The 144,179-nt window shown below is 41.7% G+C and overlaps 4 protein-coding genes across 5 annotated transcripts in view; all 4 read left to right on the top strand.

Annotated features, from left to right (window-relative positions):
• Nucleotides 1-21,694: 21,694 nt before the first annotated feature.
• OTUD6A (OTU deubiquitinase 6A) lies at nt 21,695-22,570 on the top strand. The gene has a single exon (XM_043458001.1). It carries the CDS (start codon nt 21,695-21,697, stop codon nt 22,568-22,570), a length of 876 nt encoding a protein of 291 aa, XP_043313936.1.
• A 40,152-nt stretch (nt 22,571-62,722) lies between these two features.
• Nucleotides 62,723-102,691, top strand: IGBP1 (immunoglobulin binding protein 1). Of its 2 annotated transcripts, none has more exons than XM_043458696.1 (6): nt 62,723-63,424; nt 63,812-64,105; nt 72,092-72,287; nt 74,115-74,194; nt 74,935-75,047; nt 102,195-102,691. In XM_043458696.1, the coding sequence occupies exons 1-6, from the start codon at nt 63,234-63,236 to the stop codon at nt 102,338-102,340; spliced, it is 1,020 nt and encodes a 339-aa protein (XP_043314631.1). In that variant the 5' UTR covers nt 62,723-63,233; the 3' UTR covers nt 102,341-102,691. The 2 variants fall into 2 exon arrangements, with proteins under 2 accessions (XP_043314631.1, XP_043314632.1); XM_043458697.1 differs by lacking the exon at nt 102,195-102,691 and adding an exon at nt 94,160-94,258.
• Nucleotides 102,692-113,965: 11,274 nt separating this feature from the next.
• DGAT2L6 (diacylglycerol O-acyltransferase 2 like 6) lies at nt 113,966-135,222 on the top strand. The gene is made up of 7 exons (XM_043459972.1): nt 113,966-114,123; nt 127,566-127,676; nt 128,225-128,295; nt 128,662-128,866; nt 130,279-130,453; nt 133,953-134,164; nt 134,604-135,222. The coding sequence occupies exons 1-7, from the start codon at nt 114,033-114,035 to the stop codon at nt 134,756-134,758; spliced, it is 1,020 nt and encodes a 339-aa protein (XP_043315907.1). The 5' UTR covers nt 113,966-114,032; the 3' UTR covers nt 134,759-135,222.
• A 6,944-nt stretch (nt 135,223-142,166) lies between these two features.
• The window catches only part of LOC122434481 (splicing factor 1-like), a 2,461-nt gene continuing 448 nt past the window's right edge, over nt 142,167-144,179 (top strand). The window contains exon 1 of the mRNA XM_043457874.1: nt 142,167-144,179. This exon is cut by the window's right edge and continues 448 nt beyond it. Coding sequence (XP_043313809.1) covers nt 142,277-143,923 — 1,647 coding nt within the window. The 5' untranslated portion in view covers nt 142,167-142,276 and the 3' untranslated portion in view covers nt 143,924-144,179.

The raw sequence follows: 144,179 nt of genomic DNA, 5'->3' as shown, positions 1-144,179 counted from the left end.
TGTTTAAGGGTGAGGAGAACTGATGGCTGCAATGTATTTTGAAATGCATATAGGAGGTATTGACAGCTAGATAAAGGGATATATTGATGGAGAGATGTGTGAGAAATTGAACATAGCAAAATATTATCTATACAGTCTAGGTAGCTGGTGTTTGCTCTACAAATCTTTCAACCATTCTGTAGGCTTAAAAATTTTTATAATAAAAGTTTGCATAAAATGTTTCTCTCAAAGCCACAATGAAAAAATAAAATTTAAAAATATAATTTCTCCAGGCATGGCATATGCGCATGTAGCCTTTGTGTGTGTGTTGTATGTACAAAGTTAAATATTTATCTAGTTGTTAGTACATGTTTATATATCCATTTCACTAGGTGTCATCTCCAATATATGTTTGTATGCTGTGGGGATGTATAAATGTGAAAACAACTAAGTCCATCCAGGTGTGTGCTGCGGACCAAGTCAATGCACGTGTGAAAGACTGAAGGGGTTTCTTAATGCAACACATAATTACTGAAGACATAGTATATGCCAGGGATTGCTCTGGACAGCTGGGTTATATCAGTGAGCAAAACAAATTTATAAAAAAAAAAGTCAAGCTTTCATGAAGTTTACACTCTGGTAGGGGAAGACAGATAACAGAAATGAATTACTTAAACTAATTATATAGCGCATTGTCAAGTGATAAGTGCTATGGGAAAATTAATTGAACAGAGTAAGAAGGAGCCAGAGTACAGGAAACAGGGAGGGGTTAGGTGGGGAGATCAGGCTCTACAGTTTTAAAAGGATTGGTCAGGGACGGCCATACCAAGAAGGTGGCATCTGAGAGAAGACTTGAAGGAGATGAGGAAGCAAGCAATGCTCCTGTCTGGACTGAGAATGTTCCAGGCAGAGGGCACAGCCAGATCACAGACCCTAAGCGGGGATATGCCTGTCAGATGCAGAGGAGCAGAAACCATGAGCTGAGTGAAAGGAGCTGAGGAGGTGAAGTCAGAGAGCTTAGCAGGGCCACAGGGTGTAAGGCCTTGACCTTCTACTCCGACTGAAATGGGAGTCAGTGTGGGGTTTTGAGCAGAAAGGGGAAAGGATTGCCTTGTGGTCAATAAAGAGAAAGGACCCTTTTGAGGGACTGTAGCAATAATCCATGCAGAGATGATGATGGGTCAGATGGCAGGAGTCAGGATGGTGGGAAACAGTCAGATTCTGAGTGTTTCCTCTGAAGCAGAGGCCCCATGCGAGCACTCTCCCCTCTGAGCCTCAGAAGCCTCTACATGGGAGCACCATTGGTGAGCAGCCACCATGGGCTCAGCCGTGGCATGTAAACCTTCCCTGCATTCAACTTCATCTCATCCAGTCCTGCAGGAAACATGTGGAAGGTGTTGGGTGCTGCTCACCTGCTTGACTGGAATGGTGGTGAAGGGACTTCTGGAAAGGGAGGCTGAAAAGGGCAGCAGAGCCAATCTCCAAAAGAGTTAGGACACAGGGATGAGGAGCTTGGGCTTAATACTGAGGGCCTTGAGGAGGTGCCGTCAGTTTCTGAGCAGGGATGGTAACATGCCAAATGCCACAGAAAGACAACTGTCAGGCCCAGGGTTACTGTCAGGGCCCAAAGACCTAGTTGCCCACATGATTGACACACAGGATCCCCTCCCTGCTTCCTCTCTAATACCTTCTTGCAGGACCAATTCCAAAGTCACATAATCTAAGTGGATGGGCTCATGGGGACTTTCCCCAGCACTGAAAAGCCTGCTGGCCTAGATCTTTCACCTCATTAGACTGACTTCATTGTTTGGGGTAAGGATGGTGCACTCCTTATTCAGGTTCCTGTGAGGGAAACTTTCTGAGACTATTCCTCATCGGGGAACAAAGCTTCATAAACACTGAACATCGGCGAGAGGCAAGGGACAGAGACAGCTCTGGAAGAAAAGAAACAGTCATGCTAGAAGTTTAGGATTAATATATACACACTACTATGTATAAAACAGATAACCAACAAGGACCTGCACAGGGAACGCTGCTCAATATCTTGTAAAAACTTACAATGGAAAAGATTCTGGAAATATATATATATAATAATATATATGTATTATATATGGGCTTCCCCAGTGGCTCAATGGTAAAGAACCCACCTGCCAATGCAGGGGAGATAAGTTTGATCCCTGGATCAAGAAGATTCCCTGGAGGAGAGCATGGCAACCCTCTCCAGTATTCTTGCCTGGAGAATCCCCATGGAGAGAGGAGCCTGGTGGGCTACAGTCCATACTATCATAAAGAGTCGGACACGACTGAATGATCGAGCATGCACGCATGCATTATATATATAGATAACTGAATCACTTTGCTGTATACCTGAAGCTAACACAGCATTGTAAACCAACTATATTTTGATGACAAATTTAAAATTTTCAATTAAAAAAAAAAACCAGTCCTGCCTGGGTGTCTGCTATGGAAGGGGTAGGCGACAGGAGCCACTGACTCAGTCTCTGGGTGGATAACAGGGAAGGAAACGCAAGAGGATGAGCACTTCTTGCAAGGCTGATAGAGCAAATTAGAAGCTTGGTTGGGGCCACCTCTTGTGAGAGGGACCTGAGGGGCAAGCAAGCCCTGCAATGGCACATGAAGCTAGTTGCTGGTTTCTAGAGTGTGTTCTGCTGACCCTGGGCTTCCAGCAACCTGCTGTGGGGGCAACCGCAGTGAGGGGCTGAGCAAATGGGTCTGGACTTGCCAACTCCCACTTGAAACAGAGCAACAGCTCTCTTTTAATCTCCATCCATTGGCATCCCATGAGAGATTCTACGGGACAAAAGGATGGAATGGGATGGGGAAGGGGAAGCCTTGCAAGGCCCTGGGAAGCAAAGCGGAGAAAGGATCTGCAGTTCCCTGCCCAGGAGAAGCTGCCTCTGCCTGGCCAAGGTGGACTGAAGGCCAAATGTACAGAGTCCAGGGACACTTCCAGGGGGCAGAGCTAAGGCAGCAAGTGGAGACTGTGGCTAGTCTGAAAAAAGAGGACGTGCTGCCTGCCACAGAGGAAGAATGTGTGGCCTCTGAGTGGTCACGGTCTCCACAGAGCCAGCCCTGAGGGGGGCTTCCTCATTCATACTCAGTCCAGACTTGAGGACTTGAGTTTTGTTATTCCTGCCTCTTCGTGCATCTGTCCATCCACAGACCCTGACTCCTCCATCTCCCACCTTGGTCAGGAGCTCTCAGGGGCAGAAAATGGATGGTAGTGGATCTCATACACTTGGCCCCTAACACGGGCCACACAGCAGGCATGCACTGGTGTTCACTAAAAATGCCTGAGTGAGTGGAGAGCTGAATGGTTTGGCTGGTACTAGGCAAATCTCTGGGGTTTGTCTTCCTCAAATGTAAATAGGTGATGAGTACTCCTTCTCAGACTTGTGAGAATCCAGACAAGGAACAAATGGCCAGGCACTCTGTGAGCTGTGAAATGGTGTCCACATGTAGGTGGCTGCCGTCACGGTCATTAAGAGGAGGGGATGGGCACTGAGGAAAAAGTTCAACGGGGCCTGCCCTGGGATGGGCTTCCCTCCAGACAGTGTTATCTTGGAAAATGGGTGTTGGAAACTCAAGAGCAGAATCAATGACAGCATGAACTTTTAGAATATTCTAGAAGCCCTGACTTCTAATCTGTACAGAGAAAGCCATGGACCCAGCTGACACATCTGCATGCATCCCACCATCATAACACCAAAAAGAAGAAAAATGGTCAAGGCTCTTTGGAGGCTTCTAATTCTTAGTCTTCTCCATCATTTTCCCACTCTATCCTTTTAAAATCCCTGAAGATTCTGAGACTCAGAGACTGTCAGAGCTGGAAGGACTCTCCAAGGTTTCTAATTTCAAGTTACCCAAGGAGGGTTTCTCACAGCTGTCATCAAGTGCCCTGCCAATGAAATCCTTCTTCCTGCTCTCAGACCCAAGCCCAACTCTCTACTGGTCCTACTCTATTCCCCTGGAAACAGACCAAAAAAAGCTAGTCATTGTCTATGTGGGTGGGGTAAAAATTGCTGTTAGGGAAGGACAAGCCAGTTAAATCAGAGTTTCACATAAGCAATAATGTTTTAGCATAAGTATGTGCCAAATGTTGCATGGGATATACTTATACTAAAACTTTGTTCATTGTTCATCTGAAACTCAAACTTAATGGAGTCCTGTGTCTTTATTTGCTAAACTTGTCAACCCTCAGTCCCAGGATCATGTGGTCAGTAGTTGACGTTGTCATATCCAAAAAGCAGATCCCAATCAGTGACCTTGGGAGGTCTGCGGGTCACCTCCAATTTCTCCATTGACCCATAGATCATGATAGTTTTCATCTTCTGCACTTATTGGTTTAGTCAAATTCTTTCACTATGCCAGGGGGGATCTTCCTGCACAACTCACACTCACATCCATCCTATTCAACTCTTCCACTTGCTGAGCAGGGCAAGTGCAGTTTTCTTTTCTCTCAACTGGCAAACTGAGAATGATCAGGAGATGGAGGCTGATCAAGAAACCAAAACAGAAGGTTAATGAAGAGGGCAGGAAAGCCCAAGACTGGTTCAACCAGAAGGTGCCAGACAACTGTAAATGGCTGCTCTCCTCTGTCCTGGTGGTGAACGGGGATCTATTTCTGAAGGGACCTCAGGATTTGGGGGGCTCATGTGGCCATTTCTCCCAGAAGACTCACCCTTACATCTAACCTCATGCCACTGGTAATAGTAATGAGTTTCACACTGTCCATGTGAATGCATGGAATCCCTTAGCAGATGGGGAAGGAGAAGCTACACTGAGTATATAGACCACTGATAAGAAAGAACAAAGGGAGTAAAAGGTCTGGGGCCCTAGTTAAGAGTGAGATTTTCCCAAAGCTTGGTTTCAATTGTGCATGTCATTCTATAGCTCTTTGTTTTTTGACTGTAAGCTCCTTGAGGTTAGGGATCTTTGTCTATTGTGTTCATGGTTATATCCACATGGTTATATCCACTGTGCCTAGCACAGTGCCTGGTGTCTCAGAGGAATGATAAAAGAGCAAAGCAGTTGGGAGATAGGAGTACCGTCAAGAACAAGATTAGGGTCAGTATGGAAACCCAGTGCAAGTAGAGCAGGAAACACTTATGACCTGAGACCGTGAAGGGACAGATGGGAAGAGGAGGAAAGAAAAAATCCTCAGTGACATACTCAGAACCCTTCAATGAAGTTGGCTCTCTGTTGCTCAATCTCCTGGCCTCCTTGCTCACATTCCAACACCTATGCCCCAGCAATGTAATCCAACATCTGAGAGTGCTGGGGAGACAGTGATTCCCCAGACACCTAGGAGCTGTGAGCTCTGGACAGGATGGGATGATTTCCTTACATCTTCTCTCTTTACATCAAAATATCACTGTATGCTGTTGTTCCTAATTAGGAAAACTTGAATCTAATGGCTTGTGTTTGACAATTTCTCAATAGCCCTTGAGCTCACTGGAAAGTTCCCTCTGATGTAAGTTAGGAACCCAGTCCAGACAGACACTTAAGGACCATTAAACTCTGAATTAATGAGGATGCTGATTACCATGGAAACTGCTGTCTCTGATAGCCTATGAAGGGGAGGAGGATTGGGGGCAGTGAAGTGGAAAGGGGAGGGATGTGGAAGAATGGAGTAGGGGCAGAAGCTAGGAAGAAAGAACTGGGTAGAGGAAAGGAACTGCCATTTATTACTGCCTTCCTCAATACCAGGCACTGAACTGGGTACCTGACATACGTTTGATCATCACAACCCCCTGCAAGATAGGCATTAATTCTTTTGCCCCTCCCACCTCACCAAATGGCACAGCATATGCTGTTAATCAACAAGAAGACCTATTGCAATTCCCAGTGTTTATTATTGGAAAGGATAACCTTGAACTCCCTGCCACCAAATCCTTATCAAAAGCTCAGTTGTGAGAAATGATATTCATACAGAGCTGCCTGAAAACAGGCAGCCCAACAACTACTAGAGTTGCATGGCTCTACAAGGCAGAGCATGTGCCCCAGAAGCTGGATCATAATCTCTAGGTGGGACAAGGTGTGTTGCAGAAAGGTGGAGGAGGGGTGGAGATAGAGAGGGTGGTAGGCTTCAATGCAGAGCTGGAAAAGGCACATTCCATGTTATAATAACTATGGTTTACTTAACACAAACTACAGATAGTAAAGCTCAACATTTGCAAAGCTGGTTTCTCCGCACTTCAGGCCATGAAAACAAACCCACATAACGGGGCTTGACATTCAAAGGGACCTGTCATCCCTTCTGCAGCATCTTAAAAAGCAATTTTGATTGCTGCAAACAAGCAGACTCTATGTGACCATTGCTATCATGTCATCAAAGTCCAAAAGATGCCTCTTTCATGATCAGAATAATGGTTTTCTAAAATTATCATTGCTTTGATTCATTTTAAGTCACGGTATTTAATTTCTGTGAAACATGCAAATCACAGTATGGGAGGGTGTGAAGTATTTCTATTTATTTAAAATAAGATGGGTGAAGATGGAATAGCTGCACCTTGCCCTATTCCTCTTGCTATTGCAGCTAAAATCCCTGGACGTTGTGTATAAAACAAACATAAGAAGACTCTGACAAGTGTAGAGAAAAAGGTAGGCCACCTAGTCCTTAGGATGAGAGGAAAGATGTGATTTTTGTTTTTTGCCTCATATATCCCATACTTGGGGCAGAAGAAGCCAGTAACCCAGATACGTCAACAAGTGCAGACAGAAAGAGCCCCAACTAAAGCCTTCTCTCTCTAACCAAAGGACTTAGGAAAGATCAACCTAGCAAGACTGGAAATTTTTAGACACTAACCACTCTGCTCCAACCCAAACCAGAGGACAAACTGTGGCCCTGACCCCACCCCCACTAGGCTAGCAAAGGCTAAGGGGGCAAGTTACACTTCCATCCTCCTGAGGCTGTAATGACATGTCCCAATACTCCCAACCCCCTCCTTGCTGGTGTGGTATCAGAGAAGGCCAGTTACAGAGAAGAGACTTTTATTTCCACAGGCCACACATGCACCACGTCAGCAGAGACAATGTGGGGACCCCACCTGGCAGTAATGAGTTGCCCCTCACCTTCTGCCCCTGACATAAGGTCAGAGAAGATCTAACCAAGAGTTAGGAATTTCACCATCACCCAATGATAAAGAGACCAACCTCGCATCCCAAGGGTCAGAAGAGATAGTAACAAAAGAAGCAGTAACTCTGCATTCAGACCCCTCCCAGGCAGGAAGCTATCAGTGGGAACCTAGTGTGGAACAGAAACTCTCAACCCTGTCCAGTAGTAATGAGGAGTCCCCCTTTGGGATTAGTCGAGGCCAAGTGAGAAACCTAGACTTCTACCTCCACCTGGTAGTAATGGTGTGACAGCCCTCTTCCTTACTGGTGGCAGTGTCAGACAAGGCCAGCCAAAATAGATAGTTTAAGTGAGATTCAGAGTCTCATTTATCCCAATGACATAATACCCAAATGCCCAGGTTGCAAACAAATAACACTCAAGAACCAGATGATCTCAAACTGAATTAAAAAAAGAAAAAGACAATAGACAGATGCCCAAACCAAGAAGACAGAGATGTTAGAATTATCTGATAAAAAACTTTAAATGGATCACTATAAAAATGTTTCAGCAAGCAACAAATGTGCTGGAAACAAGTGGGGAAAGAGAAAATCCCAGCAAAGAAAGGGAAAGAGAAAAAGAGAAAGTTTCAAAATAGAAATAGAAGATATAAAGAAGAACCAAAGGAAAATTTAAGACCTAAAATACAATAACCCATACTAAAACCTCAATAGAGGGATTTCCTTAGGCTGTCCAATGGTTAAGACTCCACCTTCCAAAGCAGGGGGTAAGGGTTAAGATCCCACATGTTGCAGGGTATGGGCAAAAAATTTTTAAAAATTCAATGGGCCCACTGAAAAAAATAAATAAATAAAGGAAAAAAAATTCAATGGGTAGGCTCAATAAGGAATGGAAGGGACAGAAGAAAAAAATCATGAACTTGAAGACACAACAATAACAATTACCCTACCTGAACAACAGACTGAAGAGAAAACAAACTGAAAACAAAATTAATCATGAGAATGAGAAGACAAGTCATACAATGGCAGACTATATTTGCAAAAAACAAACCTAATGAAAAGCTGATATCCAAAATACTAAAAGAATCATAAAACTGAATAAGAAAATGAACAGCTCAATTTAAAAAATGGGCAAAATATCTGAACAGACATCTCTCCAAAGAAGATATTCAGAGGGCAAGTAAGCATATGAAAAGATGTTCAACATCATATGTCATTAGGGAATTGCAAATTAAAATGAGATAGTACTATGCACCTATTAGAATGACCAAAATCCAAAATACTGAAAACATCCAAATACTTGCATGGATATGGAGCAACAGGAACTCTGATACATTGCTTGTAGGAGTGCAAAATGGTATAGACATTTTGGAAGATGGTCTGATGGTTTCATAAAAAACTAAACATAGTCTTAGCATCCAATCCAGCAATCATGCTCCTTGGCATTTACCCAAATGAGTTGAAAACTTAGATCTACACACAAAAGCCTCACATGAATGGCTTTAGCAGCTTTATTCATAATGCCCCAAACTTGGAAGCCCCAAGATAACTTCAGTAGGTAATGGATAAACACATTGCAGTACATCCAGACAATGGAATATTATTCAGTGCCAAAAAGAAATGAGCTATCAAGCCATGGAAAAATATGCGGGAACTATAAGTGCATATTGCTAAGTCAAAGAAGCCAATATGAAAAGGCTTCACATTGTAAGACTCCAATTATATGACATTCTGCAAAAAGTAAAGGATCAATATGAAGAAGCAAAAGGATCAATAGTTGCAAAGGGTTAGAGGGGAAAGAGGGCTGGAAAGGTAAAGCACAGAAGATTTCTAGGACAGTGAAACTATTCTGTAAGATATTTTAATGGTGGATACATGTCATTATACACTTTCCCAAATGAATGGAATGTACAACACCAAAAGTGAATGCTAATATCAATCAGATTTGGGGTGATAATGATGCATCAGTTTTTCATTGATTGTAACAAAGGTACCACTCTGCTGCAGAATATTAATTGAAGAGCAGAGAGCTACCTGTGTGGGGCAGGGGGATACAGGAACACTATATAATTTTCCTTTCAATTTTGCTGTAAACCTAAAACTGCTCTAAAAAACACAGTCTATTAATTTTTAAAACTGAACAGAGATTCAGGGACCTGTGAGACAACAGCAAAGTATCTAAAGTTCCTGGCAGAGTCCCAGAAAAAGAGTAGAAAAGGTATGGGGCTGAAAAAGTACTCAAAGTATGGCTGAAAATGCCTCAAATTTTGTAAGAGATATAAACCTACAGGGGCTTCTCTGTTGGCTCAGTGGTAAAGAATCTGCCTGCAATGCAGGAGCTGCAGGAGGCTGGGTTTGATCCTTGGATCAGGAAGATCCCCTAGAGGAGGGCACGGCAACTCACTCCAGTATTTTTGCCTGGAGAATCCCATGGACAGGGGAACCTGGTGGGCTATAGTCCATAGGGTCACACAGAGTCGGACATGACTAAAGTGACTTAGCACATAAATCTACAGATCCAAGCAGCTGAGCAAAACCCAAATGGGATCAAACCCAAAGAAATGCACACAAGATACCTCATTGTCAAATATCAGAAAATTAAAGACAAATAAACTCCTTCATGGATCACAACCTTGTCATGGTGAAGCAGCTTGTGTAACTCAATGAATCTATGAGCCATACCCTGTAGGGCCACCCAAGACAGATGGGTCATAATGAAGAGTTCTGACAAAATGTGGTTCACTGGAGAAGGGAATGGTAAGCCACTCCAGTGTTCTTGCCTAGAGAATCCCATGAAGAGTATGAAAATGCAAAAAGTTATGACACCAGAAGATAAGCCCTCTCAGGTCAGAAGGCATCCAACATGCTACTGGGGAAGACTGGAGGGCAGTTACTAATAGCTCCAGAAAGAATGAAGTAGCTGAGCCAAAGAAGAAATGACATTAAGTTGTGGATGTATCTGGTGGTGAAAGTAAAGTCTGATGCTGTAAAGTACGATACTGCATAGGAATCTGGGATGTTGGGTCCATGAATCAAGGTAAATTGGACATGGTCAGGCAGGAGATGGCAAAACTGAACACCAATATCTTAGGAATCAGTGAACTAAAATGGATGGGAATGGACGGATCTAATTCAGATGACCATTATAATTTACTACTGTGGGCAAGAATCCTTAAGAAGAAATGGAGTAACCCTCATAGTCAACAAAAGAGTTCAAGATGCAGTACTTGGGTACAATCTCAAATATGACAGAATGATCTCAGTTTGTTTCCAAGGCAAATCATTCAACACCATAGTAATACAAGTCTATGCCCCAACCACTGATACCCAAGAAGCTGAAGTTAACTGGTTCTATGAAGACATACAACACCTTCTAAAACTAACACCAAAAAATATCCTTTTCATCATAGGGGATTTGAGTGCAAAAGTAGGAAGTCAAGAGATACCCAGAATGACAGGCAAGGTTGGCCTTGGAGTACAAAATGAAGCAGAAAAAAAAAGGTTAACAGAGTTTTGTTAAGAGAACACACTGGTCACAGCAAACATTCTTTTCAACAACACCAGAGACAAGTGACTCTACACATGGACATCACCATATGGCCAATATTGAAATCAGATTGATTATATTCTTTGCAGCCAAAGATGGAGAACCTCTATACAGTCAGCTAAAACAAGACCTGGAGCTGACTGTGGTTCAGATCATAAGCTCCTTATTGCAAAATTCAGGCTTAAATTGAAGAAAGTAGGGAAAACCACTATGCCATTCAGGTATGACCTAAATCAAATCCCTTATGATTATACAGTGGCAGTGGTGAATAGATTCAAGGAATTAGATCTGGTAGACAGAGTGCCTAAAGAACTATGGACAGAGGTCGATAACATTGTACAGGAGGCAGTAACCAAAACCATCCCCAAGAAAAAGGACTGCAAGAAGGCAAAGAGTGATTGTTGGAGAAGGCTTTACAAATACCAAGGAAAGAAGAGAAGAGAAAGGCAAGGGAGAAAGGGAAAGATACACCCAACTGGATGCAGAGTTCCAGAGAATAGCAAGGAGAGATAAGAAGGCCTTTTTAAATGAACAATGAAAAGAAATAGAGGAAAACAATAAAATGGGAAAGACTAGAGATCTCTTCAAGAAAATTGGAGATATCACGAGAATATTTCATGTAAGGATAGTCACGATAAAGGACAGAAATGGTAAGGATCTAACAGAAGCAGAAAAGATTAAGAAGAGGTGGCAAGAATCCACAGTAGAACTATGTTAAAAGGGTCTTAACGACCTGGATAATCAAGATGGTATGGTCACTCACCTAGAGCCAGACATGCTGGAGTGTGAAGTCAAGTAGGCCTTAGGAAGCAACAGTACAAACAAATTTGTGGAGGTGATAGAATTCCAGCTGAGCTATTTCAAATCCTAAAAGATGTTGCTGTGAAAGTGCTGCACTCATATGTCAGCAATTTGGAAAACTCACCAGTGGCCACAGGACTAGAAAAGGCTAATTTTCATTCCAATATCAAGAAAGGACAATAACAAAAAATGTTCAAGCTACATGCTAGCAAGGTTATGCTCAAAATCCTTCAAGCTAGGCTTCAGCAGTGTGTGAACCAAGAACTTCCAGATGTACAAGCTGGGTTTCAAAAAGGCAGAGGAATTCAGCAACACATCATAAAGCTCATACACCATGATCAAGTTGGGTTTATTCCAGGGATGCAAGGGATGCAAATCAATCAATGTGATACACCATATTAACAAATTGAAAGATAAAAACCATATGATAATCTCAATAGAGGCAGAAAAAGCCTTTGACAAAATTCACCACACATTTATGATTAAAACTCTTCAAAAAATGGACATAGAAAGAACTTACCTGAACATAGTAAAAGCCATATATGATAAGCCTACAGCAAACATTCTCAATGGCAAAACACTGAAAGAACTCCCCCTAAGATCAGGAAAAAGACAATGGTGTCCACATTACCCACTGTTATTCAACATAGTTCTAGAAGTCCTAGCTACAGCAATCAGAGAACAAAAAGAAATAAAAAGAATCCAGATTGGAAAAGAAGAAGTAAAGCCCTCACTGTTTGCAGATGACATCATACATAGATGTATGTATCATGACATGTACATAGAAAACCCTAAAGATAGTATCAGAAAATTACTAGAGCTAATCAGTGAATTTAGCAAAGTTGCAGGATACAAAATCAATACACATAAATCACTCACATTTCTATATACTAACAATGAAAAATCAGAAAGAGAAATTAAGGAATCAATCCTATTCACCACTGCAGCAAAAATAATTAAGTATCTAGGAATAAACTTACCTAAGGAGACAAAAGAACTGTACACAGAAAATTATAAGACACTAATGAAAGAAATCAAAGATGACATAAGCAGATGGAGAGATATTCCATGTTCCTGGGTAGGAAGAATCAATATTATGAAAATGACTATACTACCAAATGCAATCTACAGAGTCAATGTGATCCATATCAAATTACCAATGGCATTTTTCACAGAACTAGAACAAAAAATTTCACAATTCATATGGAAACACAAAAGACCCTGAAGAGCCAAAGCAGTCTTGAGAAAGAAGAGTGGAACTGGAGGACTCAACTTTCTTGACTTCAGGTTATACTACAAAGCTACAGTCATCAAGACAGTATGGTACTGGCACAAAAACAGAAATATAGACCAATGGAACAAGATAGAAAGCCCAGAAATAAACCCATGCACCTATGGGTACCTTATTTTTCACAAAGGAGGCAAGAACATACAATAGGGCAAAGACAGCCTCTTCAATAAATGGTGCTGGGAAAACGGGACAGCTACATGTGGAAGAATGAAATTAGAAGACTTCCCAACACCATACACAAAGATAAACTCAAAATGGACTAAAGATCTAAATGTAAGACCAGAAACTATAAACTCTTAGAGGAAAACATAAGCAGAACACTCGATGACATAAATCAAAGCAAGATCCTCTATGACCCACCTCTTACAGTAATGGAAATGAAAACAAAAGTAAACAAGTGGGACCTGATTAAACTGAAAACTTTTTGCACAGCAAAGGAAACTATAAGCAAAGTGAAAAGACAATCCTCAGAATGGGAGAAAATAATAGCAAATGAAACAGCTGACAAAGGATTAATTTCCAAAATATACAAGCAGCTCATACAAGTCAATACCAGAAAATCAAATAACCCAATCAAAAAGTGGAAAAAAGACCTAAACAGACATTTCTCCAAAGAAGACATACAGATGGCTAACAAACACAGGAAAAGATGCTCAACGTCGCCTATTGTTGGGGAGATGCAAATCAAAACTACAATGGTAGTTTCTGACCTCACACCAGTCAGAATAGCCCTCATCAAAAAGTCTACAAACAATAAATGCTGGAGAGGGTGTGGACAAAAGGGAACGCTCTTGTGCTGATGGTGGGAATGTAAATTGATGCAGCCACTATGGAAGATGGTGTGGAGATTCCTTAAAATACTAGGAATAAAAACATCACATGGGGACTTCCCTGCTGGTCCAGTGGTTAACACTTTGCCTTCCAATGCAGAGGGTGCAGGTTCGATCCCTGATCGGGGAGCAAAGATCCCATATGCCCCATGGCCAAGAAACCAGGACCTAAACAACATAAGCAATATTGTAACAAATTCAATAAAGACTTAAGTTAAAAAAAAAATCATATGACCCAGCAATCCCACTCATAGGCATATACTCTGAGGAAACCAAAATTGAAAAAGATCATGTATCCCATTGTTCATTGCATCACTATTTACAATAGCTAGAACATGGAAGCAAACTAGATGTCCATTGACAGATGAATGGATAAACAAGTTGTGGTTCATATACACAGTGGAATATTACTCAGCCATAAAAAGGAATGCATTTGAGTCAGTTCTAATGAGGTGGATGAACCTAGAGCCTATTATACAGAGTGAAGTGAGTCAGAAAGAGAAAGATATATAGTATTCTAATGCACATATATGGAATCTAGAAAAATGGTACTGAAGAATTTATTTCCAGGGCAGCAGTGGAGAAAGAGACACAGAGAATAGACTTATGGACATGGGGAGATGGGAGGAGAGGGTGAGATGTATGGAAAGAGTAACATGGAAACTTACATTACCATACATAAATGAGATAGACAACAGGAATTTGCTGTATGGCTCAGGAAACTCAAACAGGTGCTCTGTATCAACCTAGAGGGGTGGGATGGTGATGCAGATGGAAGGGAGGCTCAAAAAGGAGGGGATATATGTATATCTATGGCTGATTCATGTTGAGGTTTGACAGAAAACAACAAAAGTCTGTAAAGCAATTATCCTTCAATTAAAAAATAAATATTTTTTTTAAAAAAGGCAGGGGAACCAGAGATCAAATTGTCAACATTCACTGGATCATGGAGAAGGCAAGTGAGTTCCAGAAAAACATGTACTCTGCTTCATTGATTATTTCAAAAGCCTTTTACTGTGTGGATCACAACAAACTCTGGGAAATTCTTAGAAATGGAAGTACCAAACCACCTTACCTGTCTCCTGAGAAACTTGTATGTGGGTCAAGAAGCAACAGTTAAAACTGGACATGGAACAACTGACTGATTCAAAATTGGGGAAAGAGTATGACAAGGCTGTATATTGTCACTCTGTTTATTCAACTTATATGCTTTGTACATCATGGAAAATACCAGGCTGGATGAATCACAAGCTGGAATCAAGATTGCCAGGAGAAATATCAACAACCTCAGTTATGTAGATGATACCACTCTAATGGCAGAAAGTGAAGAAGAACTAAAGAGCCTCTGGATGAAGGTGGAAGAGCAGAGTGAAAAAGCTGCTTGAAATTCAACATTCAAAAAACTAAGATCATGGCATCCAGTCCCATCACTTCATGGCAAATAGAAGGGGATAAATGAAAACGGTGCCAGACTTTATTTTCTTGGGCTACAAAATCACTGTGGACAGTGACTGCAGCCATGAAATTGAAAGGTGCTTGCTCCTTGACAGGAAGGCTGTGACAAACCTAGACAGCATGTTAAAAAGTAGAGATATCACTTTGCTGACAAAGGTCCATAATAATCAAAGCTATGGTTTTTCCAGTAGTCATGCACGGATGTGAGAACTGGACCATAAAGAAGGCTGAGTGCCAAAGAATTGATGCTTTTGAACTGTGGTGCTGGAGAAGACTCTTGAGCATCCCTTGGACTGCGAGGAGATCAAACCAGTCAATTCTAAAGCAAACCAACCCTGAATATTCATTGGAAGGGCTGTTGCTAAAGCCTAAGCTCCAATACTTTGAGCACCTGATGTGAAGAACATTGGAAAAGACCCTGATGCTAGGAGAGATTGAAGGCAAAAGAAGAAGGCAGCAGAAAATGAGATAGTTAGATAGCATCACCGACTCAGTGGACATGAATTTGAGCAAACTCTGGGAGATAGTTGAGGACAAAGGAGCCTGGTATGCTACCGTCCAAGGGGTCACACAGAGTCAGGTGCAACTTAGCGACTGAAAGACAACAAAGTCAAATTAAAAATGTTGAAAGCAGAGAGAGAAACAACATCCTATCATCCTAACAATCATGGAAAATAATTCAAAAGACAATAAATTTATCATCAGAAACCATAAAGGTCAACAAAAAATGACATAACATTTTTCAAGTATCGAAGGAAAAGAATTGTGAATTCACCTACCTCCAGAGAAAATACCCCTAAGGAATGAATAAAGGGGAAATCAGGACGTTCTCAGATGAAGGAAAACCAAGAGAATTTTTTCAAAGAGACCTACCTGAAAGAATGACTGAATGATGTTCTTTGAACTGTAAAGATAAAGGAAGAAATTCTAGAAAATCAGGAAGGAAAAAAAAAAAAAACATGATAAGCAAAAGTATGGTAAATAAAATGGACTCTCCTTCTCCCCTTGAGTTGTCCATTATGTTTGAAGATTGAGGCAAAAATTAGAAAACTAATATGGTTTTCAATGTACACAGAGGACACAAGACAGTTGTATTGCAAATGGGTGAGGGTAAAGGGATGACAAAACCATAGATTTTGGTAATACACACATATGTGTGCACACAGACACACACACTATAAATGTACCTAGAGCAACCACTAAAGAAGTTATACAAAGAGATACATTCAGAAACACTATACATGCATACCTCATTTCATTGCACTTTACAAATACAGCATTTTTTACAAACTGAACGTCTGTGGCCACCTTGCATTTAGCAAGTATATTGGCCCCATTTTTCCAACAGCATTTGCTCACTCCATGTCTCTGTATCACATTTTGGTAATTACAACATTTCAAACTTTTCATTATTATTATATTTGTTATGGTGATCTGTAATCAGTAATCTTCAATATTATTATTACAGAAAGATTATAACTTGATGAAGGCTCAGACGACGGTTAGCATTTTTTACCACTGAAGCAATTTTAAAAGTAAGGTATGTACATTGTTTTTTCAGACATTATGCTATAGACTACAGTATAGTGTAAACATAACTTTTATATGCACTAAGAAACCAAAAAATTGGTGTCACTCCTTTATTGCAGTATTCACTTTATTGTGGTGATCTGGAATGAAACCTGCAATATCTATGAGGTATGCCTGTAGATAAATCAAAATTGAATTCTAAAAAATGTTCGAGTAATCCAAAGGAAGAGAGGAAAAGAAAACAAAGAAGCACAGAACAAACAGAAAACAAAAAGTTAATGTCAGACTTAAGCCCTAGCATGTCAATAATTCCCTTAAATGTAAGTGATCTACATACACCAGTTAAAAGATAGAGAGTGACAGAGTAGATTAAAAAACATGACCCAACTACATGTCATCTACAAAAAAAGTCACTTTAAATATAATGATATTGGAAAGTTGAAAGTAAAGGGATAGAAAAATATATATCATGCAAACATTAATAAAGAATGGTTACATTAATATCAAATAAAGATTTTAGATCAAATAAAATTACTGGAGACAGAGGAGGCATTACATAATGATAAAAGGGCGAATTCACCAAAAAAAAAAAAGCAATCCTAAATGTTTAAGATTTGCAACAGAGGTGCAAAATATGTGAAGCAAATCCTGATAAAACTGAACGGAAAAATAGAAAAACTAGAATTACAATTAGAGACTTCAAAACACCTCTAAATTTAACAGAAAATCAGGAAGGATATAGAAGTCAACAATACTATCAACCAGTGGAATCTAAACAACATGTATAGAACACATCACCCAACCATAACATAAAATACATTATTTTCAAGTGCCCTTTGAACATATGTCAAGACAGAACATATTCTGGGCCATAAACAATACCCCAAGGTTAAATCAGAGTAGGCAATGGCAACCCACTCCAGTACTCTTGCCTGGAAAATCCCATGGACGGAGGATCCTGGTAGGCTGCAGTCCATGGGGTCTCGAAGAGTCGGACACGACTGAGCGACTTCACTTTCACTTTTCACTTTCATGCATTGGAGAAGGAAATGGCAACCCACTCCAGTGTTCTTGCCTGGAGAATCCCAGGGACAGCAGAGCCTGGTGGGCTGCTGTCTATGGGGTCGCAGAGAGTCAGACACGACTGAAGAGACTTAGCAGCAGCAGCAGCAGCAAGGTTAAATAAATAGAAATCATAAAGAATGTGTTATCTAACCACAAATGAATCAAAGTAGAAATCGTTAATAGAAAAATAACAGGAAAATCTGCAAACACTTGGAAACTAATACTTCACTACTAAATAATCTATGAACCAAACAGTCTCAAAGGAATCCCACAACATACTGAATGAGAATGAAAATACAATATATCAAAACTTGTGAGATACAGTTAAAGTAGTACTGAGAAGGAGATTTATGGCACTAAATGTATATACCTTAGAAAAAGAGGAAAAGCCTGAAATGAATCATCTAAGCTCCCACCTAAAAAGAACAGTGACCTACACCCAAAGCAAGCAGAGAGAAGGAAAGCTGAGAGCAGAAATAAGTGAAATTGAAAACAGAAAAGCAATAGGGGAAATCAGTAAAACTCTGATTCTTTCAAAAGATCAATAAAATTGACAAATGTCTAGAAAGACTGACAAAGAACAAATAATGTAAGAGGAAAGACATACATTACTAACATCAGGAATAAAGCAGGGAAAAGCACTACAGATCCTATACACATCAAACCATAATAATGGAATACAAAGAAACCAACTCTACACACATAAATTTGATTACTTAGATGAAATAGACCAATGCTTCAAAAAAACACAAACGATCAAAATCCACCCAATATGAAATACATAATTTGATTAGCCTCGCAACTATTAAGGAAAATAATTTTGTAATTTTAATGCTTCCCCAACAGTAATTTTTTGGCTCAGATGTTTTCACTGAAGAATCCTACCAAACACTGAAAGAATTAACACTGAGGCTACATAATCTCTTCTAGAAAAACAGAAGAGGAGGGAACACTTTAAAATTCATTTTATAAAGCTAATATTACCCAAATAGCAAAACTAAACAAAACAGTACTGAATAAGAAAACTACAGGCAAATCTCTTTCATGAAGGTAGGTTTTTAAATCCTTAATAAAATATTAGCAAATAAAATTAAGCAATGTATATTAAGAATTATAAATCATGACCAAGTTGAGTTTATTCCAGGAATGCAAGACTGGTTCAGTACTTGACAATCCACCAATGTAATCCACCATGTTAACAGACTAAAGAAGAAAAATCACACAAACAGTTCAATTGATGCAGAAAAAATATTTGACAAAATTTTATGCCCATTCATATTTTTAAAAACTCTCAGAAGAATAGAAACAGAGGGTAATTTCCTCAAGTTGATAAAGATCATCTACCAAAACAAAAGCAAAAACCTTACCGCTAATAACATACATAATGTGGAGAGATGAAATGCTTTGCCCAAGACCTAGAACAAAGCAAGTCTGCCTACATTCACCACTCTTATTCAATATAGTGCTAGAAGTTATAATCAGTGCAACAATAAGGCAAAAGAGGAAATGAAAGGATATAGATTGAAAAAAATGAAATAAAACTGTCCCTATTCACAGTTGACATGATCCTCTACAAAGATAAGTCCAAAGAATCTATGCACCCCTCCCCCCCAAAAAAACCCACCTAGAAATAGTCAGTTGAACAAGGTCATAGAATACAAGATGAACATACAAAAGTCAACTGTATTTCTACATACTAGCAATGCACATGTGAACACCAAAATTGAAAATACAGCACCATTTACAATCACTCAAAAAATGAAACGCTTAGTGTAAATCTAACAAAATATGTGCAGGACATAAATGTTGAAAATTATAAAATATTCATTAAAAATCAATGAAATTTAAATAAATGGAGATACAAATACATACCCAGGTGTTCATAGATTCGAAAAGTAAACATAGTAAAGATGCCATTTCTCCTCAAAATTATATATGGCTCTAACATGATTCCTATGAAAATCCTATCAAGATTTTTTGTAGATATAGACAATATTATTCTAAAATGTATATGCAAACACAAAGGATTTAGAATAGCTAAAACAATTTTGAAAAAGAATAAAGTTGAAGAAAGAGTCTAACTATATTCAAGACTTATTCCACAGTAATCAATACTGTATAGTGTTGGAGGAGGGATAGACACATTGATCAATGGAACAGAATAGAGAATGCAGAAATAGATGTACAAAAATATGGTTAACTGGTTTTATACAAAGATGCAAAACCAATTCAATGGAGGAAGCATAGACTTTCCAGAAAATGATGCTGGAGCAATTGGACAATCACAGGTAAAAGAATGAACCTTGGCTTAAATCTCAAACTTTACATGAAAATAAACACAAAAGAGACCACAGATTTCAATCTAAAACCTAAAGTTGTAAAACTTTTAGTAAAAAAACAGGAGAAATTATTTGGGATCTAGGGTTAGACAAAGAGTTCTTGACATCAAAACCATGACTTATGGAGGAAAAATTTGATAAGCTGAACTTTACCAAAATTGGAAACTTTTGCCTGAGAAACACCAAGAGATAAAAAGAAAAGTTACAATGTGGGAGAAAATATTTGAAAGGCACATATCCAACAAAGAACAAGTATCTAAAATATAGAAAAAACTCTCAAAACTCAAGGTCAAAAAAAAAAAAACAGTTCAGTTATAAAATGGGCAAATAACAAAGATTTAACCCAAGAGGATATGGCATAGAAGGCAAAAGGGCACATGAAAAGATGAACATGACTAGCCACCAGGGAAACACAAATTAAAACCACAGTGAGATGTCAATACACATATATCAGAATGACTAAAATTAAAAAATTAAGACAACATCAAATGCTGGTGAGGATGCAGAGAAACTGGATCCTGTATACACTGCTGGTGAGAATGCACAATGGTATAGCCGCTCTGGAAAATAGCTTCTTAAAAAGCTGAACATACACTTATAATATGACTCAGAAATTGCACTCCTGGGTATTTTCCCCCAAAGAAATGAAGACTTGTGCTCAAAAAAAATATGTATATGGATGTTTATAGCAGGGGTTGTAACAACCCAAAGCTGAAACAGTGTATACATGCCATGGAATACTACTTAGCAATAAAAAAGACTGAAGTTTTTGATACATGTAACAACTTGGACAAATGTCCACTTCTCTCATTTGTAATAAGGAGAAGGTTGTCTCAAGAGCCTTTTGGTTTGGGAATTCAAGATACAGGTGAGCAGAGTGGGGCAAGACGGGAGTATATTTGAACAGTTTAAGGGTTTAATTTCACTTTATTTTTTAGAACTTGTAGAGATTCAGAATAATCGTAAGTAAGTGGCTTGACAAATGCCAATTTTTGTGCTTCGTGGGCATCCTAAGGAGCCCATTTTGGAAGCCTGGAACTGAGGAGAAGGGGAATTTAGGGTGGGTGCATTCTGTTGGCACAAGCGGAAGTCTGCTTAGCTGTAGTGAATGAGTCAATGAGAGTGGCTGTTGGTTTCTCACACCGAGATGGGACAGGGTGGATTTGAGGCCTAAACTGAAAGGACTCTGTGTTCCCAGGACCATAAGGAAATGTCTTTGTTCTGACACACAAAATTAAGTGTTCATCAGTCAAGGCAACGAAAGAACTGGAGAGAGACAAGTTGCCTCCAGAACACTAGGAGCAATGGGAAGTCCAGTGTCAGAGCACACTCAGCTAACAGTATCTGTCATGTGATTCTCAAGCATGACCAGTTGTCTGCCTTGTGTTCAGGCTAGGACGTGAAGTAGGCAGTTAAGAGTCTGTGAAAACTCTCCACAAGCTCAATAGTCACACACCACAGTACAAAAGCGGGACTTAAAAGCGGGAATTAGAACCCAGCTCAAAATGGAAGCACCCGTTGCTATGGGGCCTAATGCGGGCGTATGAAGGGTCTTCCAACAGCCAATCCTAGTGCCAGACGTGTTCACGAGGCGTAACCATGGAGAGACGTTGGCCAATGGCAGAGAGGACCGTGAATAGGGTGAGAGCAACCGGCGCTTGAGGAGAGCAGAACGCAGTGGCCAGGGGAGGTTGAAGAGCTCTAGCTAGGTTGGCGGTAGTACTTAAGCTGCCACCAAACTTCTCGTCTGCCATTAAAGATCATGGAAGATTCAGGGAGTGAAAAACAGCGGATGTTACGACGCCACCACCGCGAGAAGAAAGAGCTACAGGCCCGCATTCAGCTCATGAGGAGTTCGGTCCCCAAGAGCGACAAGAAGAAAAGAAAGCAGTTGCATCTCGACGTGGCCCGCCTTGAGGCCGAGATGGAGCAGAAGCACCAGCAGGAGCTGGAGAAGTTCCAAGAGGATTTCCCTGGTATCAGCAACCTTGATTCTGTCACTGAAGATCTAGCCAAGATGGATCTTGAGAACCAGCCTCCGCACCTCCTCAGGGCACAGAGAAAGCGCGAAAGAAGGGTTGCCCTCGAGAGAACACGCCAGGAGAGGATTGCGGAGGTTAACATGGAGTATCTGGCCAGCTTCCGCCAAGACGAGGAAGAGAAGCTCGGCGCCATCCTGGAGGCCAAGCATCTGGAGATGAAGGATATGCCGACTGATAGCCACTGCGTGTATCGTGCCATCCAAGACCAGCTGGTGTTCTCCGTAACCGTGGAGAGCCTGCGGAACCGCACTGCCGAGTACATGCGGAAGCACATCGATGATTTCTTGCCTTTCTTCAGCGACCCCGAAACCGGTGACGCCTACAGCCGCGACCGCTTCTTTAGCTACTGTGACGACATCGTGTCCAGTGCATCGTGGGGAGGCCAACTGGAGCTGAGGGCCCTGTCACACATCCTGCAGACCCCCATCGAAGTGATCCAGGCCGACTCGCCAGCCATCGTCATTGGAGAGGAGTATACCAGGAGGCCGCTAATCCTGGTCTACGTGCGCTACACCTGCAACTTCGGGGAGCACTACAACTCCGTGAAGCCGCAGGAGGCCGGCGCCACTGGGGGCGCAGCCCCTCGTCTCTTCTAGGCCGGCCTTTGTCATCGCTGTGGCGGTTGCCACCGGAGCCGAAGCCGCCGCTACCAAGTCTCCCTCAGTAGACTGTTTTCTTTTTTCCTTCGGTTTTCTTGTTTTTCGTTTTTCGTTTTTTTTCTTCATTTTACTCAGAGCTCACCCCTCTTCTCTCTGCCCTCCACCCGCTACCTACCCACCTCGCTCTTCTATCCCCTACCATCTTCCCTGAGTTGCTTCTTAAGAGATCTGTATAGTCCTCCCTGAGGGGAGTGAGTTTGTCAAATTTTCACTTCTTGCCCTGAAAGGTCTCTCTCCCCACCACCCCCCAACCCCCCGTGAGAATTGGTCTTGTTACAAATAACTTTGAGGTTCAAAAAATGGCAACTTGGTTTGATGCATTCTTCACCTGGGGGGCGGGGGTGGAGCGAAAATCAGTTTAGCTCAGAATCTTCCCATTGTCCTGTGAATGTATTAATTAAAGGAGCTGATGTGATCAAAATGATTTGTTTTGAGAATGACTTTTGCTTAGTTCTTTGGGGAAAAAATGTACTGTGCACTGTTAGAAAGGGTTGCTTTTCCCTTTACCTGGGCTACTCAGGAGATGTCTCAAGTTACAGACAAGACCTCCTCTAGTATTTTGCTTTGTTTTTTCATAAAACCTTTCTTGGTTGCAAATTAATTGTAGTTTAGATGCTTGCTGAATTCTAAATAATATCGTTTGTTAAATTTGGAAGTTAAATGTAAGCATTAACTATAGAAAATAGATTTACCTAAACTGATAATCTAGATAAGATTTGCTCTAAGATGTGAAAGATCTCAATTTAATTTCCTTTATTAATGATAGGAAAGGATGTGACTTTATTCAAGTAGTTGATCTATTTTATTATATCTGCAATTGGTGTGAAGTAAAAAGAAACAAGCTGATAGGTAGCTTAACTTACTGTGAGGGGTGACATCTGAACTAGTAAGTAAGTTTCCTTTATTCTCAGACATAAGAGGGTAAAACTTTATTCAAGTAGTTGGTCTACTTTGTTCTATCTACAACCAGTATGAAGTGTGAAAGATCGGAACTTAGTAATTTTCCTTAATTCTTAGAGATAACAAGTATTTTTAAAGATTTTTAAAATATTAAAGTAGTTGACTATTGTTATATCTGCAACTGGTATGAAGCAAAAAAACTGAGCAATATGCTTTTGTTAATATTTGAGACATGTTGTTATCTTGAATTTGCCGAAAAAATAGTAAAAGTGAAATGATTTGCAGTACATTTAAAAATAACCTTTAGATCTTGTATTTCAGTGAGATTGCTTGAATTCATTTAAGAGTTGTTTGTACACATCTAAAATAAAATGTATAACATCAGAAAATATATGCAATGTGTTTAAAGAATAAAAGCAGTTTTAAAATACCTAGTTCTCTGTTTTTGTATAGCTGGCTTAGTTCATATAGAGCTTGTATCCCAGAATCTACTTCAGTAAAGGAATCCTGGAGGGTTAGGGAGTAGGAGTGAAGGGGGAGGACACAGTAAAAGGTGAGGCTTTGGGGAGGAGGAATGGGCCTGCAGTCTTGGTGGTAACCTGCAGTGGAATGCCTTCGAGGGAAGAATTTAGGGAGTAACAAGATAGTTGAGGCTATCCTGAGTTGATGTTTCACTCAGTGAAAACATGAAATGGCTTCAGTTACAGGTGTTCTCATTGCTATGCATGAAAAAGAACCCCCACTTTCCAAAACTTGCCAGTCCAGTTGTAGGAGCAAAAGTACCACTGCTTTTTTTCCTAAGGGGAAGGGGTCCTGTTCTCAAAATACAAATATGGAATCCTGCCAGATTGCTCATTGTGTAAATGTGTGCATCAGTTACATTTTCATATAGATAGTTGGCTGAGAAGAGGAAGTCCCCGAGAAAACTAGGTATTTGGATGCATTGTGAGAAGAGAACCTTTTATAGGGACGCGAAAGCTGGCTGGGGAGAGAAGAATAGGCCAGGAAGGGAGGCATAATCTGTAGAAGGGGGCCTGGCTGGGAAGGAGGGTGAAAGCTGGGGAAGGGGTCAGTCTAGGAGGATGAATGGGACGGGGCAGGGGAAAGGGGAACTGGCAGAAGAAGGGGAGAGGGCTAGTTAAGGGAACCTGGGACCAGGGTGAAGAGGGAGGCCAGGCTAGGAAGGGGATAATGGGGTGGGGCTGGTTAGGGAAGAAGGACTTGGCTGATCAAGGGAAAGAGGCTTAGTTGAGTTAGGGGCAAAGGATAAGAAAGGAATACTTGACTGATAAAGGGGGGGAAGACTGGGAACTGGCACCTGACCAGGGAAGGTCTGGCTAGGAAAGTAGGCTTAAGCTGGGGAAGAGAGTGAGGCTGGGGAAAGAGGCCTGGATGTGAGAAGGGGCCTGTCTTAGAAAAGGAGCACAGACTTGATAGGATGGCACAAGCTGAGGATGGGAGGCTAGCTGGGATGGGGGGATTAGGAGGTGAAAATATCCTGGCAGGGAAAGGTGGCCTGCCTGGGGAGGGGTTCTGGCAAGGGAGTGGTGCCTGGGAGGGAGGGGACATCTGCCTAGGGAATGAGAGGGTGGTGAGAGCTTTGAATGCTGAGATGGACATAGGCTGGGCATGCAATAATAGGCGGGTTGATGGACCTGGCTGGGAGAAGGGGCTTAGCAGGTGGGGAGGGTCTGCTAGACAGGGATTCTGCCTGAGAACAAGGGTGTGTATCCTGACAGGTCCTGGCTGAGGGAGGGCACATGGTTGAGGAAAAGGATCTAGCTGAGGGTGCAGGATCACAGGCTAGGGATGGGGGGGAGGTCTGGCTGAGGAGAGGGAATAAGCTAGGGAAGGGGTTTGGCTGAGGAAGGGGTACAACAGTTGAGGAAGAGGGCCTTCCTGGGAAGGAGGCCAGCCTGGGAAAATGAGCTGTAGTTTGGAGAGAGGCTGTAGGTTCTGGTGTGAAGTGAGCCTGGCTGGGGGGAGGAATCCTGATGGGAAAGACTTGCCAGCTGGGGGCATGTGTGGATGAAGGGTTCCTGGCAGGGAAAGGTCACATGTTTGGGGGAGGGACTTTACTGGTGATGGAGAGCTGAGACAGGGGAATGCTTGCCTGGGGAAGGAGGCACTGGCTATGAAAGGCCAGTGAAGGGGAACTCCTTAGAAAAGTGGTCCAGCTGAAAAGGGAAAAGACAGGCACAGGCACCTGGCTGTCAGAAGGAGGCCCCTTCTGGGATAGGGGTCCCATGAGGGCAAGGGGACAAAGATTTGAAAAGGGGCCTTGCCTGGGGAAGGGTAGCCTAGCTAAGGAGGCTGTCAACAGGGTCGCAGATTTGGGGAGGAGCCTGGCTGGGTGAGGGTCCTGTGAGCAGAAGGGTCCTAGATGGGGAAGAAGATGGACTGGATTGAGGCCTCTCTGGGGAAGGGAGGCTGGGGCCATAGCATGATAAAGTGGCCGGGCTGCGGCACAGAGTTGCAAAACTTCCAGGTAAGTGGTTAGAGGCTGGAGAGTTGGGCACAGGATGATAAGATGGCTGGTTTAGAAAGGGGCAAATCCAAAGAAGGAGGCATAGGCTGAAGAAGAGGGTCTGGCTGAAGAAAGGATCCTGGCTAGGCAAGGGGACATAGACTGGAAAAGGAAAACCAAGTTGGGTCAGGGAGCCTGGGTACAGGCTCGGAGAAGGAAGTGGTAACACTCTGGGGCAAGGGCCTGAGTAGGGTTGCTGCAAAAGGGGATACTGGCTGGGAATGTGACTCGGCTGGGGAGAAGATCTAGGTGGGTTTAGAGGAAGCCTGCCTAGCAGGAGAAGGAAACCAGGCTGGAGAGCTAGACTTGGCCAGGGAAGCAGACATAGGTAGCTGGGGTGGAAGGCATAAATGGACAAAGAGAGCCTGGATGAGGAGGGTCTGGCTGATTTTGAAGTACAGGCAGGTTATGGGCTTCTGATAGGGGATGAGTTATGTACAGGAGCAGGCTGCATAATGTGGGGAAATGGGACTACCTGGAGGGGGCAGTGGGGCTGGCCCCACGGGTATGTAGACTGAGGAGCAGCGTTTGGGAAGTAAGAAATGAGGAATAGGCTGGTAACAAGGACTAGGGGCCTGGTTGATACGGGGTATAATTGGTATAAGATGAAAAAGGGATTCCTGGCTTTTGAAGGAGGAAGGACTAGGGCGTGGCACCTGGCTAGGGAAGATATCTGCACATAAAGTAGGGAGGGGCTGGGTAGAAATGGGGAGGAAGGGTACACTGGCCAAGGAAGGGGGCATGGGTGGAGCAGAGGCCCTGAGTGGAAAAGAGGGCTTAGGCTGGTGAAGAGGGCACTGTCTGGATAATGTGGGCCTTGCTGGGAGTGGTGGGGGCGGGGCTTGTGCTACCCAAGGAATTCTTTGGCAGAAGGCACCAAACAACTCAGCAGAGTCCCATTTTACAGGCTTGTCCTTAAAAAAAGAGAAATAACTATTTCTGTCTTGGGAATCTAAGATCTTACTGGGTCTGTCCCCAGCATCCTCCACTGGATTTGCCTTCTTCTGGAAGGACAGGGAAGAGTAAACCCAGGCCAGATCCCACCCAGACCCAGAGCACAAAAAACAAGGTGCCTTCACTGTGGGATCTGGCAGGACAGAGGGACTTGCAGTCTGTCCCATTTTGTAACAGTGACCACAGTCACTAAGGACAGTGATTGTTCTGGGCAATTTTGCGTGCAAAAGCCATGGGGTACTGTTCCCAAAGGAATCCAATTCCAGAAGCAACTTCATTAATTTATTTACTATTCTTCATTCACTCATTATCATGTCTTTTTGCCTTAGGAGCCAAAGACAAGGACATCTAACTGGATTTGAAGCCCAGTTCATCTATCCACTTCCTATTTTTGTGACTTGGATAAGTCATTGAATCTTTCTGGGCTTCAGTTTCCTCATCAGTGACGTGGGACTATTAATACTTGTCTTAGGTATCTCTTGGGATGTTAGGTACATTAAATGAAAATACACATAAAATGTGTGATAAATGTTAGTATCATTACCTAGGGGCCTAAGACTATGACACTATCAGGTGTGGAAGCAACCACTCCTTTATTTTGTCTACAGTAACTTTTGGAGCCACTTAGCCTCTTTCCACAGGTCCCACAGTGGAAGCCAGTCTACAGTGTAAAAGCAAAAGCCACTGGAGTTTATCAAAGTGCTCTCTTGGGGACAGGGTGGCCCGTGTACAGGGACTCTTCAGGTCAGTCAGTATCTTCCTTCCAGGCTTTTTCTACACAAACACATAGACACACATATTGTAAAAAATCAAACTCGTATCATTCTATTCAAACTACCTTTTTTTCTTTTACTTAACAATACAATATAAGCATTTCACTTTGTCCTTAGTCTTCAATATGATGATTTTAATGCTTACATTCTAGCCTGTGAATGTGCCATGATTTATTTATTCTATTCTATTGTTGGACACTTAGATTGCTTTCAATTTCTCACTGCTATAAATATGCCATTGTAATATCCTTGTAGCTGAGTCCTTGTCTATATTTCTGATTATTTCCTTTTGATAAGATTTCTAGAAGTGATCTAGATCAAAAGGAGAGGCTTTTAATGCATACTGGTAAATTGCCCTCCAGAAACAGTGCACCAATGTACACTCTCAGGGAATGAGTGTTATTTTTCCATATAATTGTGAACACTGAAAATTATCATCTTTGCTAATTTGTTAAGTGAAAAATGTTGTATTAGTTTACCCTTTGTTGATTACTACTAAGATGGAATATTCCTCTAAGTATTTATTAGCATGTATATTTCATTCCTGACATTTGCTTAATTTTCTATGGGTTTGTATTCTTCTTAGGGATTTTTAATTGGTCTTTCCACTTGTCATTCAGATTTTTAAAAAATAATTTTTCCTATATATTATTAACCTTTCAGTTTTACATATGCTAAAGTTTAAAATTGTAGTGGAGTCTATCTATTGATCTTTTTCTTCATGGTCTCTGTCTTTTTATCATGCTTAGAAAGGGCTTCTCCATCCCTAGGTTGAATCAACATTTTTATATACTTTCTTTCAAGTTATTTACGCTTTCTGTTTATATTTAATACTAACATATCCACCTGGAAATTATTTGGGTGTAAGATAAAGACATAAATTGATTTTCTCCAATTACAGTAATTAAGCAGTTAGCCCAACACCACTTATTGAATAATCCACCATTTCACCACTGATTTGAAGTGCCACCTTCCACATATATTCCATTCTTAATGAGAGGGTAGATTGCTTTTCAGTCAGTCACACAGATAGCTGCATTTCAGTGACCTCCATTTGAAACTGCCAGCTGTCCATTCATCCATTCACTTCATATTTATTGAGGAGAATGATGATAAACAATAGAGGTGGAGAGATAAAAAATCCAGTCCTAGTGCTCACCATCCAGCAGAGGTGGCAGATAGGAAAATAGAAATAGAAAGTAGCATGACCAGTGCTGTGATGCAAGGAAGCACAGATGAAGGACCCTTCATCAGAGCTGAGGTGGCAGGGAGGCTTAGGAGCAGCTCACAAGGAACACAGCCAGACCAGAGGCAGGAGTGAAAAAACAAGGTGTCTCATGTTCAGTGGAGCTGGAGGATAGAGGTGAAAGGTAATGGAGCTGTGGGAAAGAGGCTGCAGGGAGAAGCTAGCATGGTCTCCCAGCTTTAGTAACCATCAGTTTTACCCATAATATTACAAATTAAGTAAATACAAATTAAATTAGATACCATTTTTCATCAGCCAGATTAGCAAAGTCAAGTTTGATAATATGCTGTGTTCATGGGAGAATGCAGAAATGGGCATTCTCAAACACTGTTGATGATATGTAAACAGGACAATTTGTCAATAGATACCAAGTTTAAAGTGTGAAAAACCACTACATATATATATATATAAGTATATTTCATAGATATAAATATACTGTTTCCATTGTATATGACTACAGAATATATTTTAAATGATAAGATTGGTTGCTTTTGAGGAAGGGAACCAAGTTGCTGGGGAAAAGGATGAGAGGGGGCTTTGCACTGTGTAATCTCTTAAGCAGCCAAACTGTTTTGAACTATATGAATTCATAAATAAATCTAATAAAATGCATGTAGCTTTTGACTTAGCAGTCTATACCCAGGGATCTATACTACAGATATACATATTATACAACAGTATGTTTCAAGGTTATTCATTACAATGTTGTTTGTCAAAGCAAAAACCTAGATATAGCCTAAATATCCTCAGTAAGGACTAGCTGAGTAAATTTTGGATCATCCATATGAATTGTTCCCTCTAGGGAGAGGGAAAGAAATGGGTGAGTAGGAGAAAGGTGTTGAGCTTTTAAACTATATACTTCTATATAGCTTAATTTTTTTCTGTAAAGCTATACATCTCCTCATCTCTCCCACTAGCCCCTGGCAACCAACATTCTACTTTCTGTCTCTCAAATTAACTACTCTATGTGCCTCATATAAGTGGAATCATACAGTATTTGTCCTTTTGTGACTGACTTACTTCACATAACATAATGTCTTCAAGGTTCATGGACATTGTAAGAGGTGTCAGAATTTCCTTTTTAAAGCTAATATGCCATTGTGGTATATACCACATTTTGTTTATAATGATATCACTGAATTTTTAAGTAGAAACTTTTACCTATGTAGCATCTAAAAAAAATAGAAAAAATGATTTCAAAACACTATTTCCTTTCTTCCTTCTCCTCTGGGGTAATTTAAATAGCATAGGAATTATCTGTTTCTTGAAAGTTTGAAATAGTCCATTCACTTGGGAAACTAGGCCTGGGCCTTTTTATGAATGAGACTCTCTGGCAATCAGGTACAGTCCTTGGAAGAAAAGCTATGTGATGAAAAAACAATCATAATTAATCTAAAATAGATAGGGACAAAAATTAGACAACAAAAATCAGGAGGTAAAGAATAAGTGTGAAATTTTTCTTATCTCTCAGAGGGTAAATCAGAGATACCATTTCACTTTTGAAATTGAAAAATTGATAATTAGAGGCTTAAGCATGGTGCTTACCATCATAAAAATAACTAGTAGAAACTAAAAGCAAATTGCCTATGCTCCCATTTAGAAGATACAAAAAAAGAAGAAAAGAGAAAACCTAGCCCTTGGAGCAACATATAGAAAACAAAGGAAACAGAAATAAACAGTGGACTGCCTTTTGTCATGGGGTAGGGGAGGGTGTGGGAGGAGCCAGGTAGCTTGTGCCTTTTTTTCCTAGTGTCTTCATTTTTGTACTTTGGTTTAAATTATTTTGCCTGTGGAGATACCAAGGTTGTACTGTGCGTCTGTGGCCTGTTCCTAGTTTGAAAAAGAAGACATTTTCTTATCTCATTTTGATTCTTTTTTCAGTGGTATCTCTTAGGGAGATTATGCAAATATACATTTACTCAACCATCAAGTCCCAACTTCACTCTGAACAGGAAAAATGTACCCCCTAAATATGTTTGTGTGTGTGTGTTAGTCACTCAGTTGTGTCCAACTCTTTGCAACGAGGTCTCCTGCATTGCAGGCAGAGTCTTTACCGCCTGAGCCACCAGGGAAGTCTGAAATATGTTTACTGCTCCTGAATTAATCTTGCCAAAAACTGTTAACCACAGACCTAGATGATCTCTATAGGCCCTTCCAGTTCCCTGTGTGTCTGTTTTGGTCACCCCCACCTCTCTCTCTCTCTCTCTCTTTCACACACACACACACACACACACACACACAAATTTAGGACCTGTCTCTGAACATTGTATATGACTCCTGCAACACCACATGGCAGAACCAATAAGGAAGCAGTTTTGGTTTGGCATAAAAAAGAATGTTTTGCTCATCAGAGCTATTCAAAGATATGAAGAATCATCTCACCGTGGTGAGTTCTCCGTTATTGGGGGTGTGTAAGCCCAGGCTGGATAATCATCACCTCACAGAGGTTTTCAGGCCATTCAAGCATCTAATGGGAATTTAGAAGCTTTCCACTTTACCTGAGAAATTTGAAAATGAAATGGGTTTCTTTTAATTAGAGGTAGGGAGTAAGCCAGAAGAGAACCACAGAAGCCCCATGGCATGGGGGAGAGCCGGGTTAGGAGCTGGGGGATTGCTGAAGGAGGTTTGCTAGCCCCCTTTTACACAATTGAGTCCTCTTTCTAGAACCACAGAAATGTTAATCCCTCCTCCAGGCCCTGATCAGTCTTAAGTTTGAGAACACAACAGTATTGTGTAGCTGCATGAACAGCCTAAGGTGGAGACACTACAACTGCAATATTGACTCTAGCCCATGTTCCTAAGTGCAAAACTACAGATTCAGCGGGCTTGGAGAGTTGCTCAAGGGACCTGCTCTAATGAATAGCCTAGAAACACTGGAATACATTCTTAAGTGTGTAAATAGTGCTTCTGAAATATTTGAGGGGCCTTGAAAACAGTTTAAGTATCCTAATCAGTTCAACCAAATACATTGAGTGTCTCTAATAGCAGGCACTGCTGGCTGCATAGGGGCCCAGGAAGGCCAAGCGAGGAGCCCCAAAATAATTAAGAGTGAGTTTGTGCTCTCCAAGGTGGCCTTACAGCCTCAGAGATGAGAACCATACAAATCCTAGTGACTGCCAACCCAAAGCCCACCCTTAAGGGCTTTAGTCCACTAAGAAGATGAGGAAATGAAATGGGAATGCTCTAGGCCAGCTCGGAGTGGGGAGAAAGAAGGAACCGGGAACCTTGAAAGTTCAGCTCAGATTTAGGGGAAAAGCACTAAAGGGAAAGGCATCCCAAGTTGTGAGGATCCCAGTAGGTAAACACCAGAAGTGGCAGTGGACAAGACACGAGTAAAGAAGGGTTGTTCACATCTCCGGCACCTGTTTCCCTCCATCCCCACAAAAGCCTTCAATTTCCTTTTGGGGGTGCTATCCCTCTGTCACCCATTTGGGGTGAAAGTGGTTCACCCCCTAGGACCCTCCCCTTTCAGGTCTGCCAATCAAAGCACTGATTCTCCCTGGCCACAGTGATTGGCTCAATGTGAATCTATGGCTTGGGCCCGTCCAATCAGAGTGAAGCCCATTGTTTGATGGGCACATGCACTTCTGAACCTGTGGGAAACAAAATCTGGAGCCCCAGCCATCTTAGATCTGTTGAGTTGGGGGTTGGGGAACTGCAGTGACCAGGGCGGCTCAGGTGAAGCCACCATGGTATATCACCAAATTGAATCAGCTCCTAGAGGAGGCTAATAAGATTGGCCTTCCTGGAACCGGAGGCGAGTCCAAAGTTCTTGGAAAATCCCAATCAGAATTTTGGTTGAAAGAAAAGAGGAAGGAAATTGGTAGCAAAACAGTGTTTTTCCATGTCCTTGAAGCTGCTTTATCTGAATTTCTCGGCTACCTTGGAACCAAGAAGGAGCTACGCAGGGTATTCTAACCCCTGGCGAATGGCTTCTCAAAGGAGTAAGTGGGAACTCTGGGACCTGTGGCAGTCTGAAGTGAATTAGTATTTGTCCATTCCAAGGAATGCAAGTATCACTGGGGGATCCTGGGAGTATCCAGTTTCTGATCCTTATCCTGAGTTTCTGATCATGAGCTGCCTTCCTGTAGGGCCCAGATGTAGTGACCAGCCACATCTGAGAAGAGAGAATATTTCTACTACTTGCTTCGTGCATGCGTGCTCAGTCGCTTCAGTTGTGTCCAACTCTTTGCGACCCTATGGACCATAGCCCGCCAGGCTCCTCTGTCCTAGCGATTCTCCAAGCAAGAATACTGGAATGGGTTGCCACGCCCTCCTCCAGGGGATCTTCCTGACCCAGGGATCGAACCTATCTCTTACGTCTCCTGCATTGGCAGGCAGATTCTTTACCACTAGCGCCGCCTGGGAAGCTCCCCACTTGCTCCTCCCTTCCTGAAAAAAATCTTTTGTACTGAGGAGTTACAACGTTACACTAGAGGCAGTGAAATCCATTAAAAAGTTGTTTTTCAGAAGGAATGAGACATCAGAGCTCTGCTTTGGGGATAAGGAATCTTACGGGAAAGAAAGGATTGCAAGAACAGAGATTGGAGGTGAGAAGATGATTTGAGAGGCTCTCTTTTAATCCATGACAGAGGACACTGACCTGGCCTGGGGCTGTGACAGGAGGAAGAGAACAGGGGACCAAAACGATGGACACTGGGAGTAGAATTAACGTTTGCTTTATGTGGAGGGTAAAGACAAAGGAGGGAACAGAGGTGATTCCCTGGTTTCCGGCTGGAGTAACTCAGGAAATGATCCACTGAGATAGGCCCTTAAAATCCCTCAATTGCCAATCAAGTAGCATGTCCCCAGTTTTTCTTTTTGTACCTCTGAGCCAAACTGAAAGGAGTGTGTGAGTGAGCAGACCATCTTAGAAAGGATACACAAGAAACTCCCAGGAGATGAACTCAGCAGCTGAGAATAGGGTGAGAATGCATTGCTTATTCAAAATACAAGTATAGTTTACAATTTTAAATATATAATCAAAATTAAAAAATAAAAGCAGTACAGGATTTCCCCGGTGATTCAGTGGTTAGTACTCCACACTTTTAGTGATTCGTGTTCCACTGCCAAGGGCCCCAGCTCAATCCCTTATCAGGGAACTAAGATACCACAAACTGCATGGTCCAGCCCTCCCCCCCCCAAATTAATAATACATAAATAAAAGCAGTAGCAAGCCAAGTGTGTGTCACCCAACAGTACTGTCACCAAGCTTGGAAGTTTTCAGTTGCTAATAATAAGACAAGAACTTCAGCAGGACAATGCAGGGAGGGCTCTGCATCCTTCTTCCTATAGTTCTCTAGTAGATAACTATTTGACCACAGTGCACAGCCTCTCTCTTTGTCCTATGCACATCCCACTGCTTTCAAGGAAAACAATTAATCATCAGAGATAATTGTCTGAATTCCCTATTTTAAAAGCAATATAATTTTTCCTGAATTTGGACCCACAATGAGTTTTGAGTTTTGCATCATTTGCAAAGCAAAATTTCTTTCTTCAGCTTCTACTCATACAGAGATCTGAGGCCCACTACAATGCCTTGTCTAAAAGTAGAACAACTAAACTTTGGTGGCACAAAGAAATTGCAGCAGAAGCTTTGAAATTTAATAAATTTTTGTTTTGCTTTGTTGTTTGTTTGTTTGTTTTTTACTTTGAGCCAGGTCACATTTTTAGCCTTGATGTATTTCCCTCACTGATCTTTGAAGATAGAAGGGAAGTTCCCAGAGGCCGAGGTGGGAAGGGTGATAAGTAGACAGGATGGCAGGGAGCACCTCTTAGAATTCTGTTAAAAAAACAAAATTCACCTGAGTAAATCTGAAGATCAATTGGCTTTATGCAACAATTCATAAATCAGGCAGCATGCCATCTAGCAAGTAGAGAGGAGCTCCAAAGAACTGTACAAAATGGAAGGTTTTTATTTTTATTTTTTTCTCCTTTTTTAAATTTTTTTTTCATTTACTTTTATTAGTTGGAGTAAAATGGAAGGTTTTTAAAAGCAGAGGTCTATGTGGCAAATTATCTCAGTAGTGCTGGCCAGGAAATTCCAGACTGGCTGGTTAAAGTCACTTTCCTGGGATGGGCTAAAACTGCAACTTGGTTAGGTATTAAGTCTGGGTTTACTGATATGGAACTTAGCACAGGCAATTCCATTTTGAGCCTGTTGTTTCTCTAACAGTTCCATTTGTGTAGAATAAGCATGGTAAGAATAGACACAAAATAATAACAGAGGTTTTCTCCCAGTGGAATTATGGAGTTTAACTTCTCCAGATTATTTACAGCATATATTACAGTTTCATTTTAAATTATATTTCAATAAAAACAAATCAGTGTAAAAATACTGTAAGAGACTCATTAAAACTTTTGTAGTATTTTTTCTGCAAACAAAATACCTTTTTTCAGTTAAGAAAAAAATCATTTAAAATTGCAAATGCTTTCCTTTTTTAATGAAAAAATGAGTTTTTTTCAATGAATAAAAATTTCCCTAACAGGCTTGCTCTAATTGTTAAATTTTACAAATTTTAGTATTATAGTGTGCTAACTCTGTGCACAAAGTTAACATGATTAAAAGTTAAACTCTTTCTTAAAACACTGAAAATCATTATAATGAATAATTCAAATTAAAAATTCAGTGTTTTCCTAAAAGTAGCTTCATATTTTAAGTGCTCAGAAAAATGAAGCTGCAAAGTAATTTGTAAAATGAGACCATATAAGTAAATAGGTAATTTACAAGAAAATTAAATGTTCTAAATTTTTAGGTATTATATTAAAACAAAAAATGTTTAAAAAATTAATTTGTACAATGGGAGAAGTGACTAAGAGAGTGGGGGTGAGGCTTCTGAGTGTAATGATACTACTACTCCATTTCTTAATCTGAGCACTGGTAATATACGTATTTTCATTTGAAAAAACTCATTGAGTTGTACCCTTAATGAAATGGGCACTTTTCTGTATGTGTATTATTCTTCAGTAAATAATATTAAAAAGAGGGAAGTCAAGCAGAATTGAAGGTCACAAGAATTTCAGGATGAGGACTGAGACTAGATTGTTGGCTATTGTGAATAATCATAATAGCTACCATGTACATGACTCATAATTATTATATTGAATACTTGCCATGTGCCAGGAATTACTTGAAGCACTTTGCATATATTACTAAATTTAACCCTTCCTTATCCTATGAAATATGTGCTATCATAATCCTCATTATATGTATTCACTATCATAATCATCATTTTACAGTTGAGAAAGCTAATGTACAGAGTGGGTTAAGTAATTTGTCCAAGGAGATTATAAACTACTCTTGCTAGAAAGTGAAAAGTGAAAGCGTTAGTCACTCAGTCATGTCCAATTCTTTGTGACCCAATGGACTGTAGCCTGCCAGGCCCTTCTGTCCATGGAATTCTCCAAGCAAGAATACTGGAGTGGGTTGCCATTCCCTTCTCCAGGGGATTTTCCTGACCCAAGGATTGAACCCAGATCTCCTGCATTGCAGGCAGATTCTTTACCATCTGAGCCATCAGGGAAGCCTCACTCTTTCTAGAAGCTGATAGTAAATGAGAAGAGAGAACAATAATTCATATCGAAAGCAGGAAGGTTTGTTTTTTGTTTTTCTGTTGGCCTAGGCAGAGTTGAGTGCATTTATGGTTTGAGAAGAGAAGCCAGAGAGAGGAGGGGAAAGAGAGCAAAGGTGCTTGACCCTCCCTAGAGGCACAGGAGGGGATGGATCAAGAACCCATATTTGTACAGTTTTGCGCAGGGAAAGGCACCTTTTAAGATCTGAAGAAAGGAGAGGCCTACACAGTGGAGAGCCAAGAGAGCCTAACATCAGGAGACAGTGAGAGCCTTTGCTGGGCCAGAAGGAGACCAGGAGTGGGTAAAGAGAGCTGGAGAAAACCTGCAGTGATGATTACTCAGTGTTTATAACAGTGAAAATTATGGCAATTGCTCATTTCTGGATCCCACCTCAGGCCTGCTGAATCAGACTCTCTGGAGGCGGAGCCCCTGTGTTTTCAATAAGCTCTGAAGGAGGTTCTGATAGCCCCTGAGTTTGAAAGACATACTGGCTTACAAAATCCACAGGCCTCAGAAAATGAAGCAAAGATGGGTCCACCATGTGAGACAACATGAAGGGATAGTTTTCCCTAGAATTGCAACTTTTTAATAGACTCTACAGGTGATTCTGATAGAGGTGGTCTGTGGATACACTGGGAAATTTTGCCTCTACAGTGACGGTGGCTAGTATGTGGGCTTTGGAGCTGGATTCTAAATAGTACTGTAGTCTATGGCCATGCCACCCTGAACACACCCGATCTTGTCTAAATAATACTATATATCTCTCATGCCACTTTTGGCAAAGTTAGTTAACCTCTCCATGCCCCAATTTAATCATCTGGAAAATGGGGCTAATAATAGTTTTCACTTCGGAGGGTTGTTGTGAGGATTAAATAAGTTAATGTATGTAAAACGTCTGAAACATAATAAACACTTAACTTTCAATAAATAATAGCTATTATTGTTGCTATTTTTATTATTCACCATAGTTGCGGGGCCCAAGGCCACTGAAAGTATGATCTATGAAGAGCAGCTTAGGTAATGGAATGTTCAGGCAGATTCATGAAAATCACCCAGAGAGTAAAAAAGACAGTCTTGTGACCGGAGAAGCACTCACGAGGAGAAAGGAGAAAGATGGCAGAATAAGGGCTTTTCCCTGTCCTGGCTGGCCTTACTGGGGTTCCTGGCTGGCAAAGACAGTCACTGACCAAGTGTACTGGAGCTCCACCCTACTGATTAAGTGAAGGAAGGCTCAGTGGGGGGAATGGGAGTGGCAGAGAGATGAAAGTGCTGGTATTCCCTCTCCAGGGGGATAGGAACCAGTATGCATCGAGGACTAACTGCTTAAAACCTGCCTTGTTTTTCATCTGGTGGAAAGTACCAGGTTCTAAAATATTCTCAAATGAAGAAAAGTCCTTTATTATTTATCTGACTAAAGGCATGCCCTTAGATTCCAAGCCAAGCCTCTTGGACGTACACTCGGACCCCTCCCTTCAGCCATGGGTTCAAGCTGCTGCTTAGCCTCTTGGTCTCTCTTTCTGCACCTTTGAACTTAATCCTGCTAGGTTTCCAGTTAAGGGGAGCCCAGACAGCTGGGGAGAGAGCTGGAATCCAGGTCCCATAAGAAGCTGTGGAAGGAGGAGCTGTTAGCTCGGAGAAGAGAAGACTGAAGGCAGTGCGGAATCTGTATCTCTAAAGGGCTCTTACAGGACAGCAAAAGCAGGTGGGGTGGGAGCCCCGAGGGGCAGAGCTAGGGCTTATAAATGGATAGAAACAGTGGGAAAGCATATTTCAGCTCAACACAAGGAACTGACTTTCTAATAGAACTGATCATCCATGAATCAAAATAGATACCTTGTGAGGTAATGAGCTCCCTGACACTGAAGTGCAAGCTGGAGTTGGATGATAGCTTGATAGCAGAGAACACTTCAATGTCTGGTTAACCTTTATAACTAAAACACTTGTTCTGTGCTTTTGTTCAACAGCACGGTTTCATTCCATAACCATTGGTATGCTTAACCTTGCTTTAATATCTGGTAACCAGGTCATATCTAAATATACTGCACATGTGCATGCTAAGTCACTTCAGTCATGTCCAACTCTGTGCAGTCTTGTGGGCTGTAGCCTGCCAGCAACTCTGTCCATGGGACTCTCCAGGCAAGAATACAGGAGTGGGTTGCTGTCCCCTCCTCCAGGAAATCTTCCTGACCTAGGGATCGAACTAGTGTCTCCTATGGCTCCTGCATTGCAGGTGGATTCTTTACCACTGAGCCACCAGGGAAGCCCATCTAAATATAGTAGAGAATACCTATTGGGGAGCACTCTGAGTTTCTCATAGGCCTTGTGTGGGTCCACGTGTGTCTCTCCTTTCTATCTACCATCACCTCTCCCCTCCCAGACTGCCTACGAAGTCTGCTACACTGCTCTAGTTCCCAGCTTGTTGTCTGGCCGACAACAGACTCATTGGCTGTTTAGGATCTAGGGTATAGAGTCAGTGATGGAAGGTGACAAAACAGGAAACATGGCAAGTAATCCAGAGGCCCAAGAACTCTGGCCAAGTTCCCATGGCTGTTGTCCATGGTCTACAGAACAAGTGTTTCTCAAAGTTTAGTGTGCATCAAATCACCTGGGATCTTGTTATAATGCGAATTCTTGTTCAGAAGCCTGAGATCCTGCATTTCTAACAAGCTTCCAGGTGCTAATGATTAGCCCAGTCCATGAATCTAAATCATTATACAAATAGAAGGGTTGTTGCTGTGGTTATATTTACCAGTGTGATTATCATTCATTGTTTCGTGCCAGAGTTGTAATAAGGGTTGCAAACTCAAATGCCCACCAGCATTAATAAAAGTGGGTGAGAGAAGGCAGATGTACAACAATGAATTCTAAACTATTTGGATTGACAATATTGTCAAAATGGCTATTCTACCCAAAGCAATCTATAGATTCAATGCAATCCCTATCAAGCTACCAACAGTATTTTTCACAGAACTAGAACAAATAATTTCACAATTTGTATGGAAATACAAAAAACCTCGAATAGCCAAAGTAATCTTGAGAAAGAAGAATGGAACTGGAGGAATCAACCTGCCTGACTTCAGACTCTACTACAAAGCCACAGTCATCAAGACAGTATGGTACTGGCACAAAGACAGAAATATAGAATCAATGGAACAGAATAGAAAGCCCAGAGTTAAATGCCATGAACCTATGGACAACCTTATCTTTGACAAAGGAGGCAAGGATATACAATGGAAAAAAGACAACCTCTTTAACAAGTGGTGCTGGGAAAACTGGTCAACCACTTGCAAAAGAATGAAACTAGAACACTTTCTAACACGATACACAAAAATAAACTCAAAAAGGATTAAAGATCTAAATGTAAGAACAGAAACTATAAAACTCCTAGAGGAGAACATAGGCAAAACACTCTCCGACATAAATCACAGCAAGATCCTCTATGACCCACCTCCCAGAATATTGGAAATAAGAGCAAAACTAAACAAATGGGATCTAATGAAACTTAAAAGGCTTTTGGCACAACAAAGGAACTATTAAGTACAGGTGAAAATGACAGCCCTCAAGAATTGGGAGAAAATAATCAAATGAAGAAACAGACAAAGGATTAATCTCAAAAATATACAAGCAACCCCTGCAGCTCAATTCCAGAAAAATAATGACCCAATCAAAAAATGGGCCAAAGAACTAAACAGACATTTCTCCAAAGAAGACATACAGATGGCTAACAAACACATGAAAAGATGCTCAACATCACTCATTATGAGAGAAATGCAAATCAAAACACAATGAGGTACCGTTACACGCCAGTCAGGATGGCTGCTATCCAAAAGTCTACGAGCACTAAATGCTGGAGAGGGTGTGGGGAAAAGGGAACCCTCTTACACTGCTGGTGGGAATGCAAACTAGTACAGCCGCTATGGAGAACAGTGTGGAGATTTCTGAAAAAACTGGAAATAGAACTGCCATATGACCCAGCAATCCCACTTCTGGGCATACACACTGAGGAAACCAGATCTGAAAGAGACACGTGCACCCAAATGTTCATCGCAGCACTGTTTATAATAGCCAGGACATGGAAGCAACCTAGATGCCCATCAGCAGACGAGTGGATAAGGAAGCTGTGGTACATATACACCATGGAATATTACTCAGCCGTTAAAAAGAAATTCATTTGAATCAGTTCTAATGATATGAATGAAGACTGGAGCCCATTATACAGAGTGAAGTAAGCCAGAAAGATAAGGAACTTACAGCATACTAACACATATATAGGAATTTAGAAAGATGGTAATGATAAACCCTATATGCAAAACAGAAAAAGAGCACGGAAGTACAAGAAAGACTTTTGAACTCTGTGGGAGAAGGTGGTGGGTGGGATGTTTCAAAAGAACAGCATGTATACTATCTATGGTGAAACAGATCACCAGCCCAGGTGGGATGCATGAGACAAGTGCTCGGGCCTGGTGCACTGGGAAGACCCAGAGGAATCGGGTGGAGAGGGAGGTGGGAGGGGGGATCAGGATGGGGAATGCATGTAACTCTATGGCTGATTCATATCAATGTATGACAAAACCCACTGAAATGTTGTGAAGTAATTAGCCTCCAACTAATAAAAAAAATAAAAAAATAAATAAATAAACTATTTGGATTGAGACCCAGCATAGCACCAAATAGAGGGCTTCCCCAGTGGCTCAGCTATAAAGAATCCACCTGCAGTGCAGGAGCCGCAGGAGATGCGGGCTTGATCCTTGGGTCGGGAAGGTCCCCCGGAGAAGGGCATGGCAACCCACTCCAGCATTCTTGCCTGGAGAATCCCATGGACAGAAGAGCCTGGCAGGCTACAGCCCACAGGGTCACAAAGAGTCGGACACGACTGAAGTGACTGAGCATGCAAGCACATAGAACCAAATACAGAGGGTAGACACTTAGCAGGCACCAGTCCAGGAGCTGTGTGAGTCTACACCCACTCTGCATGTGTGTGTAATTCTTTGTGAGAAGCCTCTAATCTTGATGTCAGTTTGGTGGAGATCCCAGGGGTTCTGAGGGGGAACAAAAAAGCTAAATCGGTTACTCTTCAGGTGCCCCTGGGCCTAGAGCACCTCTCTCTTTTGGCGAAGTAAAGCCCTCCTTGGTACTTTGCTCAGATTTCTTGCTTCGAAACAAAGAGTTCATTTTTCTTCATTCAACACAATTAGCAGTGGGTGTCTCTGTTTCAAGCCCTACCCCCTCCTACATGCACATTAAACAAAAGGTTTGCTGTGGGCATTTTTGGCCGGTAGACTACAGCACAGGGCCCAGTTCAGAGGGGTAAGAGGTGAACTGGGCAAAGGCCTGACGGCAGAGCCCCAGCTCAGCACTCTGTCCCTAGGTTTGGGGAGAGAAACTCCTTGGAAGGGGAAATGATTTCTCAAGCTTTCACTCAAGTCAGATCAAATGATCCCTGTGAATATTTGCCTTTGCTCTGAATCTCCCAGATGAAGGAGATCTTACAAAGTGCCATTTCATCCAACTCACCACGGCCACCTCCCACCCAGCAACACCTTAATGTCTTCTCTATTCCCTAAGCATGTTTTGGGGTTGGCCTTTATTTTCCTGAGTGATTTTTCTCCCCCAAGCAAGAATTCTACCTGCCAGAAAAACACTGTTCTTGAGCATAAGTTAGTCTTCAGGGACTGTGAGCTCTTTAAGATTTCAGGGCCTGATTTCTCTGTCAGGGTCAGGTGCCAGAAGTCACAATGTTCAGTGAGATGTATTGTTCTTCCACAAGAGGCCCATCCAGTAAGAAAAATGGCAATATGGCAGAAGGCTTAATCCCAGGTTTATGACCAGGGATAGGAAACCCCACCTCAACACCCTTGGTCCCTTGGGAAGTAGCACTGGAGAGTCAAGTCTGGCTATTCCACAGGAGAGACAGGACAGGGGGCTTCATTTTCTCACAGCCCCAGCCCCTTTTCATAATGGCAGCACCAACACCTCCTGGAAAAGAATTGTGCTAACTTTGAAGAGTGGGCAGCCCATCATTGCACACAGCCTGGGCACAGAGCCAAATGAGCCACAAATGGGAAACATCAAGGATGCCAGAAGGGAAAAGGGCTCAGAGAATTAGCTGCCTCCCCTGGCGGGGGGAGGAGAAGCTGTTTCCAAGGCTCCAGGGTGTATCTGTCTCACACTTTGTCCTGGACACTGCGATGGTGGGGGGACCCTCTCCCCCCAGGAGTGTCAAGTGAGACCTCTACTGGCCTATCTCTCCACACCATCCCCCTTAAATTGCTCCTCTGTGTGCTGGGTCAAGGCTGATGAGAACTTAGAGGAGCTGAGGCTGGCCCTTCACAGGTGAGATGAGAATGTTGCCAGTCATGAAGGTAGGCCCCAAGATGGAGAACCAGAAGGACCCAGGTGGGTCTGCTCCCAGGTGGCCTGCTACTTCATAGGAACATCCAGCTGGTGAAGAGAGTGTTGAATTGCAGGAAAAGCTTTCTCTGGGAATCAATCCCCTTAGGTTGGAATTCAGCTCCCCCACTTTCTAGCTCTGTGACCTTGAGCAAGTTATTTCACTGCTCTGTGCTTCGGTTTCCTAATCTGTGAAAACAAAAAAGTACCTACCACTTAAATGTACTATGAGGATTTAATGAGGTATTTGTAAAAGCACCTTTTTTACCATCTGAGCCACCAGGAGACCCGGGTTTGATCCCTGGGTCCAGGAAGATTCCCTGGAGATGGAAATGGCAACCCACTCCAGTATTCTTGCCTGGGAAATCCCATGGACAGAGGAGCCTGACAGGCTACAGTCCAAGGGGTTGCAAAGAGTCGGACACGACTTAACGATTAACATTTTCACTTTTTGTAAAAGCACCTGATGCAGAGCATGTGCTCATAAGTGTTTCTTCCCTTCCCTTGGTTTGGTAGAATATGTTTACTAAGGACAGGTGAGATACACAGAGGCCAGCCCTATCCTTCAGACTAGTATCAAATTGGAGGCCTCTAGATACCATGCCCCCCAAACAAAAATAAGACCAGAAGAACATTAAGTAAAGCTGCTGTCTGCCTGCCAAATGCATAGCTGATCCTCTTGGTCCATGGGCATGTTTGAGGGAGTCATACCTCCATGCCAGGCTTGTCATAATCTGTTCTTCTTAAGATCAGAAGCAGTCATTTGCAAGACTGCTGGCCTGAGGAACGGTTTCTCTTTGTGAAGCTAATTAATCCATGAAGTACTTTGAACTTTGCTCCTTCCTGCACAAATCCCCTCTCCCCATCCTTCTCCTAGCTAACCTCTCCTCCCGCTGGCCTCAACTTTGAACATTAATTCTGCAGGGACACTTTCCTGACTATCAAACTAGGCCGAGTAGCTATATACTTTCCCCGAGCACTTTGCACACCGACAAGTAATGAAAGGATTACGCGTTTCTGTATATAGACTGTTTTCCCTGCTAGACTGGAAGCTCCTGAGGGAGAGACAGGGCCTGTTTTTTTCACCTCTATCACCCCAGCATCTAGCATAGCGCCTGGCACATGGTATGTGCTCAGAATAATTGTTGACTGACTAGATGATGCCTGTAGTCCCCCTCAGTCTTAGGATTCTAGTGTCACACAGGCAGGCTATTCCCCTGTAACCCCCAGTGGCAAGGCCACGGCTGACTAGCCAGAGTCCAGTCTGGGAAGGGTTTGAGATGCCCTGAAATATGACATCTTCCCTCCTCCCCTCTTTCTCCTTTCTCATCACCATCGCCATTCAGCCTCTGCCACAGAGGAGAGAGAATTATCCAGTGACTCTAACAGCTCTTTTGGGTTCTGACATAGGAGAGCAAGCCAGGATAAACATAGCACCAGTTCTGTGTGTTTCAGATACCAGATCAAGGTCCTAAGTCCTGGGTAACAAAGATAAAGTCCTTAATTGCCCTGCCTGGCATACAGTCCCAGACTGGCAGATGTGTAGGAGAGGCCTAGAGTGGGGAGTCATGATAGCTTAGGCTGTGACTGCCAGGAGAAATGTGGTTTCTGGAGTCAGAGGTCAAGAAGCTCCCCTCCCAGTGAGCGCTGGAGAAGAGTTCCAGAATGAACAGGAAGTTCAGCACAGACAGAGCCAGCCGAGAGGCAGCCCTGAAGGAACCATCCATCAGAGGCTCAGATTGCAACTGCTCTTCTGTGTGTTGGCTTAAAAATCAAATTCCATTCTAGACAAATTTCCTTATTGCATGCAAGCTGCTCTAATTTCAAGAATGTCAAATACGCGGCCAAATGCAATTACACTTTAAGCACAGCACTCACTTGAAATATAGCACAAATTTCTAAACCAATTTTAATCACATTACAGAGAGGGCAGACATGCTTAGCAATCTGAAATTCCACCTTATCCAGAGAGCCTCTCATGATTAGTTAGAAGAGTGGCCAAATTGTTGGCTCTGCCCTGCCTATTCTCCTGTTCGCTCTCTGCTGTCAGGTAAGCATTTACCCTTATTCTTATACATAATGTAGATATGTTTGTCGATTATTCATTCTGCCCTGGTTACCTGTTCACTAGGTTAATCACAGGAGCAGCCTTTCAGCTGTTTCTTTCTAGTTCCCCTCTGTGAGCCTAGGCCTGGCTTTGGATTCCATTCATGAAGTGTAGGCCCCAGCCCCGCTCCTGCCCAAATGTTTGGTAAGGATTCTTTGAGAATGAAAGTTCTGGGAGCCGTAGACCAGATCTGGTGGTGGCTGGGACTACATGTAGCAGCAAGTCCAAGCTCAGCCAGAATGTAGGCATAGGTGATTTCTGTCTGGACAGTGGGTCCAAGCACCTTAACATCACTCTGGTCTGGGAGACTGGTACCCTCCTTGTGGGTCAGCATCACTTGAGATGCCTGTATATATATTTCTACCATGGGGTAGCTGGAGAAAGGACCATATGGGTGCTCTCTGTGATCCCCAGCCCAGTGCCAAGACCTGAAGGAACCACATTCAGGGGCCAGCTAGGGAGACCAGAAGCTAGCTAGTTAGAGGGCCTGCAACTGACCTTTGGAGTTCTTCCAGGTGGAAAAATCTAGGCTGCTGATCTCTGGATTACCCCAAAGGCTTCAGAACCATCATCAGGTGGGAAAGGATTCCGGGCTCCACATACAGCCTGAGTCTCATGCTCACTTGCTCTTGCTGGCTTGTGTATGCGTCTGTCTCTCATGTTCAGTCCCTATCTCCAACTGTGTGTGTGTGTGTATTAATATGTAGATACTGTCTGTTTCTCCTTTCTCTCTTTTCCCTCTTTCTCAGTCCTTCTCTCTCCTCTTTCACTTCATTTCTATGTGTGTACATGTGTCTCTTTTGGTTTCTCTGTATCACTATCTCTTAGTCTGTCTCTCTCCTCTCTCCCTCTCTCTTCCACCCCCACTCACTCCTCTCTCTGTCTGCTCTTTCTGATTCTTGCTCTCTCATCTCTGTCTCTGTCTCTGTCTCTCTCTGTCTCTCTTTCTTCACTGCTCACTTCACAGGCCCAGATACAGAAACACCACTTTTTCCCTTTGGCAAACCCACACATTTCACTTAGAAATGAAGGGGAAGGAATCTGGCCCAAAGCACAGATCCTGCCCAGTCAGGATGTTAAGCCCTTAACTCTTCTTCTAGTATGTGTTGAGGCCACAGGGCTTGAGCTGCCACAGAAACTGCTGTCCTCCCAGAACCCGGCTAACTGGGATATTCATGCATTGGACAACTTCCTGGGGCTGGTAGAATCAGGTGGAGGAGTTGGGAGATGAAGCTAGACTTCATGGAGTAGATAATAGACTTTTTTAAAGTCTATATATCCCTGATGTGAGATTCTGAGATTTTATGCTTGTAACTTACTCGAAAATGAAATAATCACAGTATTTAATTCTGGGCTTCATACATTAAAGGGAACAAACCAGACTATGTCCAGAGAGGAGTGAGTAGAATGGAACAGGGAATCGAGGCCATATTACCATCTCACAGCTGACGTGAATTACGTACCTACTGTGCAGACGCTGGACTAAGATGCATAGAATGATAAGGCACAGCTTCTTGCCTTCAAAGAGTGATCCAATCTAGAAATAGGAGTTTAATAATAATAATCCACACTCACCAACTGCTTCCAATATGTCTAACGCTGTTGTAGCTTTTTGCATGTATTATCTTGTTTAGTCCCCATTTACAGGTGAGAAAACTGAAACACAGAGAAGTTACACTTTGTGACAGTTTAATACCATGAAGATTTATTGAAAGAGGGCTCTCTAGCCTGGAGAAGAGAGGATTCATGGGTCTCTTGTTTTCAGACTTCTGTCAGAGCCCAAGAGAACAGATGTATGTGGCTCCAGAGGGCAGAGCTGGAACCCAGGAATGGATGCACACTTGGACTCAACACAAGGGAAAAAAAATCTATCTTAGGAATCAGAGTGGTCCATGGCTAGAACAGGCTTCCCAGGGAGGAAGAGGGATGTCTAAGCAGAGGCTGCATGACCATTCAGGAAGGGAAGAGGGGGTGTGTGTCTAAAGGTCTCTTATAGTTGTGGCAGGCTGCACATCTCCATTTCCTGGCTGCACACTGGCTTAAAGACCCAAACATGATACTTTTAAAGTCCTCTGGGGATCCACACTTCTGTTGCCAAAGAGAAATGTGTCTCCCTCTGTACACAGGAAGCCCCTGTGGCCCATTTGTGCTCATCTTCCTTCACACGTTTCCCAATTCTCTTACCCCACCTCAAGGAGTTTGGGCCATCCATGTGTTGCAAAATGATACCACCCACAGTCTTCCCCCATAGGTTCCTACTCAGGCCCTGGGCTGATGTTGCTGCTGTGGAACTGCAGACCAAGAGTCAAGCAGTGACTCTTTCTCAATCAGGGGTCAGACCACAGCAGATGACCAATAGACCAGTCACCACAAGCCAGGTCCACATAGCCCAACGACCCTTATGCCTCATACATGGTGAACTGTGATCACCCATTTATCAAACCCAGGAGCTCTTCTGACTGCCAAGATAAATACTCTTGGCCTTCTTCTAAGTCAGGCCCAAAGCAGAGCATCTGGCAGTGGAGAAGATTGCTAGAAGCGGCCAAGCTTGTGAGGTGGTCTGGCATGGCCCTCAGGGTCATCCCTTTCATAGCCTTCAGCTCTGGTAGTGAAGGTCCAGACTGGTGAAGAGAGAGCAGCCAAGGCCCTTGCTTGGGAAGGCTACTCTGCTTGAAGCCAGAGAAGTCAAGAGGCACTGAGCTCCTGTCGGCAGGGAGGCTGTGACTGGGAGTCCTTCATGCCCTTCAGAAAGAGCTTCAATGGAGAGAAGCACAGGCCTCAGAAGGTCCCTGCAGTTAAAGTCATAAAGTCATCCCCATGTTGCCCAACCATGTTACCTGAGGGCTTCCCACACGGCCCAGATTGTAAAGAATCTGCCTACAATGCAGGAGACCCAAGTTCGATCCCCAGGTCAGGAAGATCCCTTGAAGAAGGAAATGACTACCCACTCCAGTATGCTTGCCTGTCTTGCCTAGAGAATTTCATGGAATTCCGTGGACAGAGAAACCTACAGTTCTTGGGGTCGCAAAGAGTCAGCATGACTGAGAAACTAAAACTTTCACTTTCCATGTTGCCTGAGAGAGCCAGGGAGCAAATGGCGGTGGGGGAAGACTCCTGAATGTAAGACCCTGGGCTCGTTCCCTGAAGGCCCAGATGCTTCACTAGGAAGACTGCCCTGAAAAGACTTTGTGGAGGGGGATTTTGAGGGGCCCTTCCCCTCTGGCCCTGTGCCCCCAACACAAGGTGCAACCCCTTGTTCCCCCAGTCCACATGATCTCAAAGAATCAGGTGGGCGAAGAATCAGGTGGGTTAAGAATCAGATGGGTGAAGACTAAATAAATAATATTCGTCCAGAGATATCAAGGGCAAACAGACGGTGGAGAAGTAGGGACTGGCCTCAGAACTAGTGGTGCCATGGGGCGGTGGATTGTCACATTCTGGAAATGGTTCCAGGCCATTATGAGGTGCTGAAGGGCAGGAAGCCTACCAGGGAAATCTCTTGGGGAATGCTGCCTACTTAGGTCAGTGCGATATGCCAGGATAATACTTTCAGGTTGAACATTATATCATTGTACCAACTGCTACCCCCTAAGCTGGCGATAGGGGACTTGATTCTAGAAAGACCAGGGAGTTGTCAGGTTAAAATAGAGGAGATGGTTTTGGACGAGTAGAAGTAGGAAGTACTCAGTCAGTTATGACCCAGGTCTAATACCTGAAACTTGTATGCCCTCAGCTATGGATAACTGCAGGCCACTGGGGTTCCAGTGGAGTTGCCACAGGTTGGGAGGCTGAAGATGGAGATGTAATGAAGAGAATTCCTGGCTGAGGTGAGCTCCTACACCATGGGCAAGCCAGCAAATTTCCAGAGTGTAGCTGTTGCTCAGGCTGATGTCCAACAGAAAAGGGGATCCGAGAAGATGCCCCGAGCCAGGCAAGTCATGTGGTTGTTTGAGAGATTTAGGCTCTCCAGTGAGCTGAGTTTGGTCACCTGGTAAGCAGTCATGTCGTTGTTGAGGTAGTTGACTGAGAGGTCCAGAACCTGAGGGTAACACAAGAACTGGAGTGCTCTGTCATTAGCCAGATGGTTATGGTCCAAGAGACTGGATGCCAGGGTAAGGGAGCTGAGCTGACAAAGCTGGTCAAGGGCTTCTGAGGCTAGAAGCTCCAGCTGGTTACCCCTAAGGTCCAAGCCTTGGTTGCACCATCCCCTCTAGGGCTTTCACAAGGTTGTGAGAGAGGTCAAGTTGTTCCACACTCTATGTTAGCCCTGCCAGAAAAGTTTGGAAGCCAAGACCCTGGCAAGAAACACTCAGCCTGGCCGTCAGGGTGGAGGAGAGAAAAGAATATTCTGTGAACTAGACAGAGTAGGGTGGAGTTAGGGAGAAAGAGCTAAACCCCATTTACAGACACACACACACACACAGAGGCACACACGATCTTGAGCACTTCCCTTGGCATTGTCACATACATTACCTCACTCCAAGAAATAGGAGTGGTTGTTCCTACTTTATACTTAATGAAAGAAGCTCAGAGAAGTAAAGTGACCTGCCCAGTGTACAGGATTTTAACCCAAGTCTGGCTGACTCAAAACCTATGCCCTTTCCACTATTTATCTTGCCTCCTTGAGCGTATCTTTTTCTAGTTCAAAAAGCCCTTGTTCTCTATGGCAACAGGAAATTTGTTTCCATCCATGAATGAATCAGGCGATCCTACAGTACAATACAATCAATACAGTCCTTGAATGTTAGGGCTGGAAGAGACCTTTGAGACTATTTCTCTCTGACTACACTCTCATTTTATAGCTGGAACAATGAAAGGCTCAGAGAGGGGAACAGTTTTGTCTAAGGCAACAGCAAACCTGAGTCTGAATCTGCCCACTCACCCTGTTCCCCAGGAACTCACCAAGTGGGGGCAAAGAAGAGAGAGAGGCAACAATGAATCCATGTATAGATTCCTTATACATGGATAGACACTGCCTTCCCCTGGTTACTCTTTTCGTGGAGATGGGGCACCCATCCAGGACAGGAGAAACCTACTTCTAGCCTTTTCTCTTGGGAGAAAGGTCAACCAGGGAAGTTCTCCTCCCACCCCCCACCCCATGCCAATACCCCCCAAAATAACTTACTGAATAAAAACTCATCTTGGGATAAAAACACATGAGTCCAATTCCTGATTTCACCATTAACTAGCCTAACAATCTTGGGCAAATTCTGTTATTGCCTTGAGCCTCACTTTTCTCATCTGTAAAATAGTGATACTAATACCTCCCTCATAGAGTTGTTGTGGAGATACAATGCAATGACATCTATAAAGCACTCAACACGAAGTACCCACATATAAGTATTCATTTAGTCCCTTTCTTATCCACCACAAACTCGTATATTTTCGCCCCTGAGTGGGCCAGAAAGGCAAAAGTCCCCGGTATGGGGAAGATAGCCTTGGGACAAAGGGGCAGAATTTCTACTACTTCCTGTGAGGTGCAGAGACAGCAAGGCCAGAAGCAGTCTGAGTTCTAATTGGGCCTTGCAGTTGGGTTCCTTTAGTTTTCCTCCAAACCGTGAACCTGGGCTGGGCCTTGGGTAGTTTTAAATACTCCCATGCCAGGGCAGGAAGTGCTGATAAAAGATGGGAAAAGCAAGAACCAACAATTCGCCCTGGGGAAAGGTAATGCAGAGGAGAGGATGAAGGCAATTGAAAGTGAAAAGGAAATAGAGAAGTGCTGCACTTTCCTAACCTCTTGGAATGCCAGGGAATAAACAAACTGGTATACCTTCCTGGATTGGCCTATAAGTTTCCCTCCAGTCCTTGGGGACTGCTATCGGGAAACTCCTTAAGTGGAAGGGAAATGCAGGCTCTGAGCCTTTCACCAGCCTTTCAGCCCCTGTATCATGGGACTCTGGCTCTGAGATGGGAGGGAAGTCAGAGGGTGGGAGCCACGCTGAATCTGGGATAGGCCCCTACCACTTAGCGAGTAACGGGCTGGGTGGCCCTTCCTCCAGTCATTCAATTAGTACCAGGTGCTGTGGGAAATAGACGAACCTCGTCTCACCTGTATTAAAAACAAAAACAACAACAACAACGTGTACCATAATTTCCTTCCCTGGCCCTAGCACTCCTTCTTTTTTCAGGCAAGCTTTTAGAAAAACTTGGTTGTTGATTTCTTCCTCTGAAAAGAATCCATACTTTTCATCTGTTGGTCTCCATCCCCACTACAATTTCTCCCATCTGAGCCCAGCTCTTCTCTCACCTCCCTCCAGTCTCTGCCCTTCTTCAAGGTAGCTGAATCTCCAAGCCAGTAAGTGTAACCATCCATTTCCTTGCTTTAAACTCTTTGATGGCTCCCCACTGCATGCCAGATTAGGTCCCAGTCTCCTTCTCCATGAGGCCCTTTGTGATCTGGCCCCTGTCTTTATTTCTTGTCACTTCCCCACAAAAAAACAATCATTCAATCTTACTTTACTTACAGGTACTCTGGGATATATACATATTGTTTCATGCCTCTGTCTATTTGTACCTATCATTCTTTCTTGCTGGGATTCTCTTTCCTGCTTGATTGCTTGGCATATTTTGACCTGACCTATGAGCTACAGCTGAAACATGGTCTCTTATGTGAAGCCTTCCTTGATCTCCCACCTTCTCTTGGCTTCAGTCTACTAGTCACCTAAGTGACACCCTACTAACACTCCCTAGTCAGTTCTTGTCAAGTCTGGTCTTATTTATCCCCATCCCTGACCCTGATTTTTCTTCATTTGAGCCTTCTTCCATACCAGGCACTCTGCTAATATTGTATACTTACAGCATTATCCCGTTAAGTCTCTCTACCACCCTGTGAGTTTGAAACCATTATTATCCTCATTTTACAGCTGAGAAAACTAAGGCTTGAAGAATCTGGGTCAGTTACCCAATATCACCCAGGATACAGGGTTAATAAGGGTTAATACAGTGGAGATCCAAACCCAGGCTGATTCAAAAGGCTTCACCCTGGCACTAAAAGTACCTAGCCTTTACCCCTTTAAGGAGTGTGGTAATATCCCTTAAGGCAGAGACTTGCTGAAGCTGGGCAGAAGTGGAGATAAAATATCTTTAGGTCCCTATACCCTGATATCCTAGAGGCTGCAGACAATGACCTTGGAGCAGCCCAGTGCCTAGTATCTGCGGCTTCTGGAAATAAACTAGTACCTTTCTTAGGAGAAAAAGATGCAAGGCTTCAGGCACTAACGCTGCCTGCTTCAACAGCTCACACAAAATCCCCTGGCCCAGACTTGACAGAGAAGGTCAAACAGTCCTGGGCAAGACTGACAGCCGGCAGGGAAAAATCAAGTGGGAGTGGCAGGGGGGGGCAAGCAAATGAAGCCAGAGTTCAGGCTCCAACTGCCACCTGGTGGTCAATCTTAGAGAGGCAAATGGATGGGGCTGGCTGGGGTTCTGTCGGCACATGCCACGAGGCAGAAAGACTGCTGGTCCTGGCTCACAGCATTCTTTCACTCGTTCATTCATCTATCTACCCACTCATTTCTTCATTCATTTGACAAAGGTGTCTTGTGCTAGGCACAGTTTTGTTGTTGTTTTTCAGCTGCTAACTAACTGAAACTTAGCAGTTGCTAAGTCGTGTCCAACTCTTTGTGACCCCGTGGACTGCAGCACACCAGACTCTTCTGTCCTCCACTATCTCCCGGAGATTGCTCAAATTCATGTCCATTGAGTTGGTGATGTTATGACTCAATGGTAAAGAATCAGCCTGCCAATACAGAAGATGTAATTTGATCCCCGGGTCTGGGAGATCCCCTTGAGAAGGAAATGGCAACCCATTTCAGTATTCTTGCCTGGAAAGTCTCAAGGACAGAGGAGCCTGGCAGGCTACAGTCCATGAGGTCACAAAAGAGTTGGACACCACTTAGGAACTAAACAACAATAATAGGCACAGTTTAGGCACTGGGAGTATAGCAGTGAACAAAACAAAAATACCTGCTGTCATTGAGCTCATAGTTTAGCGGTAGGAGACAGACAAAAAATAAATAAGTAGATGACATTGAGTATTAATTAGATAGTGGTGAAAAAAGAAAAGTGAAAGTCTCTCAGTCATTCCCGACTCTTTGCGACCCCATGGACTATATGGTCCATGGAATTCTCCAGGCCAGCATACTGGAGTGGGTAGCTGTTCCCTTCTCCAGGGGAATCTTCCCCACCCCAGGTCTCCCTCATTGCGGGCAGATTCTTCACTAGCTGAGCCACCAGGGAAACCCAAGAAAACTAGAGTGGGTAGCCTATCCCTTCTCCAGGGGATCTTCCTGACCCAGGAATTGAACCGGGGTCTCCTGCATTGCAGGCAGGTTCTTTACCAGCTGAGCCACCAGAATGGTGATGAATGCTATGGTGAAAACACAGGCAAAGGGGAGAGGCAAAGGCTTTGCCATTTTAAATAAAGTCTCACTGAGAAGATGAAACTTCAGAAAAGACTTAAAGGAGGTAAGGGAGGTAGCAACAGAGATGTCTGTGGAAAGAAGGTTTTGAGATAAGGAAACAGCCCAGGAAAGATTCTACTGCTGCTGCTGCTGCTAAGTCGCTTCAGTCATGTCCGACTCTGTGCAACCCCACAGACAGCAGCCCACCAGGCTCCCCTGTCCCTGAGATTCTCCAGGCAAGAACACTGGAGTGGGTTGCCATTTCCTTCTCCAATGCATGAAAGTGAAAAGTGAAAGTGAAGTTGCTCAGTCGTGTCCAACCCTTAGCGACCCCATGGACTGCAGCCTACCAGGATCCTCCGTCCATGGGATTTTCCAGGCAAGAATACTGGAGTGGGGTACCATTGCCTTCTCTGAGGAAAGATTCTAAGGTAGGAGCATATGTGATGTGACTGAGGGGCAGTCAGGAGGTCAGTGTGGCTGGAGCAGAGTGAATAAGGGGAGGAGTAATAGGAGATAAGGGGTTTCACTGGTGGCTCAGTGATAAAGAATCCACCTGCAATGCAGGAGACGTGGGTTCAATCCCTGGGTCAGGTCAGGAAGATTCCCCTGGAGAAGGGAATGACTACCCACTCCAGTATTCTTGCCTGGGAAATCCCATGGGCAGAGGCACCTGGTGGGCTACAGTCCATGGGCGTCACAAAAGTCAGACATGACTTAGTGAGTAAACCACCACCAACAACAATAGGAGATAAACATGGAGAGGTAAAGAATCTGCCTGCAATGTGGGAGACCTGAGTTTGATCCCTGGGTTGGGAAGATCCCTTGGAGAAGGGAAAGGCTACCCACTCCAGTATTCTAGTCTGGAGAATTCCATAAACTGTGTAGTCCATGGGGTAGGAAAGAGTCGGACACGACTGAGCAACTTTCACTTACTCACATACTCACTTATGGAGAGGTAGGCGGGATTAGGTCGGGTGGGGCTCTGAAGATCTGTTTTATATACTGAGTGAGATAGGAGACCATGGAAGGGTAAGTGGCCCAGGATCACCCAAGCTAGCAAGTGGCACTAGGCATTCTGTCTTGAAAGCCGGTGCTCTGCAGTACTGACAGGGATAGACACATAGACGGGTGGAAAAAAAGAACCCAGAAATAGACCCACACAAATCTTCCCAACTGAGTTTTGACAAAGGTACAAAGCAACTCAATGGAGGAAGGACAGTCTTTCCAAGAAATGATAGTAGAGCAATAGAACAACCATAGGGGGAAAAAAATGAATCCCAACTTTATAAAAAAAAATGGATTACAGACTTAAATGTAAAACATAAAATTATAAAACTCTTAGAAAAAATAGGAGAATATCTTTAGGACATGTTTGAGTCTAGGCAAAGAGTTTTTAGGCTTGACAATAAAAGCACAATACATAAAAGTAAAAAATGATAAATTGGACCTCATCAAAATTAAACATTTTGCTATGTGAAAGACATGTTTGATTCACACAAAAAGACAAGAATATTCATAGCAGCCTTATTCATAGTAGCCAAAAACTGAAACAATCCAGACGTCCTTCATCAGGTGAACGGTTAAACAAACTGATACATCCATACCATGGGATACTTATTATTCACGGTTAAACAAACTGATACATCCATACCATGGGATACTTATTATTCAGCAGTAAAAAGAATGAACTCCTGATATAGGCAACAACTTGGATGAACCTCCAGAGAATTATGCTGAGTGAAAAAAAGCCAATTCTAAAAGGTTACATACTATGTGATTCCATTTTATAAAATTCCTGAAATAACAAAATTATAGACATGGAGAATAGATTTATGATCACCAGGGACTAAGAATGAAGGGAGGGAAGTAGGTTATAAAAGGACAACACAAGGAATTCCTTGTGTTGATTGAACAGCTCTGTGTCTTGACGCAGGCTGGGGATACATGAATCTCCACATTTGATAAAATTGCATTAGAACTACACACACACACACACAGCACACACACAGATGAGTTCATGTGAAATCTGAATAAGCTCTGTGGATTGTATCAGTGTCCATTGACTGGTTTTGATACTGTATTGTAGTTAGAGAGGATGTCAACATTGGCAGAGGTAGGGTGAAGGAGGTATAAGACCTCCCTGCAGCTTCCTGTGAATTACTTCAAAATAGAGACTGCAAAACAAACAAAAGCCTTAGAAGAAACCATTCGAGATTCTAAACAATAAATTCAGAGTATTTGATCAAAAAAGTTTGAAAATCTCCACTATGTCAGTTTAAAAAAAAACAAAAACACCTTAACAGATTTAATAGCATTGATACCCAAAAAAGTCAGTTCCTCAAGAAAAGATCAGAACTACTTATGATCTGACATTAATAAGGGGATAGTCAAGATGAGGATTAGTCTAATACTCTTATTTTACAGATGGGGGAAATGAGGCTCAGAGACAGGAGGCTACTTGCCAAGGTCATACAGCAAAGAAGAAGGATAGAATTAAATCCTCTTGGTTCCCAGTTTTAGAGAGGATGATAAGAGGCTCAGCAGGGGAAACAAGGTTAAGTGCCTCCCTCTCTGTGGGCCTCTCTTCCTTAAACTCTAACTTAAAATGGCTGATTTGAGTATGTAAAGTGCCTAGCCCAGTGCCTGGCACCTAATTGGTATTCTATAAACTGTAGTTTCCTTACTCCCTTTGTTGAGAGGGGTGGGCACCGTGCCTTCATTCAAAGCCAGAGGGAAAGAGACAAAGATTGCAGCCACAGCAGGGGGTCACCCTCACCTTCCTTCCAGTTCCCCCTGATTTCTAGACCTCTAGTAGGGATTGATCCTGGTTATGTCCTGGGGGTAGGGTTGAGGGTCACCATGGAGATGCCTGGGAGGATGGGGACAAGATTTCTGTTTCTATGGTGACTGCCTAAAAGGCAGGATGTGATTTGGAAGAAAGGTTAGGGAGCATAGAGTTCTTTCCATGGAGATGGGGTGGGGGCTCTCTGAGCCTCATCTAGGGATGGAGGTAGGGGAATTAAGAGAAATGAAGCCACTCATCTCCATGGCAACAGATGGGGAAGGGGTGGAGTCACCCAGGGAACAGCGGGTGGTAAAGCTTTCTATCATGCTAGAAAGCTGCTAGGAGTTCACTTAGAGCTATTTAAATGTTTTAAATGTTTCTCCATATACCACATAAATTCATCTCTCATATCACCAGTATGCCTCCACACTTTGGAAAGATTGACTAGTATATCTACTGTAGTCTCTTTCAGAGCTACTGTGTGGGGGACAGTTAAGACATTATCTAAGTTTTTTGGAAATAAGTGCTATACAAATGGGCATGCAGTAGCTCCTGCTTGCCTTGCAATCCATGGAAGCAGGGTTTTTTTCTGTTTCATTCACTCCAGCACCTAGAACAATGTCTTGCACATCCACACATCCAATGAATGCATGTTGAATGAATTAATTACCTACCTCTCATTGCCTCCAACTGTAAGTTCCAATAATATTGAAATACTTCAAGTTCCCTACACATCCTGTCACTATTCAAGACTCAGGTTGGGCATCGTCTCTTTTGAGAGTCCATCTATGAACCCTTTGAATAAGTTTCCCTTCTGGGTGTTTCTGTCATACCTACCATGTATCACTATAAAATCATATACCACTTTACACTGAGTTATTGTCTCTCTCCCTCACCTAGCAGTTAGAGTCCCAGGAGCAAAGACTATACATATTTATATCCCAGCAGCTAGCGCAGTGGCTGGCACATAATAGGTCCTTAATAAGTATTGAAGTAAACCGAATGCCTCCCTATTGCTTACAGCACATTGAGTTCTACGCACTTCTGGCTGACTCTGCATCCTCCATAATGTGGGTCAGCCTACTGATGCAACCTTACTTCCTTTTACTTTTTAGCACAACCTGTTACATGTCCATTTTCCCTTTCCTTCTTCCCTAGGGATGTAATTTCCCCCTTCTTTTGTAATGTAGGATAGTGGTTAAAAACATGGGCTCTGAGATAGTATCTGGATTCAGTGGAGTTGGGTTCAAATTCCATGATAAGGGAACACTACTGAGCCAGTTACTTTAATCTCTCCGAGCCACAATTTCCCCATCTGTAAAATAAGGACATGCTGCTGCTGTTGCTGCTAAGTCGCTTCAGTCGTGTCCAACTCTGTGCGACCCCATAGACGGCAGCCCACCAGGCTCCCCCGTCCCTGGGATTCTCCAGGCAAGAACACTGGAGTGGGTTGCCATTTCCTTCTCCAATGCGTGAAAGTGAAAAGTGAAAGTGAAGTCGCTCAGTCATGTCCGACTCTTAGCGACCCCATGGACTGCAGCCTACCAGGCTCCTCCATCCATGGGATTTTCCAGGCAAGAGTACTGGAGTGGGGTGCCATTGCCTTCTCCACAATAAGGACATAGCAACACCTATTTCTTATGGCAGTTGTAAGGATTCATTGAGAAAATGCATATAAAACACTTCGCACAGTCACGTGGCAGTAAATGAGCACTCAGAGAAGGTAAGGTTTTTATTGTTTTGTAATTCATTTAACATTGAGTCCCTACTTAACAGGTATCAGGTGCTGTGCTGAGGTAAACAAAGTTGAATGAGACCCTCTCCCTGACCTCAGGCTAGTGAAACACGGCTGTGGATAAAGAAAACCAGAGTCCAATACTATCATAGGGAGATGAATAAGAGGAGGGCACCTCACCTGCAGGTGAAAGATCAAGAAATGCTTCCTTCAGTTAAGTTGTCAGTACTAAAGAAAAATTTGCCAGGCAGGCAAGGGAGAGAAGGATGCTAACGGCAGAAGGCACCACCCATGTAAATAAATGAAGGCCTAAGAGGACGTGATAGTTTTAGAGAATCAGGAGAGTCTGCTGAAGGTGGAGCTTAGGATCCATAGGTGAACAGAATGAAAAGGATATCAGCAGCAGAGATATCAGAAAGTCAGGGGTGGAGTTTGACCTTTAACAGGATGTGCCCTCCACAACCCCCACCCCTCAGAGCTAAAGTTATTCCTTACATTCTTACCAAATTCCTATTTGATTATTTGTGACTATTTGTTTACTGGTCTTTTCCATTGAATTATGGACCCCTTAAGGGCTCAAATCCAGTGTCTTGTTCTTTGAATTCTCGGTGTCTAGAATTCAGGTGGGCTTCCCCGGTAGCTCAGATGGTAAAAAATCTGCCTGCAATGCAGGAGACCCAGGTTTGATCCCTGGATCAGGAAGATCCTCTGGAGAAGGGAATGGCAACCCACTCCAGTATTCTTGCCTGGGAAATCCCACGGACACAGGAGCCTGGTAGGCTACAGTCCATGGGGTCACAAACAGTTGGACATGACTGAACAACTCACACACACACACCCATATACAGGATTCAGGTAGCATATAACACATGTAGAAAGAAGGAAGGAAGGGACTTCTACAAGGTCATACAGCTACTCAGTCACAGAGGTAGGTCTCAAATATCAGTCTCCAGGGTGTTTTTAACTGCTGTACCACATTCCTCAGAGTTGGATATAAAAGTAGGAATTTCAACCTTTCATTTAATTACGTCTTCATCTTGCTGGAGTTCTTCCTTTCATGGCTCAGTGAACATCTAGCTACTAGTCAGGCAAATTCAGACCTCAGAAATACTTAGTGAAGATAGTTTGAACACTAAGGATTAAGTCATCATTCCATAAATAATTTTTGGCAAATTACAACCTACTTTTGGCTTTATGCTGCTCACAATTTGATCTCATCTAGTGTTATTGCTGGCATTACAGGTACGAATATCAGTGGACTATTATTCACTCAAGACAAAACAGCAGTAGATCAAAGATATAAATTGCCAAGTGTCCCAATTCAGACAGGCAGGAAAAGGCCTACTATAACATTTCTCTCATGACTCACAAATTTTATCTAAGATAACAAATTAGTGTTGATTCAAACATGACAAATGAACATCCATCATTTCAAACAGGGAGTCACAACTGGGAATACTTTAAAAGATCATCTCTTTTCTATATTCATTTATAGATTACTTAAAATGCTTCCTACTATTTTCCTGGACTCTAGTTTCTCCCAATTTCAACTTACTCTATATACTGTTGCCCAGTTAGTCATCTTAGCTCTGTGACTTTGGGCAAGTTACCTAACTTCTCAAGGTCTGGGTTTCTTCATCTGCTAAATGAGGGGGCTATGCTATTAGTAGATTAGTGCTTTTTAAACTGTGTTACTTGGATCCCTTGAGTCCCCCAGGCTTCCATGGTGGTTCTAGTGGTAAAGAACCCACCTGCCAATGCAGGTAGATATAAGAGACGTGGGTTCAATCCCTGGGTCAGGAAGATCCCCTGGAGGAGGGTATGCAACCCACTGCAGTATTCTTGCCTGGAGAGTCACATGGACAGAGGAGCCTGGGGAGCTACCATCCATAGAGTCACACAGAGTTGGACACAACTGAAGCAACTTAGCACACACACATGAACTTGAGTCCCTCAGAGGTGCTTTGGGGCCTTGGGTGCCACTGCACAAGTTGGGGAAAAGATGGGTTAGTTGGCAGGCTTCTGTGTTTCCACTTCAAATACAGCAGCTCTTTTAGAAATTATGGTCCTGTCTAAAATTTGGTTCGGAAAAAGAGTTCTGCTACTACACAAAGTTTAATATTACATTTATAAGATTTCTAAGGGCCCTTATAGATCCCCTAAACTGGGATTTAAAAAAAAATCTCCCATACACAACAGGGATTTAATGTGATAAAATGTTTACACACAGAAACACAATAAACAGCTCATTTTTAGTATTAATTTTTTTCTAACCACTTTTTAATCTTGGTATTATCTCAAAATAAGATGCAATGCAATACTTAAAATGATGATGTGACTATATCATATGCACTTTGAAAATGATTGGCAATTCTCATGAAGACTGTATTTTGAAAGCCATAGAAAAATGGCTTACAAAGCTCAAGACCAAATTCAAATTCTATAATTTTTTTTCTCTTAGGCAACAGTAAATCTATGTCTTAATCCAAACAAATATGCAGGAACGAATTATCTTTAGTCTCACAATTACTGTGTCTAAGTCTCCTTCACAAGTACAGTATCTCTCTTTGTATTCTTGGCCAAGGCAGACCCTGAAAGTTCAATTTACCAGGCTCATTAGAAGTGCCAGACAAATCAGACTGGTAATTCACCAGAGCTTCCTTTCCTCCTTAGCTTCTAAAGTGTGTTGCAAGGGGAGGCTTATTAGAATCACCTGGGGAGCTTTTTCAACTCACACTTATGCCCTTCTCCTTCTTGCCAAACACTCACTGGAGAAGGAAATGGCAACCCACTCCAGTGTTCTTGCCTGGAGAATCCCAGGGACGGGGAAGCCTGGTGGGCTGTCTTCTATGGGGTTGCACAGAGTCAGACATGACTGAAGCAACTTAGCAGTAGCAGCAGCAGCACTGGTTTAACTTGGGGCTTCATTCTGTCCCACATAAAAGGTCTCTCCATCTTTTAAAATCCTACTCAATTTAAGGTAGATGGAGTAAAAACACCTGAACTGAGAATACATTGGCTTTGACATAGCTGGTTGGGCAAGTCACTTAACTTATCTGATCTCAAGTTTTTTTTTCCTCTAATTTTTGAGATCCCCTTCCAACTTTGAAATTCTATGACTGCACGTCAGGTCAAAGAAGCTTTCAGACTACTCCTAGCACAGAATGACTTGTCACTTCTTGGGTTTCCAACAATCTGGGCAATACAACATATCCCCTAGTTATATACTGTCCTATATTGCCCTCTAGTTGTTTTTACATGAAAACTTTTTTCTTCTCAATGACAGTTTAAACTGTATTTAGTTAAAAATCTTATTTTCCATGGCAGGCAATATGCATTTTACTTAACTTAAATCTCCTAGGACAACTCAGGGTGTGTCCTAAGGTGAAATGAAGTGAAGTGAAAGTCTCCAGTCATGTCCGACTCTTTGTGACCCCGTGGACTACACAGTCCATGAAATTCTTCAGGCCAGAATACTGGAATGGGTAGCTGTTCCCTTCTCCAGGGGATCTTCCCAACCCAGGTCTCCCTCATTGCAGGCAGATTCTTTACCAGCTGAGCCACGAGGGAAGCCCAAGAAAACTGGAGTTGGTAGCCTATCCCTTCTCCAGCAGATCTTCCTAACCCAGGAATCGAACCAGGGTCTCCTGCATTGCAGGCAGATTCTTCCAAGGAAATCCTAAGGTAATCAGAATATATTTATATTGATATGTTCAAAGCAATGAGATCCCTTCTTTCAAAGTCCTGGAATTATATTTTTACACCAGTGCAGTAGAATGGGAAGGAGTGGGAGGTGGGAGGGAGGTTCAAGAGGGAAGGGACATATGTATACCTATGGCTGATTCATGTTGATGTATGGCAGAAATCAACACAATACTGTGAAGCAATTATCCTTAAATTAAAAATAAATAAATTTTAAAATAAAAAAGAAATATAATGTGAGCCACAAACGTGAACTTGATATGAAATTCTAAGTTTTCTAGTAGGCATATTTAAAAAGTGAAGACAAGTGAAATTAATTTTAATAATATATTTAACCCAAGATATACACAAAATATTAGCATTTCAACATGTAGTCAGTGTAAAAATGATTGAGATATTTTGTATTATTTTTTCATAACTTTTTCAAAACCCGGTGTATATTTTACATTGATAGCACATCTCAATTCAAAATAGCCACATTCAAGTGCTCAATAGCCCCATGCGGCAAGTGGCTACCGCATTGAACAGCGCCGTTCTGCTTAACAGAGCTGCTTTCCAAACCGAACACTTATTTTTCTATTCATATGATGACATTAGGCACGTAATAAGTACCAGGCACTGGGCTAGCCAGAGGAGCGCAAAAATTAATCAGACTCATACTGGTAAGGGAGATAGATTTGTAAATCACTAGCTGTAATATAATGTGGTAGGTGTTCTGATAGAGATGCACCGAAAATTTTCATTTGGCAGGGGAAAGGGGCTCAAGGAAGTTTTCAGAGGAAGTGACTTTTGAAAACGTGTGTGTGTGTGTGTGTATAGGAGGGGTGACTTTTGATTGTGTATGTATGTAAAGGGGTGACAGTAACTTTTAAGAGTATGTGTGTGTGAGAGGGGTGACGTCACGGGGAAGAGGAAGGGCGAGGATTGGCCGGTAGGAACCCAAAGCTCGAGCTGCTGGGTGGCCGGAAGCCGGAGGGGGGCGCTACTTGCACTTCGCTCGCACGCGCGCAGACCTGCGAACCCGGCAAGCTGCGCGGAGTTCGGAGCCCCTGGCCGCCCTGGCCCTTGTGGCCAGGGAGCGCCTCACGAGGTAAAGCGCTCGCCTGGCCGGCTCCTGGAGTGCTCCTGCCTTCTCGCGCCCGCCCTGGCTCCGAATTCAGCCTCGTCACACCCGCTCCTCAGAGCCGATGGCACAGTCCGGGCCCGGGTCGGCGACGAGGAGCCGCGCGAAAAGCAGCGCCTGGGGTTTGCTTTTTTATTTGCGTGTGTGTATCATTCACAGATGTCTACTAGTAATAGGCAGCATGACAAAATGAGTCCATGGAAACGGTTGCTAGGCTGACTTAACAGCAGCCTACGGAAGTTTTCAGACGCTTAGGTAACAATGGAGCTACTGAACCAATGCAGCGCCCCTTCCGGTTTCTTCATCTCTCGCCTAGCCCAGCTTTCCCAGGGTTGCCTTTGACCCCGGAAGTGAGGCTTTCTGGGTTCCTCCCTCCCTAAGATGGCAGCAGCCGAAGACGAGTTACTGTTACCGCGGCTCCCTGAGCTGTTCGAAACCAGCAAGCAGCTTTTGGACGAACTGGAAATCGCAACTGAGCCCACCGGCTCCCGAATAATCCAAGATAAGGTGTTCAAGGGGCTGGATCTCCTGAAGAAGGCTGCTGAAATGTTGTCGCAGCTCGACTTGTTCAGGTATGGGCGAGAGGGTAGTAACCAACGGCAGAGAATGTAGGTAATGATGGTCACCAAGGGTGGAGCCATTGAGCCTGGGTGGAGGAGACCTTTAAAACTGGGAGCCTTTCTATCCTACCTCCCCCTACGATCCTGTGTACATCCTGTTTGCGTTCTCTACCTCTCTTCCAAGATAGTTAATTTCCCACGACTCTCCTCCCTAGTTTCGGTTATTTGCAGAGGCGTTGGATGTGAGCGCTCAGCCACTTTCATTGAAGAAAGCAGGCAGCTGTTCCAGGTGCCGCCTCCCTTTGTCCCACCCCGATCCCAGCCCTCCCCTCCCCCAGGAAGCAAGGGCCGCAGTTGGAATGCCTAGCCAGACTTCACAGCCTACTCTGCTCTTTGCAGCCAAAATGAAGATTTGGAGGAGATCGCGTCCACCGACCTGAAGTACCTGATGGTGCCAGCATTGCAAGGAGCGTTCGCCATGAAACAAGTCAATCCCAGCAAGCGTCTAGATCATTTGCAGTGGGCTCGAGAACACTTTTTAAACTACTTAACTCAGTGCCAGCACTATCATGTGGCAGAGTTTGAGCTGCCCAAAACCAAGACCAACTCAGCTGAAAATAACACTGCTAATTCCTCCATGGCCTATCCTAGCATCGTTGCTATGGCATCTCAGAGACAGGCTAAAATAGAGAGGTGGGTCATTTGAGGACTGCCTAATGGCAGTGCTATTGGGGAAGGGTGCATGTTTTTTTCTGGGGGGTGGGAAACAATGGTGTATGTACTCTTTGGGTTCTTATTGAGCATAGGCCCTGGTGAGAGCAAACTCTCAGTTTTTCAAGAAGCCTCTGTCTTGGTTGAAATGATCATACCTGTCAGACTCCTAGCACCTTATGGTTGCCAACAGCAACAATGTAGTTTTAGCAGTGTTTCCCAATGTCTTCCACATCACAGCATAGCAGTATTCACACAATACAGTGTGGCACTCCATGGACTGTATAGTCCGTGGGGTCACAGAGTCGGACACGACTGAGCAACTTTCACTTCACTTCACTTCGCAGTGGGGTAAGTAGCTCTGAAAGGCACAGATATCTTACACCTGTAGTCCATTTTTGGTCCATTGATTGAGAAGCTCTGTTCTAACAATACTGGATCAGGTGTGTAACATCCTGAACTAATCTTAATACTGGCATAGCCTCATCATGTGAAAGTGCTCACAGTGTTTAGCAGCTATGCTCGGCAGTGGGGATTCAAACTGGGTATGGACATTTGTATGAATATGGGTGGTCTCTTCCTTGGAGGAGCATACAATCTGGTGAGGAAAAGAAGCATAGAAATGATATAAATTATAGAATGATGTGATAAGAAAATGTGTAAAGTATTGGGAGAGCAGAAAAAAGGGGCACCTAACCAAAGAGGGAGCAGGAGAGAAGAGAAGGCTTCCTGGCAGAGGTGACTCCTCTGATGAGTTGTTTAAGGATGCATAGGAGTATTATATAGAGGAAGAGGAACGGATGGCTTTAGCCAGCAGAGATAATAGCAGTAGAACAGCTACAGGGGCATTAAAGACCACAGTGTTGGGGTGAAGAACAACTGTAAGCAATGAGGTGATGCTGGAACACAAAGTGGGTGGTGAAGAGGGGGAAAGAATACTGAAAAATGTTGTAGGGTTCAAACCAGGGAGAGCTTGGGGTTGTGAGGAAGGTGAAAGAACGTTCTGGGATCTTGGGAAGGGGGTTTGAATTCCAGCTCCAGCATTTGATCATTCTGACTTTGGGTAGATTGCTTGGTCTCTCACTGCCTTAATTTCCCCAGGTGTAACACTGGATGATAATAGGTCCTATAAAGTAGTTAGGAAGATTAGAAGAGAAATGAATTTAAAAATCTCAGCACAGTGTCTGATACAGTGAGCACTCAGTCAACTATTGTTAGATCTTTTTGTAGCTAAGTACAGGTGGTGGAGTCAGAGACCTGGGTTTGAAACTCAGTTCTACTTATAAGCCATTGAACTTTGGGTAACTTGTGTAACCTGAGCTTCAGGTTTCCTCATATGTGAAGTATAAGTAACAATGGTACCTCTCTCATAGGGTTAAGAGGCATTAATAAAATAAACCATGTAAAACAGCTGGCACAGTATCTGACACATAGTAAATGTTCTATGTTAGCTACTATTAGGCCATGCTAAAGAGCTTGAACTTTCGTTGGTGACTTGGGATCCACTGGAGGCCCACCACTGCAAAGAGTAGGAAGGTCACATTTGCACTTTAACTTGCATAATCTGGCAGCAGTTAGGAAGCATTCTGAGGGAGAAGATTAGATCCAGTTAGGTCACAGAGGTGATGGAGGCCTTACTACCCCAATGGCAGAAGGGATGGGGGGATATATTTATTTATAGGATTGAATCTGCAGAAAACCTGGTGATCAGTTGGTTTGGGCAGGTAGGGTAGAAGGAAGCAGCATGGTAGATGTCTATGTTTCTGATGTAGGTGGAAGTCTGTGGAACTCATTGAGATGGGGAATAGAAGAGGAAGAATAGATAGGGGAGAGTATGAATTCTATATTGAGACATGTTGCATTTAAGGTGCCTAGAAGACATCCAAGGAGAGGTATCTGTAGCATGAAACTCAGGAGAGGCCTGGTCTAGACAGCTGAAAATTGATTGATTCATTTAACATATTTATTGAGCCTTTACTGTGTGCCAGGAACTGCTGTAGGTAATGGAGAACCAGACGGCTTCCATGACCTCATGGAACTCTTGTTTTGGTGGAGGAGTCAGACAGTAACTAGTAAATAAAACTGTGACTTTAGGTGGTAAGGGCTTTAAATAACAAAGTACGGTTAAAAGCTGGTGAGCAACAGAATGATTTTTGAGGAAATGGAATAGACTGATAGGAAGTGGAATTCAATGTCATGTCCTCTGTGAGAAGGTAGAGGTAGCCTGTTGGCATATACCAGTTTAAACAGTGAATTTGGTATCCAAATAATTGCAATATATCAAAAAAAAAAAAAAAACCAACAACTAAATGCAATAGAGAGATACAAATGGTGTTGTGGAGAATGACCAGGGAGTGATCATATCTGGTTGGAGGAATAAGGGAAAGATTTCGCATTTGAGATGAGAGGTTAAAAATGTAAATTACGGGTTTGCCTGAATGTAAAAGTAATTAATACTCATTGTGAAAGTTGGAAAACAGTATTTTTTTAATTAAAAATAAGCTTTCATCTTAGCACTGAGATGATCTTTGTTAACTTCCTGATGTATTTCCTTTCAGATATATAGTTATTTTAGTTAATACATTTGGAGGAGTACCATTTATTCTTTTTTAAAACCTAACATCCTATTGTGATTTCCCTTTGTCTTTTGAAGCCAAGATATTTAATGGTAAAATAGTATCAGTCTTATATTGTAATTATTTAAGCAAATCTTTTATAGTCAAATCCCTAGACTGTTAATGGGTAGAGGTTTTTATTTGATTTTGCTATTTTATTGCTACAAAGAAACATAATTGTATCTCTCACTGTTTCCTTAGGATAGATTTCTAGAAGGACCAGTAAGTGCCTAGATTGAAGGATTTGAATATTTTAAGACTCTTGATGGTAACAATATTGCTTTCCATGGTAACAATATTGCTTTCCATAGTAACAAAGTTTCAAAGTATGTTCTGCTACACCAGATGGGCAAACAAGAAAGATACCTCATTGTTTTGATTTGTATTTCTTTGGTTAGAAAGCTTGATCTTTGAACTTTTTTTTTTAATGCCCAACAGACAAGATAGCAACATTATCTTTTTGTTAATGGCGCCTATATTTATATACTAGCTCAGGCCTTCCCTGACCTTCAGACTCATGCTTCCAGCACTGTTTGTGGATGTTTCTCAGACATCTCAAACTTAATTTGCCCTAAATTGAATTGTTGACTTTTTAATCCCCAAATGTGTCCTCATACCCAAGTCCTAACCATCTCAATAAAGAGACTGCCATTCACCCAGTTGTTTTAAGCTAGAAACCTAGGAGTTGGCTTCAGTTCCTCCGTTCTGTATTGCCACATCCAGTCCATCAACAAGGCCTACCAGTTCCAGCTACAAAATATACCTAATGTCCTCTGTTTATCTCTTTCTCCACTGTCATACCTTCACCTAGGCCAGCAGCATGTCTTACCTAAAATATCTAAGCTATTACCTATAAAAATGTGGATGATCTGCATCTGCCTCTCTCCTGTCTCATCATATATTGTACTCCCCTTGTTCACTGGACTCCTGCCATAATAGCCTTCTTTCAGTTCTGGACAGATCCAGCTCTTTCCTCCTACAGAATCTTTGTACATGTTGTTCTCTTTGGGGGAAATGCTCTTCATTTATGTCTTTCTGGGCTTTGTCTTTTTTCACTACTAGAATGTATATTCCATGAGAGCAGTAGCCATTTCTCTCTTGTTCTCTGTGGTAGGTCTAGCACAGGGCCTGGCATATAGAGGTGCTCAAAAAGTATGTCTTGTTGTTGACAAGCGGTGTGTGGGGACAAAGCCTAAGGCAAGGTAGTTTGAGGTATGTACAGGAAATGGAGAATAGTCTGGTTTGGCAGAAGCTAAAAGTAGCATGGTCAGAGGACTATAAGGAAGTGATGTGTATAGAACACTGAAAGGGAAGAGAGATGCAGAAAGACAAGTTAACATGTTATAGTAGTACTTCAACTGGGAAGAAATGATAATGAAGTTACAATTGTCAGAGATACTACTTTTGCAAGAAGCATTTGTAGGATTAGAAAGCAAATTGTTTAAATTCTTATTCAGTTTCTGTAAGCCCTCCATCCTCTGCCTCATTTACACACTGAGGTCATCCTACATAAAACACCTAAATAGTATGTCCTCTCTCTCTCTCTCTCAAAGCTTGTTTCTTCATGTATCTTCTCTACTCTTAATTCCCATCTTTGAGGAGTAAGTGTAAGTCTTGTTGATTAATTGAATCTACATTCTTTTGACAGAAGTGGAGAAGTAGAAGCTGGGTAAGTAGTGAGTCTAGTTTAGGACTTACTGAATTTAGGTCCTGATGTGACAACTGGTCAGCTGTGTCCATAAACAGATGGAAATGTGTAACTTATGAGACTGTTTTGCAGCTAGTGATAAAAATTTAGGAGCACTGATGGGTATGAATAGATTGCCACAAAAAAACATGCAGAGAGAAAAAAGCCAAGGATAAAACCTTGGGGGAAAATTAAGGAAGAAGGATGAGAAAGAAAAGAGCAGTCAGAGATAAGAGACTCAACAAGGTACAGATGGAAGTACTTACAGAAAGAAGCCTGGGGAAGATAGAGAACAAATGTCATGTCCTCTTTGAAGTTTCTCCCTACCTGTCTCCCCTCCCAGATACTATAGCATTTAGTTTTTGCTACTTATCTGGGCATAACTATCTGTTATTCTCTAGACTTGGAACTTCTAAAGGTCGGAGACCATGACTGATTGTATCCTTGGTATTGTAATTATATCATTGTATATCCTTGGTACCCAACCCAGTACTTGGATCATGGTAGGTACTTAAGGTATCTTTGGGAAGGACAGAGTGGTCATCAGAAAGATGGAAGCAATATGGCGTAGCAGAAAAAGCCTGGGCTTTTGAGTCAGACCCGGGGTGATCCATCCAATTTCTGCCACCTAATAGATGGGGCATCCTCTAGCCCCTCTCAACTTTTAATTTTTCTCATCTGCTAACATTATTTATATTGCTGCTTACAAAGCACTTTCATAAGTATTGGTCATTTGATCCTCTTAACAATGCCATGAAGCAGATATTATCCCTTTTTAGAAATAAGGAAATGGGCTCTCAGTATTGACTTGTCCAAAGTTACATGGCTAGTAAGTGGCCTGGCTAGGATTTAAACTCAGGTCTTCAAATTACCAATTCTAGTGTTGTTTAGAAAAAAGAGAAGAGTGGTCATTTGAAAAGACAGAACAGGTTAGGGGAAAGGCACCAGTAGAGTGAAAAATTGTAACAGCAAATGACAGGGAGGATAGTTGATTGAGTGAGGCCTGGAAGAATGTGGATGGGGACTGGATTGATAGCCAAAGTGGAGTGGTAAAGACATTTCCTTGGTAAAGGCAACACTGCCTCCTTAAAGGCAAGAGAAGAGAAGGAAAGCTGACACTATAAAGATTTGAAGGTAAAAAGGGAAATTGAATTTCTCCATTGACTGGTCATCTGATTAGCATGATGGTGGCATGGAATCCACAAAAGATGAAGAAGACGATAACTGAACAAGAGTGACCATTGCACTGAAGTTTGATCATACAAATTTGTAGTTGACTCATTTGACAACAAATGTGTAATTGGTTAGCTCTCTTCAGCAGCTTGGGAACAGAAAAGGGGAATAATGATGAAAGTTGCCCAGAGTCAGATGGGTGACAGGCACTGGGTGATAGGGATTGTTTGTAGTGGCTCACCATAGGAAATCTAGGACAGTGGTTTACAGTCTGTTCCTGGAGCCCTAAGATTTCGTCACAGTGCCTGGGTATGGGAGATGTTGGGAGCCTTTCTCTGATATAACCAAGGTGGTTTTATCTTTCATTACTTATTGGAGTTCGAAATAAGCTCTCTTAAGAAGAAAGGATTCTTCTGCTAAGAAAGGTTTAAAAAACACTGGCCTCAAAGATCAGGTATTCAGGAGCTTAGAAGTCCCAAAGATGACTAGGAATAAAGTCATAGGAGCAAAGGAAATAGAGAAGAAAGAGCAGAGAGTGTGATTAGACTGCATATATGTGGAGGGTAGGAAAGGAAGCATAAGAACCTTATTCAGAGGCCCAGCTGACTAACTCAGAATTTATCCCAGGTTATATACATTTAAGTCTTGGTATTCTTTTTTTTTTTTCCTGACTTAGGTACATCCAGGAAAGAGGGTGGGGGTAGGAGTGGCATCAGAGTTTAATGTTCTCAAGTGATATCTGTGATAGTATTCATGAACTAGGAATTGACCTGTGTAGTATTTTACTCAGAAGGCCACCTATGATGGTGCTGTGACATTTATTTGTAACATTGCATAAAGTGCCCACTTGTTAATAAAAGGAATAGAAGAGCCTAAAAATTTTTATAATAATGTTTCCAGAGCAGTGGTTCTTGACTTTTTGTGGGTCATGGACCTCCTTTAACGTCTTCTCAGCGAAAAAAAAAAAGCATACAAATAGAGTTCTATACAAAATTTGGGGGCGTTCAAGGACAGCCTTCCTCCCCAAATTCTGTCCATTGAACTCAAGTTAAGAATTCCAGATTTGAGTGAACACCTACAGAGAAGCATCTGATCCTGGAGGTCTGGAGTGGAGTTCCAAACATAGGTATTTCAAGATGCTTCTCTTGGAAACTGTGGAGTTTTTCCTTTATTCCTCTTTCCCTCAAGCCCTTACAGCCAATAAATCAACAAATACTGCTTTATATTTTAATTACATCTGGATCTTACCACCTTCCTGTTTCAAGTCACTCTCAACCTGGATTATGGCAGTACCCTCTTAAATTGATTTTCCTGCTTCCACCCTTGCCTCCCAGCCTCCCACAGTCCAGAGTAGTCCGTTTAAAAAGTTTTCACATCATGTATTCTATTTTAAAGCCTCCAGTGACTTTCTGTTCTCATTCAAAACATTATGACAGCTGATATTTCATGTCTTATAGCCTATTTGGGTTCTATATGGCCCTGGCTATCTCTCTGACCTCATTTCCTATCATCTTCACTCCATGCCAACCGCACTGGCCTCCTTGCTGTTCCTCAAACATGTCAAGGCAGCACTCTCCCACCCAAGGACCTTCGTATTTGCTTTTCCCCCTTAGAACACTCTTCCAGATACTGTCGTGGCTTCTGTACTTATTTCCTTGAAGTCTTTGCTCAAGTGTCACCTCTTTAGAGAAGTCTCTCCTGAATACCCCTACTTTCACACCATCATTCTATCCAGTTTAGCTTGCAGGTTTTTTTTTTTTTTTTTGGCTTGTTCAGAGGACTTATCACCACTTGACCCATCTATTTCGTTTTGTCTGCTCACACTAGAATGAAAGCCTCAGGAGAGCAAGGACTCTCTTGTAAGTACTGTTGTGGCTCAAGCACTGAGAACAGTGCATATCACACAATAGGTACTCAGTAAATAGTTGTCCAGTGAGTGATAGATGACATACTAGAATGCATCTTGGAAAAGGCAGGCAGGGTGGATATGAGTCTTTAGATTATACAGGCTGAGTCAGAAGAGCTGGAAACATTTTGCCCAGAAGAAAAGAAGAGATGACCATTTTTTAGGAATTCCTGCATCAATGGCAGGTAAATAACCCCTAAAATTCTATGATTATTTGAAGCTATAATTCCCAAATGGACATTGTATGATACTAAGCACCTGACCTAATAAAGGTTGATGTCATAAAATTACTAAAGTACTCCAATCTTGAAAGATGATGGGAAGAATTGCTCAGATCAGGTTTCCTCTATATTTCTCTGGCTTTAGAATGTATTTCTCCACCTCTACTTATCCCTTCCTTGCTTTGTAGTCTTGCAAGAATGGCCTTGATGGCAAATTCTGAGGTATAAAATCAGTATTTTTGCCAAAGTGAAAATCATCATCCTTACTACCTGATCATTTGCAAAGGTAAAATCGTATTTTGGCCTTCTTTTCAAGGAACACCACTTTATTTTTAAGTTCATGGGTAATACTTTTCTGTGGAACAGATACAAGCAGAAGAAGGAGGTGGAGCATAGGTTGTCTGCACTGAAATCTGCTGTGGAAAGTGGTCAAGCAGATGATGAGCATGTTCGTGAATATTACCTCCTTCACCTTCGAAGGTGGATTGGTATCAGCTTAGAAGAGATTGAGAGCATTGACCAGGAGATAAAGATCTTGAGAGAAAAAGACTCCACAAAAGAGGTAAGCCTGGTCACTGCCTAAATAGCTCACAAAGCTACTGTCAGAGATTTGAATCTTCTTCAGGAGAGTAATGAATTTAAAATTGTTTCATGTTTCCATAAAATCACTGTTCTTGTTAACATTAGTGGAGGAAGGCTGAAGGTTCTCTAGGATAGCTTTCTCTCTAGTTTATAGTAGTGTTCCCTAGTGCTTTCTAACCTGTAACACAGTCCTAGTCTTTTGTAATTTTGTGACATGCCAGGAGAGGCAGAGTCTTCTCTGAAGTGAAAACTGCTTCTGACTACGAGCAGTCATGACTGTGGGGGCTTCTCAGGTGTCGCTAATGATAAAGAACCTGCCTGCCAATTCAGGAGCCATAAGAGATGCAGGTTTGATCTGTGGGTCAGGAAGATCCTCTGGAGGAAGGCATGGCAACTCACTCCTGTATTCTTGCCTGGAGAATCCCATGGACAGAGGAGCCTGGCAGGCCACAGTCCATAGAGTCATACAGAGTCAGAAATGACTGAAGCGACTTAGCACACATGCAATCATGACTGCTGAAGGAAGGCATAGGGAGGTGGGCCTTGAAAATCTGTGCTTGACTGTAATAAACAGGAAGAGGGATAGGATGCGAATGAAGAAGAAAAGTGGAACTGGAGAAGAGAGAAAAAACTTAAAAAGAAGATAAAAGACATGAAATATGTTTTGGTTGGGGGAGAAATCAAAAGTTAACCTTACACAGTGATAGACTCACACCGTAGGTCACCCAAGTATGAGACACAGCAAGGACCTCTGTATGCACAAAATGTCGGGCATAATGGTAAAGAAGACTTGGTATAATACCACTTTGGCTGTATCTGAAGACCATAACTATGTTTTGGAGCTGATTTTTCAAAATATATCAGGCTCTACTACTGATTACTTTTTGGCTCAGGATATAACATGAATTGAGTTGAATTAATCAACTAGTTGCAGGCATTTAAGTCCTCAGAGAACTCTTGCTAATTTGATTTGTACTAATTAGCCCAGGAGCTTTTGCCTCAGGGTAACATCAACCTAGTTCCTTACGTTAAAGGAGCAAAGAACGAACAATTAATATTCTAAAGCTTTAAGGCCCCTTGAGTATATCTAGATGAGTGGGTTTCAAACACTATGAGGCTGGACTATTCTGGATCCTCCTGTCTCCTTCTTTGTTTTTTGTTTTTATTCTCTCTCATTTGGTATTGGGATTGTCTGTGTAAGTGATGGAGTTACAAAGTGAACATTTTTTCTTAGACCATAGTTTGTTTCAATATGCCCCTGAACAGCCAAGATTCCTTGAAACATTTCTATACACCTATATATGAAAGATACTAACCCATTCTTCCTCTCTCTCTCTCTCTCTCTCTCTCTCTCTCGCATTTAGGAACATCCACTTCTAAAACACCCTAGGGAGCTCTTAACATTTAATAGCATAATTACATTGGACAGGGTTTTAGCAGAAAGGTCTTAATAATTCAACTTTAACCCTGAAAGCCAGGCTGAGGAAAGGGGCTTCAAATTCAGCTCAAGAGGTTTCAGTGGAACATGAAAGAAAGCTTTGGAATCTGCCTCTTTGGAGGGGAGTGTTTTAAAGTCAAGTAATTTTTCACTTGTGAAATGATTCCTGGGAGAGCTTTCTCTTCCTCCCTTTCCAGCATGATACTTGGGCCATCTCAGGAGAGCTAACCAACCTCCACCATTGGTATTCCGCTAATATATCTTAGAATCTGATAAGTACGGTTTTTCAAGCACCTAAAGACTTAAGAACCTGTATAGTGGGGTGGGCACAATGACAAATACACTTCTGATAATTAATTTCCTTTTTAGGCATCAACTTCTCAGTCATCTCGTCAGGACAGGCCTCCAATGAAACCGTTTGTTCTCACTCGGAACATGGCCCAAGCCAAGTAGGTGGTATTAAAAAGTGGGTTGCCTTTGCAAGCCCCCTATTTTTATGGTTCATTTACAGTGCATGAGTAACAGAATGGGCATTGTTAAATAAAGATCATGGCTTCACCTGGGGAGACTGTTTTCCATCAAAGGAATATTATCTCTTCCAATACTTTCTCTGTATCTCTCATCATCAGACATTTCCCTTACAAACTTGAGCTTAAAAATAGGCTCAAAAGGAAACCAACAAAAATAAATAAATAATTAATGAATTAAATACAGAAAGAAGGAAAAAAGAATCTAAAGAAGAATTGTAGCCCTTAAAATTGTTTCCCATTGTTTGTTTCAGCTGCAGTTCTCAAATGGTCATGTTTGCCTATCTAGGTTTTAATTCTGAGATTAAAGATTAACCTTTTCCATAAGGTTGCAGAAGAATCTCCTTCCTCTGTGTATCCTTTAGACCCACCAAGAATAAATACTCCTTCCATTATATCATCATTCTGTGGGGCATTAGCCTTTGAGATTGCTTATTGGGAGATAACTCTGGGCCTTTATCTTCTTGTGAAAACTCTTGCCTTTAATTCTCCTCCCTGGGTGTCTCTCTTCACTGTCCTCACAGGAATTTACACAACTCCTCAGAGGATAGCTGGATAGGGGAGCAAGGAAGAAACACACACAAGCTTTACCACTAAAGAGAAGAGAGTTTTTAATAGTGCTGTTTATGTTTACTTTTCTAAATGCAGTGTGATTCTTGCAGAGTATTTGGAACTGGTTATCCAAGTCTGGCATCTATGACAGTGAATGACTGGTATGAACAGCATCGGAAATTTGGAGCATTACCAGATCAGGGAATAGCCAAGACAACGTCAGGTATGAAGGGGTGGGAGGCGAGTAGTTATACTACTACACTACTGGTCCCTAACTCTCTAGCAGTTAAATTCAGACCAAGTATCATTGCCCTTTAGAGCAAAAGAAATCTGAACAAAGATTCTGAGTAACAGATTCTAGTCAGTATTTTATTTCATTTATTACTAAAGTAAATAGCATGTGATTCTGGGAAGATGGAGGCAGTGAAGCAGCATAGTTTTTTAATTTTTCCATATATCATGGCATAAAAACAGACTGAACAGATAGATAGCAAAGCCAAAAATCCACAGATAGCAGTTTCGCTTCTGGTAACAGCAGAGTAGGTTGTTATCCGGTCAACCCCTCCTATAGATAACAGTTACAGACTGAGCAGAATATAACAAAACAGCTATCTGGAGGCCCTGAGAGTGATCAAAAGGAGACACAGACTGTAGGGCAGTCACCAATTAGAAGGTAATGGTACTTGGAACTTCTTGTGGGTAAGAACTTTAGCTTACTGTGTTCTTTGAGCTCAACTTGGTAATTAGATCATAGTAGGTACTTGCAGGTGTCTTTGGGGGGGAAAGATAGAGTTGGTAGTCATTAGATAGAAGCAGTATAATATAGCAGATAAAGCATGGTCAGATCTGCAGTAACCAATGACTCCTACCACTTAATAGGACAATCATAGCCCCTCTGAGCCTATTTTCCATATCTCGTGTATTATCTCACTTTATATTCTTAACAACCCCATGAAGCAAACATTCTTATTCCCATTTTAGAGTGAGGAAATGGTATCTGAGAATTGACCCAAAGTAAACATAGCTAGAAAGTGGCCAAACTAGAATTTTAACACAGGCCCTAAAATTCCCAGTTGTAATGCCGTTTCTACTCTAGCACAGAGAAAAGTGGTGATTTGAAAGGGTTTTCTGTGTTTTTATAGCTTTTCATCCATGGGCAGGCTGCAGTTGCTGTAATATGTAGGTAAATAAAACTTGGATAGAAACTTGCAGTCTTATAGTTTGAGGAATGAGAGAACAGATTCAGGATGATTATAGCCACTGAAAACTAAGGAGATATCCCAGGAGAGAAACCACTGAGGAGGAGCCCTAATTCTCTATATAAACCCTTCCCAAATCTCTGGCAGACTGCTAAGCTATGCATGCATAGGACTGATTCCAAGCACCCTCAGTAAGTCTAAAATAACTGAATGGATAATCCAGCTTTACCCAATGCAGAGAAACAGAACTTGGAATTTTCATTCTAGAGAAATTAAATGAAAAATAGCTAAAACAAAAAATCAGTACTTTTTACAGAATTCAGAATCTCTACAACATATCATTCAGAAAGTTTGGGATTCAATTCTAAACTACTATACAGGAAAAGAAAGAAAATGTGACTTATACTCAAGAGGAAAAGCGGTCAGTGGAGACCAACCCCAAGATGATTCTGATGTTGAAATCAACAGACAAAGACTTTAAAACAGCTTATTTCTATGCTCAAGGGCATAGGGGAAAATATGCTTGTAATGAATGAAAAGGTAATAAATCTCGAAAAAGTAGAAACTGTACACAAAAGATTCCAGAACTGAAAAACATAATATCTGTAGTTTAGAAATTAAAACAGACTTATAGATACAGAGGGGAAAATGGGTGGTTGCCACGGGAGAAGGAGGTTGCAGAGGTGAAATAGGTGAAGGGGATTAAGAGCTACAAAACTCACATGTGCACACACATAGAGAAAAGATTGCAGAGACTGCCCCTTGCATGATCTTGGGCCATTTTTGCTTATGCCAATCTGTCCAAGCAACTTCTACACAACATCAGTCTGAGCATGACTCTCACTTGGCAGCAAATTTCTATGATCTTCATTACCTACTGGAGGGAAACCAAGGTCATACAGGTTTTATCCTATGTTATCTTCATTAGTTTTATATTTTACATTTATGTCTATGACCCATTTTAAGTTAATTCTTGTGATAGATGTAAGGTCTATGTCTTAGCTAAGACTCTGTAAATAATTTTGTCATACAGATGGACTTATCAACTCCATACTCTTATAGTCTAAAAGGTCAAACTTACCCTATGGGATAAGAGAGATGTTTAATTAATATTGATTCTTTTTTTCTCATTGCAGAAAAGGGCATTCTTCCTTGTATAAAACTTGGAAACTAGAGATAGTTAAAAAATTCACGAATAAATCTACAATTAGATAATTAATCCTAAAAAAAGAAGAGCTACAAACCTCTAGTTATAAAATAAATAAGCCACAGGGATGTAATATACAGAGTAAGGAATGTGGTCCATAATATCATAACTGTGTGGGGACAGATGGTTACCAGACTTACAGTGATCATTTTATAATATATGCAAATGTCAAACCACTGTAATGCACCTGAAACTAACATATTGTATGTCAACTATATTTCAGTTTTTTAAAATTTAAATAAGCTTAATAGCAAATTCTGGATAGGGAAATGGCAACCCACTCCAGTATTCTTGCCTGGGAAATCCCATGGACAGTAGAGCCTGGTGGGCTACTGTCCATTGGGTCAAAAAAGATTCAGATAGGACTAAGCAACTAAACAACAATAGAATATTGGCAATGACAGAAGAAAGGGTTAAATTGAAGATAGATCAATAAAAATTAGCCAATCTGAAAATCACAAGATTAGAAAAAAGTGAAGAGTCTCAAAGACCTGTGGAAAAATGTAAAAAGGTTTACCATGTGTACATTTGGAATACCAGTAAGAGAGGAGAAAGAGAGAGAAGGGGCCATAAAAAAATTTTTGAAGAAATAATGGCTGAAATTTCCCCCCAATCTGTGAAAGACAAATTTAGATATCCAGAAATTTTAGTAAGCCCTAAGCAAGCATGTTGAATACAGTGCAAACCACACGTAGGCATGTTGTAGTCAGACTACTGAAAACAAAAGACAGAAAATTTTGAAAGCAGTCAGAGATAAAGTACTTATTACACATAGAAGAGCAATGATATGAATTGTTGTCACCTTCCCATTTGGAACAGTGGGTCCCAGAGATAGTGAACCACTGCCTCAATTAAACACCTCAGTTTAAAAATGAGCAAAAGACCTTAACAGGCACCTCACCAAAGAAGATTATACAGACGGCAAATAAGCATATGAGAAGATGCTCAACATCATATGTCATTTGTTGTTCAGCGGCTAAGTCATGTCTGACTGCGACCCCATGAACTATAGCACACCAGGCTTCCCTGTCTCCCAGAGTTTGTTCAAACTCACGTCCATTGAATTGGTGATGCCATCCAACCATCTCATCCTCTGTCACCCACTTCTTCTGCCCTCAATCTTTCCTAGCATCAGAGTCTTTTCCAGTGAGTCAGCTCTTCACATCAGATGGCAAGAGTTTTGGAGCTTCAGCTTCAACATAGTCCTTCCAGTGAATATTCAGGGTTAATTTCTTTTAGGATTGACTGGTATGATCTCCTTGTTGTCCAGAGGACTCTCAAGAATCTTCTCCAGTACCACAATTCAAAAGCATCACTTGGCACTCAGCCTTGTTTTGTAGTAACTCTCACATCCGTACAAGACTACTGGAAAAACCATAGCTTTGACTATATGGACCTTTGTCGGCCAAGTGATGTCTCTGCTTTTTAATATGCTGCCTAGGTTTGACATAGCTTTTCTTTCAAGGAGCAAGCATCTTTTAATTTCATGGCTGCAGTCATCATCCACAGTGATTTTGGAGCCCAAGAAAATAAAGTCTGCCACTGTTTCCATTTTTTTCCCATCTATTTGCCATGAAGTAATGGGACCAGATGCCATGATCTTAGTTTTTTGAATGTTGAGTTTTAAGCCAGCTTTTTCACTCTCCTCTTTCACCCTCATCAACAGTTCCTCTTTGCTTTCTGCCATTCGAGTGGTATCATCTGCATATCTGAGGTTGTTGATATTTCTCCTAGCAATCTTGATTCCAGCTTGTGATTCATCCAGCTCTGCATTTTGCATGATGTACTCTGCATATAAGTTAAATAAGGAGGGTGACAGTATACAGCCTTGACATACTCCTTTCCCAGTTTTGAACCAGTCCATTGTTCCATATCCAGTTCTAACTGTTGCTTCTTGACCTGCATACAGATTTCTCAGAAGGCAGGTAAAGTGGTCTGATATTCCCATCTCTAGAATTTTCCAGTTTGTTGTGATCCACACAGTCAAAGGCTTTTGCATAGTCAATGAAGCAGAAGTAGGTGTTTTTCTGGAATTCTCTTCCTTTTTCTGTGATCTAACAGATGTTGGCATTTTGAGCTCTGGTTCCTCTGTCTTTTCTAAATCCAGCTTGTACATCTAGAAGCTCTCAGTTCACATACTGTTGAAGCCAAGCTTGAAGAATTTTGAGCATTACCTTACAAGCATGTAAAATGAGCGCAATTGTGTGGTAGTTTGAACATTCTTTGGCATTGCCTTTTGGGATTGAAATGAAAACTGACCTTTTCCAGTCCTGTGGCCATTGTTGAGTTTTCCAAATTTACTGACATATTGAGTACAGCACTTTAACAGCATAATCTTTTAGGATTTGAAATAACTCAGCTGGAATTCCATCACCTCCACTAACTTTGTAGTAATGCTTTCTAAGGCTCACTTGACTTCACACTCCAGAGTGTCTGGCTCTTAAGTGAGTGACCACACCATTGTGGTGTCTGGATCATTAAGACCTTTTTTGTATAGTTCTTTGTATTCTTGCCACCTCTTCTAAATCTCTTCTGCTTCTGTTAGGTACTTGCCATTTCTGTCCTTTATCATGCTCATCTTTGCATGAAATGTTCCACTGGTATCATTGATTTTCTTGAAGAGATCTCTAGTCTTTCCCATTCTAGTGTTTTCCTCTATTTCTTTGCACTTTTCACTTAAGAAGGCTTTCCTCTGTCTCCTTGCTATTCTTTGGAACTCTGCATTCAGTTGGGTCTGTCTTTCCCTTTCTCCTTTGCCTTTTGCTTCTTTTCTCAGCTATTTGTAAGGCCTTCTCAGGCAACCAATTTGCCTTCTTGCATTTCTTTTTTTTTGCTTGCATTTCTTTTTCTTTGGGCTGATTTTGGTCACCACCTTCTGTGCAATGTTATGAACCTCTGTCCATGGTTCTTCAGATACTCTATCAGATCTAATCCCTTGAATCTATTTGTGACTTCCACTGTATAATCATAAGGAATTTGATTTAGGTCATACCTGAATGGCCTAGTGGTTTTCCCTACTTTCTTCAGTTTAAGTCTCAATTTTGGAATAAGGAGCTCATGATCTGAGCCACAGTCGGCTCCAGGTCTTGTTTTTACTCAGTGTGTAGAGCATTTCCCCATATCCAAGGACAAAGGAGAAGCCACAATGAGGTGGTAGGAGGGGCACAATCATGTTAAAATCATATTTCATTAGGGTATTGCAAATTAAAGCAACAATAACCCCACTACACCCCTAAAAGAATGGCCAAAATCCAGAACACTGACAACACCAAATGCTGGCATGGATAATGGAGCAATAGGAACTGTCCTTCATTGCTGGTGGGAATGTAAAGTGGTGCACTTTGGAAGACAGTTTGTCAGAAACATTCTCCTCTTCTGAAATCCAGCAGTCATGCCCCTTTCTATCCAGATGGGTTGAAAAGTTATTAATAGGTCCACACAAAAATTTCACACAAGTGTTTATAGCAGCTTTATTTATAATCGCCAAAAATTGGAAGTAACCAAGATGCCTTCAGTAGGCAAATGGATAGACTGTGGTATAAACAGACAATGGAATAATACTCATTGCTAAAAAGAAATGAACTGTCAAGACCTAAAAAGACATGGAGGAATCTTAAATGCATATTACTAAGTGAAAGAAGTTAATCTGAAAAGTCTTCATACTGTATGATTCCAGCTATATGACATTCTAGAAAAGGCAAAACTTATGGAGACAGTAAAAGCATCAGTGGTTGACAGGGATTAAAAGAAAGGAGGGATGAATAGGCAGAACACGGGATTTTTAAGGCAGAGAAACTATTCAGAATGATATCGTAATGGTGAATACATTTGCCCAAAACCATAGATTGTACAACATCAAGAGTGAACCCTAGTGTATACTATGGACTTTGCCTGATAATGATGCATTATTGTGGGTTCATTGATTATAACAAATGTACCACTGTGATGCTGGGTGTTGATAGTCTGGGGAGGCTGTGCCTGTGTGGGACAGGGTATATAGAAACACTGTGTACTTTGCATTCAGTTTTACTATGTACTTAAACTGCTTTATTCTTTTTCTTAATATATATATTTTATTGAAATATAGTTGACTTACAATGTTTTTCAGGTACACAGCAAGGTGATTTAGTTATACATATACACATACATTATTTTTCAAATTATTTTCCATCATGTGAAAAGTGAAAGTCACTTAGTTGTGTCCAACTCTTTGTGACACCATGGACTGTAACCCACCAGACTCCTCTGTCCATGGCAAGAGTATTAGAGTGGGTTGCCATTTCCTTCTCCAGGGGATCTTACCAACCCAGGGATTAAACCTGGGTCTTCTACATTGCAGGCAGATTCTTTGCCATTTGAGCCACCAGGAACCATATTGACTATAGTTCCCTGTGCTATGCAGTAAATCTTTGTTGCATGTTTCATATCTATTTTTTAAATAGAAATCTAGCATTCTATTCATGCTAAGTCAAACAAGTAGAATCAAAATGTCATAATTTTTTTAGTTAGGCAAAATTCATAAGTTTTATAAAATATATATATTTTACATGTTTATATATGTATACAAAAGCTTTTCTACTATACTTGATAAAGACTTGAGAAAGAACATCAAAAAAAAAAAGAGATGGAGAAATTGGAAAACATAAAGTAAATGAAATGGGAGCACTGAATATGAAATAGAAAAAGTGAAACTAGATAAAAGTAAAAGATCATATAGTTTAGTTGTTTTTAAGCATGACTGTTCATTAGAAACATTATCTGGAGCTCTGGAGAAAAAAGCAATACCTGGGCATTTGTATTTTTCAAAAAATTTCAAGATAATTCTGATATGCATTTGGATGGCTTTTAAAAAGTGATTTTCCATTAAATTGAAAATGGAAGGTTTCAATTTAAAGGTTTTTCCATTAAATTGTAGTTTTGGTGATATAGAGTTCTATTTTTCTGTTGACCAGTCATGATACAATGGTATTAAGTGAGTAACAGTTACATAATCACAGTAGTAAAAGATATTTATCAGTTTTCACATCAATAGCCATACAAAAAAATAAAAGATAATTACAATTGCATGCCATAATGGAAACATGATTAACTTAACAATATAAAATAATTACATAGAATTTGAGGGGTCAAGCCAAGGGATGTGGTAAGTGGAAGTGCATACACACACGTGTTTTCATCCACCCACCCAGTCTATGTCTTTTGGTTGGTGCATTTAATCCATTTATATGTAAAGGTAATTTATTGATATGTATGATCCTATTACCGTTTTCTTAATTGTTTTGGGTTTATTTTCTGTAGGTCTTTTATTTCTCTTGTGCTTCCTACCTAGAGAAGTTCCTTTAGCATTTGTTGTCAAGCTGGTTTAGTGGTGCTGAATTATCTTTAACTTTTGCTTATCTGGAAATCTTTTGATTTCTCCATCAAATCTGAAGGAGAGTCTTGCTGGGTAGAGTATTCTTGGTTGTAGGTTCTTCCCTTTCATCACTTTAAATATATTGTGCCATTCCCTTATGACTTGTAGAGTTTCTATTGAGAAATCAGCTGATAGCCTGATGGGAGTTCCCTTCTATGTTATTTGTTGTTTTTCCCTTGTTGCTTTTAATATTTTATCTTTGTCTTTAATTTTTGTCAGTTTGATTACTATGTGTCTTGGTGTGTTCCTCCTTGGGTTTATCCTGCCTGAGACACACTGTGCTTCCTGGACTTGGTTGACTATTTCCTTTCTCATGTTACAGAAGTTTTCAGCTATTATTTCTTCCAAGTATTTTCTCAGGTCCTTTCTCTCTCTCTTCTCTTTCTGGGACCCCTATAACGTGAATGTTGATGTGTTTAATGTCCCAGAGGTCTGTTAGGCTGTCTTCATTTTTTTTTTCATTCTTTTTTCTGTATTCTGTTCTACAGCAGTGATTTTCATCATTCTGTCCTCCAGGTCATTTATCCATTCTTCTGCCTCAGTTATTCTGCTATTGATTACTTCCAGTGTATTGTTCATCTCCATTTGTTTGTTCTTTAGTTCTTGTAGGTCTTTGGTAAACATTTCTTGCATCTTCATTGTTTTCCTGAGATCCTGGATCATCTTCACTATCGTTCTGAATTCTTTTTCTGTAAGGTTGCCTATCTTCACTTCATTTAGTTGTTTTTCTGGGGTTTTATCTTGTCCCTTCATCTGGGCCATAGTTTTCTGCTCTTTCATCATGGTTAACCTTCTGTAATATGGTTTTTGTTTTAGCTGCTGTGAGACTGCTGCTTCTGTCAGCTCTTTGGTGGATGAGGCTAAGAGGCTTATGTAAGCTTCCTGATGGGAAGGACTGGCAATGGAAAAACTGGGTCTTGCTCTGGTGGGCAGGGCCTTGCTTAGTAAAGCTTTAATCCAATTATCAGCTGATGGGTGAGGTTGCACTCTCTCCCTGGTAGTTGTTGGCCTGAGGTGACCCAGCCCTGGGGTCTATGGGCTCTATGGTAGGGTTAATGGTGACCTCCAAGAGGGTGCACACCAAGCAGGACTTTCCCAGCCTGCTGCTGCCATTGCCCCTGTCCCTGTGGTGATCCCCTGCCAAACCATGCCTCCAGAGGAGGCCCTTCAACACTAGCAGGTTGTTTTGGTTGTCTTTTATGGGGTCACTGCTCCTTTCCCTTAGATCTTGGAGCACACAAGATTTCATTTATACCCTCAAAGACTGGAGTCTCTGTTTTCCCAGTCCTGTGGAAGTCCTGTAATCAAATCCCACTGGTCTTCAAGGCCAGATTCCCTGGGGATTCCCAGTCCCTTTGTTGGATCCCCAGGCTGGGAAGCCTGATGTGGGGTTTAGAACCATCACAACAGTGGGAGAACTTTGGTATTATTCTTCTGCAGTTTGTGGGTCACCTCCCCAGCAGGTATGGGATTTGATTTTATCATGATTGCGCCCCTCCTACTGTCTCACTGTGGCTTCTTCTTTGTCTTTGGATGTGGGGTATCTTGTTTTGGTGGATTCCAGTGTCTGCCTGTCAATGGTTGTTTAGCAGCTAGTTGCAATTTCGGTGCTCTCACAGATGAGTGCATGTCCTTCTACTATGCCATCTTGAAACAGAAGCCCCTTAAACTGCTTTAAATCCCCTGGCAGTACAGTGGTTAGGGCTCTGTGCTTCCACTGCAGGGGGCACAGTTTTGATCCCTGGTTGGGAAACTAAGATCCCACAAGCTGCACAGCATGACCAAGAAAAAAATAAAATTGCTCTAAAAATAAGGTCTATTTAAAAGATATTAAATAGACTATTTAATAAAATAGTCTATTTTAATTAAAAGATATTAAACACTATTAAAAATAATGTAAAGAGACAAAGATATAAAGTCAATGGAGAAATTAAAAGGGAAGAAGGCAAGAAAGAATGAACAAGACAACAAAAAATATAGGAAATGAACAGAAAACCAATAGAATGGTAGATTCTAATCCAGCTGATCAGTAATTATATTAAATATCAATGGAATAAATCTTCAAATTAGAAATCCAATTATCAGACTCACCTGTATACTGTCTCCAAGAGATACATTTTCTTTTTTTAATTGAAGTGTAGTTGACATTATATTATCTTCAGGTGTACAGTATTCATTATTTTTGTAAATTATGCTCCATTACAAGTTATTACAAGATAATGAGTTTCATTCCCTACGCTATATAGTATATCCTTATTGGTTATTTATTATTAAAAATAGTAGTTGGAAAAAAAAAAAAATAGTAGTTGGTATCTGTTAATCCCATAACCCTAATTTGTCCCTCCCCACTTCCCTCTGCCCCCTGTCCCTCTGTTTTATATATCCATGAGTCTGTTTCTGTTTTACATATCCATTCATTTGTGTTACTTTTTAGATTCCACATACGAGCGATATACATTATTTGTCATTCTCTGTTTTATTTTACAAAGCATAATACCCCCTAGGTCCATCCATATTGCTGCAAATTGCAGAATTTCATTCTTTTTTATGGCTGGGTCCATTGTGTATGTGTGTATATATACCACATCTTCTTTATCCATTCGTCTGTTGATGGGTACTTGATTTGCTTCTATATATTGGCTATTGAAAATTGTGCTGCTGTGAACATTGGGTTGCATGTATCTTTTTGAATTAGTGTTTTCATTTTTTCTAGATATATACCTAGGAGTGGTATTGCTAGATCATATGGTAGTTCTATTTTCAGTTTTTTAAGAACCTCCATGCTGTTTTACACAGTGGCTGTATCATTTACATGCTTATCAGCAGTATATGAGGGTTCCCTTTTCTCAACATTGTCTCCAACATTTGTTATTTGTAGACTTTTTTATGATAACCATTCTCACAGGTGGGAGATGATATCTCATTGTGGTTTTGATTTGCATTTTTCTAATAATTAGTGATGTTGAGCATCTTCTTATGTGCCTGTTAGCTGTCTGTATGTCTTTGGAAAATTGTCTATTCAGTTCTCTGCCCATTTTTCCATTGGGTTGTTTGTTTTTTGATGAAGAATTATATGAGCTGTTTATATATTTTGGATAATAACCCCTTATAGGTCACCTCATTTGTAAATATTTTCTCCCATTCTGTAGGTTGTCTTCTTGTTTTGTCAATATTTTCCTTTGCCTTGCAAAAGCTTTTAAGTTTAATTACATCCCATTTGTTTAGTTTTGCTTTGCTTTTATTTCTTTTTACTTAGGAGACAGATCAAAAAAAATATTGCCACGATTTTTATGCCAGTGTTCTGCCTATATTCTCTTCTAGGAGTTTTATGGTTTCTGGTCTTAAATTTACATCTCTAATCTATATTGAGTTCATTTTTGTATATGGTGTGAGGGAATGTTCTGATCTCATTGTTTTACATGTAGCTGTCCAATTTTCCCAGCACCACTTATTGAAGAGACTGTCTTTTCTTCATTGGGCATTCTTGCCTTTTTTGTCATAGATTATTTGAACATAGGTGAATGGGTCTATTTCTGTGCTCTCTATTCTGTTTCATCAATCTATTTGTCTGTTTTTGTGTCAGTACCACCCTGTTTTGATTACTGTAGTTTTGTAGTATAGTCTGAAGTCTGGGAGGGTTATACTTCTGGCTTTGTTCTTCATTCTCAAGATTTCTTTGGCAATTCAGGGTCTTTTGTGGTTCCATATGAATTTAAAGGTTGTTTATTCTAATCCTGTGAAAAATATCATGGGTATTTTGATATGTGTGCTCACTCAGGCAGTCGTGTCTGACACTTTGTGACCCTATGGACTATAGCCTGCTAGGCTCCTCTGTCCATGGGATTTTCCTGGCAAGAATACTGGTGTAGGATGCCATTTCCTCCTCCAGAGGATCTTCCTGGAGCAGGGGTCGAACCCACATCTCCTACATTGCAGACAGATTCTTTACCACTGAGCCACTGGGGAAGCCCTGGGTACTTTGATAGGGATTTTATTAAATCTGTAGATTGTTTTGAATAGTATGGCCATTTTAACAATATTAATTCATCCAATCCACAGGCATGGGATATCTTGCCATTTCTTTGTAATCATCTTTAGTTTCCCTCATAAATGTTTTGTAGTTTCCAGAGTATAGTATGTTTTCCCCTTCTTGATTAAGTTTGTGTGCTGTGCTTAGTCACTCAGTCATATCCGACTCTTTGCAACCCATGGACTGTAGCCCACCAGGCTTCTGTGTCCATGGGATTCTCCAGGCAAGAATACTGGAGTGGGTTGCCACGGCCTCCTTCAGGGGACCTTCCAACCCAGGGATCAAATCCAGGTCTCCTGCTTTGCAGGCAGATTCTTTACCATCTGAGCCACTAGGGAAGCCCAAGAATACTGAATACTGGAGTGAGTAGCTTATCCCTTTTAAGTTGTTTATTCCTTGGTATTTTATTCATTTTGATGCAATTTTAAACAGGATTTTTTTTTTGCTTTCTCTTTATGATATTTTATTATTAGTGTACAGAAACACAAAAGATTTCTGTGTATTGATCTTGTATCTGACAACCTTGCTGAATTCCTTTATTAGTTCTAATAGTTTTATTAGTTCTAATGGGTGGAGACTTTAGGGTTTTCTAGATATGACATGTCATCTGCAAATAGTGACAATTTTACCTCTTCCCTTCCAACTTGCATACTTCTTTTTTATTTTTCTTGTCTGGTTGCTGTGACTAGGACTTCCAATACTATGTTGAACAGAAGTGGCAAGAATGGGCATACTTGTCCTGATCCAGAATTTAGTGGGAAGGCTTCTACCTTTTCACCACTGAGTATGAAATTGGTTGTGAGTTTGTCTTAAACGGCCTTTATTATGTTGAGATATGTTTCCTTGATACCCACTTTCAGGGTTTTTATTATTAATGCTGAATTTTGTCAAATGGCTTTTCTGCATCTATTGAGATGATCATGTGATTTTTAACCTTCCTTTTGTTAATGTGGTATATCATATTAATTTGCATATGTTGAATTATCCTTGTGACTGTGGAACAAATTCAACTTGACCATGGTGTATGATCCTTTTTATGTATTTTTAGATTTGATTTGCTAATATTTTGTTGAGGATTTTTGCATTTATATTCATCAAAGATACTGGCCTGTGGCCTTTTTCTGTAGTGTCTTTGGTTTTGGTATCAGGGTATTGGTAACCTCGTAGAATGAATTTGAGAGTGTTCCTTCCTCTTCAATTTCTTGAAGAGTTTGAGGGACAGGTATTAGTTCTTCCTTATGTTCAGTAGAATTCCCCTATGAAGTCATCTGGTCCTGGACTTTTGCTTGCTGGGAGTTTTTATTTGTCTTGATTTCTTTATTTTTATTTTTTATTTTTTTTTATTTTTTTTTGCTGGGAGTTTTTAAATTACAGATTCAACTTCACATCTCATGATTGGTCTGTTCAGATTGCCTGTTTCTTCTTCTTTCAGTTTTGGCAGGTGTAGAGTTTCTAGAAATTTGTTCATTTCTTGTCAGTTGTCCAATTTGTTGGCATTTAACTGCTCACAGTATCCTCTTAAGACTTTTGGTATATATGTGGTTTTGGTTTTCATTTCTCCTCTTTTCTTATTTTGTTTATTTGGGTCCTTTCTCTTTTCTTCTTAATGAGCCTGGCTAAAGTTTTATCAATTTTATCTTTTTAGAAAACCAGTTCTTGGTTTCATCCATCTTTTCTGCTCTTTTGGTCTCTGTTTTATATATTTCCTTTCTGATGTGTATCATTTCTTTCCTTCTGCTGACTTTGGGCTTTGTTCTTCTTTTTCTAATTCTTTCAGGTCATAGGTTAGGTTGTTGGAGATCTTTCTTGTTCTTGAGGAAGACCTGTATAGCTTTAAACATCCCTCTTGGAACTGCTTTTGCTATATCCCATAGATTTTGAAAAGTTGTATTTCCATTTTCATTTGCCTCAAGGTATTTTATGACTTCCACTTTGATTTCGTTGACCCATTTGTTTTTTTAGTAGTATGTTGTTTAGTCTCCACGTATTTGTTCTCTTCCCATTTTTCTTTCTGTGATTGATTCTAGTTTCATACTGTAGTGGTGAAAGAAATAGTTGATTTAATTTCTGTCCTCTTAAATTTTAAAAAATATTTAGTCATTTGGCTGCATCAGATCTTAGTTGCAACATGTGGGATCTTTCATTGCAGCACACAGGATCTTTCATTGTGGCACAAAGGCTCTTCTTTGTGGCTCATGGACCCTTTATTGTGGTGCATGGACTTCTCTCTAGTTGTGGCACACAGGCCCCATAGTGTGTGGGCTCAGTAGTTGTGGCACACAGCAGGCTCAGTAATTGCAGCATACAGGCTTAGTTGCCCTGCAGGTGGGATCTTAACTCCCTGACCAGGGGTCGAACCTGCATCCCCTGCATTGGAAGGTGGATTCTTAACTGCTGGACCACCAGGGAAGTCCCCTGTCCTTTTAAATTTGTTGAAGCTTGTTTTGTGACCTCTCCTTGTATGTGATCTCTCTTGGAGGACATTCCATGTGTACTTGAATGTGTATTCTACTGATTTTGGATATAATGTCTATTAAGTTTAACTGGTATATTCTGTCATTTAAAACTACCATTTCCCTATTGATTTTCTGTCTGGATGCTCTGTCCATTTGATGTGAGTGGGTTGGAAAGTCTCTTACTATTATTGTATTATTGTTATTTTCTTCCTTTATGTCTGTTAGTATTTGCTTCATACATGTGGGTGCTCCTGTATTGGGTGCATATATATTAATGAGTGTAATAGCTTCTTTTATTAATCCCTTTAGCATTTTATAATGCTGTTCTTTGTCTTTTGGTATAGCTTTATTTCAAAGTCTATTTTGTCTGAAATGAGTATTGCTTCCCTCTCTTATCGTTTCCATTCACATGAAGTGTCTATTTCCATCCCCTCACTTTCTGTGTATGTATTTAGCCCTGAAGTGAGTCTCTCACATGGAGCATATTGAAATGTCTTGTTTTTTTTATCCCGTCAGCCTATGTCTTTTGGTCGGAGCATTTAGTCCTATGATTATGATATGTATTTCATTGCCATTTTATTACTTATTTTCCAGTTTTGGTTTTTTTTTTTTTTTTTGTAGTTCTTCTCTATTCATTTCTTCTTTTTGTTTCTACTGTTGTGGTTTGAATTTCTTTTGTAGTATGCTTGGGTTCCTTCTTTTTGGCTTTTGTGTATCTGTTGTAGGTTTTTTATTTGTGATTACCATATATGTTAGTTAACACATAATTATATCTACATGTTTTAAACTGGTAGTCATTTAAGTTTAAATGCATTCTTAAAGATCTACATTTCTACTCTCCTCCCTCCTTTTGTGTTTTTGATGTCATATTTTTCATCTTCATACTTATCTGTTTTTTGTAGTTGTAGTTGCTTTTACAATTTTTTTGTCTTTTAATCTACACACTGGCTCATTTAACTAATCTTTGATCCTTACTATATATTGTCTTTCCTAGTGGGGTTTTCTCTTTCCTATAGATTCTTCTTTTCCATTTAGAGAGACCTTTCACTGTTTCTTTTAGGGTAGGTTTAGTATTGATGAATTCTTTAAGTTTTTACTTGTCTGAGAAGTTCTTTCTCCTTCTAAATGGGATAATTTCAAGTGGAATAATCTTGCTGGGTAGGGTGTCCTAGGGTGCAGTTTTTTCCCTTTCAAGGCTTTGAATATATAATGCCATTCCCTTCTGGTTTGCAGAGTTTCTGTGGAGAAATCGGTTGATAGCCTTTTGGGGATTACCTTGTATGTGACTCTCTGTTATTCTCTTGCTGCTGCCTTTAAAATTCTTGCTTTATCTTTAACTTTTGCTTTTTTAATTATGATATGTCTTGGTGTGGGTCTGTATGGTTTCATTTTGGGGGGGACCTTCTCTGCTTCCTGTACTTGAATATGTTTCCTTTTTCAGGTTGGGGACATTTTCAGCCATACTTTTCTTCAAGTACATTTTTGATCCCCTTCTCTCTCCTCTCTTGAACTCCTATAATGTGAATATTGGTGAGCTTAGTGTTATCCCAAAGATCTTGTAGATTCCTTACATTTTTTTGTTTTTCATTTGTGTTTCTGCTCTTCTGATTGGGTGATTTCCATTATTCTATCTTCCAGATCATTTGTGCTTTCTTGTGTATCACTTAGTCTGATATTCATTCCTTGTAGTGTTTTTATTTCAGATATGAAATTATCTGTTTTTGATTGAATCTTTTAAATATAATCTGTGATCATTAATATATGATCATTCCTTATTAAAATGATCAGTGTTTAGATCAATTATTTTCCATATTTCAGTTAATATTTTTTATTGCCAATGTTTCAAATTCTTTTTCTGGTAAATTGTTTCTGTTTCATTATTTATTTGGGGATTTTCTCTTCCTCTTTCAATTGAGAGCAATTACTCTGCCTTTTCATTTTACCTAACTTTCTATGCCTCTGAATTTAGGTGAAACAGGTACTTCTTATAGTTTGGAAGGGGTGTTCCTCTGTGGGAGCATCCCTTTGCAGACTGTGTATGCCCAGTGTCTTTCATGGGAGAGATGGATTTGATGTGGATACTAGTCATGTCTTTCCTCGGGGTGTGCTCACAGCTATCACCTTGATAGAGGGTGTGGCTGGAGCGGAGGCGCTAGCACAGGGTGAGAAGTGGGACTTCCTCTCTGCTCAGTGTCTGTCACCACCCTGTCAGGGACTGAATCTGATCCCAAGTTGCGGGAGTAGAAGTCCTGAGGGGTGAGCTTGAGCTGGCTCCATTCCCATTAAGTATGTGTTTTCCCTGCTCCCCATACTTGGGACCGTTGCCGTAAAGGAGGAGAATGCCGAGCCAAATAGGGCTTGTGTGCCTGCAGAGATCCAATGCTCTGCTTTTGTAGAGGTCTGCAGCTTCCCTAAGATGCAGCCAATGGTTGTGTCTTTTCCCCAATTGTGGCTACCCTAGAGCTAGTGCCACACTGTGACATGGAATGAGCGTGGCCAGAGCATTCTCTCAGCTTGGAGTGGGGCACCCACGCGGCAAAGTGGTTGTGGGAAACCCAGCAGCTGTGTTGCCGTCAGAAGTCTAGGCTGCTTCTGGGATGCCACTTGAGTAAATTCTGCCACTGCTGCCCAGCCTGGGCTCTGCCCCAGGACCAGGTCACCTCTCCATCTCAAGGTCAAGTCTTTTTCCAGATCCCGGCCACGCTAGTTCCAGTACCACACTTGCGGCATGACGTGAACAGGGCTGGAGCATTCTTTCAGCTCTGGCTGGAGAGCATAGCATGGCTGTGCGCAGCGTGTTGCAGGAAAGCAGTAGCCTAAGCCAAACATTTCTCTGTCCTGCCTGGGGGAAGTCTACCTGTGCTCTACTAATGAGTGGAGTCCAGGCTTCTCTATGGACTTCTGTGTATCTTTTCTTACAACCGTGGTTGTACAGGAGTCTTTCTGCCAATTTCCAGTTTTTAGTGAGAATTGTTCCACGTGTAGATTTATTTTTGATGTGTTCATGGGGAGAGGTGAGCTCCATATCTTTCTCTACCCTCTTGATCTCCTATCAAGAGATACATTTTAAATATAAAGGTACAGATTGGTCAAACATAGAACCATTAAAAAAAAATACCATGTTAACCATAGACATAAAAAAGTTGCAATAGCTATAGTAATGTCAGATAAAGTAGACTTCAAGACAAAAGGTGTTACTGGACTCTCAAAAGGACATTTAGTGCCTTTTAGTGACATTCAGGGTCAATTTATCTGAAAGACATAGGAATCCTAAATGTGTTTGTGTCTAATTAACAACCTTCAAATTACACGAAGGAAAAATTGACAGAATTAAATGGAGAAATGGACAAATCTACAACCATAGTTGGAGATTTTCATCCTTTTCTTTCAGTAACTGAAAAAATTTCTGGACAGAAAATCAGTAAGGACATACAAGATCTGGACAGCACTGGCAGCCACCTTAGCCTCTTTGACATTTACAGAAAAATATATCCAATAACTGCAAGATACACTTTTTTTCAAATGCACATGGTATGTTCACCAACTTAGACCATGTTCTAGGCCACTGAATAAGTGTCCATAAATTTTCAAAGATAGAAATCACACTCTGTTCTCTGACTATAATCTAATTTAATTAGCAGTCAATAACAACATACCTGGGGCTTCCCTGAAGTGGTAAAGAATCTACCTGCCAATGCAGGAGATGCAGGTTCGATCCCTGAGTCAGGAAGATCCCCTGGAGAAGAAAATGGCAACCCACTCCAGTATTCTTGCCTGGGAAATCCCATGGACAGAGGAGCCTGGCAGGCTATGGTCTGTGGTCTGTGCGAGAGAGTCAGACACAACTTAGCAACTAAACGGGGCTTCCCAGGTAGCTAGCTCAGTGATAAAGAATTCACCTGCCAAGCAGGAGGCATGGATTCAATCCCAGGGTCAGAAAGATCCCCTGGAGAAGGAAATGGCAACCCACCCCAGTATTCTTGCCTGGGAAATCCCATGGGCAGAGGAGCCTGGTGGGCTACTACAGTCCACAACTTACTGGACACAACTTAGGGACTAAATAACAACAACATACCTAGGAAGTCCCTAAATTTTTTAAAGGTAAACAACATACTTCTAAATAACCCATCAAAGAAGAAATCACAAAGACAATTAGGAAGTATTTTTAACTGAATAATAGTGAAATACATCAAAACTTGTGAGATACAACTGAAGCAGTGCTGAGAGGGAAGTGTGTAACTTTCAGTAGTTATATTAAAAAAAAGAAAGGTAAAATCAGTTACTAAGATATTACCTTAAGAAGTTGGAGAAAACAAGAACAAAATAAGCCTAAAGTATATAAAAGAAAGGAAACAATAAAGACAGCCTGGGGGGCATGGTTGGTGGTAGTAGTGTTGCACAAAAGTTGAACATATATATACCCCCATGACAGTTTCACTCCCAGGTATATACCTAAGAGGAATGAGAGCCTTCTATCTTCAAAAGGTTTGTACAGGAATGCTCATAGCAGCATTATTTGTAATACCCCAGAGTGAACACTACTTTAAATGCCCATACATAATAGAATGGATAAATAAATTCTGGCATATCCACACAGTGAAATACTGTTAGCAATAAGGTTAAACAGACTATAGTTCTTCAGTTATAAGTAATAACAAATATTAATTTGTTAAATTTTACAAACATCATTTGAGGGGGGAAAAAAACCACAGAAGAGCATAGAGTTCAGACACAGGTGAAACTTGTATATGCTAGCTAAAAGCCAGTATGATGTTCACCCTTAGTGGGAGATTATGAGTGAAATTGGACCTGAGGGCGACTTCTGAGGAGTTAGTAATGTTTTGTATCTTAATTCGGGCACTGATTATATGGATATGTTCAGATGTGAAAACTGATTTAGCTATCCTGTGTTTGTGTATTTTTCTGCATATATGTTGTTATACTTCAATAAAAACACAAAAGAAAAAATTCATAGATAATATTTATAACAAAACTAAGTGACAGTGTATCCCCATGAAATTCAAAAACAGATAAGGGAAGATCATCATAACTACAAGATCAACTAGTAATGGGCATCTGTGTAAGCAGAAAGAGTTGGCCATCTGAAAGACCTGAAAACGGGAGAATTCCAAAACAGCAAACAGTATTCACTAAAAAGTGTGGCATTCTGACAGGTGTAAGGTGCTGTTTCATTGCATTTGAGGTGGTTTTGATTCTCATTTCCCTCGTGATTAGTGATGTTGAGCATCTTTTCATGTGCCTGTTGGTCATCTGTGTGTCTTCTTTGGAAAATGTCTATTTAGATCTTCTGCCCATTTTGTAATCAGATTGTTTGTATTGAGTTGTCTGAGTTCTTAATATATTTTGGATATTAACCCCTTATCAGACATATCATTTGCCAGCATCTTCTCCCATTCAGTAGTTTTTTGTCTTGCTGATGGTTCCCTTTGCTGTGCAAAAGCTTTTTAGTTTTCATATGGTCCCATTTGTTTATTTTTGCTTTTGTTGTCCTTGCCTGAGGAGACTGATCAAAAAAGAAAATATTGCTAAGACTGACTTCAAAGAGCATACCACCTATGTTTTCTTCTAGATGTTTTATGGTTTTAGATCTTATATTTAAGTCTTTTAATTCATTTTGACTTTATTTTTGTAAACGATGTGAAAAAATGGTCTAGTTTTATTTTACATATAGCTATCGTGTTTTCCCAACACCACTTAGCCATAAAAAAGAATGAAATCTTGCAATTTGTGACAATATGGATGGATCTGTAGGGTATTATGCTAAGTGAAATAAGTCAGAGAAAGATGAATACTGTATGTTTTCACTTATATGTGGAATCTAAAATATAAAAAAAAAATGAGCCCCCCAAACCCAGAAACAGACTCATAGATACAGAGAACAAACTAGTGGTTGCCAGAAGGGAGAAGAATGGGAGAATGGGTGCAATAGGTGAAGGGGATTAAAAGATATTTACCAGTTATAAAATAAATAAGTCACAAGGATGTAACTTAAGGTACAAAGAATACAGTCAATAGTATTATAATACCTTTGTATGATGCATAACCTGTACAAATATAGAATCACTGTGTTGTACATCTGAAACAAATATTGTAAGTCACCTATACTTCAATTAAAAAATTTTAATGAAAAAAAAAGTGTGGCAGTTCATTTTAAGAACAGTAGTTGAAATGGGAGGGGTTTTACCTTCCCATAAAAACTGAATGAATACAAGGAATCTCTTGCCAGAAGGTCTGAAAGGGATGGAGCTGTCTAACCTTTAATGAACTCTTGAAAATGAGGCACCAGATCTCCCTCCTCACACAGTCCTACACTGAGGAGAAATTGTTGAGAATAGAATTCAAATGAACAGAACAGGGACAATAAAGGAGGAGGAAAGAGAAGGTCCAAGAATGGCAGAGAGAACCACAACCAAGACTCTAATCAAGTAAGTCATTATATTCCTTTAACATACATAAAAACAGAAAGGGTGCCTCTCTGAAGTTAGAAAAGCCACCCTGAACCATACTTCTTTCTGAAAGTTCAGGAAAGCTTAGTACACCTAAGAATGAGCAACAGATTGTGATAATGGTTGCGCAACTCTGAGTATACTAAAAACCACTGAATTGTATGCTTTAGATGGGTGAATTTTATGGTATGTGAGTAATATCTCAATAAAGCTGTAAGAAAAATGAATGGAAAATTATCAAGATCAAATGCCACACAAAATTATTATGAGAAAAAAAAATCAAAAGCATTCCATGTTGCTTATCTGTTTTATGTAAGTAGTATGTATATGTTAATCCCATACTCCTAATTTGTCCCTCCCTCCCTCTCCCCTTTGGTAACCATAAGTTTGTTTTCTATGTCTGTAAGTCAGTTTCTGTTTTGTATATAGATTCATTTTTATTATTTTTTAGATTCCACATGTAAGTTATATAAAGGAATATAATCTGAAATATATATACATATATGTAAGTGAATCACTTTACTGTACACCTGAAACTAACAATTTTGTAAATCAACTATATTTCAATTTTTTAAAAAGGGGAAAAAAGTATTCCAAAAAGACACACTCAAAGAACAACAAATCTAAAATATACTGTTTAAAAATTAGTTGGAAGACATTAATAAAATTAAAGAAGACATAGAAGAACAATACATAGCAGGATTAGAAAAATTCAGAAATGTAGTGACAACTTGGGGCAATAAGAGGAAAGAATCATTTCAGAAATGAAGGCTAAGGCAGCACACTCTCTGACATAAATCATAGCAATATTTTTAAAGCTCTGTCTCCTCAGGCAGAGGAAACACAAGCAGAAATAAACAAATGAAACTGATTTAAATGTAAAGACTTCTGCACCACAAAGGAAACCAAAAAAATGAAAAAATAGCCTACAGAATGGGAGAAAATATTTGCAAATGATATGCCCAATAAGGGGTTAATATCCAGACTACATAGACAGCTCATATAACCAATATGGAAAAAATAAGAATGGACAGAAGATGCAAGGAGCTCAAACCCAGTGACAACTTAGAGGGGTGGGAGGTGAGAGGGAGGAGACATAATGTATACCTATGGCTGATTCATGTTGATGTATGGCGGAAACCAACACAATATTATAAATCAATTGTCCTCCAATTAAATAAATTTTTTAAAAAGAAGTAAGGAACTATACAGAGTGAAGTTGGAAGGGGGATAACAAATATTTATATTAACCCATACTTCCGGAATCTAGAAAAATGGTACTGATTAACGTATTTGCAGGACAGGAATAGAGATGCAGATGTAGAGAACTGGACTTGTGGACACAGCAGGGGAAGGAGAGGGTGGGATGAGTTGAGAGAGTAGCACTGACATATATACACCACCATGTGTAAAATAGATAGCTCCCTGCTGTATAACACAGGGAGCTCAGCCGGGCACTGTGATGACCTAGAGGGGTGGGATGGGGTGGGAAGTGGGAGGGAAGTTCAAGAGGGAGGGGATATATTTATACTTATGGCTGATTCACATAGTTGTATGGCAGAAATCAACACAACACTGTAAAGCAATTATCTGCCTGTTAAAAAAAAAATGGACAGAAGACCTGAGACATTTTCCCAAAGAAGATATACAGATAACAAACAGGTACGTGAGAGCTCAGCATTGCTAATCATCAGAGAAATGCAAATCAAAACCATAATGAAATACCCTCTCACACTTGTCAGAATGCCTCTCATCAAGAAGTCTACAAATAACAAGTGTTGGTAAGGATGTGTAGGAGTGGGAACTCTAGTATACTGTTGCTACTGCTGCTTAGTTGCTTCAGTCGTATCTGACTCTGTGAGACCCTATGGACTACAGCCTGCCAGGCTTCTCTGTCCATGGGATTCTCCAGGCAAGAATACTGGGGTGGGTTGCCCTGCCCTCCTCCAGGGGATCTTCCCAACCCAGGGATCAAACCCGGGTCTCCTGCCCTGCAGGCAGGTTCTTTACTGCTGAGCCATCAGGGAAACCCAGTACACTGTTGGTAGGAATACAAATTGGTGCAGCTATTATGGAAGGCAGTGTAGCAGTTCCTCAAAAACTAAAGTAGAACCACCATATGATCCAGCAATTCCACTCCTGGATTTTTTTATTTCATTTTTTTAAATCTGGAGAATAATTGCTTTACATTGTTGTTCTGGTTTCTGCCATAGAGCAGTATGAATCAGCCATAAGTATATATCTATGTCCCTTCCCTCTTGAACCTCCCCCCTACCCTAGCTCCACCCCATCCCAGGCTCTCGGTTCATCCAGCTCATGAGAACTGACTCAGATTCATTCCTTTTTATGGCTACCACTCCTGGATTTTTAATCCATAGAAAATGAAATCACTAATTCAAAAAAATACTTGCACCCCAATGTTCATAGCAGCATTGCTTACATTGCCCAATATATGGAAGCAACCTAAAATCTCAATAAGTGAATAGATAAGATGTGGTATATATATGCAATGTATTATATCTTATATGCAATAAGATGTGATATATATATGCAATGTATATATATGCAATGTCATTAAAAAGAATGAAATATTGCCATTTGCAACAACATGGATGGCCCCTAGAGGGTAATATGCTTAGTGAAAAAAGTCAGAGAAAGACAAATACTATATGATATCACTTATATGTGGAATCTAAATATATATTAATAAATATAATCTAATAATATAAATCTAATAATAAATGTATCTATGAGAACTAGAGTCAGAAATATAGAGAATAAACAGCTAGTAACCAGTGAGGAGAGGAAAGGGAGGGAAGGGCAAGGTGGTAGGGGATTAAGAAGTACAAACTAAAAAAAAAAAATTAAAAAAAAATTAAAAAAAGAAGTACAAGCTACTATGGATAAAACAAATAAGCTATGGGAATATATTGCATAGCACAGGAAATACAGCCAATATTTTTTAACTATAAATAGAGTATAATCTATAAAATACTGAATTACTATTTCATACTCCTGAAACTGACTCATTTGAAAAGACCCTGATGCTGGGAAAGATTGAAGGCGGGAGGAGAAGGGGATGACAGAGGTTGAGATGGTTTGTTGTCATCACTGACTCAGTGGACATGAGTTTGAGTAAACTCTGGGAGTTGGTGATGGACAGGGAGGCCTGGCGTACTGCAGTCCATGGGGTCACAGAGAGTCAGACACAACTGAGTGACTGAACTGAACTCCTGAAACTAATTTAATATTATAAATCACCTATACTTCAATTTGAATAAGAAAAAAGAAAACGAGTGAGTTAACACAACAGAAAATACCTTTCTAAAGTAAGAAAGAAACTTTTAAATCAAAAAGAAACAAAGATAAACAGAATTCTAGAAAAAGTGAAACATGAAAAGATAGCAAAGAATACCTGACATATGGAATAAGATTATCTGAAAAAGAAAACTAAAGCAAGGAAAAGAAATAAATGCTTAAAAGTAATATTGAGGAAACTTCCCTGGAACTAAAAAAAAAAAAGATTTGATTTTAAAAAGCACAATACATACCTGAGAACTTTGACCCAGAATGACCAACAACAAAATTCACATTCTAATAAAATTACTAGATTTTTTTTTTAAGAGAAGAAATGTCTTGGATACTTCAGCAAAAACAGTAGGTGGTTTGTAAAGGAAGGAAAATTAGATCATCTTCAAACTTTTGACACCAATACTTTGTGCTAGAAGAAAATGGAGTAACATTTAAGATACTCGAGGGGAAAAAATGTAAGTCAAGGACATTATATCTGGTAAAAATGACTTTTAGGTATAAATGGCACAGGTATTTATCAACATGCTGGAACTCAGGAAATATTGGTTCCATAATCCCTTACTGAGAAATTTGCTGAAGAATGAACATAAGACAACCAAAATAAGAGACATTGATATCAGGACTGGTGGTTGACATTAAATAGTTACTTGTAGAACTAAGACTAAATGAGGTTTAAAAGGGAGGGAGTAGAGTATTAATACCTGTATGCCATGTGCTCTGATAACATAGATATAGCATAACTTTTTTTTAATGAAGAAATGGGGAAAGCACATGCAAAAAAAAAAAAATGAACTATTCTCAGCAGTTATATTGGTAGCAGTATTGTTATTCCAAGACTGTGTACTGTGAGATAATATAACTGAGTAATTATTCAAATTCCATCATCCTCTGTCTTTGAGGGCTAAGACTTTTAGTGTGGAAGAATACAGATGTACTTCAAAAGAATTTAAGTTAGAAATAAAACAGCCCTATAGTCTTGAATGTGAACTCATGAGGAATTTTATTTAAAAGTAAACATACACAGACACACTTTTGCTTTTTCCACTGAAAAGACTTAGAAATAATGAACAGCCCAGAAGCAGTGAGCACACCTAGTAACTCAGTTTGTGTTCTTGAAATACCATTCCCATTCAAAGAAACCAGGATGTATTAGAGATAGCTAATTCCAAGCCTGGAAATAAATAAGATTAACTTGGAACATCTTGTCATAGAGGATAGGAAAGAAGCTTTACAAAACTACTACAGTCATATCAAAAAGTCTCAGAAGCCAATTTGAAGATGTTTCCACAGGCCAGACAGTTTGGCTTCAAAAAGGATCATTGCCAGTAGCAACTAGTACATCTAGTACCCAAAACTTGGTTTCTAATACCATTCTCCAATTAAAGGAACCAAGGGCTCTTTAGAGAAATGGGCAATTCTAGTGTTGGAGCAGGGAATGTAAAAGATGAACCTGAAATATCTTGTACTCTAGAAAATGAAGAAACACTGAAAAAACAAGAGCAAACAAACTATTGAGGTGTTAATGTGACACAGAGCCTGCTGAAAGAACTGTCACTGGCCAAAACTGGAAGAATGTGAGCAGGAAAATAACAGTATCGGATTATAACAAAAGGTATAAAACAAGTATCCATGAGCATATAGTGATAGAAATAAATGACTAACCTGTACAGAAAAATTCAAAATAATTTGTGTGTATATACCTCTCTACACCTGTCTCAAGGAGGTGAAGCATAACTCCTCACTTCATAAGTGTACTTGCTTCCAAAGACTATATTGTAGAAGAAGGGAGGCTCAGTAACTTCACAGTTGGGAACCCTACAAACACTACCTTGAGTGATCCTAGTTAACATCAGCAGTAATAAGTCATGTAATAAGGTGTGTAGCCTTGATTTGATGTGATGAGGAGGAAGCCTCACTGTGTTATTCTCCTCCAAGTCATAACCCTAGTCTAATTATGAGAAAACCATCAGGCAATGCCAGGTTGAGGAACATTCTGCAAAATACCTGAGTATACCTCAAAACTGTCCAAGTCATCAAAAACTAGGAAAGGGAGAAGTTGTCACAGCCAAGAGCAGACTAAGGAGACAGGGGACTAAATGTAATATGGAATATTTGATGCGATCCTGGAACCAAGAGAAAAAAAAAAAAGACATCAGGTGAAACCTAAAAAATTTTGAATAAAGTATGGGCTTTAGTTGTTAATTATGTATGTATCAGTATTGGTTCATTAGTTATGACGCACAAACCATAGTACTGTAAGATGTTATAGTATAAGTAATATAGTATAGTATAGGTAATATAGTGGTTACCTTTGGAGGGTGAGGATATGATTTGGATGCCCATAGAGAAGCCTTGTGGATGGGTACAGAAAATCTATTTCTTGACCCAGGAGGAGGCTATAAAGGTATAGCCTCCTTATGAAAGTTTAAGTTATATGTATTTTTGTGTGATTTCCAGTATCTTTTATTTTACAATAAAAGGGTTAAATAGAACATAAGACTCCTAAGCTATTAGAAGAGATCAGGTTCCCTACATATTTCATTCATTATCATAGTGATGAGAGTATTTCTCGTGGGCAAATTCAGGGTAGCTAGGAAATGTTCCCTTACCTCACAGCAGAAAGAAAAAGTCAGTGCAAAAGAGAAATGGAGCATTTAGTTTCATTTCTTTTGAGTGTACACTGCATGACAAGTGCCATTTGGACCTCACACCCTGTTCCAAACATGTGCAAAATAATACACATTCTTTTCTGGTGGGTTCGACTGCCCTGTGATATCCAGTTTTACACACAAAGTTGTAGAACTGTAATAAAGGAAATGGAAGGAGGAGGAGCAGTCACCTACAGTCAAATCACAAATCATAAAATCAAATATTTTTTACTTTAATGTTTTTGTCAGGCAAGTGGGACAACCACTATACTACGGAAATACTTCACTGTTTTTGATTTGCTGGGGTTTTGTTGGTCAGTTGGCATTTCTGTTTTCTATTGTGAGGGCTTAGCCATTTTAGCAAGAATTCTTTCCCCAAATAGAATTCATTTTGAGGGGCAACTTTTATGTGTTTGCCTTCTTATGAAAACAGCTCAGAGAATTTTGTCTTACTATTATTTAACATGTCACCTGTTAAGTAATATTAAGTACTGTCCCCAATTCTGCTTGTTCCAGGGTAGACAGCTAGCTATATTTTCCTTGTCTTCATGTTATGTGGTCGTGTTCAGAGTGGAGCTGGGTCCCATGACGGTCCCTCCTTTCCTCATCCCTGCTTTCTCATTTTTATGATTGGGCAGAGTTCAAAAGAGCAACTCAGCAGCAAGAAGATCAGGAGCGTGAGGAGGAAAAGGATGATGAACAAGCAGTCCGCAGAGCTCGGGAATGGGATGACTGGAAGGACACCCATCCTAGAGGCTATGGCAACCGGCAGAACATGGGTTAGCCTCCCCACAGCAAGACAGGACAACAGGGGCTTACATCTTCCCCGCCAAGGACAATTGTGCCGTCTCCCCCACCCTGGTCTTCTGCTTCAGCTATGTACAACGAAGGCAGAGATGCTTAGTCTTGCTTAGTGTTCAATAAAATGTCAAGCAATGAAGTGTGTATTTGTGCCCTAAATGATAAGCCAGAAATCTTGTTTTGGCATTAATCATTCTCATCATGGTATATTTTAATTTTCTTAAGTGGAAAGGAAAGAGGATTGAGAAATGGCTCTGTATAATCAATCAATGGCTGTATGAATTATCTTTAAAAAAAATAAAGGTCCCTTCTATCACATGCGCCTGTGCAGAAACAATGGGTCTCAGCTGCTTTTTTGGGAGACTGGGGGGAAGGGGGTCAGCTATGGGTCCCTGGACTTATGGCAAGATCCTGGTCATCTCTCTTCGACGTGGGCGCGAGTTACCCAGCATCACAGCTGCCCAGGCTAGCTGGAGCTTGCTTTCTCCTTCCTACCCTGGTACTGTGAACTAACCCAACACTTGCTTTACAGGAATGAGCACAAAAGCCAGGACTTTTCCTGTCATATGACCCTGTTTTCAGGAATTATAGCTATAAAGGAACTGACTATAATAATCCTATCTACCCAGTCTTCCTTGCCTCAGCCATGAGAAATGAGGAAACAGATAAAGCACTATGAGAGCCATCCTTGTGTATGCATCTGAGACTGGGGCCTTTACTCTAGAATTATCTGAAACCCTTAGGGTAAAGAATAGTTGAGGCTATAGCCTAACTCTTAAGCAGGCTGCTGGAAGATCATTTTGGCCCTCTTTGCCTATTCTATGCATAGCTGGCATGGTCCCAAGTAGTCAATGTGCTGTGGTGATCATTTTGCTGGTAATAAGGTACCTGCAGCCATGCCAATAACTGGGAGTGGACAAGGGGGGACCGCACAGATGACAAGGAAAAGTACCTGCTTTCTGCAGTAAAGAGGAGACATGTCCTCAGCTCCCGAGTTGATAACCTAGAAAAGCAACCATGTGTTGAAACAAATGATCTATATAGAAAACATACTTTTGTTCTATGTGGCTTTGGTACACCTAGATTTTCTGTTAAGAAGATGACTCAGCCTTCCTATTCTAGCTCCTTCAGTCTAGCTTAGGAGAGGGGTTTGAGGAGACAATTCCCTTTGCTTTGCAAGGGTGGTATGTGGAGTGCTGTCAGGAGATGAGTAGGAGGTTGTGTTTAGTGGCAGATGACAGAAAACTACCAATAATATATTTGTAAATTGCTTAATAAAGGGTTCATGTCACCCTCACAACATAAGCTCCTGAAACTGGTGGAGCACAGATTAACTTCTCCAAGGATTTGGGAACCAAACATTCAATTTTTTAGTTCTCTTCCAATTATTGCCAGTCTGCCTCTAGCAATGGCCTATTTCCTGCCCTCCAAACTCCACCCTGAGCTCATTTCCCAAATGGGCCAGGTTAGGGTTTTCCCCTTGGTCCGAGTCTATTTAAAGATGGTCTTTTCAGAAGATCAGCTTGATTAAGCCCCCTCACATTCTGATATCTAAGAGGCAAACTAGACAAGGTGGATTTGAATCCTGGCTTTAAATGTTGAAAGCTGTGTGACTTTGGGCAATATAATCTCTGAACTGCTCCTCTGTTTTCTTTACGTTTGCATGTGAACTGTTTCATGGGATTGTTGTAAGAGTTAAATGTATAACAGACTGAAGTGTTTTCATCTGAGCCCAGTGACTACAGTCTGTCCATCAGGAAGGGAAAGGAAATGGACAGATAAATATGGGAAACTCAGTTCTATGCCAGGCACTGGAGCCAGCACTTTCACATGCTATTAACACTCACAGTGACTCTGCAAAATAGGTGGCATTGTCCCCATTTTACAGGTGAGAAAACAAGCCCAGAGAAGCCGAATGATCTCTTCAAGTTCACACGAGTAAGAAGCTCTGCTTCTATCATTTTTCATGTGCTTCCCAATTGCTTGTGCTTTTGTTATGCATCTTAAAAGCGCTTAAAAAGGGAGCAGCTTTAAAAATCCAAGCCCAAACCACCACTTACACGTTATTGGAGCTCTAGAAATTCCTTTTTAGCTGACTCACCAAACAAAAGGTTATGCCAGCCTGCCTCCCCCCTGCCATTTCCCCCTCGGAGGATAAGAAGACAGAGGCGGTGAGCAAACCCATCTTCCTCCATTTTCCTCCCCAGCTCTCTGCGCCCGCCAACCGGGCTGCCAAAAAACAAACAAGAAAGAACCACCTTCTCACCAGAACAAGGCGTTTCAGGGTCTTAGAGTGAGTTGGGTTTGGTGGACTCCGGGAAGCCAGGACTCAAAGCATTCCACAGATATTAATAATAGTAGTTTGCACTATGCTTATTTCATGTATGCTGCTTATTTCATTCTCACAGTCTGTTGGGCAGGAGATGATGCCTTCATTTTACAGGGAAGGAAACCGGCTTGGGGAAATGCAGTGAGTGACTTAGTTCAGTAACACAACTAAATAAATACATGGACTGTGCAAACATCAGTGCAGCCAAAGTATTTGCCCTCTGTAGCTCTCCCATGGAGGACAATTATTTAGAAAAGGTGAATACTGAGAACTATTTATTTTAATGCCATTATGTGGTGATTTGTCCTTTCCACTCATTCTTTTCAACACCCCTGTAAGAAAGACAGGGCAGGGGACTGAGTGAGCAGATTCCAAGCTCAAGAAATTGGAGTTAAGTGTTCTGAGTTAGAGTCTATCCTCTGGGCTCTGCTGCTCCCTAGCCAGGTGACCCAGGCCACCCAGGTCACCAGGGTCACTGCTGTCATTTAAAACAACATGTAAAGGATAAAGCTTTTGAATCTTAATCTACCTCTCTGTGTCATCTGAAAGCCAAAATCCTCCTCTGCTTACTGTGGGCCTCCAGTTTGCTCATCAGCACAATAGACACACTGCCACCTGGTTCTGTCAGACACCCAAGCCAGCACTGTGACCACTGCCTCCTTGCAAAACAGCTCCTTCCAACACCTGCACGTTGTTTCCTCACATTACTTTTCACCCATTCATCCAAGGTACAGTTTAACCTCAGCTCAGTTCCCTCACACTCCATTAAAAGGAGATGTGGGTTTTGTCAGATGCTAACAGTATCTGGCCTACTTACCTCACAGGCCAGAAGGAGGAGTTAATGAAATCAAATATGGAAAAGCACTTTGAACAATTATAAAACATGGCACAATTATTTGTAAGTTTGGAAGCCAGAGGAGGGGATGTATTTTTTTTTTATTCAATGTTTCAAAACAATAACCCCTATGCCCCCATTGTTTTGGGGTTCCCCAGGTGGCTCAGTGGTAAAGAAGTAAAGTGAAGTGAAGTGAAGTGAAGTGAAGTGAAAGTCACTCAGTCGTGTCTGACTCTTTGCGACCCAATGGACTATAAGTCCATGGGGTTCTTCAGGCCAGAATACTGGAGTGAGTAGCCTTTCCCTTTTCCAGGGGATCTCCCCAACCTAGGGAGAGAACCCAGGTCTCCCACATTGCAGGCAGATTCTTTACCAGCTGAGCCACAAGGGAAGCCTGCCAATTCAGGAGCCATAGGAGATGCAAGTTCGATCCCTAGGTTGGGAAGATCCCCTGGAGGAGGGAATGGCAACCCACTCCAGTATTCTTGCCTGGGAAATCCCATGGACAGAGGAGCCTTGTGGGCTATGGTCCATGGGGCCACAAAGAGTTGGACATGACTGAGCAATAGAGTACACATATATCACCACCAGCTAAAAGGTTTGTGACATGCTTTTCTTTGTGTGCTGGAGATGACCAGCATAGGAAAGAATTGTTACAGGAAGTGGAAATTGAGAACCGGTTTTTACTTATCTGCCCACCAGGTCATCCTTGACAAATGTTTGTGAAAGGATGATAAACAAAGTCTTAATTTCAGTTTCTTGTTCCAACTGGCAATAAATCCCTCCAAGAGAGTACAACACGGCAATGATTTAGGCTAGCCTATTCCTATGTGGGAGCACGAATAAAAAGAATAGCTGCCATATATTGAGTACCTACTGTATACAAGGAGTTAATACAACAAAAGCCCATGGTAGATCATATTATTGCCTCAATTTATAAATGAGGAACTTGAAGCTCAGAGAAGGGGTTTCTCAAAGATGGCTTGGTCCTCAGGGTTGAGCTGGGCCTGGATTCCAGGTGGGCCTGACTCCACAGGCCACACCCTTCCAGTCCACCATGCTCCCTAGGAATTACAAAGCAGGGGGGGACATATGAAGGTGGGTGAGACACCCTGCTCTGGGGATAACCACTCCCCTCCTCTCTCTAAATTTTGAGCAACAATTCCATCAGTTTTTGCCTGCCAGGCCCTTCAAGGGCACATATGAGACCTGCACACCAAGGGAGCACCCCTGACTCGTAAATCTCCCCTTCCTGGGGCCCCACATCCCTCAGCCTGTAGAATATTCCTGCTCCCAAGGCCAGGCCCACCTGCTCTCCCCTCCCAGCCCTACCTGATGTTGGTACAAGTAAATCTGTCAAACCCTCTGTTCCACCTTCTCACCTAGGGGTTCCTACATATTTTCTAAGCCAGTCAAAGCCCCCCCTTCTTGATCTACCTGGCCCTCCCAGGCCATGAGCACATGAGACTTTTCAGCCAGGGGTTGGGAGGGAGGATTTCTGCCTGAATTCTGAGGCCCTTCCACACTCAGCGACAGATACCACATCTGCTATCCTGCTGCCTTGTCCTGGGCTCAGAGGCATTGAGAGATTGGCAGAAAGGCTCGTCACCAGCTTTATGGAACCTGTCTTTTCCTTTCCTTGTCTACCTTCTGCCTAGGTGAGCTCATCCTGCCTCCACCCTCAGTGACTGACCACATGTGTGCTGATGGCCCTGATCTTTCTGCTGCGCTCCCTGACCTATACCCTATCATCTACCACAAAGTGCCTCTTGATGAACAAAAATGCAAATTCAACAGCCTGGCGATGAACTCATCCCACTCCTCACTCCCCACCCTTCTGGCTCCACTAGAGCTACTTAGGGCCCCTTCGCCTATTTAGTTCTCTTCCTGAGAAGCTCGGCACTGTGTCTGGCCTTCTCCTCTTGACAAAGCCGGCATTCAGTGTCTGCAGAATGAATTGCTGAATGAATGAATCCCATCATGAATCACGCTTCTTTGTCAGGCAGATTCACCATAATGCAGCCTCTTTCTTTTCATATTCAAACAACTTTCCATAAAAGAAAACCTAGTATCCCTTCACCTTAAAGCAGCAATCATTTCTCTCTCAGACCTCCTTTCATCCTATCACTGAAGGGACCACATTTTCACAAAGTATAATCAGTGGAGAAGTCTGCTTTATACTCGACTTTGAAATCTTAGTGTATCATATTCTATAGAGTCTGCCTTATAATAATTTTAATGACTGCTGATTAGTCTATAAGATTGCTATACAATAGCTTACTTAGCCAGGCCCAGATTTTGAACATTTGGATTGTTTCCAGGTTTCTACTGCTATTTCCTTTATTCATTTAACAAAGCAAATTACCTTATTTGCTTGGATTCGCACAAAATATCCCTGGAGGAGGAAGGATGTGGGGTTGTTAGAAGCCAGGAGTGGGAAGGAGACTTTTCATTGAATTTCCCTATAGGCCCTTTTAAATTTTGAATCATGTGAATATGCTGATAATCCAAGATATATATGCCAAAAATTTATTGTACATGGAGTATCCCACTAGAAGCTTGATATAGCAGTGGAATCTATACTAACTTCCTAATATGTGCTCTCCCAAAAATATGTATATGTACCTTGGGAATCTGGAGGAGAAAGCAGGGTGGAGAATTTCAGACAATGACGTTTTCACTGAACCTTGAAGCATGGGTAAGAGTTAGTCAGGCTGATAAATAGACCACCATGGGCAACGGCCCAGAATAGCAAAGGGCACTTCCTGGTTGGGAAAAAGAGACTGTATCTGGTGTGTTGTGAAAGTTATGGGAAATGAATCTTTCAAGGAGGGCAGAAACCAGTGTAGAAAGAGCTCTGGAGGCCAGGCTCTGGGGTTTGAACTTGATCCCAGAGGCCATGGGAGCCTTTGGAGGGTTGGAAACAGGGCAGAGGTTAAGAGCTGTGTTTGACAGCAATCCTCTGGTAGCAAAGGACCAAAGGAAAGGAGAGCAGCAGGAAGCAGCCTGCTGAAGTCCAGGAGACAGTGACCAAGGCCTGATCTAGGAGACCAGCTGTCCCAGTGAGCCTTTGTTTTAGCACTGAAAGTCCTGTGTCCTGGGCAACCCCTCAGTCTCTGGCAAATAGACATGTTAGGTCATTCTAGCCTGAATCAAGGCACTAGATGCTGCATTCTCCACAGCCTGCCTGCTCTAAGAAGTGATCTCATGACTTCCAAGAGATTTTGAAATACCAATCTCTGCCCCCTCGGTCCCCTTCTCCAGCCACTACTCTTGGGCTCATTTGCTTTCAGTAGGTTCTTTCTGGGCTTCCCAGGTGGCTCAGATGGTAAAGGATCTACCCACAGTGCGGGAGACCCAGGTTTGATTCCTGGGTCAGGAAGATCCCTGGAGAAGGGAATGGCAACCCACTCCAGTATTCTTGCCTGGAGAATCCTATGGACAGAGGAGCCTGGTAGGCTATAGTCCATGGGGTCAGGAGGAGTTGGACACAACTGAGCGACTAACACACATACAGGTTCTTTCTAGAGCTGCTGATCTCCAGACATAAAGTGATTTATAAGGAAAACATCCCCGCTCACCAAAGTCCAGTCTTCTCTCCTTCTGTTCCCCTCCACAAACCTGAGGCTTCCACCAAATGGAAGTAGTCCCTGTGCCAAAGCAAACCTGCAGACTTCTGGGTCTCCCAGGCCACCTCAAGACAGATCATTCTCCCTGCTTCTCTGCTTGTCAGAGCCCATTGCAAATGCCACCTCCCCATAGCTGAATACCAGTACCATGAAGCAGCTCCTGGGTGTCACACACTGCCTGAGAACTTTTCAAACATTACCATTACAAACAAATATGATTAGTCCCTTTTTCCAGAGGAGGAAACCGAGACTCAGAGAGGGGAAATGTCTTGTCGAGGGTCACACAGCTACTAGCCTTCCCCTCTGTCTTCTTCATAATTCTCTGATGGCCCTAATCCTTGTATTGATGATGTGTGCATTTCTCTCACACCCTGCCAGCCCCATGACCCACCAGACACACAACTGTCAACCTAGAACAATTCCACGCTTGTAGTAGAACCCCAATAAAAAGTTGGTGAAAGAAGGGACTATGTATCGATATGTCCCGTATGTAGTACCTAACACAATGCCTGGTATTAGATAGGATCTCCTATTCAGCATGGAAAAAGCAAGAGAACTCCAGAAAAACATCTATTTCAGCTTCATTGACTACACTAAATGAAGTTTGACTGTGTAGATCACAAACAAATGTGGAAAACTCTTCAAGGGATGGGAATATCAGATCACCTTACCTGTCTCCTAAGAAACCTGTATGCAGATCAAGAGGCAACATGGACATGGAACAACAGACTGGCTTAAAATTGGGAAGAGAATATGTCAATGCTGTATATTGTCACCCTGCCTATTTAACTTATATGAAAGTACATCATGCGAAATGCTGGGCTGGATAAATCACAAGCTGAAATCAGGAGAAATATCAACAACCTCAGATATGGAGATGATACCACTCTAGTGGCGAAAGCAAAGAGGAACTAAAGAGACTCTTTTTTTTGTAATAAGAATTTTATGAAGTCTTTATGAAATCAAAATACTCATCACCAGATATTTTTGTAAAATTGTCATCATGAAAAGCAATAACCAAATTAAACACATATTACAATGCAGAAATAATTGCAATGATACTGAGAATAGAAGAATCAAAAAATTATAAATACTATACTCAAAGATATGTGCAAAGCTATCACATCCATAAAATAATCATTGTAAGGTATATAAAATGCAGAACCAAAAGTTGTTCAAAATTTTAAAATAATAATAGAAATATAAAAATCAGTAATTCCAAAAATCAGTTTTGGAAGCTGACATAAAGAGCCTGTTGATGAGAGTAAAAGAGGAGAGTGAAAAAGCTGGCTTAAAGTTCAATATCAAAAAACTAAGATCATGGCATCCAGTCCCATCACTTCATGGCAAATAGATGGGGAAACAATGGAATCAGTGACAGACATTATTTTTTTGGGCTCCAAAATCACTGCAGATTGTGACTGCAGCCATGAAATTAAAAGATGCTTGCTCTTCAGAAGGAAAGCTATGACAAACCTAGACATCGTATGTAAAAGCAGAGACATCACATGGCCGACATAGGGTCCATATAGTCAAAGCTATGGTTTTTCCAGTAGTCATGTACAGATGTGAGAGTTGGACCATAAAGCCTGAGCACTGAAGAATTGATGCTTTCGAGCTGTGGTGCTAGAGAAGACTCTTGAGAGTCCTTCGGACTGCAAAGAGATCGAGCCGGTCAATCCTAAAGGAAATCAGTCCTGAATATTCATTGGAAGGACTGATGCTGAAGCTAAAGCTCTAATACTTTGGCCACCTGATGCGAAGAGCCAAATCATTGGAAAAGACCCTGATACTGGGAAAGATTGAGGGCAGGAGGAGAAGGGGACGACAAAGGATGAGATGTTTGGATGGTATCACCGACTCAATGGACATGAGTTTGAGCAAACTCCAGGAAATGGTGAAGGACAGGGAAGCTTGGCATACTGCAGTCCATGGGGTCACAAAGAGTCAGACTGACTGAGTGACCGAACAACAATTCTGATATTGCTGAAATTGCAGTACTGTACCAAATAAGGGCATGACTGAAGGGGAACAATCAGAAGAGATCCTGTTATGGCAAAACCTCAGCTGTCCAAAGCTTTCTAAAAATGAGTCATTCTGAAGGCTGAGAGTGAACCTTCAGAAATCAGGAAGAAGAATCCTAGAGCTGTTGCTTTTTTCTCAGAGATTCCCTGGCTTCCACTCCCCTCTTCTGAGCTACGTGGTCCCCTTGATCTTCTTTTCCTTCCAGTCTGCTTTGTTTTTCTGTTGTTCCTACAAAGCTTCTTAGCTTCTGGTTTGGCAAGCTAACTGCAGTCTTTGCTGGACTACCCCCACCACCACCACCACCCCGCATGCCTTTTTTGCCCTTTCTCCTCACCACAACAACCCCACCATCACCGCTTCCACAGAGCCTTCCCTGCCCTCCTCAGGCTGGTGGATGCTTCCCTCACCTGCATTCACATACCCCACAGCACCCCATATGGGTGTCTATGATTACACCCACCTCACATGCTGGACTGTGTCTTTCTTGATGGTTAGAATCATATCAGCCCTAAATGTTTATGAATGAAATTTATAGGCCATTTTGTGCTTCTCAGCTACCTCTCCTTTGCTTACTCCAAGACAGCTAAGGTTTTGCTTGTTGTTTTATTGGATTGTCATTGAGAAATCGTGAGTGTTTGTTGTTCAGGATTTGTCACTCACCTACTTCTCTTCTTCCTGTTTTTATTACATTCACTGGTGTTTGTGTTGCTCTTGTCCATTTGGCTCAGGAAGGTTCCAGCTCAGACATTATGCTCTTTGTTTTGTGGGGGAAAGGGTTGGCCCATCAAGGTCATGGCCCAGTCCTACCAGTCCATCTTGCCTAGGAAACCAAGAGACCAGACCTCATTATTTGTTCCACGAGTGTTTATTTGAATGCCTACACGGTACCAGGCCCTGAGCCAGACATTAGAGAGAGAGAGATGGAAATTGTGTGTCCTTGTCCTGCCTCTAGCACCCCATGTGAGCCTTTTCTAGGTATCTTTCATTTGCCCATCTGAAAGTAAAGCGGGGTAGAGACCTGATTTGTAAGCAGCCTTATCTGTCAACTTTGGGAACTCATCTATACAGGTTGCTCTCACCTTCTCCACATCTGTGCTTTCCCCCAGAAGAGCCCAGGCCTGCGTTGTACCTCACTCCCTCCTCCCCTACAAATTCTGAGCAGATGTGCTCTAATACATCTCACTCTGTATGTGGCCAAGTATTAATAGCCCCAAGAAGCAGCTTGAGAACCCCAGCTAGACAGAGAGGAAAAAAGAATGAGAAAGAGGAGGAGGGGTATAGCGGGTACATTGGGGTACATGGCCATAGAGGGTACATTGGGAAAGGCCAGTGCATCCCTAAGACATTCCCTAAGCCCAACTCTGAAGACTGATATTAGTCAGTCTAAATCAAGGACCCCAAACCAGAGTGGATGTGGGGAAGGAGACACATTTCCACTAACCTTTCTGGACAAGGCTAAGGAATGAACATTTCCTTGCATTAGTAGGACACTTGATACTATCTTTGTCTTTGGTATTCCTAGCAACCTTTTTGATTACATTCAAAGATATTTTTGAGAGCCTACCTTCAAAGCCTCCTGTTGAGAATTACTGGCCTTTTCCAGTAGGACACTTATCACAAATTCAAGTGTATAGACAGTTTCATGATTTTTTAATGTGTTTCCTCCACTAGACTGTGAGTTCAATAAAGGCAGGGATGATGCCCATCTTCTTTCACACTGAATCTTCAACACATAGAACAGTACCTGACAAACAATAATCAGTTAATTTACCAAAAAAAAATGACCCACGGGTCTGGGATCCAGAGATAATCTTTAATTCTGCAAAGGTTAGTGCACAGAACTAACCCTTTTAGCCTGAAAAGATGTTTAATAGACATTAATTTAATGCATAATAACAGGAAACATAATTGTACTTACCGTGTGCCAGGCCCTGTGCTAAGCGCTTTACATTCACTCACTCAATCCTCAGAACAACCTGATGAAGTAGGTACTATTATTATCCCCATTTTACAGGTGGGGAAACTGAAGCACGGAGGTTCGCCAACTTGTAAGTGGAAGAGCTGAGACCTAAACAACAACAATCTGGCTCGAGTATGACAAAACCCACTGGAAAAAATAAATAAATAAAGGAGAAATTGAAAAAAATAAATAAAAATAAATAAAATGTAAAAAAAAAAAAAAATCTGGCTCGAAAGTCCATGCCCTTAACTGCTGGGGTGCCTTCCAACAACAGAGAGATGGCATGATTCCCCCCAGTGTCCTGGGAGGAACTTGGTGGAACCTGGACTGGAAGCCAGGTCTGCACTCTGTGCAGTGTGTCTCCCACTGGTCGCTGGTTCAGAGACCCTGGGAACAGAGGCACAAGGAGGAATCTGAGAAGCCTAGATATTCACTCAGAAAAAGGCTCTAGTCAACTAGGTAGCTCTCAGCAGAAGCCAGGCAGAGTCAAAGAGCATCCACCAGGGCAGAAAAAAGTGTGATCACCAGGTTCTTTTCCTTAAGCAGGGAAAAGTAGCAGACTCCTTTTCAGAGATCCCGTTTGAGGCCTAAGCCATTCCCTTTTCCTGCACTAATTTATCAGGGACCCCCTCCCACACACACAGAGCTAGAACCACCCCAAGGCAAGGCAATTGAGTATCCCTGGGGAAAGGATGCACGTTAGGGAGCTAAATATGTGTGTAGGATGTCAGGGTGGGGCAGAGAACAGGGAAGACTGGAGAAAAGGTTAGGTCAAGAGTAAAACCTCCAGCAGATAAAAGGACTCAGTAATGAGATTAAAGCAAAGCACCTATAATCGGCTCAGCTTTACAGGCACTGGCCTTCTGTTTGGGCTTCCTGCCACAACAGAACAGCACTATGGCCATGGCCTTCCTCTCCCAGCTGAATCTTCAGGAAATCCTCCAGACCCTCTCTGTTTTGCAGTGGATGCCAGTCTATGTCTTTTTGGGTGAGTGAACCCCAGGGCCTGGAGAGTACAGAGAATAAATGAAGAAAGAGAGCAAGAATCTCCAGATGATTGACATTGACATTGACGTTGCTCAGTCGTGTCCAACTCTTTGCAACCCCATGGACTGTAGCCTACCAGGCTCCTCCGTCCATGGAATTTTCCAGGCAAGAGTACTGGAGTGGGTTGCCATTTCCTTCTCCAGGAGATCTTCCCGACCCAGGGATCGAACCCTGGTCTCCCTCATTGTAGGCAGACACTTTACCGTCTGAGCCACTAGGGAAGTTTGGGAGGGTTCTAAAGAGATCATTTGGTCAGTCCTCTCTCTCTGGGAAGGACTGTGCCTCTCCACCCAGAGAGATGGCCATTGTTGAGTTCACTAGATATCTCTCCTCCCAACTGAGGAACACGAAGGCCAGGAGTGAAGCTGCAGTTGTTCTGGTTTAAAGTCCACCCCAGCCTTCTCTCAGAACTGCCCCTCTGTGAACTAGCTGAAAAGAGTCTTATTTGGGGACAGGGGCAGAATTGGTACTGGGCAGATGTAAGGTGATTTTCTTTATTACGATGAGAGAATTATGGAAAAGCTGCGGGCTGCCTGAGTGACTCATTAGACGGAATTTTGAGAAAGGGCCAGTTCTTCAACAGACTCAAAAAATCAGTTATCAGTGCTGGGCAAATGGGCTGAGAGTTCCAAGCTCTTCCCAGTCAGAAACCAGGTCTTTGTGGGCAGCCGATTACAGGGCCGAGTTTGGAAACTGGACATGGAGAAATTTCATCCTGAAGGATGGGACAGGATAGGAGGCTGCCCAGTCCAATCTGTGGGAGGATATGTGTCCCTGTAGAGCAGAGGTTCTTAATTAGAGACCTATAGACACTAGTGCTTTCCAGGTCGCACTAGTGGTAAAGAACCCTCCTGCCAATGCAGGAGAGTTAAGAGACAAGGGTTCAATCCCTGGGTCAGGAAGATCCCCTGGAGAAGGAAATGGCAACCCACTCAGGTATTCTTGCCTGGAGAATCCCATGGACAGAGGAACCTGGCAGGCTACAGTCCATGGGGTCGCAAAGAGCCAGACACGGCTGAAGCGACTTAGCATGCACACAGACCTAGAATGAGACAGGGAGGGACAATGTTGAATTTGGAAGGAAAAAAATCACCTCTTTATTTTCACTAACCTCGTCTTGAATTGATGAACGTAGGCAGCAAACCACAGAAGTATCTGTAAATTTGTCAGTAACAGACATCATAGAGATTTAAATTTCACATGCCAGTTGTTGCAGGCATCTCAAAAGTTCATTTATGCTTGTTACCACTTCTGAATTCCAATAGTTATTGGAACTACCATTAGGTGTGGTTATCTACTGCACAAATCAAGAATTCATGTACTGTACCACATTTTTTGCAATATCTTGATAACTATGTTTAACTATGAAGAGTTTCCTTTGTAAGTCTGTGTATTTTATTTTGTGCATTTAAAAATAATATTCAGAAAAGTGATCTATAGGCTTCACCAGACTAACAAAGAAGTCCATGGCCACCCAAAGATGAAGACTTAGTGAGCCTTATTGAAATCAAATCATGCTAAGCCCTTAACCTATCAATAACTTGACTCTAGTTGCATTAAGAGAAGGAAGTGATTTTTCTATAAATTTATTTGTTTCTAGTGTTTCATTTTTTATTGTTGCTGTCCTTTGCATCTATGTTTAACTTCCTCAAAAAGACCCCTTAACAAGTTCCAGCCCTTAGTTAGGAAAGTTGAGGGTCACCAGAATGTCCTAAGAGACTTAACATCATGGTGGCATCTGTCATTTCAAGTCTGGACCCCAGAAAGAGTGGGCAAAGATGGGCAGAGAGAGCAAGGAAAAGAGGTCCAGAGAAGAGCTGTATGAGCTGAGCCTTTTAGGTGTGGGGTCAGTCCCACCCTGGAAAATCTCTGTATGGTATTTGAACACAAGTGCCTAGATTGTTCTGGCTCTTCTGGGGAGAGCTTCTCAATATAATGTTTTCATTTTTCTCCCCAAAAATCATATTTCTTGAGTATTTTTTCTCTTTCTTCCTTTTCCCCTCTCAAAGGACATGAGCTAGGATAAAGGATATGTTCAGCACTGAATGTATAAAGATCCAAGACTATAAGGACTAGCCTCCTGGTAACACCCCCCACCCTCCAATCTTACCAGCTTCCAGCCATCCTAGAAGAGCTATGGCACCTATGTGTCTTGAGTGAAAAACTCTCTGTCCCACTTCATATGAGTGGAATCATGTACTATTTGTCCTTTTGTGATTTCACAAAAAAATTGCCTTTTTTTGCCATCTTTTGCCTTCTTTCACTTAACACAATGTTTTCAAGATTCATTCATGTTGTGACAATTTCCTTCCTTTTTAAGGCTGAATAATATTGTATCATATGTATATACCATTTTTTGTTTATTCATTATCCATTAATGGACTCTGGTTTTTTCTGCCTCCTGGCTATTGTGAATAATGCTCTATGAACATGGGTGTTCAAATATCTCCTTGAGAGCCTGCTTTCAATTCTTTTGGCTATATACCCAGAAGTAGAATTTCTGGGTCATATGGTAATTCCATTTTAAAAATTGTTGTGCAGTTGTCATACTGTTTTCCATAGCAGCTACATCATTTTACATTTCCACCAACAGTGTGCAAGAGTTTCAATTTTTCCACATCCTCACCAACACTACTTTATTGTCTATTTTTTTTAGTAGCCATCCTAATGAAATGAGATGATATCTCATTGTGGTTTTAATTTGTATTTCCCTAATGACTAGTGAACTTTAGCATCTTTTCGTATACTCATTGGCCATTTGTTTTGACTTCTTTTAGATTGATTATCATTCCACTTGTCTTCTGTTAGTTTAGGTTACTATACATCCTGTTTCCCTTCTTCTAGTGATTATGCTAGAAATTACAACACAAATCCTGGATCTTGGAGGTTATCAAGGTAGCTAAAACATGTAACAGTGTATGATACCCACAGAGATGCCTAAGACAGTCAAATCTGTCCAACAGTTACAGAGCAATTACAAAGTATAAGATTTTGGCTGTCCTTGTGACACTACAACAATGAGCCAAGTATAGGCTCTTCTATCTGGTAACAAAGAGAAAATAATCATTCATTCCACCATTCTCCCATTCCAGGTATCAGTGCTGAACACATAAGTGAATCATTACATTGTAAGATTGACTGTGTTAAGTGAAATGAACAGACACAATGAAGCCACTAGAAAATATTACACAAGGTTAACAGGATCAGGGAAGGCAGGAACGGGCAGCAGTGTGACGCAGTGAAAAGGACATGGGTTCTGCAGTTTGTCAAACTTGGTTAACAACTAGCTGTTGTGAATTTAGACAGGTACTGTAACCCTTCTAAGCCTCCATATCCCCATCCTCTCAAGCCTGGTTCACAATAAACGCTCCATACAAAAACAGTGTCCTTCCTTCCTCCCTCCCTTCTTCCTTCCTAATTCCCTTCTATCTTCTCTTTCTCACTCTCTTTCCTTCATTCTTTCTGTCTTGCTCAGAGTCATCCTCAGCATTTCTCCTCCTTCCTGAATGATGGTCAGAATAATGACTGATTACTGAGCACCACTGAAAGTGGGGGGGGGGAGTAGGGAAGAGAGAAAGAGAAAAGGCAGAGGGACAAGAAGGAGGAAAGAAGTGAGAAGAGAGGAATGAAAAGATGGTTTGGGGGAATACAAATGTTCATGACCTTTGAAACTCAGCAATGCTCCTGAGAGCCTCTCTGAGGCCCAGCTTCCATTTAAAGGATGGCTCTCCATCTGTCTCTCTTTTGCTGGGCTTGTATCACCAGTGATCTAAACTATTGCAATATCCTCTTTCCTGGCCCTCTACTCTCCACCCTCTCCAATATATTCCACTGCTTACATCCAGAAGAGTCCTTCAAATGCATCTTTGATTACAGCCCTCTACTGCTCAAAAATAGTCACTGATTTTCCCTTGCCTACTTGATGAGGTAAAAATGTGTCATCCGGGGCATTCGAGGACCTTCTCTACTCTCTGGTTTTAACTCTTTGCCAGCTCATCCCCCTACTTGGAGCTTGTATTCCAGGTAACTTATTCACAGAACAAATGGGAAGGATACTTACTCTCCCACTCCTTTACTTTTGCTCTATTTCCTCCACTTAAAAAATTCCCTGATCACCCTTCCTGAACTATCTATGGACAATCCCTTCTTTGAGATATTGCTCAAGTCATACCTTCTCTGCAACACTTTCCTGGTAACCTGAGACTACTTTGTCTCTGAAAATCTCTGCACTTTGTAAAATTTGGTTGGATAGCAGCCTTTACACCCTTTGTCTCCTCTACCCAATAGGCTTCATGAAAACAGGAGTCATGCCTTGTCAATATTATATTTCTTGCAAGACCAGGCTTGACACAGTTGATTCTTCCACATTTCTTCTCCTCAGTAAAGACCTTTAAGTCTACCTCTTGTTCTTTTCTCCCTCTCCTGGAAATCCTTTTTTTCATGGGCCTGCCTCCTTTCTCTGGTTGCTGATACTACAAAAAATAGAACATAGTCTTGGGAGTCAAACAGACCAAGTCTGCCATTTACTTATTATGTGACCTTGTGCAAGTAAGTCATTCACCCTCCACCATTGTAGAATAGAGCTCCCAAGACCACTCTGATAATCAAAGAAAACCCTCAACAGGTGTTCATTTTATTTTTGGGGGTTATAGGAATTGACATTACTTGGAGCCCAACTACTCCACCTCATAAGACATTTTTTAATGTCTTTATATGTTTATTGGTCATTTTTTAATGTATTTATTTTTAATGGAAGGATAATTACTTTATAATGTTGTATTGGTTTCTGCCATAAATCAATTTAATCAGCAGAAGAGTGACTACCACTTCTGAGACAGGCACCCTAGACTCTGATTTCATTGCACCTTCAAAAAGAATAATGAGTAACTAGATCCTAGAAAATGAGGCAAATAGAAATTTTGATACCTTCCCAGCATTTATTTATTTTTTTTTCCTTCCCAGCATTTAAACAGGCCCTTTCAAAGCATCACTCCCTACTACCTCTTCTTCACTCCCCTACATCCAATAAACTGTCAAACCCTGAAAATTCTGCCTCCATAATATCTTTCAAATTGATTTCAGAAATAGTAGCCTATTTCAGGTTCTCACTATCTCTCATCTAAGACAGTGCAGCTCTTAGCTGACCTCCCTCCCTCAGTTTCTCCTGCTCCCAGTCATTTCAAACAATCTTCCTGATGCACAAATATGATCATGCTCTTCCTCTGATGAGAATCTGGATTCTCATTCCCTTAAGAAGTATCAGACCTGAGTTCCTCGGCTTCCTTTCCAGCATCATCCTCTATTCCATGGTTTCCCATATTCCCTGTACTTTTGCAAGTTATGATATTACTCACAGACCTTGGACTCTTCCATATCTAGGCCTCTGTTTGAGCTCTTCCTTGCTTGTGGAAGGCCCTTTTGCCACTAATCCATCTGTCAAAACCCTACTTTTCCTCCAAGATTCAATTTAAGTCTTACCTTCTGCAAGAAACCTTTCTAGGTTGCCCATAAACCTTTCTAGGTTGTAGTAAAGAATGGTTCCCATATAATGACATTTGAACCCTGACTGTATCATTCTCACCCTCTGGGGCATATCTGTTATTTATGGTATCAATCTTCCCCTCTAGACTATGAGTTTCTGGAAGGCAGGAATTTTATTTTTATGTCTTAATATGACTTAAAATTAATTAAGCATATGTAAAGTACTTAAAATAGTTTTTGGTTCTTAAAGACTCAACAAATACTACCAAAGGCATGGAGATGTGACATTGTATGATGGGTTGAGGGAATGGAGAGTAGACTAAGGTGGTTGAACCTCTGTTTCCCATTCTTCAGTCATTTGCATCCCACCTTCTGGTTCTTTCCACAGCTGAGTACCACCTATACTATTATTACTTAACATTTTCCCCAAAACTGACTCACTCCTATAACCTAAATTAATATATTTTAATAGGAAACTTTATACCACTACCATGAACTCACTTTGATTCACTACATATTAAAATAACTTTCCATCTATGAACCACTTCAGATCACCCCATGTCCCTACAGTGGTTTGGGGACCACAAGCTAGATCATATGGGGTATGAGTGCTGGTGCTGAGAGATGAGGCTAGGAAGGTGAGCGGGGCCGGTCCATGGAGGGCCTTAAATGCCTGACTAACATGTTCAGACTTCATCCTGTTAGCAGTGGGACAGTACTGAAGGTTTCATAGGAGGCAAACAACACTACAACTGTGCTTAGTTAAAAATAAATCTGGCAGCAGCATGGAAAACAGAGTAGGGGGAAGAGATCAGCAGGCAAGAATAGATAAAAGACTGCAGTCTAGACCAGAGGAGATCAAGTTCTGGACCACGGCAGTAGCAATGGAGACAGAGGCAGAATGATGAATGGGAGAGATTTTTTTTTTTTTTTGGAAAGGGAGAGAAGTTGAAGATATCTCCAAAATGATGAAACTGACATTTATCCTGAGGTCTGAAATATGTATAAGAACTAGCCAGGCAAAAAGCTGAAGGAAGAGTCTTCCAGGCGAAAGGGACAACATGCACAGAAGCCTAGAGGCTGGAGAACAGAATAGGTAGAAGAAACCTACAGTAGAACAGGTTGGTGGCATGCAGAGAGCAAGGGGGTGGCCAGGCACTCCATCATGGAGGACCTTTGGAACCAAGGTTACAAGACTGGACTTGGTCCTAAGAGTCACCAGAAGCCATGTGAGTTATTGAATTATTAAATTACCACCAACCCCCATCAGTTCTCATTTTTATCATCACTTTTGATCCGTTAAGTAATCACTGAACTGCAGAAATGTCTCTTTGACAAGCCAGGCATGTTCTTGCTTATATGCTGTAGAAGGACAGAGATCTGCATTTAGCCTTCTGGTTGCATCATGACTCAAACGGATGCAGGGAACCTATTAGAAGACATTGGCAGTTGGCTTAGAAAGAGAGAGTGGTAACTTGGACTGGTGGTAGCATGGAGGCATGGAACAGAATAATTTGAAAGACGTTTGAAGGACAGAACTGACAGAAATTAATAATTGACTAAAGGAAAGCAATGATTAGAGCTCAGTAGTTGAGAGTACAGTCTCCTGGTCTTAGTGTTGAGATGGAGGCCTTTGGGAGAGCTCAGTCTCTGGAGGAAGAGTGTGAGTTCTCAACTCTGGCTCACCCACCAGCTAGCTGTGTGACCTTAAGTAGTTGTTGAACCTCTCTGAACCTGGGTCCCTCGTCCACAAAATGAGAATGCTCATTGTCCTAATGGGGTCTTTATGAAGCTTAAATAAAATGCACATGTACAATACTTAGTTTTACATGATGAGTATACAATAAATGTTGCTATTACTTTATGGGAAAGTTAGTAAGAAAGATGAATCAGAGATGATTTGAAGAAAGGACCCACTTAGATTCATACTGGCACCATCTTTAACCAAAGCTAGTAATCATTAGTAATTTGAGGCTCTACACGTTTATCTTTTTAAAGCCACAACCAAGGTAAAGTAGATGGTAAAAGGGTCAATTCACCAAGAAGACATAACTATCCTAAATGTCTATGTACCTAACAATGGAGTTTCAAAGTGAAAACTTCTGAAACTGAAAAAATAAATAAGCAAGTTAACAATTATATTTGATGACTTCTTTGAAAACTACAAACAACCAAAACTCACCCAAAATGAAATAGGTAACCTATAACTACTAATTAAATTAAATTTTAATTTTGGAACGTTGTAAACTTCCAAAACAGAAATCTGCAGATCCAGATGGTTTCAGCGGCATATTCTTCCAAACATTTTAAAGATGATATATCACAAATTCTACATACTCTTTTCCAGAAAATAAAAGAGGGAGGAACACTTAACAACTCATTTATGAGGCCAGACCCTGATGCCAAAACCAGACAAAACAACACAAAAAAGAAAACTACAGACCAATATCCCTCATGAATATAGATGCAAAAATCATCAACAAAATACTAGCAAATCAAGTCCAGCAATATATTACAAAGAGTAATATACCATGACCAAGTAGGCTTTATTCCAGGAATGCAAGTGTAAATATTTGAAAAACAATATTAACCATACTAACCACCTAAGGGAGAAAAATACACAATTATATCAATTGTTGGAGAAAAAGCATTTGAAAAAAAATTTTATTAATAAAATTTGCTATCTTGGATTTAAGCAAAAAAGAAAAACAGAAGGCATTTGACAAATTTTAATCCATGACAAAATCTCTCAGCAAGCTAAGAATAGAAGGCAACTTTCTCAACTTGATAAAGAGCATCTATAAAAAAAAAACCTGCAGTTAACATCATACTTAATGGTGAAAAACTGAAAGCTTTCTCCCTAAGATGGGGAGCAAAGCAAGGATGTCCACACTCACCATTTGTATTCAACATCATACTAAAAGTCCTAGCAATAAAGCAAGAAGAAAAAGAAATAAAAGCATACAGATTGTAAAGTAAGAAATAAACTGTACTAATTAACAGATAACATGATCATCTGTGTAGAAAACCCCATTAGATTACATATTTCTAAACCTATTTTAAAAATATACTAAAAAATAACCCTCTAAGAACTAACAAATGAGGTTAACAAAGTCCCTGGTCACAAGATCTCACATAAAAGTCAACCATGTTTCTATATACTAGCGGAGAACAATTGAAAATAAAAATTTAAAAACAATACCATTTAAATGCCTCCAAAAATAAAATACTTATGAATATATTTAATAAAACCTGTATAGCATCTGTAGGCTGAAAACAATAACATGCTAATAAAATTAAAGACCTAAATGGAGACATACTGTGTTCATGGATTGGAAAACTCAAAGATGTCAGTTCTTCTCAAAATTGATCTATAAATGTAACACAGCTCAAATAAAAATCCCAACAGAGTGCATTTGATAACAGTTTTTCCTAAATACTAAATTTCCCAAATTTGATAATGGCACTGTGAGTGCCTTAATTTTTAGAAAATACAGAGTTACTTAGGAGCAAAGCATTGTGATCTCTGCAATGGACTATAAATACAAACATATTTATATACTTATATTTAGGAATAAGTCAAATGCAAAATGTTGACAATAAAGAGATCTAGGTGAAGCTTATGTGGGATTTTATTAAATTATTCTTGCAAATTTTCTATTTAAGTCTTTTTCAAAATAAAAAGTTTAATTTGAAAAGCCTCATCAGGTGTTTTTATAAGCATCGACGAGATGATTGTACAATTTATATAGAAAAACAAAAGAACTACAATATCTAAAACCATTTTGAAAAGAGAATAGTTAGAGGATCACACTATCTGGTTTCAAGACTTAATGGAAAACTACAGTAATCAAGACAGTGATATATTTGTGAAGAGATAAGCACATGGATCAATGGAACAGAATAGAGTCCAGACAGACCTGCACAAATATGGCCAATTGATTTTTGACAAACATGCAAAAGCAGTTCAATGGAGGAAGGATAGCATTTTCAATAAACAATGTTGGGACAATTGGTTATCCATATATAGTAAATGGATCTTGACCAAAACCTCACACCTTATTATAATATTAACTCAAAATGGATCACAGGTCTAAAAAGTAAAACATAAAACTTGTAGTAAAAAACGTAAGAGAAAACCTTCATGACCTGAGGTTAAGTAAAGAGTTCTTAGATTTAATATCAAAAGCACAATCTGTAAAAGAAAAAAAATGATACATTGGACTTCATCAAAATTAAAAGTTTTTGCTCTAAGAAAGACTCTGTTAAGAGAATAAAAAGGTAAACACAGGGAATTTCCTGGCATTCCAGTGCTTAGGACTCTGTGCTTCACTGAGGGCCTGAGTTCAATCCCTGGTCTGGGAACTAAGATCCCACAAGCCTTGTTGCATGGCCAAAAAAAAAGTTTTTTTAAGATAAACATAAACTGGAGAAAATGTTTTCAAATCACATATCTGATAAAATACTTGTATCAAAAAAAAAAAGAAAGAAATTGTATCCAGATTGTATAAAGAAACTCACAAAGAAATCAAACAATCCAATTGAAAAATGAGCCAAATATTTTAATAGATACTTCACCAAAAAGGATATACAAAAGACAGGTAAACACATAAAAAATTGTTAAGCATGATTAGGTATAAGGGAAATGAAATAAAAACGATGATGAGATACCATGCTATACATCTATTAGAATGGTTTAGCCATCTTCAGTACAAACTAAATTAAGAGCCTGCCTTATGTGTACTTCCTCCTTGATAATCCACTCCAAAACTACTCACTTGAACATGGACAAGGTGTTGGAAGCATCTCTTTGTGTCAAGGCCATAATGTCTAAGATAGTGCCACACATACACATACACAAATGTGTCCTTTATTCTTGCCTCAGACACCCTTGCTTTCTTTCACAAAACTCCTTGTTTCACAAAGTCAAGCCCTTCCATGTTTAGCCTGTTTCTCTTATCTCTTTAAATCTCCCTTTTGTCACCATAAGTGACACCAATGATACTCAAACAGGTTGGGTCTGGCAAGATTGCCCTCAAAGGACACTTATGGTCCTCTGAGGTGCCACATCTGTAGTTCTAACTGATTTCACAAGGGGAGTGATGTTTATTGAGATATGGCTCTCAGTTCAGTTCAGTAGCTCAGTCGTGTCTGACTCTTTGTGACCCCATGGACTGCAGCATGCCAGGCCTCCCTGTCCATCACCAACTCCCAGAGTTTACTCAAACTCATGTCCATTGAGTCGGTGATGCCATCCAATCATCTCATCCTCTGTTGTCCACCTCTCCTCTCGCCTTCAATCTTTCCCAGCATCAGGGTCTTTTCAAATGAGTCAGTTCTTCACATCAGGTGGCCAAAGTATTGGAGTTTCAGCTTCAGCGTCAGTCCTTCCAATTGATTCCTTGAGGATGGACTGGTTGGAACTCTTTGCTGTCCAAGGAACTCTCAAGAGTCTTCTCCAACACCACAGTTCAAAAACATCAATTCTTCAGTGCTCAGCTTTCCTTATAGTCCAACTCACATCCATACATGACTACTGGAAAAACCAGAGCTTTGACTAGATGGAACTATGTTGGCAAAGTAATGTCTCTGCTTTTTAATATGCTGTCTAGTTTGGTCATAACTTTTCTTCCAAGGAGCAAGCTTCTTTCACTTTCATGGCTGCAGTCACCACCTGCAGTGATTTTGGACCCCTCAAAATAAAGTCTGTCACTGTTTCCACTGTTTCCCCATGTATTTGCCATGAAGTGATGGGACCAGATGCCATGATCTTAGTTTTCTGAATGTTGAGTTTTAAGCCAACTTTTTCACTCTCCTCTTTCACTTTTATCAGAGGGTCTTTAGGTCTTCGCTTTCTGCCATAAGTGTGGTGTCATCTGCATATCTGAGGTTATTGATATTTCTCCTGGCAATCTTGATTCCAGCTTGTGATTCATCCATGATGAATTCATCATTCTCATGATGTACTCTGCATATAAATTAAATAAGCAGGGTGACAATATACAGCCTTGATGTACTCTTTCCCTATTTGGAACCAGTCTGTTGTTCCACATCCAGTTCTAACTCTTGCTTCCTGACCTGTATACAGATTTCTCAAGAGACAGGTCAGTTTGTTGTGATCCACACAGTCAAAGTCTTTGGCATAGTCAATAAAGCAGAAGTAGATGTTTTACTAGAACTCTCTTGCTTTTTCAATGATCCAACAGATGTTGGCAATTTGATCTCTGGTTCCTCTGCCTTTTCTAAATCCAGCTTGAACATCTGGAAGTTCACGGTTCACAGACTGTTGAAGCCTGGCTTGGAGAATTTTGAGCATTACTTTCCTAGCATGTGAGATGAGGGCAATTGTGTGATAGTTTGAGCATTCTTTGGCATTGCCTTTCTTTGAGATGGTAATGAAAACTCCGGTCCTGTTCCAGTCCTGTGACCACTGCTGAGTTTTCCAAATTTGCCGGCATATTGAGTGCAACACTTTTATAGTATCATCTTTTAGGATTTGAAATAGCTCAACTGGAACAGACCAGTTCAGTAGACTACTTTTAGGACTGATGGATTACTGAAAATGATCAGATATAAGGCATGAAATTAACCCATCTATACTTCCAAAATAACATTGGATTTAGACAACACAAATGCTGACTAAACACTAATCATTTAAGTTTACCTAATATTGAAAAGAGAAAACATTTCTTCATCTTTCAGTCTATCTATAGATATTTGTTGAACACTTACTGCATGCAAAGCGCTCTTCTGATTGCTGGTGATACAAACTAAATTTATTAGAAGTAAGATATAAAAGAAATTATATACTTAGGCTCCCTTTAATTAATAATGATTCATATTTAATTTTATCTGAGTTTTCTTCTGAGGCTTACCCAGCAAATTTACTCTCATCTTTTGTGAGGGTCAGAGGTAGCAGGATTTTTATCCATGGCAAGCTTCCCATAAAATTCCTCCCCCTACTATTTCTTATTTAATTAGCATGCTTACAACAGCCATCTCAGCCAGATCTTGTAAGGGGAATTCAGCCTATCACTAAGATTTCTTCTAACCCACAACATGACTTTTTTTTTTTAAATGCCCGTTCCATCTTTTTCCTGTTATTTCCATCAGAGTCCAAGATGCAAGAGACATATCTGCTGTTTGGTGACTCTTGAGTTTCTTCCCCTTCTCTGAAACTTTTTATCTACTGTGATATGGTTATCTGGTCAATGAAGTCATTCCTTTAGCTGAATTTTTTAAAATTCACAATATGGGTATGAGCCCCTCTTTCTCATGGATGCAGATTTTAAAATAGAATTCAATTCCCACAGCTGTAAGATGTATCACATTCACATTTCACAGTCTGCTGTGACCCTTTGCTGACAGAGATGATTTTTCCCCCTTCTGAACTTTTGACCCATTTTGAATGGGATGAAATTGAGCACAGTAAAGCGGTTTATAATATGTATTTTCCTCTCAGCATCAAACAGCCTGTACAGTGCAGGCAGCCCCTCTCCACTGGAATGTGCTGGCAGAGCAGTTTGACAAAGGAAGGAGGGTTGAGGACTTCCTGAGGTCTCAGAATGGGGATGTCAGCCTTTGGCACAAGATGCTGTTCCTTTCAGTTGCCAAGTAGTGCTGTCCTTTGATCCCAGCTGAGGACCTACTCTGAGAATGCCATGGTTCTGCCATTTCCTCAGTTAAGATCACAGTCATCAAGGGGGCCCAGATTCAGGAACTCAGAGGTCATCCTGGACCACAGCAGAGCTAGGAGGGAGATGGGGAGTGGAGGGGATGAGGGAAGAACAGTCTCATGCTGGCCTTGACCTGCTTCTTCACTACAGAGCAGAGACTGGGATCATGAGATGTGTATTAAACTTGAAGGGAACTAAAGGGCATGAACCCCTTGTGTCCCCTCAGGAGCTATTCCTATTATCCTTATACCCTACTTTCTGGTGTTCACTAAGTTCTGGATGGTGTCTGTGCTCGCCTTAGCCTGGCTCGCCTATGACTGGAACACCCACAATCAAGGTAAGAAACAGGGGAAGAGCAGTGATCCCTGTCTGTGCCAAGGATGGAACCACAGGGACGGAGTGAGGGTGGAAGGGAAGGGTGAGAGAGGCAGTGGGAGAAGAGGTGAGGAGAGGAAAGAAGGGGAAAGGGAAAGGAGGGCAGGGAGTGGAAGTGAGGGAGAGAGGAGGAAGGGCAAAGGAGAGAGGAGGAAGGGCAAAGGAGAGAGGGAAGAGAAGAGAGACAGGGGTCCAAAGCTCAGCAGGAATAGAGGGCTTGGTCAGGCTGCCCAGGAAGAATTAAGAGACTGGTTTCTGAGTGGGTGCTCCCAGCCTCATGTTATTTCTCTCTCACCTTTCTGGCAGCTCCAGAAGAGCAGGGGTTGCCTGTGTCTTCTGGAGGATTGGATTCAGGGATAGACCTTATAGCTCAATGCCCAAGAAACATGGAAATGTGAAAAGGAGCCCCCTCCTGTGACCCGAGGACATTAGGAAGATCCCTCCACCTCCAGAAGAAGTACGGGGATTGGCAAGACCTCACCTGCTCTTCCCTTCCCTCTGTACTTGCAGGTGGTAGACGTTCCGCTTGGGTACGAAACTGGACAATCTGGAAATATTTCCGAAATTACTTCCCAGTAAAGGTAACGACCCTTCCTCTGGAGGGCCTCAGTCCCTGTTGCCAAGACTCTTGCTCCCCATTCAGCCCCATATTTTCAAAGGCTTTTGTGGACAACAGTGGAGGTCAAAGCCCAGAGGCATAATAGAGTACAGTCCCAAGATGGATGGGCAGGGGGGGAAATGAATAAATAGCACCTTGCCTCACAGTGGCAAACTCAGGTCAGCCTCACTGAGTATGATAACCCCTGGCAATTCTATGAGAGTGACAATATCACAGTGAATAAGGATTAGGGGCTCCCCAAGGGAAACACAGGCTACCTGCTGGCCTCTGAGTCCACATGTCCTCTCTTCCTTCTATCTACTGCTCTGACTCGATCTCCCTCTAACAGCTGGTGAAGACTCATGACCTCTCTCCCAGACACAACTATATCATTGTCAACCACCCCCATGGTGTACTCCCTTATGGTGTCTTCATCAACTTTGCCACTGAGACCACTGGCTTTGCTCGGATTTTCCCAGCCATCACTCCTTATGTAGCGACCTTGGAAGGGATCTTCTGGATCCCACTTGTACGAGAATATGTGATGTCAATGGGTGAGTATGAGAGATCATTCCATTCTCTGACCTACCTTGGGGCTCCAACTTTAATAAGCCTTGAGTCAGTCTAGTACTCACTCCCTGCTGGAAGAACACTTAGTAGAAAATGAGTGCCAAGCACACTGGACCAGTGACAGGAATATGTGGCCGAGCCTCAGGTTTAATCTGGGAAGCAGGGTTTGATTAGGTAAGAGGGTAAGTTAAAAGCATTCATAAGAGTTGCCAAAAATCCTTTCAGAGGAGGAAGCAGAAGCCTGGGGTTCGGGATCAAAGCCAAAGTGGAAAGGAAAAGGCAGAAGTCAAATATCAAAACCAAATGTAGGGAAAATCAGGCATGAATGGGACAGCTCAGATATACTTTGCCAGACTGTTTCTGGGATGTCAATTGGCTTCTTTTGGGCAGTCATTTACGTAGCAGGTCTCATCCCAGGGCATCTCAAAGACACTTTTGAGACTTTCATATTAGCTGTACCCTCCTGGCCCATGCCCTTCATTTCCTGAGAACCCCTTCGAATTTGTATAAGATATCAAGGGATAAAAGGATAGGCATCCATCAGAATCCAGGGCAACTTCCCCATGCCAGGCTTCAAGCCAGGGTACTGTGCCAAATGTCCTTCTCTCTGGGTGAATATCCATCCTTCTGGATACCAGGAAACAACAGAAGCCAAACATTAAAAGGTAAGATACATTTATATCTGGAGGGGCCAAGTGGGACCACTGGAGTCCCAGGGGATGATTCTTCTCACCTCTCAGGTTGGCACGAATCTGGATCTTAAGGACTGTGGCCTGGAGCCAATGTCTGCCATCCCAGGAGAGAGCAGAAAGTAAGCACAGGGCAGAGATGGGAAGCAGAGATGAGGAAAGACTCTGTGACCATTGTTGAGCAACAGGATGTCATCCTCATTCCACGGTTCATCTACATGCCAGTTTGGCTTGGATGGGATCCTAGGTCTGCCTACTCTTTAGAAACTCCAGGGAATGGCTTACCTTTACCAGGTTACTCTAAGGAGGAAGCAGTTTGGTGGTGGCCATTCCTGATTACCCTCAGGAAAGAGAACTCTAGAGTCTCAAGTGACATCAGCCTGGGGAGAGTGGGAGACCACTGTGGTTACCAGGGTAGAGAAGAAAGGATGGGCTTTACAAGCTATAGAGCTATGAGAAAGTAGGCAGAAGAACTCAGTGTAGCTCCCACTTAAGTAGCACAGAGCCCCAAGGCAAGCAGCTGGCCCTAAGGACCGATCTCAGGCTAGGGCTAACCCAAGGTGTGGAGGGCAGGTCAAGACAGAAGATTGGAAACAATCACAACCAGGAGACAGAAGAACTGTCTCTAGCAGGAAGAGCCCCAAGGAACACCTTACCCCCTCCTCAAGCACCACATCTGTATGTCATTTGCCTCTTTGGTTTTGCAGGTGTGTGCCCAGTGAGTGAGTTGGCCTTGAAGTATTTGCTGACCCAGAAAGGCTCAGGCAATGCTGTGGTTATTTCTGTGGGTGGAGCTACTGAAGCCCTCTTGTGCCACCCAGGAGCCTCTACTGTCTTCCTTAAACAGCGTAAAGGTTTTGTGAAGGTGGCACTGAAGACAGGGTGGGTCCCCAGGTTCTAGTGTCCTATCGTCAGGGCATCCTAGGTACTCTCTAGCACCTCTCCAAAATGGTGCCCTCTCTTGGAAATGTGTTAGAAGGGGCTCCCTCTTCACCCTCATTGCTTCTTTCTACTCCCTCACACTGTGCCTTAAGGGTGTTTGGGCCTCCAGACACATTCTGATGGGTTCTGTTAAAACTTGAAGTTGGAGAAAGAACAGTAAAAGACCTTTATCTTCTGCACATTACCTAGTAGGCTGGGGGTCTGGGGAAGTGGGACTTTAGACTATATCACCCCATGCACTGTGAGGCCCAGAGAAACTGCCCAGGGCAAGGAAGGCATTGGACTTGATGCTGTGGGGTTTGCAAAGATGCAGAAGATATGGATACAGCCCCCAAACAGTGCATAATCTGGTTTGAAAAGTAGAAGGCAGTTATTGAACAGCTATTGTGTGTCAGGCATAGTACTAAGCATTGAGGATGTAAAAATAAATAAGACTTGGTCCTTGCCTTAAAGGTCTCATGGTCCAATGGAAAACAGACATAGTCATGTATAATTACATAATATATCCAAAAGCCAACCCCTTACCATCTCAACAATCACCCCCTGGTTTTCCACCCCATCATCTCTCCCCTGGATTATTGTAAGTCTCCTAAAAGCTCTCCCTGCTTCTATTCTTGCCTCCCTCACATTCCAGAGTCTGTTCTCAACTGTGGCCAGCATGATCCTATCCACCATGAGTCAGATGAGATCATGTCACTACTCAAAATGCTCTGATGGCTCCCATTTCACTCTGAGCAAAACCAAAGTCTTTATTTTTTTTCCCATTTATTTTCATTAGTTGAAGGCTAATTACTTTACAATATTGTAGTGGTTTTTGCCATACATTGACATGAATCAGCCATGGATTTACATGTATTCCCCATCCCGATCCCCCCTCCCACCTCCCTCTCCACCCGATCCTTCTGGGTCTTCCCAGTGCACCAGGCCCCAAGCACTTGTCTCATGCATCCAACCTGGGCTGGTGATCTGTTTCACCCTAGATAATATACATGTTTTGATGCTGTTCTCTCGAAACATCCCACCCTCACCTTCTCCCACAGAGTCCAAAAGTCTGTTCTGTACTTCTGTGTCTCTTTTTCTGTTTTGCCTATAGGGTTATCATTACCATCTTTCTAAATTCCATATATATGTGTTAGTATACTGTACTGGTGTTTATCTTTCTGGCTTACTTCACTCTGTATAATGGGCTCCAGTTTCATCCATCTCATTAGAACTGATTCAAATGAATTCTTTTTAATGGCTGAGTAATATTCCATGGTGTATATGTACCACAGCTTCCTTATCCATTCGTCTGCTGATGGGCATCTAGGTTGCTTCCATGTCCTGGCTATTATAAACAGTGTTGTGATGAACACTGGGGTGCACGTGTCTCTTTCAGATCTGGTTTCCTCAGTGTGTATGCCCAGCAGTGGGCTTGCTGGGTCATATGGCAGTTCTATTTCCAGTTTTTTAAGAAATCTCCACACTGTTCTCCATAGCGGCTGTACTAGTTTGCATTCCCACCAACAGTGTAAGAGGGTTCCCTTTTCTCCACACCCTTGTAGACTTTTGGATAGCAGCCATCCTGACTGGCATGTAATGGTACCTCATTGTAGTTTTGATTTGTATTTCTCTGATAATGAGTGATGTTGAGCATCTTTTCATGTGTTTGTTAGCCATCTGTATGTCTTCTTTGGAGAAATGTCTGTTTAGATCTTTGGCCCATTTTTTGATTGGGTCATTTATTTTTCTGGAATTGAGCTGCAGGAGTTGCTTGTATATTTTTGAGATTAATCCTTTGTCTGTTGCTTCGTTTGCTATTATTTTCTCCCAATCTGAGGGCTGTCTTTTCACCTTGCTTATAGTTTCCTTTGTTGTGCAAAAGCTTTTAAGTTTAGTTAGGTCCCATTTGTTTATTTTTGCTTTTATTTCCAATATTCTGGGAGGTGGGTCATAGAGGATCCTGCTGTGATTTATGTCGGAGAGTGTGAGCAAAACCAAAGTCTTTAAAGGGCCTGCAAGACCCTAAATGATCTGGTCCTTCGCCCACCTCTAATGGAGGGTCCTTCACTCCCTCCATTAGAGCTGTTCCTTGCTGTTCCTCAAAAAAGCCACATGCTCCTCCCTTAGGGTCTTTGCTCTAGCTGTTTCCTCTGTCTAGGACATTATTCCTCCAAGTAGCTGTTTGGCTCGTTCTTTTACCGCCTTCAGGTCTTTGCTCAAATGTCTATTCTCAATAACGTCTATCCTGATCATGCTGTTCTGTTTTTTCCCATTGTACGTATTATCTTCTCATATGTCATCAGTTTTATTTCTTTACATATATGGCTTTTTATTTGTTCATCATTATTATTTATTGTTTGTCTTCCCTTAATAAGAGATAAGTTCCATGATGACAGAGATTATTTTTTTAATCCACTGTGTTCACTTATATATTCCGAGGGCTTGAAAAAAGACTGGTACATAGAAGGAACTCAATAAATACTTATTGAATGAAAGATGTGTCATGATGGACACATGTACAAAGCACTATGAGAACACCAACTGATGGAAAGCCTTTCACCCAAAGTAGAAGTTTCATAAGTGGGTGACATCTGAATTGTGAATTGAAATATAGTAGGAGTTGCCAGTCCGACCAAAGGGGAGAAAGAACTCAGGTGTTCAGCGAGAACCTATGACAATACGTCAGGCACTATGCCAGGCCCTAGGGGTTCAAAGATGAATAAGACTTAGTTTCCACTTTTGATTGGCTTGCTGTCGACTGGGAGTCAGGCAAGGAGATGGCTATAGTACAGAGTTGGGGTAGTGTTAGCATAGGAAAGAAGCAAGCACTAGATGCAGGGGTTGGGGGGTGGGAGAAGTTGGAGGCAGTCAAAGAACTGGAGGTTGTTCAAGGGGATGAAACTGGAGCTGAGTAGTGAAGGGCAAAATGGAATAAGCCACGTGAAGACAGAGGGAAGGCATTTTTGGCAGAGGGAGTAGGATGTACCAAGACGCATAGAACGAGTAAGAACTTAGCACACTTAGTATGGCTAAGCAGACTGTGACAAAGGGCTGGGGAGAGAAGAACCTAGCCAGGTAGGCAAGGCTGGAGCACAAAGGCCACGCCAAGCACCTGGTACAAAGTGAGGAGTTCTGGGAAGAGTTTTCAAGAGAGGAGTGACATGTCCAGACACACAGTTTAAGAAGATCCTCTGGATGTGTACAATTTAGGCAATTAGATTTCCTGAGATTAGTGATTCATTTCCTGCCATCACAGGACAAAGTGCAGCAACTCCCCTCAAAATGTTCAGTTGGAGGGATGTGGAGCATAGCAAGGATAATACACAGTGCTGGAGATGCTTGGGTGCTTGGATTCTTGTCCTATAATGGGGCCATTGTAAAGCTTTCCTACCTTGGAGAGGGTTTCACTGTGGGGAGCTTTCTGGAAGAACTCACACTTCTGCCTGTCTCTTTGCAGAGCATACCTTGTCCCTTCCTATTCCTTTGGACAGAATGAAGTTCACAATCAAGAGACCTTCCCTGAGGGCACGTGGAAAAGGTTCTTCCAAAAAACCTTCCAGAACACATTCAAAAAAATCCTGGGACTAAATTTCTGTACCTTCCATGGCCGGGGCCTCACTCGAGGATCCTGGGGATTCCTGCCTTTCAATCATCCCATTACCACAGTTGGTAAGCTTTCCAGCATCTTTGGACCACCCTGGTCCTTGATTCCCCCCACCCAGCCCTCAAGTCCCAGGGGGCCTGGCATACAGCTGGGATGGGCAATGGGAATTCCGGTGGTTGTGGTTGAGGGTAGGGTAGGGAGGACAACTACGCAGATAAGAGTTGTGGCCATTCACAGGAGGGACAGAGTTCGACAGCTGCCATGAGGGCATCATTATTCACACACATGCCTCCAGCACTCTCCTAAGTTTACTCTCATTCTCTTAAGCATGCATGAGATCAGGTATTTGGAGAACATGGGACAGGGTGGGGTTGGAGCAGGGGGAAAGAATAAAGGAGGTAGAGGGGACCAAGATACCGAGTTTCAGTATGTGACTTCCTCTGAGGGATGGTAGTTTGAGTTGAGGGGGGAGGTCTGATGCTTGTCTCTTCTCTTGCCCCACAGTTGGGGAGCCCCTGCCAATTCCCAGGATAAAGAAGCCAGACAAGGAGACAGTGGACAAGTACCATGCACTCTACATCAATGCCCTTCAGAAGCTGTTTGATGAGCACAAAGTTCAGTATGGTCTGTCTGAGACCCAGGAGCTGACAATTGTCTAACAGGAGTTGGATTTCCCCATTATGGAACTCCCAAAGCATTGAGGGATCCAACCAGGGCCACAAGGAAAGGAGAATCTGGGAAGAGGGGAGGATCTCAGGGTTGAATGATGAGGCCAGCCAAGCCAGAAAGTACTTAATGAGTCAGGCTGAGGAAGGAACCAGAGTTATGGGGAAGACTGGGCAACAACCCAGTTTAGCAAGCAGTCTTTTGTGAGTACACATAGTCTTGTGAGTCTCTGTATGCCAGTTATTTTGGCTTCCTAATTCCAACCAACTCTGATCAGAGGAATAAGAAGCCAAAGAATACCATGTCCCTCCTCCTGAGCCTTAGTAACACCACACCATCACTGTTTAGGTTGAGGCTTAGAAGCTTTTTTTTTTTTTTTTTAGATTTCTATTTTTATTTTCATTAATTAAAAATCATCTCATTTATGTCAATAAACACTTTTTCCCATCATTGTCAATCTTGTTTCCTATTTTTATGTTTGGCTATTTTGTATTTGTCTATGAATTTTAAACACATACATATACATTTATATGCCAATAGGTTTGTCATTGTTTTAGTTAAAATAAGGATGATGGGATCATATGAAGCATACTTTTCTGAAACTTGCATTTGTCCTCCATGATATTTTGTGGCAATCCACTGAGAAACCTTCTTAAGAACAGGGATGGTTTGTTTCCTTTTAGGCCCTTTCCTTACAATTTAGAGGCTACCACAAGGTAAACCAGTGACCTGAGCTGTGATTTCCTAATCCAAGCAGGCATGATTCCCTCAGCTGTGATACAGTTCTACACTGGCAAAAGTTTATTAAAAATTATACCATTTCTTGAACTTCCCTGGGAGTCCAGTGGTTAAGACTCCATGCGTCCAATGCAGGAGGCATGGGTTCAATCCCTGGTTAGGGAACTAAGATCCTATGTGCTATGCCACTTGGTAAAAAAATAATAAAAATAAAATTTAAAATTAAAAAATAACTATGCTATTTCTTCTATGAAATAAAGTTCTAGAGATATAAAACTGGATATAATTATTTCTTAATTACTGTGTATGGTTCACTACTGGGATTCCCGGAAACCTAACCAGAAAGCTGGTCTGTGGAGAACACTTTTCCTCTTGTGTGTGTGTATGTTCTCAGTCACTCAGTCATGTCTGACACTTTGCGATCCTATGGACTATAGCCTGCCAGGTTCCTCTGTCCATGGGGTTTTCCAGGCAAGAATATTGGAGTGGGTTGCCATTTCCTTCTCCAGGGGATCTTTCCAACCCAGGGATCGAAACTGTGTCACTTGCATCTCCTGCATTGGCAGGTGGATTCTTTACTACTGCACTGCCTGGGAAGCCCATTTTATTCTGCACCTGGTAGAAAGGTGGAGGGATGGAATCAAAACTGCTGCACAGTGGAGGACACAGGGTAGAACCATGAGAACCTGAGTAGCCCATCTCTCCTGATCCCACATAACCACCCTGGGTCAGGAGGGAGGGCACTTACAAGACCACGTACCAGCTGTGAGTGTACTTTATGTCAGGAACCTACTGAGAGGAATTCCTTGGTGGTCCAGTGGTTAGTATTCAGCCCTTTCATTGGGGCCCAGTTTCAATCCCTGGTTGGGGAAATAAGATCCCAAGAGCCACGTGGCATAGCCAACATAATAGTAATAATAAAGAACCTACCATGTACCAGAGACTATGCCATCATTTTCACAGCCTCTGTCTCTGAATGCTAACACCCCTCGAGATTGCCACCATCTCCATTCCACAGTAGCTGGGGCTTCCCAGGTGGTTCAGACAGTAGAGAATCTGCCCTCAGTGCGGGAGACCCAGGTTCAATCCCTGGGTTGGGACAATCCCCTGGAGATGGAAATGGCAATCCACTCCAGTATTCTTGCCTGGAGAATCCCATGGACAGAGGGGCCTGGAGAGCTACACAGTCCATGGGGTCACAAAGAGTTGGACATGGTTGAGTGACTCACACACACACACAAAACTCCTAGAGGTGAAGTAATTTGCTCAAAGCCACTCTAAAGCTGTTTCTAATACAAAACCCACCACACCTCCTATTCCTCATTTCCTGGAGACCTATTAGTCAATCAGCTTCATTTCCCTAAATTAGGTCCCATTGCACCCTACTTAAATTAGATTGTAAGTGTGGGTAAAATGATAGGGATTCTACTCCAAGTGGTCCCAGGTTAAGCCTCATGGAAAATAATGTATTAATTAAATAAACTTTTTATAGCAACAGAATGGAATTGAGAGTCCAGAAACAAACTCTACATTTATGCTCAATTTTTGCCAAGGGTGCCAAGAAAATTCAATGGTGCAGGGAGAGTAGTCTTTTCAATAAATGATGCAGGTACAACTGGATGTTCACATTGAAAAGGATGAAGTTGGAACCCTACCTCATACCATATATGAAAATTAACTCAAAGAGGATCAAACACCTACAGTGAGAGCTTAAACTGTAACTCTTGGAAGAAAACCTAGGGTAGTTTGCTGGCCTTGGATTTGGCAATGATTTCTTACATATAACATGAAAAACAATAAAAAAAAAACAGATAAGTTGAACTTCATTAAAATTAAAATTAGGGCTTCCCTGGTGACTCAGTGGTAAAGAATCCAACTTCCAGTGCAGGAGACACGGGTTCGATCCCTGATCCAGGAAAATCCCACATGCCTCAGAGCAACTAAGCCTGTGTGCCACAACTATTGAGTGTGTGCTCTAGACCCCAGGAGCCACAACTACTGAGCCCACATGCTGGAACTACTGAAGCCTGTGCACCATACGCCCATGCTTCACAATAAGAAAAGCCACAGCAATGAGAAGCCCATGCACCACAACTAGAAAGTAGCCCCCACTCTCTGCAACTAGAGAAAAGCCCACACAGCAACGAAGGCCCAGCACAGCCAAAAATAAATAAATAAAATTATATAAAAAATTAAAATTAGACACTTTTGTGCTTCAAAGGACACTATCAAGAAAGTGAAAAGACAATACACAGAACAGCAGAAACTTGCAAATAATGTATCTGATGAGAATCTAGTATCCAGAACAACTTACAACTCAACAACAAATGACAATCCAATTAAAAATGGGCAAAGGAAAAAAATGGGCAAAGTATTTGAATAGACATATTCCTCCAAGGAAGATAAACAAATGAAAGAAGTGAAAGTCACTCAGTCGTGTCCGACTCTTTGTGACCTCATGGACTATATAGTCCATGGAATTCTCCAGGCCAGAATACTGGAGTGGGTAACCTTTCCCTTCTCCAGGGGATCTTCCCAACCCAGGGATCGAACCCAGGTCTTGAACCCAGGTCTCCCACATTGTAGGTGGATTCTTTACTTGCTGAGCCACCAGGGAAGCCCATACAAAGATGCTCACTTATTAATAACTATTAGAGACAGGTAATACAAAACTTGGGCTTTTTGTGTCCCTGGTGGCTCAGACAGTAAAGAATCTGCCTGCAATGTGGGAGACCTGGGTTCATTCCCTGGGTTGGGAAGATCCCCTGGAGAAGGGAATGGCTACCTACTCTAGGATTCTGGCCTGGAGAATTCCATGGACTGTACAGTCCATGGGGTCGCAAAGAATTGGACACGACTGAACAACTTTCACATAGCCGATACAAAACTACAGTGGGATACCATTTCACATCCTCGTCGGACATAACTAACCGACTTCATTTCACTCCACTTCTTTACTTCAGGATGACTTTGTATTTTTTAAATTAATTTATTTATTTTAATTGGAGGCTAATTACTTTACAATATTGTAGTGGGTTTTGCCATACATGGACATGAGTTAGCCACGGGTGCACATGTGTTCCCCATCCAGAACCCCCCTCCCACCTCCCTCCCCGTACCATCCCCCAGGGTCATCCCAGTGCACCAGCCCGGAGCACCCTGTCTCATGCATTGAACCTGGATCGGAGATCCACTTCACATATGATAATATACATGTTTCAATGCTACCCTCTCAAATCATCCCACCCTTGCCTTCTCCCACAGAGTCCAAAAGACTGTTCTTTACATCTGTGTCTCTTTTGCTGTCTCGCATATAGGGTCATCATTACCATCTTTCTAAATTCCATATATGTGCGTTAGTATACTGTACTGGTGTTTTTCTTTCTGACTTACTTCACTCTGTATAATAGGCTCCAGTTTCATCCACCTCATTAGAACTGATTCAAGAGTATTCTTTTTAATGGCTGAGTAATATTCCATTGTGTATATGTACCACAGCTTTCTTATCCATTCGTCTGCTGATGGGCATCTAGGTTGCTTCCATGTCCTGGCTATTGTAAACAGTGCTGCGATGAACATTGGGGTGCATGTGTCTCTTTCAGATCTGGTTTCCTCGGTGTGATTGCCCAGCAGTGGGATTGCTGGGTCATATGGCAGTTCTGTTTCCAGTTTTTTAAGGAATCTCTACACTGTTCTCCATAATGGCTGTACTAGTTTGCATTCTCACCAACAGTGTAAGAGGGTCAGGATGACTTTAATAAAAAAGGAGACAGTAACAAGTATTTGTGAGGATATGGAGAAACTGGAGCCTTTAAGGCATTGCTGATAGGAACATAAAAATAGGACAGCCCCTTTGGAAAACAGCTTGGCAGTTTGTCAAAAATTTAAACAAAGTTATCATCAGTCAGTTCAGTCACTCAGTTGTGTCTGACTCTTTGCGACCCCATAGACTGCAACACACCAGGCTTCCATGTCCATCACCAACTCCCAGAGCTTGCTCAAACTCATGTCCACCGAGTCAGTTATATGATCCAGCAATTCCACTCCCACATATATACTCAAAGAACTGAAAACACATGGTAACACAAAAATTTGTATATGGATGATCACAGCACAACTATTTACACAGGCATGCCTCATTTTATTGTGTTTCAATTTATTGTGCTTTGTGGATAATGCAATTTTTAGAAATTGAAAGTTTGTGGCAACACTATGTGGAGCAAACCTATCAGCACAATTTTCCCAACAGTATTTGCTCACTCCTGTCTCTGTGTCACATTTTGGTAATTCTTGCAATATCTCAAGCTTTTTCTTCATTATTATGCTTGTTATGGTGATCTGTGGTCAATGATCTTTGATGTTACTACTATAACTCACTGAAGGCTCAGATAATAGCCTTTTTCATCAATAAACTATTTCTTAATTAAGGTATGTACATTTTTTTAGACATAATGCTACCTCACACTTAATAAATTATGTATCATGACTTTTACATGCACTGGGAAACCAAAAAATTGATGTGACTTACCTTATTGCAGCATTTGCTTTATTGTAGTGGTATGGAACTGAACCCACAACATCTCCAACGTAAGTCTCTAATAGCAAAAAAGTGGAAACAACACATAGGTTCATTAGTTGATGGATGGAGAAACAAAATGTGGTACAGCTATACAATGAAATATCTTTCAGCCATAAAAGGAATGAAGTACTGATACATGCCACAAGATGAGCCTTACAAACATTATACTAAGAATAAGAAGCCAGAAACACAAAGCTATACATTGCATATTTCCACTTCCATGAAATGTTCAGAATAGGCAAATATACAGATACAGTGAGAGACAGAAAGAGAAACAGAGAGTCATTGTCAGGGACTGGAGAAAGAAGTGATGGGGAGTGACTGCTAATGGGTACAGGGTTTCTTTTTGAGGTAATGAAAATATTGTGCAATTAGATAGAAGTGATGGTTGCACAGGGCTTCCTTGGTGGCTCATTGGGTAAAGAACCCGCCTGCCGATGCAGGAGATGTAAGAGACACTGGTTCGATCCCCGGGTCAGCAAGATCTCCTGGAGGAGAGCCTGGAAACCCACTCTAGTATTCTTGCCTGGAGAATCCTATGGAAAAAAGAGCCTGGCAGGCCACAGTCCACAGGGTCGCAAAGAGTCAGACATGACTGAAGCGACTGAGCACACATGCACAATGGCTGTACAACCTTGTGAACATGCTAAAATTCATTAAATTTTACACTTTAAAATGGTGTATTTTATGATATATTGTAACCAAGTTACATACAACTCAACAGGCCAGTAAATTGAGACAAAGTGCTGGGGCAAGGAAAAACTATTTTATTCAGAAAATTAGCAAACCAAAAAGGTGGCTAATTGATGTCTCAAAGAACCATCTCAATTCATGGTAGAATTCAAACTTTTTTTATTCTCAGGAAAGCGGAAGCAGAAGGGGGTTAAGATCAATAAGTGACATCCAGGAGCCAAGAAGGGTCTAAGGATGGTGGTGAAAACTCTTTGCTCTTAGCCAGTTGACTTTGGTTGATGTGAGTCTGGTCATGATGTTCCTTTAAATCTTGATAAGACAATTTTTGTTCATACTTTCTTATTTCCCTGTGGGAGACAAGTTTCAGGTAAGACAATGTTTGCACAAATCCTAAGCTGTAAGCAAAATTCCTTTAGTGATTAACATGTCTACATGCAGGGCTAAGCAGAGGTTTATGACTCAGGGATTCAAGCAGCAGAAAACATAGTTACATTATGGAGTCAGAGATGCCAAGTTTCTCCTACAAACAAGATGCAGGCAGGGGACATTGGCGGAAGGGAGGGTCTGTTCCCAAGAGGGCCTCACACAGTTTTGCTTGGTTGTAATAAGGATTATACCTCGAAAAAATAACCATTTAGTTTAAGGGGAAAAGTATGAGCTGTATTAAAGTTTGGAAATCACAATTAAAAATGTTAACACTTACTATTTTGAAAAGACTGTAGATTCACAGGAAGCTGCAAAAAATAGAGTCCATTTAGCCCTTTACCCAGCTTCCCACAATGGTTATCTTATATAATTGTAGGACAATATCAAAACAGGAAATTGACACCCATGTTAGACTACAGGCTTTATTCAGTTTTCACCATTTTTATACATACTCATTTGTGTGTGAGTGTGCATGTGTATCTACACAATTTGATCCCATATATAAATTAGTGTAACCCCATGATCATCATGATATAGAACTGTTTCATCACCATAGAGGAACTCCCTCATAATACACCTGTATAATCACACACCTCCACATTCGTGCCTGTCTCTTAGCAATGACTGACCTGTTCTCCATTTATATTGTTTTGTCATTTCAAGGATATTACAGTCAACCTTCTGTATCCAAGATTTCTGCATCCACAGATTCAACCACAGATCAAAAATATTGTTAGGTCAAAAATATTTGAAACAGTCAGAGAAAAATTCCAGAAAGTTCCAAAAAGAAAAACTTGAATTAGCCACAAGCAAAAAACTACTTACATGGCATTATATTAGGTATTATGTATTAGGTATTATGTATCAGGTTTATTATGGTGGAAAGCAAAGAAGAACTAAAGAGCCTCCTGATAGAAGTGAAAGAGGAGAGTGAAAAAGTTGGCTTAAAACTCAACATTCAGGACGGGTTCCGCGCGCTCCGCGGCAGCGCAGTCGGGTCCCCTCCCCCCAGAAGATTCGGGAAGAAGAAGCCGCCGCTGAAAAGGAGTCGCCGGTGCCGGTCCCTGGGGGCGCCATGGCGACAGGAGCGAACGCTACGCCGCTGGACTTCCCCAGTAAGAAGCGGAAGAGGAGCCGCTGGAACCAAGACACAATGGAACAGAAGACGGTGATTCCAGGAATGCCTACAGTCATCCCCCCTGGACTTACTCGGGAACAAGAAAGAGCTTATATAGTGCAACTGCAGATAGAAGACCTGACTCGTAAACTGCGCACAGGAGACCTGGGCATCCCCCCTAACCCTGAGGACAGGTCCCCTTCCCCTGAGCCCATCTACAATAGTGAGGGGAAGAGGCTTAACACTCGCGAGTTCCGTACCCGCAAGAAACTTGAGGAGGAACGGCACAATCTCATCACGGAAATGGTTGCCCTCAACCCTGATTTCAAGCCACCTGCAGATTACAAACCTCCAGCAACACGTGTGAGCGATAAAGTAATGATCCCACAAGATGAGTATCCAGAAATCAATTTTGTGGGGTTGCTGATTGGGCCAAGAGGGAACACCTTGAAAAACATAGAGAAGGAGTGTAATGCCAAGATCATGATCCGGGGGAAGGGTTCTGTGAAAGAAGGAAAAGTTGGGCGCAAAGATGGCCAGATGCTGCCAGGAGAAGATGAGCCGCTTCACGCCCTGGTCACTGCCAATACCATGGAGAATGTGAAGAAAGCCGTAGAACAGATAAGAAACATCCTGAAGCAGGGTATCGAGACCCCTGAGGACCAGAACGACCTACGGAAGATGCAGCTTCGAGAGTTGGCTCGCTTGAATGGAACCCTTCGGGAAGATGATAACAGGATCTTAAGACCCTGGCAGAGCTCTGAGACCCGCAGCATTACCAATACCACAGTGTGTACCAAGTGTGGAGGGGCTGGCCACATTGCTTCCGATTGCAAGTTCCAAAGGCCTGGTGACCCCCAGTCAGCTCAGGATAAAGCACGGATGGATAAAGAGTACTTGTCCCTCATGGCTGAACTGGGGGAGGCGCCTGTGCCCGCATCTGTGGGCTCCACCTCTGGGCCTGCCACCACACCACTGGCCAGTGCCCCTCGGCCTGCTGCTCCCGCCAACAACCCACCTCCACCGTCTCTCATGTCCACTACCCAGAGCCGCCCACCCTGGATGAATTCTGGGCCGTCAGAGAGTCGGCCCTACCATGGCATGCACGGAGGTGGCCCTGGTGGGCCCGGAGGTGGCCCCCACAGCTTCCCACACCCGCTGCCCAGCCTCACAGGTGGGCATGGTGGACATCCCATGCAGCACAACCCTAATGGACCCCCGCCCCCCTGGATGCAGCCGCCACCACCACCGATGAACCAGGGCCCCCACCCACCTGGGCACCATGGCCCTCCTCCAATGGATCAGTACCTGGGAAGTACGCCTGTGGGCTCTGGGGTCTATCGCCTGCATCAAGGAAAAGGTATGATGCCGCCGCCGCCTATGGGCATGATGCCGCCGCCGCCGCCGCCTCCCAGTGGGCAGCCTCCGCCCCCTCCCTCTGGTCCTCTTCCCCCATGGCAACAGCAGCAGCAGCAGCCTCCGCCACCCCCTCCGCCCAGCAGCAGTATGGCTTCCAGTACCCCCTTGCCATGGCAGCAAAGATCCCTCCCCGCGGCGGCGATGGCCCGAGCCATGAGAGTGAGGACTTTCCGCGCCCATTGGTGACCCTTCCAGGCAGACAGCCTCAGCAGCGCCCCTGGTGGACAGGATGGTTCGGCAAAGCAGCCTGAGTTATTTTTATGGACGGAATCGGAACACGCTGGCTCCATATTGTGAAATTTTTATTAATTTTTTCTTTTTTCTTTGTTATTTCCTTATCTCTTCCTTTCTTCAGACTCCCTCCAAGGAGATGCTCTCCCCGGTCTTCTGCTGCAATTAGATTCCTTTCCCTTTTCTCATTCCTGGTTCTTTAAGGAGAGAG

The sequence above is a fragment of the Cervus canadensis genome, chromosome X, assembly GCF_019320065.1.
Source record: "Cervus canadensis isolate Bull #8, Minnesota chromosome X, ASM1932006v1, whole genome shotgun sequence".
NCBI classification, from domain to species: Eukaryota; Metazoa; Chordata; class Mammalia; order Artiodactyla; family Cervidae; genus Cervus; species Cervus canadensis.
The sequence above is the reverse complement of the archived record's forward strand: the minus strand, read 5'-3'. Positions and strand labels throughout refer to the sequence as shown.

Excerpts from the sequence above, each read along its gene's own strand:
- OTUD6A (XM_043458001.1), top strand. The coding sequence starts at position 21,695 with ATGGAAGATTCAGGGAGTGAAAAACAGCGGATGTTACGACGCCACCAC.
- IGBP1 (XM_043458696.1), top strand. The coding sequence starts at position 63,234 with ATGGCAGCAGCCGAAGACGAGTTACTGTTACCGCGGCTCCCTGAGCTG. Across the intron at positions 64,106-72,091 it reads AGACAGGCTAAAATAGAGAG|ATACAAGCAGAAGAAGGAGG; the intron begins GTGGGTCATTTG and ends TCTGTGGAACAG. Across the intron at positions 74,195-74,934 it reads CGGAACATGGCCCAAGCCAA|AGTATTTGGAACTGGTTATC; the intron begins GTAGGTGGTATT and ends TGATTCTTGCAG.
- DGAT2L6 (XM_043459972.1), top strand. The coding sequence starts at position 114,033 with ATGGCCATGGCCTTCCTCTCCCAGCTGAATCTTCAGGAAATCCTCCAG. Across the intron at positions 128,296-128,661 it reads GAAATTACTTCCCAGTAAAG|CTGGTGAAGACTCATGACCT; the intron begins GTAACGACCCTT and ends TCCCTCTAACAG. Across the intron at positions 134,165-134,603 it reads TCATCCCATTACCACAGTTG|TTGGGGAGCCCCTGCCAATT; the intron begins GTAAGCTTTCCA and ends CTTGCCCCACAG.